Source organism: Toxorhynchites rutilus, chromosome 2, assembly GCF_029784135.1.
Source record: "Toxorhynchites rutilus septentrionalis strain SRP chromosome 2, ASM2978413v1, whole genome shotgun sequence".
NCBI lineage: Eukaryota > Metazoa > Arthropoda > Insecta > Diptera > Culicidae > Toxorhynchites > Toxorhynchites rutilus.
The window spans coordinates 222,693,889-222,838,067 of NC_073745.1; the positions used below are offsets into that span (position 1 = coordinate 222,693,889).

The 144,179-nt window shown below is 37.9% G+C and overlaps 5 protein-coding genes and 2 long non-coding RNA genes across 17 annotated transcripts in view; 3 read left to right on the plus strand and 4 right to left on the minus strand.

Moving 5' to 3' along the window:
* Positions 1 to 1,907: 1,907 nt before the first annotated feature.
* On the minus strand, positions 1,908 to 21,199 carry LOC129765347 (uncharacterized). 3 transcript variants are annotated; one of them, XR_008741421.1, is made up of 5 exons: positions 21,021 to 21,199; positions 3,131 to 3,221; positions 2,934 to 3,068; positions 2,340 to 2,403; positions 1,908 to 2,270 (listed from the first exon to the last, which is right to left on the minus strand). It is a non-coding gene; the product is annotated as an uncharacterized LOC129765347 (long non-coding RNA). The 3 variants fall into 3 exon arrangements; XR_008741420.1 differs by having other exon boundaries at positions 2,340 to 3,068; XR_008741419.1 differs by having other exon boundaries at positions 1,908 to 3,068.
* LOC129765345 (chromatin modification-related protein MEAF6) lies at positions 10,903 to 12,163 on the plus strand. Its single transcript, XM_055765537.1, has 3 exons — positions 10,903 to 11,125; positions 11,200 to 11,403; positions 11,468 to 12,163. The coding sequence occupies exons 1-3, from the start codon at positions 11,048 to 11,050 to the stop codon at positions 11,825 to 11,827; spliced, it is 642 nt and encodes a 213-aa protein (XP_055621512.1). The 5' UTR covers positions 10,903 to 11,047; the 3' UTR covers positions 11,828 to 12,163.
* A 6,535-nt stretch (positions 21,200 to 27,734) lies between the features above and the next one.
* Positions 27,735 to 70,723, minus strand: LOC129768172 (lethal(3)malignant brain tumor-like protein 3). 7 transcript variants are annotated; one of them, XM_055769633.1, is made up of 8 exons: positions 70,593 to 70,723; positions 70,390 to 70,503; positions 68,649 to 69,302; positions 38,043 to 40,814; positions 29,145 to 29,370; positions 28,747 to 29,073; positions 28,518 to 28,683; positions 27,735 to 28,453 (listed from the first exon to the last, which is right to left on the minus strand). In XM_055769633.1, exons 3-8 carry the CDS (start codon positions 69,120 to 69,122, stop codon positions 27,883 to 27,885), a joined length of 4,536 nt encoding a protein of 1,511 aa, XP_055625608.1. In that variant the 5' UTR covers positions 69,123 to 69,302; positions 70,390 to 70,503; positions 70,593 to 70,723; the 3' UTR covers positions 27,735 to 27,882. The 7 variants fall into 7 exon arrangements, with proteins under 7 accessions (XP_055625608.1, XP_055625610.1, XP_055625611.1 ...); XM_055769635.1 differs by lacking the exon at positions 70,390 to 70,503 and having other exon boundaries at positions 70,593 to 70,721; XM_055769636.1 differs by lacking the exons at positions 70,390 to 70,503; positions 70,593 to 70,723 and adding an exon at positions 69,382 to 69,512.
* Positions 70,724 to 79,024: 8,301 nt separating this feature from the next.
* Positions 79,025 to 144,179, plus strand: part of LOC129768176 (uncharacterized) — a 77,166-nt gene continuing 12,011 nt past the window's right edge. For both annotated transcript variants that reach the window (XM_055769643.1, XM_055769644.1), the window contains exons 1-2: positions 79,025 to 79,984; positions 132,971 to 133,019. In XM_055769643.1, coding sequence (XP_055625618.1) covers positions 79,700 to 79,984; positions 132,971 to 133,019 — 334 coding nt within the window. In that variant the 5' untranslated portion in view covers positions 79,025 to 79,699. The remainder of the gene's footprint in view (positions 79,985 to 132,970; positions 133,020 to 144,179) is intronic.
* On the plus strand, positions 90,499 to 97,702 carry LOC129768180 (uncharacterized). The gene is made up of 3 exons (XR_008741647.1): positions 90,499 to 90,913; positions 97,022 to 97,303; positions 97,360 to 97,702. It is a non-coding gene; the product is annotated as an uncharacterized LOC129768180 (long non-coding RNA).
* Positions 91,496 to 144,179, minus strand: part of LOC129768173 (phosphatase and actin regulator 4-like) — a 424,364-nt gene continuing 371,680 nt past the window's right edge. For both annotated transcript variants that reach the window (XM_055769640.1, XM_055769641.1), the window contains exons 7-15: positions 136,358 to 136,579; positions 135,627 to 136,148; positions 117,633 to 117,873; positions 117,096 to 117,125; positions 108,256 to 108,602; positions 107,907 to 108,183; positions 107,235 to 107,832; positions 106,991 to 107,173; positions 91,496 to 94,388 (exon numbers count right to left, since the gene is read on the minus strand). In XM_055769640.1, coding sequence (XP_055625615.1) covers positions 107,817 to 107,832; positions 107,907 to 108,183; positions 108,256 to 108,602; positions 117,096 to 117,125; positions 117,633 to 117,873; positions 135,627 to 136,148; positions 136,358 to 136,579 — 1,655 coding nt within the window. In that variant the 3' untranslated portion in view covers positions 91,496 to 94,388; positions 106,991 to 107,173; positions 107,235 to 107,816. The remainder of the gene's footprint in view (positions 94,389 to 106,990; positions 107,174 to 107,234; positions 107,833 to 107,906; positions 108,184 to 108,255; positions 108,603 to 117,095; positions 117,126 to 117,632; positions 117,874 to 135,626; positions 136,149 to 136,357; positions 136,580 to 144,179) is intronic.
* Positions 136,586 to 144,179, minus strand: part of LOC129768177 (uncharacterized) — a 110,460-nt gene continuing 102,866 nt past the window's right edge. Inside the window, exon 2 of the mRNA XM_055769645.1 lies at positions 136,586 to 138,844. Within this exon, the coding sequence (XP_055625620.1) occupies positions 138,834 to 138,844 (11 nt within the window). The 3' untranslated portion in view covers positions 136,586 to 138,833. The remainder of the gene's footprint in view (positions 138,845 to 144,179) is intronic.

Here is a 144,179-nt window from a genome sequence, read left to right on the forward strand (position 1 = left end):
TTCTGCTTTCTTCCGTACTGTTTTCATATACCGCTCCCCTAACCAACTTAGTGACGAAACGGCCTCACCTAGTATCATAGACCCGTCTTGTGCATGAGTGCATAAGAGAGGCGAAAAAACGATGACAGATGACAGCGAAATTAGGGCTGTGTAAATATGAGATCAAGGCTCCATACTAGGTCTAACGGAATGTTTTGCGCGTTTTTAGAACTTTTGGAATTAAATTTTAAAAAATGCTCAAACCTTGAATAAATTTCTCGGTATAATACAATTTCCATATTAATTTATGATTTATTGCCGGAGTTATCACATTTGATTCTGTAAAATTCTCTGAAAAATGAAAAAAAAAATTCCATTTCGAATTTATTTTTCTTTTTTATGGTTTTGACAGGTTTTAACAATCGATACGTTTGTACACTCAAAAAATCTATATGTTAATATAAGTTGAAAACATACGTGATTTTTTTCCATCGAACTTTTTACGTAGAATTGACATTGTTGAGAATGAACAAACAGAATAAACCCATGAACTAATGAATTTCATGTTGCAGTTGCATATACATATACATCGGAGTGATCGGAGTTTTATTTTCAGTTAATTATTTGAATAATTGCATCATTTTTCAATCTTTCTATTTCTAATTAGGATGACTAATTGAAATGTAATGCAATTATTGAAATAAACATTCAAAAATGCAATGGATTAAATAATGCACAACATTTTATTGCGAGGTATTACACATTCAGCTCATACAACATTAACATTAAAACTATCTTTATCTCGGAAATAAGTTCTAGACTGATCACCAACGTTACAATTCGCTATCTACACACATTTTTCCAAAACATTTTCTGTGTATATTGAGTTCAATAATCTAAAACTTTCACTAGACCAGATTTACAAATACAAATATTTACAATTACATTGAAGTGAAGTAAAATCAAGTGCAAATTTATCAAATACTAGCTGACCCGACAAACTTCGTCCCGCCCAAAATTTGTGTTTTGTTATCAATACCTTCAAACATCTACGTTTTCTTGTGTTTTGTTATCAATACCTTCAAACATCTACGTTTTCTTACTATGAGCAAGTTCATGAGTTCAATCGCAGAACTGTTCATTGATTGATCTTCTAATCGACCCCGTTGAATTTACCTTTTAGTATAAAATTCCTAGTATTTCTAACAAAACTCATCATTATAATATGAAATTATTTTCAGACAGAATTCTTGTTCAATATTTTTCAACCACTTGCAAATAACATGAGAAAATTTTCAATTGTCATGTTTGGTTGGAATATTTTTGGTTGAAATATGTGTGATATTGTTATGGGACCCCCTCTCCATTCCAGAAGAGGGAGGGGTGTCTTACCATTATAGAAACATTTCTCATACCTAAAAACCCTCACATCCCAAATTGTGCTTGATTAGTTTTCGAGTTATGCAGAAATTTGTGTTTCTTTTGTATGACAGCTTACCCATAGAGAGCGGGAGGAGTGTCTAACCATCATAAAAACATTTATTGCACCCTAAACCCTTCATATGCATAATTTGGTTCCATTTGCTTGATTAGTTCTCGAGTTACGCAGAAATTTGTGTTTCATTTCTATGGCAGACATGTTGTTTACTTTTCCCATGAAGTGGTTGATAATGTATCAATGATACCTGAATTCCGTAGGTATCAAATGATTTGCTTCAAGATGATGAAGATATACATGATTAGTGGTGAATGATCAGTCACAACCCATCATCATACAACTAAACATTATTCGAAGCCTATTAGCATTCATAAAATTGCGCAGTTCGTACACACTCGCGTAGAAGCCACACTGCGGAATCTTTAAGATTACAATACTTATAAATTACCCTATTAATTTGGACCGAATTCGAATATGGTATTCCCAGAATACAGAAAACTTAATAATTACATCTATTACTCGCGCTACCGATAAAACTTCGTACTGCACAAAATACCGATGACAGTGTTCAGTCAGCTCACATACTAAAGGGTCCCTTACACGATAAATAATAATTACATTACTTCGTCAGAATGACAATAAAAATGATCGTGTAAGGTAGTCAAAATTGAAATGACGGGCATTAATGATGCATATCCGGATTTTCTGATCTCGCTCCATCATTTCTGTAATAGGGCAGGGACACTATCATTCGTGGTGTCTAAGATACTGTGCGACATCTTGTGTTAAAATCTATGTTTGTGAGAAAATTTACTCTCTATCAGGTTAGTGGGCCCAAGAGAATTTTAAATCCCTAAAATTTGAATGAAAGTTATTACTTGTTGTTACTTGAATGCATAAAACACGTAGCACTGAACCTTACCTAATCATTTTTTTATAATTTTTCTAAAACCCTCATATAAATCGGACGGTGAAAAACGTAAAAACTAAAAAAAACGCGAAAAATTAAAATTATGTCACTACTACAAACAAACATATGCAAGAGAAAAGCGGAGAAATACAAATATCGCCGGCGTGAAGTGTTTTCGTTTGCACGCCAGCAACACGCCAAAACCACGCTCACGACACGTCAGCCTGGTATGAACACATCGGTAAGAACACGCCCCGCCCAAGCCACACTAACGCCCCGCTGCAGTGAGAACAAGGCCTAACTGTTTCGATTCCGACAGCTCCTCTAAATTTGCTTTGGTAATATTTTTTTTCCAAACTCAGTTTTCCCAAGCAGGTTTCTTAGTAAGTTTGTAGTCAGCACAGTTGATTGAGGAGAATCGCTTAACTTGCCGGAAACATTATGCTCGAAAGGTTCATTTTCAACTTTTTCTTGGCATATACATTCACATCTTTGTTCTGTTGGGCTGTTGATTAATCTTTCAGTTCGATGACCGCTGGTAGTCCTAATGTCACTTGGGCAACACGTTCTTCCAGATTATTCGCTTCTACTTCGGTTTCCACTTACTCTGGACGCTCCTCCAATAGGTTCTTCTTTTTCCGCTAATGTACCAAGCTGATCTGCCCCATGCGCTCTAAATGAATGTTTAGGCAATATTTTCCGTATCGCGTCGTCGTTCGAAAGAACCGCTGTTTGTTGTTTCTGAAATATGAATGAGTATATAATTTATTATGAACATTTGGACATATAATACATGTAATTACACTTATCCGTTCAAAAATGTTTACAGAAGACCAATCTATTCCGCAAGGGATTCGACAAATGTCAATAATTCGGATGTTCCATGTTCACAATCTGAAATACCATTAAAAAACAACAGAATGAATAAAATCAGGTTGCATTCTATATTTTAAAGATATAAAAACAAAGTAAGACTTACCATTTATCAAAATATTGATAAAAGCAGTTGGAAACTCTAAGTCTGCAAGCAATCGAGACGCCATTGTGAATTCTTTAAATTTTTACACAAGAAATTCACATAACTCTTCCAAATAAAGAAATGTCAAATATGTTGTGTTGGCGTGACTTTCCTATAATAACCACTACAGTCATGTGATTTACTCAGAATGAATCCCGTTTTCAATGCATAGGAGTTTTCACATAAATTCAACGTGAATATTTTTTTGAGTGTACAACAAAAAAAAAATCCTAAAAAACTATGGGTTGATTATAGCTGAGATGTAACCGCAAGGTTGACGTAGCACTACTGTTGGCTTAGTAATCATTTGAGTGTATTGAATGAATTATAGATTAAACCAGTGATTGAATGAAACAATTTCCGAATTCAATTGCAACTAATCTCAATTTCGATCAATTCATGCATTATAATAGATTATGATCTTGGTTGCAAGTCTGACGTATGGCATAAAGCCTGATTAATTCAATTCATTTATCGTGGACTTCCAAAATATTTGAACGGTAGAAAGGCTAAACGATCAATATATTTTACATTTCTCGCGTAACTTTTGAAAAGGTCCTATGTAAAATTCACATCAACTCGAGAAAAACGAAGTTGAAGACCGGAACATTGTTCCGCGAATTGTTTCAAAAGGAATCGATCTCTATCACTAATTTTACCACTAGCAGTCAATAATAACTCTGAAAAAAAAACAAATGTAACTGTTGTTATGTGATTTTAGTTTGAAAATGAAGCCTCCGAGCGAAAAATGTTACATTGGACATTTTGACTGACCGCTTTGTACATTGGATAAATTACGTTGCACGATGAGAATTTGAAAATAACTTCTAGACAACGATCCAAATACTTGCACTTCGTAATAAAAAGCAGATCATTATTGTTATCACTCGTTGAATTGCACTGAAAACGATATCAACACCCGAAAATAACAAAAACTCAAACTGACCAAAGTGAGACTTCGTGTTGTTTTGAATTGCTTTGTTACTTCGGATGTATCGAGCGTCAGAGAAAAGTGGCGTCCGAGGTAAAAGTCGAGTGCTTAAAATTTGAATCTGTAGATTGGACATTTTTAGTATCGGTGATAAAAAGGTGAAAAGGATAGATATTTGAACGATTGTTTTCACAATGCATTTAATGATTGAGAACTAATATAGTGCATGCATTAACTCGACTTGTTTACATTTGTTACTTAGTACCTTTTCAAAAATTACGCAAAATTTCTCTCTGAAGACTCCTTGGTTTTGAAATCTGTGTTGGTGAAACTCATTTCGACCGGAGAAATGCATGCGAGTACAAAAGTACTCGAACCTTGTATCTATTTTACAATGCCGATTTCCCTGGGTTCACTGGTTTTGAAATATGTGTTAGGGATACACACAGATTCCAGCGATTGTACATCAACCACTGCGCAATCATAACTTTTCAAAGCAATTTTTAAGCTATTGAAACAGGTTTTCGGGTCAGTAATTAACGGTCATATCCACTCTTGGACATTTTATCTTTCGAATGAAGTGATTATCATACCACTCCGTTCTGCAGACAAAGAGGTATAACGTATAAAACCTTGCATTCCAAGCGTCACGCTCTCGTTTTCGAAATTTTGAACTTACATCCCGGTACAGAAATGAAAGACGTAGTTGTACGTCAAAAGGTTTTCTCATAATGAATTGTATGATGTTTGTACATGGTTTTGTTGAATTTTGCCATCAAATTTTCCGTCAATTCCATTCTTGACGCTCTTCCTCGATACATAGTGAAACACATAGTCGATACATAGTTCTTCGCTTTCAAAATAGAGTCCATCATTGTGGGAGTAAACCGATTTTTGAACTTTGTTCTGTTGGAATTGTGAAGCGAAAATGTTTGCTCAACACACGTTGATGAATGTGAAATTATAAAAACGCCCTAATTATGCTCTAACGCGATAGCAATCAACGACTCTTTCAAATAATGTCACAATAATGGAAATTATATTATTTAATAAAGTTTACCCACTGTTATTTTGTTCAATCCCAAAAACTAGAAGTGCGTTTTTTCTGTGATATAACCGCTAGGTGGATGCAGGACTACCGTTGGCTTAGTAATCGATAAGTAATAAGCATATAACTCTTAGACATTTTAGCTTTCGAATGAAGTTATTATCATACCATTTCGTTTAGCCGGAAACAAAATTATTAACGCTCAGAGGGGGAATCGACTCCTCACCGGAAATAATCAGCGTAAATAATACCCTCTCTCGATTCCCCGACAATTGAAATTATCGGTCGATAGTGGCAACCGTAAGCATTCGATAATAGAACGACTGCTTTTATAATAAAAATGTGGCTCCGTTCAGTCCGGCGGCAGAAAAGAAATGGGACTATTGAAACATTTTTTCGAGTCAATTAGTAACAATCATATTAACATTAACAACAATCATTAGACATTTTATTCATCGAATGAAGTAATTTGCATACCCCAAAACTCTGCACTTCTAGTGTCTCTCGCTCTCGTTTTCGAAACTTTGAACTTACATACACTCTGCGACCACTGCCAAATTCATGAAAAAATAATTAAAGTTTTTGAATGTTTTAGCTTGTTGATTCCTTGATAGGTCACATAGACGCTTGCATCAATCTATTGGAAATATTTCGTTTGCATTTTCTAACATAAAGAAGATAGATCGAATGGGTTTCGTGTGCGGAAATATTCGCTATTTACCGGTTCACTAATTCACTTTTAACGGTGTACTATGTGCTCCCGTGGCCGAATGGTTAGTGTCACACATTATCCTGCCGGGGGTTCGGGTTCGATTTCCGCTCTGGCTGGGGGATTTTTCATCAAAGAAATTTCTTCCGACTTGCACTGAGGTCACGCATTTTCTAAAGCTTTGTCACTCCAGAATACATTCAAGACGTATAATTCTGCGTAGAAATCTAAACTAAGTCTTGCAGTAAGTTACATTTAATTGGACAGCTAGCTATTTGGACAGACCTGTAATACGACACGTTCAATTGGACATTTTCCAGCAAACATTAAATCGTATGAATATCCATAATTGGAGTCGATATACATACATCTAAGACACATTTGGATAATATATGATGCATATAACTGGCATACACACTAGAGATGGGCAAAACAGTTCACTTTGATGAACGGTTCACTCACTAACCGTTCATCTAAGTGAATCAGTTCTTTTGAACCGTTCTTTCGCTCTTTCGTTCAGCGGTATTAAGAACAATATAGAATGTTAGCTAGAACCCAACATCAATAGACGTATGGGATTTATATTTTTGAAATTTAGTGGGGAAAGATAAGCTGCTTCTTCTTCGAAAGTTGCAAACTGTATGTGAAAATAGATTTATCGGTGACAAAAGTTCATATAATAATTTGATGCGCACAAAATATATGCTATTTTTCATATTCTCTTTTTGGACAACACACAGGTTCCATGTAAGATCATATTTCATAATGTTCATTCAGGGGAAAAAATCAACAGTGATCTTCACTAACAATCAATCATACAAACAATCACGATAACACGTACACGCATAGGCCAAACAATAAATTGAAAGCAACGAAAAAATGTTTTTCTCAACATGCCCCCACTATAAAACTTTATGTTTATCTAATCCATGAACCACCCCAGCTTCCCCCAGATTTTTTTCTGTGTTACGCGGAATTGAAAGAATACATGAAATTGAAAATGTATAGTTTTGCTTTTAAAACTACGAAAATCTAATTTATTTTTAATCCATCGATGACATGGAGTATCGCGTTTTTTGTATTTAATACGATTTTAATACGAAAGTGCCGCGAGTATCAGGTCCCTACACACCACATCTTCGTCGACTTCAAGGCCGCATATGATACAATCGACCGACGACAGCTATGGAGGATCATGGACGAACACGGCTTTCCCCGAAAACTGACAAGACTGATTCAGGCAACGATGAACGGTGTGCGGTGCAGTGTGCGGATCTCAGGTGAGCTGTCGGAATCATTTGAGACTCACAGGGGACTTCGACAAGGCGATGGAATCTCCTGTCTGCTCTTCAACGTGGCGCTGGAAGGTGTTATGCGGAGAGCGGGCTTCAACATGAGGGGCACGATTTCTAGTCAGTTTATCTGCTTCGCCGACGACGTGGACATAATCGGAAGAACACATGCGACGGTAGCCGACTTGTATACCCGACTGAAACACGAAGCAGGGCTGATTTGGCTTGGGATCAATGCGTCTAAGACTAAATACATGCTAGCTGGAGGGACTGATCACAACAGAGTTCTTCTTGGTAGTAATATTGTGATCGACGGCGACGAGCTCGAGGTGGTAGAGGAATTTGTCTACCTTGGCTCGTTGATAACAACTGACAACAACAACTGCCGTGAAATTCGAAGACGCATTGTCAATGGAAGTCGTGCCTACTATGGGCTCCGCAAATCCTTGAGGTTCAACAAACTCCGACCCCGTACGAAGTGTACCATGTACAAATCCCTAATTCGACCGGTTGTTCTCTATGGGCACGAAGCATGGACGATTCTTGAAGAGGACTCACAAGCGCTTGGAGTTTTCGAACGCCGAGTGCTCAGAACAATATACGGTGGTGTACAGGAAAGCGGAGTATGGAGAAGGTGAATGAACCATGAACTGGCGCAACTCTACGGCGAACCCAGCATTCAGAAAGTCGCCAAGGCTGGACGAGTACGATGGGCAGGGCGTATTGCAAGACTGCAGGACAGCAGCCCTGCAAAGATGGTGTTCGCATCGAATCCGGTAGGAACAAGAAGAAGAGGAGCCCAGCGAGCGAGGTGGTTGGACCAGGTGGAGCAGGACTTGGCAAGAATCGGTGCAGCCGGGAGTTGGAGAACTGCAGCCATGGATCGGGACTATTGGCGAAAAATTGTGAAGAAGATCTAATCTCTCAATGGGATGTAGTATCATTATAAATAAATAAAACGATCTTAGATATATATGATCCATATTTTGATTGATATTTTATGCGATTGTGATTTGATACGAATTTATTTTTGATTTATCATGTGCAAAGTTATGCACATGCGAATTCACATAGAACGTTACGGAAAAGAACGACTACGTTCCGTCAACGTTTCCACCAATTCAAACATGCAGTCAATGCTTGCACCAGCACCGTCACGTCAAATGTCAAACGAATGATTTATTTAATGTTATTCATGGTGTCGCCATCTACAACGATTTTAAATTGCAATGCCCTCTTTCGAATCGGCATTCCTAGAATCAGTTCTAATCTTAGAAAAGTTCAATGAAAATCATTAAATTACATAATTTAAGCATTTAAATCCCGTAGTCCCGACCCGAGATTTAACAATAATAATATATATAGACTATTTTAAGAGATATGTTGGCATAAAAAATACAACCAAAATCAAAACAAAAGCCGAGGCACAAAGCCCAGACAAAAACCCAACGAACCGTCCCTCTCCATCAATTATTCTTTACTACAAATCCTGCCGGTCGTTTTCCTTCAACGTATGCTGACGGGTCGCTACGTTGCCGGTGTATGTGAATGTTTTAATAATAATTGCATGGTAGAATAACTGACGTAACGTGATGTGACGGAACGTGAACGTGACGTGATGTCGTATGTGAATCGCGCTTTAAACGTTTGTTTGCTGGGTTATACAGGGTTGTACCTCTGATAGGAGATTTTTGTAAACATCGAGTTCGGGGCCCAAATTATGGCCCCACATTGAGAGTCGCCACCAGATGCGACACTGAACCACTGTCATCGCGAATGTCCAATTACAGGTCAAAATCGTCTTCAAAGCTTAGCGGTGCCTCGTCATGTCGAATTAAATGTAGATTACTGTACTAATAAAAATGACGCAAGTAACACCCAAGGCGCCTAGAATTATATCCTAAGGTGAGGCCGTTTTGTCACTAGTTTGGTTAGGGGAGCGGTATATGAAAGCAATACGGAAGCAAGCAGAAGGGGAATTATTTGCTTGAAGCGTGAAAGAGACAGACTGATCACGAGCGAGCCTGGGCACAGGCGTATTGTGTTTTGTTTACAAATGAAACACAGTAGACTTCCAAGATGGCTGCAGAGTGGTTTTAGCCAAGGCGCGTAGAAGTATATCCTAAGGTGGGCAAACTTGCTAAAACCACTCTTCAGCCATCTTGGAAGTTTATTGTGTTTTGTTTGTAAACAAAACACAATACGCTTGTGCCCAAGCTCGCTCGTGATCAGTCTGTCTCTTTCACGCTTCAAGGAAAAAAAATCCCCTTCTGCTTTCTTCCGTACTTTTTTACATACCGCTCCCCTAACCAACTTAGTGACGAAACGGCCTCACCTACTACCATAGACCCGTTTTGGTTTTAGCAAGGGATTGCTAAGATGGCCGCCTTTCTGTAGCCAGCATAAAAACTCATGAGCATAGAAATCATAACCTGAAATTAAAAATGAAGTGCTCCGCGCGATCCTGTAGCAGTGATTTTAATTGCAAATCGCCAAGAAAGCTTCCGGATGGGTATCCAAACATCGCTTGCCAAAGGAAACTATTCAACGTAATCAAATATTAACATTTATGACTCCAAACAGTAAACAATACGTGAGTCCCCTTAGCGCGAGCCATGCTATATGCTGCCTAGGCTCAATTTGCATTGGTTGGGATAGGGTTGCCAGAGCCCCGAGTTTTAGCATATTGGCCCACCTTAGGATATACTTCTAGGCGCCTTGGTAACACCTACGTTAAGAAGGCAAAAGTTCCGCTGGGAACGTTAGTGCCATCCAAAAATTATTACTGTATTAATAAAAATGACGCAAGTAACACCTACGTTATACTTATGACAGACATACAGCTGTACTTGCGTTGTACTTCGAAAATTGTATGTCTGTCACCATGTACAGCGCTAGAACCATGCAAGCAACTCGGTACAATCGCTGTACCTGTACCGACCTGTTTTACCGCTGTACATGGCTACAGTTGTACTGTGCGCAGCGCCATAGACGGTTAGTGGTGGGTAGCATGAACAAGCAGAATCAAATCACTTGATAAACGTTCTTTTCATTGACTTTCTCTTAAGTTAATAACTCAGATTGGAAACTTGTTTGTTGTGTTTGATAGTTTAGACACTAAATAAAAACCTTTTTCATTGAAATATGTGGTGGAAATTGGAAAAATATCTGATTGCCAGTTTGACATACGGTACAATGTACAACCAAAGTATGTCTGTCATGGTACGATGGTACCTGTACAACGCTGTACACGTACAACGCAAGTACAGCTGTATGTCTGTCTCTGGTATTAAGAAGACAAAAGTTCCACTGAAAACGTTAGTGCCATCCAAAAAGAAGGTGTTCTATACATAGAATTTGTGATCAGTTTATACTGTGCAAATTCTCTAAAAATAGTATTTTCACATGGAATCAGTAACCAACCAAATTACGTCTTCAGGTAAAAATGGCATTAAACGCAGCGATTTCGCTCCTTTATCTAAATGTTTTGAAAGGTTGCAAATGATGTATCAATTCTGAAGAACTATGACGTCATTACCTACATTTGCCTCATTTTCAATTTACTACACCTTTTCAGTGTGATGTGTCACTCTTGTGTATACCGACACAAAAATCGATTATTGTTTCTGTTGTTTCTTGTGAAAAAGCTGTTCAACAAAACAAAATTCATTCAGGAATGCGGATTTAGACTGTTTAGGATATTACCATAACGATCAGTCAGAATGTCCACGAAAACATCAAATAATTTGGATACCCGAACCGAGCTTGCCGAATTAGTTAAAAGGAAAGCAGAAATTTCGGTAGGTTTAGGCGCCAATATTTGTGCAATGAGTGCATCGGTTTGTTTACATGATACAATAAACAATTCTTTTAGGAAACTCTTGCCAATCTTGAAAGGCAAATATATGCATTCGAAGGATCTTACTTAGAAGATACGCAACTGTATGGGAACATTATCCGAGGATGGGACCGATACTTAACCACTAATAAGACCACTAATTCAAAGGCCGATAAACGGAACAGGAAGTTTAAGGAAGCGGAGCGCCTGTTTTCAAAATCTTCGATCACGTCAATGGCTGTGAGTTGATAGCGTTATGACAGAAACAAAGTACTGCGGATAACTATTGTGTTCCACATTTTAGGCAGTGAGTGGTCTGGTGGATCCTAGTGATGCCAAGCACGATCGGAACAGTGAATCGGACTCAATGACGAATGATGACTCCAGTGACAATCAAATTGGTGCTATCAATTCTAACTCATCCCTCTGCTCGGCTCAGGATAGTTCAATGAAAAACGCTTCCAGTAAGGGGCTTAACCCGTCCAAGAGTAGTCTAGAGAAACCGGCTTTTCTGACTAGACCGTCAACACCAACCAAAGAATCCAACAACAGCACCGCAGTCAAGGAAGCTTCGACACCGAGTAGCACCGCAAAACATAAGACAACAGCCAGCATTGGATCGGTGAAGAAAACAAGCTCCAATAAGAAGGTACGACATCGTTAAGGGCGTTGTCCTTCTCAACGGAGCATGGATTTTAGTGTATCATGTGTTCCTGTTTATTGTAATGTAGTTGAATGCGAATTTGCCAGTTTTGTGAGAATGGTATAAATTCCTCTATGATTACTGATAATTAAATCGGCAACGTAGTATAAACATTCATTGCTAATTCAAATCAAATCTGAGGTTTCAATTGCTTAATATTCTCGTCTAGGACTCTTTAGTTTTATTTTCCGCGTCTCGAAACAACAATGAAAAAAATCCACTTAATTATAGAATGCGGAAGTATATACAATTAAAAAAATCCTGCCAAAAAGGGGGTCAATACAATAAATTGTTCTTTCTTATTAAATTCCAATTCCTTACGTTTTTTATCTCTTTGTCGTTTCATAATCGCTCTTTTGTCCTTTCAATTTGATAATTTGAATATTCACTGCCAACTAAATTTAATAGTAAGAAACACGATTACAATTCTAAGTTATGCGTCAACTGACCTTGTGAACCGTACAGAGTTTTAATAATATTTTTAGTTCAATCATAGTCATCTAACTTTTTAGAAATTTGAAATCTACAATCTTTATAACTTGTCTAGCGCTTTTATCAGTTGTTTTATTTTTTAATTTCCCTGCCTCATCATTCATTCGTGTAAAGGCCCATTTAGTGATCCCCGATAATCGTTCGATTAATCAAATACTTCTTAAAGAAATCGATTATTAATCGAACGAATACTGCGCAACCAATAATCGATGCGAACGAATAATTTACGTCGATTAATCGATCCAAACCCAAAGAAAAAAAAACTACGGTCGCTGCAGTTTTATCCTGAAATTCAATCATTATCGTTGATCCCCTAAACTCTTGAACGAAGCTCAATGCAGTCAACGCGAATTGACCTTCGTTTACGAGTTTAGGGGAGCGTGAAAAATAATAATTGATTTTCAGGCGGAATGAACACTTTTTTGATTCCAGATGGGTTTCTAGCAAATGAGAAATATTAGTCTAACTAACTATTTCTCTTAGTGTGACGATTAATCGATTAATCGATTATTTGGAGCGATTAATCGTATCGAATAATAAACTGCTAAAAAGTATTCGATTAGGTGATGAACGATTAATTTCAAAAATCGGGGATCATTAGGCCCATTTAGACGTTGCTTGTAGCTGAAGCCTGGTTTAGAGTTCCCGTGAACGTGAACTTGAACAGGGGGTGGAATAGTACGATCATTTCACGGTGAACTACATTGTGAACAAACAACTCGTGGTGAATAGAATGTTTTTGTTCACGTTCACGTTCATATTAAAAGTTCGACAGTGAACGTGAAGTAAATAAACATCGAGCTTCAATAAAGGAATTCGGATAAAATATACAGTTGTTCACGATTCAACCCGAAGCAACGAAGTTTTTCAACTCGTGCAGAGATCCGATTGAATGAAATTGCATCCATATCAAAATTTTCATTGAAAACTTGAGAATTGTTAAACATATCCTTTTCACGTTTTCACGTTCACGTTCACCGAAGTCGGTGAACTATGGTGAGTTCACCAACATCTCGATTCCACGGTGGAAATTAGGAATCGTTGTGAAATATTGAATTAATTCGCTTTCATCAATATGAATTGCGTTTAAACATGAAAAACATCTAGAAAATGTTTGTTCCTATCGTTTCAAGATGTTTTCCTCGCGTTTTATACATGGACTGATGAATTATTAACAAAAAAAGTGTTTGTCCGCGTTCACGTTCACAGGAACTCTAAACCTACCTTGAGCAGCTACTGAGCCGGTGAAGTCGCTTGGCAAACGGTTGACTCGCCTTGTTTGTTCACACAGTGTGAGTTGCTGGCAGTGTTTGGATTTCGATCAAAATCAAATGATACACAATGTGTCATGCAAGTAAACTCTCACGAACATATAACCAAATATGAGAGGATCATTCAGATACTTGTATGAATGTCAGCAATCACTTTTGTAACATTTAGTGATTAAACTAAGAGAGGAACGAAGACTGTTGTTTGCATATTCGAGTTGTATCAAACATGGCACACTATTTTCGAAGCCTGCATACAAGTTTGAACCGCATATATCGTCTCATTTTACTATAGCGAAACCCACTGCACAGACAAGTGTAAAGCAATAAATGATACAAGAAAAATTACGTCATCATTACGTCACCATTTGCGGAGAGCAGCGAATGGGAAAAGAGATAAAACGCGAGAGTTTTTGCTTCTCACTGGAGCGGTGTTGCTAGTAAAACTATGCGGTCTATATGAATATACACATTTCAAGGGATAGCGGCGTTAAAAATGGAAAATATAATCTGACTACCCTTCCCTTAGCCTCTATCGAGCTAAATAATCATATAGTTTGCACTCTCTGAGACTTAAAAATCAGGATCTGCTATATTAGCTGAATATGAATCTTTCGCTTTGCGTTGTCCGTATGATCCTGCTGTTTCATGATGCATGGAGAGGTCGGTATGCATATGTTAGAGGCAAAGAAGAAATTAAGCTTTCTGCACTGAAAGCGTATATGATAGCTTTGCTTGCATGCTGGTGTGCAATGAAGTGCGAGCCGATGCAGAGTTGTCTCGTTTTCTTTTGTGTCGTGATTTGCAGCACATAACAATAATAGAATACCGCTGGGGGAAATGTTTCATATTTGAACGAACGAAAGCGATTTTTTCAATGAGTGGATCATTTGGCAAACACTGGTTGCTGGCATGTAACTAGATACAACGGCACGGGTTTACCAGGGATGCCAGATGATTTTTCAAATGTCCATCGAACAATCAGATACTGCAATCAGGTCCGAATTTGACAGATAATTGAACAGAAATCGACTTCTATATTGGCAGTTTTCAGTTGCATTTATTATTACACAGTTTTATCGCGAAATTCAATTTTATATTATAGTGCTAAGTTTAGTGGAAATATAAAAAAATATATAGAAAAATAGTTCAACGAGGGTCAGGGTCACGTGCTTTAAGTAGTCAAATAACTTGAAGTATGAAATTTACATTCAAATTTGAACAGTTTAAAACTGCCTTCGAACTTACCAATCTGGAAGAGAAATCAAAATGCTTTTTATATTCTTTATATTCCTCACACTCACGGACGCCGCCATTTAATATAAATATTCTATCTTCGAATAGGGATGCCCGGTATCTTTCTCAAATATCCTCGCACAGCATATGGAAATATCTTCTGATGTCTACACTCATGGATGGCTTATGTTCTTGTTTTGAAGAAAACTATCTCAAAAAGAAAGCATGCTGCGCCAGCGTGCAAGAAAATAACAACGATTTCATTGAGAAACTATTTGTTTTTATAAATGAAGACATTTCTTTACATTTGGCATCCCTGATTCAAACGCTAAATGCTGTTTTCGACATTTTGAGGGATGCGAGTGCGAGTAAAATCAAAAAACTTTGAAGTAGCTCGCACGTCGGATAACACATGACACTAACTGGCATGATGCTTTCACACGGTGTGAATAGCTATACTGCAGTAACTGACCATACCAACTCGTATGTTTACTCGCACCGTATAAACCCGGCTTAACTGACAGTGGCTCACTGATGAGATAACTGTAAATCTCGATGTGTAATGCATAATGATGTGTAATGCATAATGTGTTTGAGAGCATAATGACAGCTGAACATAGCCGACAGCGCAGAAATCCGGATTTTCTGATTTTCGGGCATCAATATCGTGACATTTCAGATGGATGCATGATGTTCGAGATGAAAAATAGAAGGTGGGAAGATTCACGGGTTTTGCTTGTGTTAAACTTTGATTGTATTAGTAGCCAGGAAGATAAGAAGTTCACATATCAGGCAAAACAGGCAGTTACTCAAATGATACAAAATTGAATGTGTCAACGAATAACGTTGAAAGAGAATATACAGAAAATAATTACATATTTCCAAAAAATATTTTTCGCGTTACATTCATCATTTGAAAAATAAACAGAACATGTCACGAACCAAAATGTTTCATTTTTGTTATTTCTTCTTATATCAGAATTAGTATTCTAATTTTTACTATGTTTGGATTTTAGAGCATCTTCATGGTAGTTTATCTCTTGTTAGCAATTGTAATTCCTTTTTCCACAATTAGGGTGCTGAACACTTCATTCGTCTAAAACTAGGACGGAAGCAGAAAACTTTTCGTCTCAATTTAGGTCATATGGAGTCTATTCAATTTATTTTTCAAGTGCATTTTACGCGGAAAAAAAACTTGCTACTTTTTTTTCATGCGCTGTAAAATGTTTTCCGCCAAAGGAAAAAACGATTTTGTAACTCTGACTTTGTTCATTTACGTTTTTGGTCGATGTAACGAGAAGTAAAATAAGATTGAAATAAAGTTTAGAACACCTCAACAATACTGAATTTTTTTTTTCCAAAATATATATTTTTATCAAGGCTCATATGGCGTTAGCCTCACGGGGCCGGGAGTCCAATACTTTGACAATTTTTCTTATTATCTATGTTAGTAATATGTAACCGATTACTCGCGGTTGGCTCGAGGTTAGTATTACAAGTGTTTTCGTAATTGGGATGTTGCTGTCTCCAATGCTCTGTACGTGTGCCCGACACGGGATACTTCCTATTGGGATGCAGCTGACCATTAATCAGCAACGCCCCCCTAGTTTGTTCCTCATATCTAGCGTGGTGCGTCTTTCTCGACTCGAGGAATCCAGGATAGAATGGTCACTAGCCGGCGCAATCATCAGCTCGTGTAGAGTTGTCATGAGCGGTACTAGTGATCCCCGATAATCGTTCGATTAATCGATTAATCGAATACTTCCTACAGAAATCGATTATTAATCGAACGAATACTGCACAATCAATAATCGAAGCGAACGAATAATTTACGTCGATTAATCGATCCAAACTCAGAAAGAAAAAAACGTACGGCTGCTGCCGTTTTATCCTGAAAACAAATCATTATCTTTGACGCTCCCCTAAGTTCGTAAACGAAGCTCAATGCCGTCAACGTGAATTGAGCTTCGTTTACGACTTTAAGGGTGAGTAAAATATAACAATTGATTTTCAGGCGGAATGAACACTTTTTTGATTCCATATGGCTTTCTATCAAATGAGAAATATTAATCTAACTAATTATTTCTCTCAGTGTGACGATTAATCGATTAATCGATTATTTGGGCCGATTAATCGTATCGAATAACAAACTGCTGAAAACTATTCGATTTGCTGATGAACGATTAATTTCAAAAATCGGGGATCACTAAGCGGTACAACCTTTGGCTCTTGTTGAATGATCAGTGGACTGCACAACCTTTGGCCCGTGCATCTGTAAAGAGTGTGTGTATGTATTGCCGCGACTAAGTAAAAGTTTCTCGATCGGAAAGGAGGGATATGAAACGGGGACACAACGAAGGAAACATCATTAAACGTTGACATCGACGTTTCTGAGGAACAGGTATAGATGAAGTAGAAGATCAGGATCACGGCTACCTAAGATATCCCGGACGGGGATATCCGATTGTCTGCCTTGTGCTCTCAGTGCTCTAGAGAGCTGAGAGCGAGCAGCATGGAACCGGATACACGACCAGACAACATGCTCGATGTTGTGGTAGCCATCGCCACAATCACTGAATACTGAAATTTCAGTTTCTGCTAAAATTTCAGTTGGGCCCCTATGATTTTGAACGCTAGCATTGATTTAAGAAAAAATACTAATTTGTTCATTTCATCTGCTTATTTTTACTTTTAATAACAACACTTCTCCTATGTAGTGGACTATTATAAGAAAAGTAACATACATAAACTGTGACGTCACAGATTTAAAAATCTTCCCACCTTTCATTTTCCATCTCGCATGATGTTGACGTTTTTGCTCACGGACTTCCAGGCTGAGTTGCCAGATTTGCAAGCGGACATTTAATTTTTGTTAGTCTTTTTTGCGATTGCAATTAAAATTTATAAACTTCTGAAATTGTAGGAATCATAAATGAAAGCTTTTGGTTTGGAAAACTGATGCAGTAATTTACATTTAATGCGACACGCCGAGAAACCACTCAGTGTCGCATTGGAGGCGGTTTTGACCTGTAATTGGACATTGACGATGAGAGTGGTACAGTGTCGACGTCTGGTGGCGAATTTCAATGTGGGGCCATAATTTGGGCCCCGAACTCGATGTTTACAAAAATGTCCAATTAGAGGTTAAAAATGTCCAATTAAACGTTACAGGTCCAATTAGAAAAATGTCGCATTAAATGTAAATTACTGTATAATAGCAAAATACAGTACTTTTCACGATACAAATCAAAACCTCAAAGTAAACTGACAATGTTATGGTGAGAGAGTGAATGAACATTAACAACGTCTTAGGATTTTTTTAACGTTGAACTCGGTCATTCTTTCCGCTAGTGAGCGGGATAGCTACTTTGGTTGTGTGTTTCTTCACACTGTGCTATAAAATTTGGAGAATGTGAAGATCTGTGAAAATCACAGGTGAAAAAACATCACGTGTTAATTCAAGTTACAGTAGAATCCCGATTATCCGCGAATAGTCGGGATGGTATTTCAACATAAAAACTTTGTTTTATCAATACAGAAATCATTAAACTATCCATCTATAAGGTCGTGTATACCAGTGGCTAAACAATGTAGAAGCTATAACCACAACAAAAGATCATGGGCCACTCACTAACAAATTCCGGAAAGGCCTATTAATTCATTATGGAACTCGCAGTCGCGAATAATCCGCACGGCGGATCAATGCGTGAAGACTTTGTGATTTCTTATTCGTCCTATCTAATATTATAATAAATACGTTTCTTGATTAGATAAGTTTGATTTTTCATTCGAAAACAAAAACTGAGTATTATGGAGAGATGACACCCTTGTAACCCGCCCCGGGTGTCACCCGGTCACGCTACGCCACTGATGAAAACCATTGGATATGGAACAGGAAAAATAACACACCTTGGGAATCAAACACTTGGCAAACTTATTAACACAAAAGAAATGAATGACGACGTTACGCGGTTGAAGGTTGGATTCGAAATTCCTATAATATTGATAGGAATTGGTTTGTATGCACTTAACCCTTCGTTGGTTTTCGTTTATGCTGCACTTCGGGTTTTTCTGCTGCTTGTTATTGTGTTATGCACCACATATTGCATTTCGAATAGGATGGAGTGGAAAGGAATAAAGATATGAGTGGACTAGGATTGGGCTATCTCTATAAAAAGATCGATCTTGTCGAATCGCTCTTTGAAAAATTAAAAGTTTTTTTTCGATGTATCTGCTTATTCTATATGAAAGTCGTCTTTATTTTACAGGGAATATACATTTCATATTTCTATTCAAACACCAAAAGTATTTTGTTTTGGGTTTTTGGGTACGAGAAATGTGTCTATTATGTATATTATGGTATAACACCCCTCCCACCTCTGGAATGGAGAGGGGTTCCCATAAAAATTCTACACATATTTCAACAAAACATGACAATTGAAAATTTTTGGAAAACTCTAAAGGAAAATGAGAAAATTCGAAAAATTCAATTTGCATATGTTCTACAAATACATATTGACAAGCATTGTTGGTTCATTTGATGATTGCACTAACGAAATTGATCTTCGTTCGATAGTGTAAATGGATTTTATTGTGACAAAACGCACTCCTATATAGTCTTCTATTTGTATAAATGAAAATGGATCACTGGATGTGTTGATGAGAGCAAAGTCAAGAAAGGAATTTTCCGATTTAGAGCATTCTCTATTCTATCATATTTTCTGTATCAAACATTAGTCCATGTAACGGAGAAAGTGGTTGAAAAATCTTGAACGAGAATTGTGTCTGAAAATAATCTGATTGTACTAGGAATTTTATGGTAAAAGGTTTTTTAAAAGGCAGATTAGAAGATCAATCTATGAACAGTTCTGTGATTGGACCCATGAACGCGCACTTAACGGGTGTTAAATAAAAAATGAGAATTTTTTCAATACCTTTCAGTAACTCAAATAAAGAGCGTAAAATTTTCTTTCTCCAAGAAAATTGCTCTTTGGGCTCCCTAGAAACAGTAGGCGTGTTTGGTTTTGCTAGTTTGAATTTAGTCAAAGCAAAGATGGCGTCGAAACAGCACGTGCTCCGCGAACGCATTGTACGGTTCTACGAAACGCAATTCCAGCAAGGAAAAAAGTTCACTGTGGCACATTTTAAGGAAGGAAATGTACCTGTCAGTACGGTATATCGTATCCTGGGTTCCCTGAACATAGAGCGGAAGGTCGGAAGTGGTCGTCCGGTGACGATAATGACGAAGCAGAGGAAGACATCGTTAAAGAAGCTGTTTGACAACAAGGACGCAACCAGCCTGCGTGACGCCGGTCGGAAATATGGCTGCTCCCACGTATTGATCCATCGGACCCTCAAGATGGAAGGAATCGTCTGCAGGAAGAAGACGAGGTCGCCGGAGTACACGGAGGAGCAGATTGAGACGGTTAAGTCACAGTGTCGGTGGATGACCAAAAAATACCGCGGGACGTCTTTCGTTCTGGACGACGAAAGCTATTTCCGCTGTCCAAAACGCATATTCCAGGAAATAATAATTACTACTCCAGCGACAAGTCATCCACACCGCCTGAAGTGAAATACAAGTTCGAGCACAAGTTTGAAAAAAAGGTTATGTTGTACATCGCCTTTTCCGACCGGGGCATTTCAAAGCCTTGGTTTAAGCCGAGCGGCATGGCGATCAACCAACAAATCTATCGAGAAGAGTGCCTCGATAAAATCCTGCTGCCGTTCCTGAAAGAGCATCACGCGGATGGGAAGTACGTCTTCTGGCCGGACAAGGCGTCTTCCCATTACGCCAAGAAGACGCTGGCGTATCTTGAGGAGAAAAAGATACCGTTCATGCCGAAAGATCGTAACCCAACAAACTTGCCCCAGTGCCGCCCAATAGAGGATTTCTTTGGCTCACTCAGTATACCGCAGACCACGGCCCTTACTCAAACATTCACTGACATTTTTTTGAAGAAAATACATTATGTTATTAATAAAACAAAATACTGAAATCGATGAAAAAAATTTTTTTTAAAATATGTGATTGAAAAAATTCTCATTTTTTATTTAACACCCGTTAGTAAGAAAACGTGGATGTGATAACGAAAACTATATTTTAGGCGGAACGAAGTTTGCCGGGTCAGCTAGTATAATAAAAAAATCGTACTCACCTAGTCTAGTCTCTTGTTTTAGCTGGAGTGGGTGCGAGTTTGTGAGCTATTCTTCTCCTGTGGATGGCGTAGAGTCAACGCATAGATTGGTCGCAGGCAGTGATGTCCATATCCTCTGTGTAGCGAAGAGAATCTTAAATTCACCCACCTCCTCCGCCAACTAGAGCGCTCCACTTTGGCCTATAATCACCATAGTTCTAGTGAAGTTTTTTTTTTCACTCAATACTCGGTAGCGCTAGAGTATGGAAAGAGAGCGCACAAACTTTCTACAGTGCAGTTGATAAATCCACTGGAGATTATACTTTGGCGAGCTCTTACCTGTGCGCATCCACCAGAGGACAGAAGCGGCTTTCAATTCACTTAGTACTGTGGTTAGTGATGTCTAAATTTTTCATTTATTCGATTATCGATTAATCGTTGAGACATTTTTCAATATTCGATTCATTCGAATAATTGTCTTCCAATATTCAATTAATCGAACGAATATTTATTTCTTGAAATAATCACGTATCACGTTGTCATTCTGGTCGCGTGGTCTATCGGGTTGTCGATGTTACATGGTTGGATAAAAAATGTTGGTTAAAAAAAAATTATATAGCCTAATTCTTAGCCTAAAATGTATTAACCTTGAGGTAGATTCCTTCTTTCATTAATCGCGATTACAGTGGCAATTATTCGATGTATTCATATTTTGATTTCAAATTATTCGATACAAAATTAATCGATTATAACTTCAAATATTCGATTATTTGAATTAATCGAACGATTAACCGACGTCTCTAACTGTGGTTTCATTGAACTCAAGGCGCCTAGAAGTATATCCTAAGGTGGGCCAACTTGCTAAAACCACTCTTCAGCCATCTTGGAAGTCTACTGTGTTTTGTTTGTAAACAAAACACAATACGCTAGTGCCGAAGCTCGCTCGTGATCAGTCTGTCTCTTTCACGCCACAAGCAAATAATTCCCCTTCTGCTTTCTTCCGTAGTGTTTTCATATACCGCTCCCCTAACCAACTTAGTGACGAAACGGCCTCACCTAGTACCATAGACCCGTCTTGATTGAACTAACATGCATGAGGATTATATTGGGTTGGGGAAAAAGAAATGTCATATATTGTCAATATATGGCAACACTTAAACATATCTTCTGTTGTACTTATCGCATCGGGTCATACTATACGGCTATTTAAAGACGACAATCTGACGACAAATCCTTTTCAGTCTCAAGTTATAGCACGTCAAAAATGAAGTCCACCGAGCAAGAAATTCACCATATTTTACGTTTTTACTACCTGCGAGGTAAAACTGCTGAAATGGAACGAACTCGACCCATTTTTGAAGAAGATGGTGACTGGTGATGGAAAGTGGTTCACGTACGACAACCCAAAGCGAAAAAAGTCGTGATCGAAGCGCGGTGAGCCGGACCAAACCATCGCCAAGCCCGGATTGATGGCCAGGAAGGTTTTGCTGTGTGTTTAGTGGGATTGGAAGGGAATCATCCATTATGAGCTGCTCAACTACGGCCAGACCCTCAACTCGGTTCTCTACTGTGAGCAGCTTGACCGTTTGAAGCAGGCGATTGACCAGAAGCGGCCAGAAATGATCAATAGGAATGGTGTTGTTTTCCACCAGGACAACGCTCGGCCTCACACATCTTTGATGACCGGCCAGAAGCTACGGGAGCTCGGATGGGATGTCCTATTGCATTCACCGCATAGTCCGAACCTGGCTCCAAGTGATTATCATCTCTTCCGGTCCATGCAAAAGGCTCTTGGTGATACTAAGTTGGTCTCAAAAGAGGTTTGCGAAAACTGGCTGTCTGAGTTTTTTGCAAATAAGGAGGGAGGGTTTTATAAGGGGGGATAATGAAGTTGCCTTCTAAATGGCAACAAGTTTGTGAACAAAACGGCGCATATTTGACTTAAATTGGATAATTGAAAGTATGTTAAATAAAGCGTCAAATTTCGATCAGAAATACGACATTTCTTTTTCCCCGACCCTATATGTCGAATTAGATTGCACTCTTCAAATTACTCTTCGTTGTACCCCTCAGTGTGACAGAGTGCGGATCAGCGCGCTTCAGTGCTGGACACAGGTTTTCGCATACTCGAGCTCCCAAAAGTAAAGAGAGTGTATGAGAGTGTGACTCACTCGCCCCAAGACTTCTCTCAGCTAGCGCACACTGATTTTTTATATCGGAATAGTTAACCCCAATATCCCTAGCGAATATGGTAGCTTGTGTACAAATTGTGCTCCGTTAATTTCAGTGTTTATTGTGTATAATCGTGTGTGAATATTGTGTTCAACAGTCAATTTAATTGACGATTTGTCAGATAAGTACAAGTACAAGTAATCATTCTGATTTTCGCCAATATAATTGAACAAAACGCTACAGTCTGCTATCACTTTGGTGGCGACTGTAGCGGCATCATTGTTTGAGCGTCTTTTTGTGTTACTTGTGTGTTTTGTTCTCGGCTATTACTGCCACTTGTATGATATATTGCATGCAAGATGAGTGTTTGCAGAGAACGTGATACGAAAATAATGATCAATGATGAGTCGCTTGTGGAGGGATTTGCGGCGCCCGATATCACCGGCGCTGCACTCCCCTCACAAAAGCGGCTGCAAAGTTAATAGCGGAAAATGAAAATGTTCTGTTCCAATGTAATCAATGTTTATTGGATAAGAATAATGGTGCGCAAGATGGTACTTTGGACTTCGGAGATGTAAAGAAAGAGATGGAAAAAATCTCTTCTCTTTCACTTTCTCTGAACGAGTTCCAAAGAAACATAGATGAGCATGTAAAGGTTGCCATTGAGAATTAAATGGAGAAACTGATCAGATCTTCCGATATACTTCTTATTGAGAAGATGGGAAGTATTAAAATCAACATTTCTCAACAATAGAAAAATATGAAAAGTTTATTTATTGAAAATAATATCGAAGATAAGAAATTAGGTGGGATAAACCGGAAGCGGGTTCTGAGCAACAGAACAGCTCGTTCTGATGCGGACTGCTCTAGTAGAAAAATAAACAAATTTTAATGAATCAGCGCGAAGAACCGATACAAGTGGAAATAGATGACAATATAAATGATGACGAGGTTGAGAAAAATGTTCGCACATACGCAAGTGTGTTAAAGTCGAAATCCGAAAAAAACGTAAGGCTTGCCCTGTCATTGTTATTAAACCTGTTGAGTCTTCGCATAAAAATGATGATACAAGAAAATTTTTGAAAGAGAAATTAGATCCAAAAATCCACAGATTTAGTAATTTAATAAACGGGAAAAACGGCTCGATTATATTCGAGTGTGCGGTAGGGGATAATGTAGAATCCGTGAAGAGTAGCATCGAAAGTAATCTGGGAGATAAGTTCGACGCTGTTGTTCCCAAACCGATAAAACCAAGATTGAAAGTTTTGGGAATGAGTGATCGATTTTCCTCAGATGTTTTCGTTAACCTTTTGAAAATTTTTTTTGACAGGAAGCTAGAATTAATATACTTCAATATAGCTGGACTTTCTACGAATTACGTTGCAATGCGACATGTCGTAGAAAACTTCCGTCCACGGTTAGTATTTCTCTCAGAAACTCATATTGTTGATGAGAATTCATTCGATCAATATAATATCCCGGGTTACAAAGTATCTTTTTTCCTATCACACTCCAGACATACTGGAGGAGTTGCTATTAACGCAAAAGAATCGATTAAATTCAATATTCGGATGAACGAATCTGTTGAAAATAATTGGTTCTTGGCAATTTCAGTTGAAAAGGGTATGCAGATGGGAAATTTTGGAATTTTATATCATTCCCCCAGTTCAAGTGACCAGCGATTTTTAGAAATTTTGGAAAACTGGTGGGAAAATGTCATCGATAGTAGCAAATTAAATATTATTGCTGGTGATTTCAACATTGATTGGCACAAGCATTGAAAAAGACTAGATGTGAATATATTCAGAGGAAAATCGATCAACATCAGAATAACAGTAAGGAGTTATGGAAAATATTGAAAGTTTACATAACACTAAGAATAGTTTATCGCGGTCCATAACTTTCGAAAGTTCAGAAGAACATTCAGAACAAATGATAGCGGAAAAATTCAACAATTATTTTGTGAACATTGTTCAATTGATCAATCAAAGTATTGAATTGGTCAGTGAGCCTCACGAAATAATACAGCCGATACATAACAATTGTAGATTAGAATGTTTTCTACCCATCACATTTGCAGAGTTGAGAGATATTTGTTTTTCTTTGCAGAAATCGGCTGGTATCGACAATGTCAACGCAAAAGTGATTCACGATTGCTTTCATGTTATTGGACACGAGTTGCTGAGCCTGATAAATGAATCATTGCAAACTGGGCACGTGCCTGAAGTTTGGAAGGAATCACTTGTGGTTCCCATCACCATAGTTAATGGGACGGATAAAGCCGAAGAGTACCGGCCTATTAACATGTTGCACACAATAGAAAAAAATTTAGAACTTGTAGTGAAAGGCCAGCTGATGGAATATATAAATAATAACAATTTGCTGATACCAGAACAGTCGGGATACCGAGAGGGACACTCTTGTGAGACTGCACTGAATCTGGTGTTAGCAAAGTGGAAAGAAAATAACGAGGCTAAAGAAACTATTTTTGCGGTTTTCTTGGATTTAAAACGCGCCTTTGAAACAATTTCTAGGGCCTTATTATTGCAAACATTGAAGCGCATGGGAATTGTAGGAATATCATATAATTGGTTTGAAAGCTATTTGTGTGATAGAACTCAGAAGACTTCTTTTAACAATTTTATTTCTGCTTCCATCGGTAACACACTTGGTGTACCGCAGGGAAGTTTGTTAGGGCCTATTCTTTTCATTTCATATATTAGTTATATGCGAAGAGTTTTACGTTTTTGTGATGTTAATTTTTCGCGGATGATACTGTTCTGTTTATCGCAACTAAGGACTTGAATGAATCCGCGGTACATTTGAACGAATATCTTCATTCTCTTTCTCGGTGGCTGAAATTTAAACAATTGAAACTAAATGTTAGTAAGACTAAATGCATGCTCATTTCTTCAACAAACTCCAGATACAACGGTAATTTTGAAATCGAAGGTGAGGCACTCGAACGCGTTACAGAAATCAAATATCTAGGAGTAGTGATTAATGACAAACTAGCTTTTAAGTCTCACATTGATGTCATCAAAAAAATTGCTAATAAGTATGGCGTCATATGCCGTTTGAAGAATGAGTTAACTATAACTAGTAAAATTAGATTGTACAAATCACTAGTCTCACCTCACATAGACTTCTGCTCATCCATCTTGTTCCTTGCAAATAGCACACAATTGCAGCGCTTACAGAATAAGATCATGCGATTAGTATTAAAATGTCATAGATACACGTCCTCTAGCATAAGGTTGGACGCGCTACAGTGGTTATCTATTAGGCAAAGGATTTATTACTTGACAATGGTGTTTATCTTTAAAATTTTGAATGGAATGCTGCCTCGATACTTGTGTGATCGAATTGAACGAGGAAGTGATTTACATTGGTATAATACAAAAAAACACGAATGATGCAAGAACACCCAACTTTCTATTTAGTAGGTCGCAAAACTCTATTATATAAAGGAGTGAATTTCTTCAATTCGATGCCCAGAAATATTAAAAGAGCAGCAACAACAGCCGAGTTCAAAAAATTGTGTATCATATATGTTAAATCTGTGTTATGAATTAGCAAAAGTGTTTATATGTTTAGTATTTTTTCAGATGCATTAGCTACTATGTTCGTACTGATGATGATGGATTTTTTCTACATTATTGTTGTTTAAATTAAGTAAAAAAATACATACAATAGTAGTCTACAATCGTCTGAGCCACGCGCGTTTCTGTAGGCATAGACAATGTAGGTTCTGAACACTGACGAAAATCGATGTACAATGAAATTTTCTAGGATCTACAGTGGAAACCGGAATCGAGCTCGGGATAGCCCCTACAGAATACTCGTAAACTATCGCACTAGCAGATGGTTGTGTCGAGGTTTTTTCTGTACTGTGGCAGATCTCAGAGTGAGTCTCTAGTAGAAACTTTAAGATATCGGGTTCAATTTCCGATCAGTCAAGGATCTTCCCGGTATGGAAATTTTCTTGACAAGCCTTGACCATTCAATTTTTCAGTTTTCGCCTATTGCCCGTTGTTCTATTGATAGCAAATTTATGTCTGCGACAAAACTAGTCCGTTTTGTTTTGCATACTGGTTTCCATGTATATCTGTAAATTCATAATTATCTTAAAGATAAATCTTCCAGCTCAAACCTTTGTAGGGGTATGAGGTGGGACCATCATCATCTCTTTTTGGTAAGAGACGAATGAACTCTCAGAGTTTAAAGTCTCTCTAATTCAATACCTTCCTTCCTTCCTCTTTTTGGTGAGTGATGACTGTATCCTCAGTTTAGGCATGAAACCCGCGCGTGGGTGTATCAATTCAATGAAAATGCTATCACTGGTCGCAAGGGCTTCAGAGTGCGTCTGTTGTTTGATAAAAAGTTGCATTGAGCAAATGCAACTAAAGGGATTTCGGCACGCAATGCTAAACTACACAACCATTGAACTAGTTCAGAAATCTGCAGAGTTATTAATTAATATTCACTTTCTAAGTTATGCTTACTTTTCTCAATGGAAGTAAACGTGAACGTATTATTTACATTTTTAACAAGAAAATTACAGGAGCTAATTGTGTAGCTTCGTCTGACCACGTTGCGAGACTAATGGCATCTGGTGTATTGAATAAAAATATTTCTATTAAGCATACACATACCCGACAGAACAGATCGAACAGTTTTCCTTCTCGATGTTCGCACATTCTCTTGTCATTCAAAACTTGACAAAATGCTTTTCCACCTCGAGCCGCAGGTTAATGATCCGGTTGTAGAGCTTTATTGCGGGCCCCAGCTTAACGTCCAAATATTTAACCAGATCTTCCTGGGTCAAACTCAGGAAGGCGGTTCCGTTGATTTGCTCATCTCGTATTTGATTGCCGACGAGCGAACAACCGGGGAAGCGCTCCACATAAGACGCCACATCTTCTACCGACCAGCGAAGTGGATTCTTATCGTACTCGGACAGACCCTCGGCGCAGCGATCCAGTATCCGAGAGCTGCTTTTCCACAGTCTGTACGACTGCTGCAATCGGGGCCCGAAGTCACTTATCACTGGTAAAGCAATCCTTATCAGTTGATCTAAGCCGTTATTGTTGTTGCTGCTGTTAGGCTTCGATGCGGCGGTTTGGGTTAGTGTTGCCTGATTTGGAGACGCTGTTGTGGTTTGTGGTGAGGTAGCTGGTAACTGCTGATCTTCCGGTTCTCGTTTAATTTTTTTCACCGGTGGAACATCCGGTTGTGAGGTGTCCTTTTGTGCGCTTGATTCATTGGAGGTGATGATTTGGCTGTTGAAGAAATAAAAATGAATCACAAATCAAATTCACTACAAAATTATATACAAATACTCACGAGTGATCGATTCGCAACCGTTTCCTGTCCTCCATTAGCCAATTGTTTGTTCTGTAGGGGCACTCGGCGAGCTTCATGTGGGTCCGGTTGCTCAAAAATTTGGCGTTGCCTTGACCTAAACAGTATGGAATTTCGCAAGAACCTTTCATTGAAGGAGGTCGATGATCTGTAATTGGAAATATAAATGTTAGCGATGTTGATCAATTGGTGAAATCATCGACATATTTACCCGGCGGGAATTCAATCGGATGATTTGTTCTCTTACACCAATTCATCGGATGGATATCAGAACTGTCATCCTCGATCCAGAATGAGTAGAAGTTGGGCCACCCGTCGAAGCAAACTTTGATCTCATATCCGTCGGTGGCTACTACTGTGGCTGGTCGAATTAGCATCTGATTCTTTCGATCCACCACTTCCAGTTTCATACCTGGAACAAACTCCTTCGGATGGCGAGTAACAAACAAAGTTTTATCAGCTGAAATGATAGGCTTTCCGACAGTGCGCGATTTTTGTCGCATATATTTTGTCCAATCGAAGTCTCCGGCGCCCCAATCTAAAATGCGAAAAAAAAAGAACCATCAACTTTGAATCTAATGGGAACACTTGATAAATCAAATAACTTACCTGGTGGAGGCGTGATGCCGTACCCGTTGTCATGATGCCAATTGATGTGGTGAATATAGGGTGAATGGATGTCAACCCAGTAATCATAGCGTTCGTCCCAGCCGTCGAAATGAACCAAAATTCGGTTGTCGATTTTGTCCGTAACTGAAGCGACACACACTTTTCCCGATTTCTTCAAATCGTCCGCTTCCAAACTCATTCCGATTTCGAATTTGTTCGCTGTTGACTGGAAAGAGGATAAAAGTAAGTTAGCCCAGCTTATCGGAGAGATCGAAGCTGTTGCTTGTCATGCTAACATCGGATGTCTGCATCGTCAGCTTGTATTGGACCCGAGAGTTGTGGTTAACCGCATTGCTGCAGTTTTGATATGACAATTTAGAGATTCCTTCCAATAGAAAATGCAATGTGTGGTGTATAATTCGATACCATGAGAACGACAAATGTTAACATTTATTCCCAAATCTGATTTTGCTATGCTGAAGAAAAACTTGAAAAAATTGAATTGTTTTTCTAAAAAAAAGTTTTTTAAAAAACTCTAAATTATATGAATAGCCCACACAATTACCAACAAGCCATCCATGCATCGAAAGATGGTCACTTTTACAGGGAAAACGTTTTCTAACAACTTTTTCATGTTTTCTTTAAAAAATTACAACTGATCCTTCTTACAACATTGACTTATCTCGAAGACGTCAAGTTTCTATCTTTTATAACTCCTGGAATAAATGGCATTTCTATATGAAGACTCCTGAAAAAATAATGTGTAACTCGTGAATTTTTTATTTGTATTATAAATTCTTGCGTTTGATATGTTCTTGACATGTAGAAATAGAAAATTGCAGAACATCACGAGTACATAGTCAGCCATTCTACACTGCGTTTCACAACTATAGAACCATTTTTTGAGTTTCCAGAGATATGTAAGAAGTCGGTTGAATTGAAGTATATAGTGTAGGATATAACTCCTATCTTCATTTAAAAGACTGGCCATTTGAACTTTATTGTTGTGTTCAAGCGCGAAACATTTAAAAAAACAAAAATTCCAGTGTTTCATAACTATAGAACAGATGGAAAAACTCCTACTCCTTTACAAAATTAACGTCAGTTTCACATGAATTACAATAAGTTTCCAGTTCGTAAGTCATCTTTAGTTCTCAATCAATTCAAATAACTAATTCGGGGTGGTTTTGACCAAGTTGCGCCATGTTGTAGTATGTATCTTGTTCTACGCAGAGGATATTGATCGTTTAAGAAATCACTCATACTGCTTGTAAGCTGCATCTACTATTCGTACGATCACTCCTCATGAGTTCTTGATAGGGTTTTGATCTGGTAAATAAGCTAACCAGTCCAGAATCTGAAGCCCCTATTCAATAAACCATGCCTTGACTTTCCGGATGTTATGAATTAATGCCAAATTACCCAATTATCACGGTCTTTTTAATGCAAAAACTGAAGTAAATGATTCTGAAGTACTTCATTGCACTTCTGACTGTACTGATTGTAGCTATCTGAAGCAGGCCTATTTGAAAATATTTTCCTCAAACCATAAAACTGTCGCCTGCAAAGTTACGAGTTGAAAATTTACATGACGCGTTCCGTAGGCCCTTCGAGTTTGAAGAAAATCTATTCAAATTGGATTTCTTTTTATCAGAGGAGTTCTCCTGAAATAGTGAAACCCATGGCATTGCCTTCTACATTAGTTTTTGGACCCAGAGCTTTGGAGATGAGATTTTTGTGGTTTTGGGAGAACTTTTCAAAAAGGCCTGATTTAGGTAGCTTACCATCAACACGAATGAACAGTCAGAAGTGAAAAGAAGTACTTCAGAATCATTTACTGCTGTTTTTGCATCAAAAACAATGTGATAATTGGGTAATTCAGCATCAATTCATAAAATCCACAAAGTCATGGCAAGGTTTGGTGAATAATGGCTTCAGATTCTGGACTGGTCAGTTTGTTTACCAGATCAAAACTCTATCAAGAACTTCTGAGGAATGATCGTAAGAATAGTAGATGCATCTCACAAGCAGTATGAGTGATTTGAAGAACCTAAACGAGCAGTATCTCTGCGTAGAACGAGATACACACCAAAACATGGCGCAGCTGGGTCAAAACCACCCCGAATGGGTTATTTTAACTGATCGAGAACTTTTTTGAAACTTCGTAACTTTTGAACTACTGAACCGATTTAGATGATCGAAATAACAAATTAAAGTCAATTACACTGGAGTCGCTTTTTATGCGGGGGATACGTGCGCGTAAAAGGAAACCGCGTAAATTCCAAAATCCGCGTAAATTCCGGAATCTGCGTGAAAAAAATTGCTCAAATTCCAAAATCCGCGTAAAAATAAACCGGGTAAATTTCAAAATCAGAATAAAAATCTAACAAACATTGAATTATTAATTCAAAATGCAACCCATGTTCTAACAATTGATTAATTTATTTTTTTCGTATGCTGTTATCATGATATCTGTATCTTCTCTTATTTCTCAGCTACTAATCAGTGATACAACATCAAGTTATTTCGTGAAAAGTCATACCAATAAGCACATTGAATTTGTTGGCGGTTGATACGTGCTGCGTAAAAAAAAACCGCGCAAATTTCGAAATCCGCGTAAAAAACCGCGTAAATTCCGAAATCCGCGTAAAAATAAACCGCGTAAAAAAGCCGCGTAAAATAAAACCGCGTAAAAAGCGACTTCAGTGTACTTAGTCTTTTTTGTGGAAATATTAAGCTTGCCAAGAATTTGATTTTGTTTTCGTAATTATTGATTATATTTGTTTTTTGCTGTTTTCATGGTTTTTGACTAGGGGGCGTTATATTTTTTATATTTTTTTCTTGAAAGCTGAGCATTTTTTACATAACATATCCAAAAATCTGAGATGTGATTTTGATCGTTTTTAAGTTATGAATTTTCAAAGTTAACCGATGATAAAAAAATCAAATTCTTCAAACCCTTTTCCAAAGGAGACTTTTTCGAAAAAATCATAACTTTTGAACAACTGGAAAAAATATTATATTTGCAAAAAATAGGATTTTCGTTTCTGTAATTATTCATTGTGTTAGTATTTCCTAGTTTTCTCGGTTAAAGATAGAGGGCGCTATGTTTTTTAATATTTTGTCATAAAAGCTGATATCTTTTTACATAACATATCCAACAATCAAAGTTGTATCTTTTTCTGCTTCTGAGTTATGATTCTTTCAAATTTAAATTGTTTTCAGTCTACGTTCAATATTCCTATGCAATTAGACTAGATCTATGCGACTAGAATCCAATTTTTTCGCAAGTGTAATAAAAACAAGCTCATTGGCTTCATTTTTATATGTCGATAGTCTGAATCGATCCAGTAGTTCAGATGTTATAAATTTTCGAAAAAGTCATTTTTGGAAAAAAATATGCAACATTTTTCAGACCATCGGTTGACTTTGAATAATCATAACATAAAAACGAAAAAATTCACATCTCTAATTTTGGATATTAGTTTTCAAGAAAAAAAAAATTGAAAAATATAGCGCCCTCTAGTCCAAAGCAATGAAAACAACGAAAAACAAATACAATCAATGATTACGCCAACAAAATCCATTTTTTTCACAAATGTAATATTTTTCTAAAAAATACCAACTAATTGTATTTAATTTGATATGTCGATCTCTGAATCGGTCCAGTAGTTCCAAAGTTATGAATTTTCGGAAAAAAAAATTATTGAAAAAAAGGCGAAAAAATGAACTATTCGGACTACCCTTAACACATTAAGGACCGCACATTTTGGGGTAAACTTGTACGCTTCATTTGTTCGGGTTCCACGAATGGGAACGTTTCCTTCGGTGTGGACGAGACGAAGACGAGCCATCGGTAGGCCTTGTTAGATTCATGGCAAACCAAAGATTTAACCATCAAGTGTAGAAAACACGGGTTATTGGGGGATCCATCTATACAGACGGAACGCGAAACACGAGAAAACTCGTGAGCGGTCCGTAATGTGTTAAATGGAAATGGGCACCCTGACGAAAAATTAAAAAACAGCACGGGTCTAATATTTTGCGATAAAGAACAAATATACCATTTTTCACGAAAATCTGAGAACCTCTATATCGGTATGGCATTGAATGGCTATATTTACACACAAAAATGTTACAAGTTAAGTATCAGTAGTAATTCTTCAAACAAACATGAAAAAGTTCTTATTAGAAATAATACTTCCCTGTAGCTGTGCCTTTCTTTCGATGTATGAATGACTTGTTGCGAATTTTTATGGACTATTCAGATATTTTTTTGAGAATTAAAAAACATGTTTTTTTTTATTTTGAGTTTAATTTTTAAAATAATTTTTTTTAATGATATAATTATTTCCTAAATTTCATTCTATTACCAAAATTTTGTAGGTATTATAGGTTTTGAGTCAGAAATTTTTTTGGATGTTGATTTTTTTCAACTTTGAAAAAAAAAAATCTTAAAAACTTTAAGACCTACAAAATTTTGGTCAAAAAATATAATGTAGGAAATTGTTTAAATTTTCGTAAAAAATATCAAACTTTTTATTCATTTCATTGAAAACAACATTTTCAAAATTAAGGTTAATTTTCTTCAAAACATGCTTTTTTTAAATTCTCGAAAAAAATGATCGAATAGCTCATACAATTATCAACAAGTCATCCATATATCGGATGAAGGCACTGCTAAAGGGAAGCAGTTTTTCTAACAACCACGTATTCTTTGTAAAATGACTATTAGGGGAAATCAGGGTAAACCGACACTGTAGATAAACTGTATTTTTCAGTTAGTAGCACTTTTTTGTAAATTTTCGGGTGACCTCTGTATACCCCTGTTATTTCTTTACCCGCGATAGATAACATTGCTTCGGAGTACATACGAAAACTTGATTGTACGATCGCTGACACAAAGAAACAAACTACAGTGGAACCTCGATTATCCGCGAGCGGATGATCCGCGGTGCGGTTTATCCGCGAAAGCGAGTTCTATAGTAATGCTATGGACTTTCCCGGATTTTATCAGTGAGTGGTAAGATTTTGCTTTTTTGTTTTGGTCATGGCTTTCACATTATTTGACTTCTGGTGTACACGAGCTTATAGATGGATAGTTTAATGATTCCTGTATTGATAAAACATAGTTATCACGCTTAAATATCTTTTTTTTTGTGTTTGCATCTCTTTTTTAGTCATTTATTGCGTTATCCGCGATTTTCGTGATCCGCGGCGACCTAGCCAGACTATGCCGCGGATAATCGGGGCTCTACTGTATTTTGTTCGATCATAGCAAACGATTTCGAACGAAGCTAGGGAAAACAATGTAACCACACCAATACAATTCTATGTAGTTGTTCACTTCTCACGATTGCAATTCGTGCAGCCACATTTTCGTAAGAAGCTGCAAGCAGTGTCACCACGGCCTTATGTGTCGATTTAACCTACAGCTACGAAAGTCGCTTTACTGTCAAAAAAAAAAAAACAAAACCGGTCAGCTAGTGGAATTTAAGGTAAAGGTGGAAGCTAGCCATTGTAGTAGTATAGGTAAACCCACGTGTAAAAATTGGTTAATAGTGTTTGTGAGAGAAGAGCAAAGCACACGTAAATGGATCAATAATAGTGTTTGTGAGAGAAGAGCAAAGCACACGTAAATGGATCAATTCACTTATCAGGCTGTGTGGCGGTTCGTTGACACGAGTCTTTGAATATATTTAAAAACAAAAAAAAAAATTTCAATACTAAAGTAAAATGTATGAACCATATGTTCCGATGAAAAATTGCAAATATAAATATACATAGAAGGTGCATTTGCATATGAAGTAAAATTCTGATTATACGCGAGCGTATCATGAGCAAATTTATTACACATGCGCATTGGGACTCTTGATATTAACAAGTTCTTTCGCATAGTAACTCGATGTTGATAAATCCTTAATATTTTCCTTCGTTGATCGTATTGTTTTCACATATTCTCGTTGGAGAGCCTTAACCCTTCTCTTCGTTGGCCGAGGCATTTTGATTGAATGTAATACTTTTCCGTTTACTGTTTTTGAAAGCATAGGCTGCCGTGGCAGTGTTCCGAGCTCTGCAATACATTTTTTTTACCCAATGTTAAAGTTTCTAAAACTTACATTATAGACCCATTAAACTTAAAAATAATAATTGTATTGATATCAACACAATTTTATTCTATTGATTCTATTGTGTAATCACATCATGCATGACATGAAATGTTATGACTCAGGAATAACATTTTATTGAGTGGTTTTTATAGCTGTTTCGATGATGTTGTCTGGCATCAGTGTCGAAAAAATAACGATGCTTTCACCAATCCAAACAAAACCATTACCAAAGATCGAAAAATGAAAATTTATCTTTCAGAGCACTAGCTCGAGTTTTCTGACGTTTTTCACTATACAGTGCGACAGGAGATGAAAATTTAATATCTTGTAAGTAATCGATTAGAGTTTGGTTGATATTACTTGATGGGAAGTGAGCGAAAACGATCATTTTCTTCACACTGTTTCGCAAAATTATTGATTTTCGGGCGGGGGGTGAGGGAGGGTGATGAAAGAAATGAGCGCCATTGTGGCAGTCATTTGTGGCTAGCTTCCACCTTCACCTTAAGTGTTTTAGTCGGAAAATTTTGGAAGACTAATTTATCTTAGATCATTGTACAGTGTATTTTGTGAGACGATAGGGTGTTTTGTGGTTTATCGGTGCTCAAAAACTTTATTTTGAAACTTCGAGTCCATTCGGGGTAAAACCGACAGCTGGTTTGTGTTTCACTGACAGGAAAAATGAATCCTTTTTTTGTAGATGCCTCGTGTTTATGTTTTGAAAACAAAACGGCAGAGCTGAATTGATATTCAGCTGAAAAGAGCCAGAACCAAGTTGAGTAGAGCATATCAAAAAAATAAAGTCGGCCGCATCTCCAGTGTATGGTCACCCAAGCTGGGATCAAAACTACTACGTTCCTTTGAGATCCTTAAGAGGCTTAATAAGCCAACAGTGAACAGCTTTTGTTTGCAGTCGAAATACACGCATTTGTTTGTTTTTTATCATTCAAAATTCCAATTACGTGTCGTTTGCAACTATTCCCCCTCCCTCTTTTAAAGTGTATATAAATAGTGGTTTAGTACTTTGAAATTATTATAACAAGTTTTCATTCGTTTCTCTAAAAGTGTCGGTTTTACTCCGACATGGTGTAAACCACTGCATCCATTATTTTGACAATTCTCGCGTAATTTTTGAAAAGGTCCTATGTAACATTCACATCAACTCGAGAAAAACGAAGTTGAAGATCGGAACATTGTTCCGCGAATTGTTTCAAAAGGAATCGATCTTTATCACTACTTTTACCACTAGCAGTCAATAATAACTCCGCGAAACCAATCGTATCTGTTGTTATGTGCTTTTAGTTTGATATTGAAACCTCCGAGCGAAAAATGTTACATTGGACGTTTTGACTGTCCGCTTCGTACATTGGACAAATTACGTTGTACGATGATAATTTGCATTTGCAATAACTACTGAACAACACTTCAAATACTTGCATTTCGTGCTAAAAGCAGATCATTATTGTTATAACTCGTTGAATTGCACTAAAAACGATATCAACACCCGAAAATAACAAAAACTCAAAATGTCCGAAGTGCGACTTCGTGTTGTTTTGATTGCTTTGTTACTTCGGACGTATCGAGCGTCAGAGGAAAGAGGCGTCCGAAATAATAGTGGAGTGCTTAAAATTCGAATCTGTACATTGGACATTTTTTGTATCGGTAATAAAAAGGTGAAAAGGATAGATACCTGAACGGTTGTTTTCGCATTGCATTCAATGATTGAGCACTAATAGTATGCATCCATTAACTCGATTTGTTTACATTTGTTACTTAGGACCTTTTCAAAAGTTACGCGAGAATTGTGGTATGCCACATTTTTTCTTCTACGCTTCAATCTGATATGGTGCTGTCAATGACCAGTTGAGTTGGCACGAAATTCGTCTATTTTACCAAAAATGCATCCAAGTATGCTGGGCATCGACTGTCAATATGTCAACAATGGTAGGGTTGTTGTTAAGCGAAATCTTGGTATGTATTATTGTATCACACGAATCTGTGAAAAACGCAGAAGTGGTGTTTGTAAACGAACTTTTGGAATCCAGGTGTATAAATATGAAACTTTTTCAATTTTTTTTTAATTCTTTATTTTTGAGACTTTCAGCCTCCTGGGCTGGTTTGTCTCAGGAAACTTTTTCAATGAAAATACATGTTTATTGTTCTAGAACGGTTCAAAATATATTATTCAGAGTAATGACTATTTGAAGCTGCACAATTTCTCATCTGCCGGGCAATTAATGAATGCTTTGCTAAATTAAATCTTTGTTTTTTGAGTCAAACCAGTCATCGAGCCATTTTTGCACATTTTCGTAAGAAAATGAAATGCTGTTTGGCGGGTGCGTATCTCATTGATGAAAAAAATGGTGATCGAAAGGAGCCAAGTCTGGTGAATGAACCGCATGCAATAGTTTTTCCAGATGATTTCAATTGTGTAAGCTTTGATTTAATGAGAATCCGCAATCACAGTTTATTTTATAGCAGCGGTCACAGTAGGCGTTTCTGAGGTCTTCCGACAGCAAATTGTTTGGAAAACCCGTGTCTTTCGGATTACATTGAAAAATACCTCAGTCCTTCCAATTGTCTCAATTCCGCCCAATCGAAAAATATTGGGCAATTGTCAAGCGGAAATTGTAGAAGGATGCCAAAGTGACTACGAATGCTGCAGACATGAAGAGATTGTGGAATAAAAATGCCGATGAGGATGATCAACAGAGTCCAAACCTTGATGGAGCGTATCGACAGCTGATAATTCCCTATAAAAAAAATAAGAAATGGAATAAGATACACTTACCGTCGAATTCAAGTGGGTGAACAAATACCGGGAAGCCGCCATTGAGTGGGTCTTGGTGAGATACTCAATCCACCGGAATTCCCCTTCATACTCTTTTGGAGGTTGCAATATCCGTCCCGTCTTCTGGCACCAGCCCGGCGGGAAAATATCCAACGAATCCGCGTTTACCCAGAAATCGTAATCGTGCGAATATCCGTCCAAATTCAGCTTCATCCGAAAGCCACGCACCTCGACGATGGTACACACGCAGAAGAGGGAATTATTCTCCGGATCAATTGCCTCCAGCTTCATTCCGGAGCGGAATTTGTTCGTTCCGCTTGGGTATGGGTTAACGAACAGGTTCAAAGGCGATGGGGTGCCTTGTGTTTTGGCTAGATATGTTTCCCAAACAAATTTAGGTTGATTCGGCTGTTCACTGCTAACCACCGCAGGCGTATCCACAACAGCCTTGGACGCACTTTCTTTCTTCGGAAAAATGCTCTTCTCTTTGAAGGCATTGGTGAAATTTAAAGAACTTCCCAATGAATCGTCGTCACTGGTGGGGAGCGGCGTGTTATTGGATACTTCGGACTCGGACGATCCGATACCCTTTTTCTGGAGCGTCTTGGAACGAGCGATGCTCGTTAGCAAAGATTCATTTTTGGTTTGCTTCATGCAAGCCACGGAACAATAATCGGGAGTAGCGAAGTCGTTTGCGTTTCCACGGCCTCGACATCCCCGACAGCGGTAAGACGATTCTGATGCAAGCATTTTACGCTTGTTTCTGGCAGGTTTGCCGGAAGCGCGAGCAGATATTGGCTCTTTCAAAGAATCGTATACATTAGTTTTGACGTGATTAAGATATTCTTTAGATTCCATCGGTTCCACCAAACCGAACTGATTGAACTGAAAATGAAGATAGCTGCTGCGAATGTAACCGATGCCATCGTCCCACTTGATTAGGTCGGATGGTGTTGAACCGTAATCTGCATCGATGAACTCCTTTTCATCCTTTTCCTCGCGATCCACAATCGACCGTGACTCGCCGGATCGCCTTTTCTCGCGATTACTCTGCGCTTTGGTGACAACTTGTGTCTTCTTGTACATATCGATGGCTTCCTGAAGTTTGTCTTGATCATACGCGGGAGGTGACCCAGAAGAGGATTCCTCCTTCTTCGGAGGGCTTATGGTGTGCAGGCTGGAGGCAGACGTTTTGACGCTTCGGCTCTCATCCGACTCCATCTCAAACTTTTCGTTACATAGCAGTAATGAATGAATGGTTTTGGTGGAACCACTTTTTCGATTCAATGAGCTTCTGCTTGTTCTTTTCTTTACCGCCAAAGGTTTAGGCATCGGCGGGACATCTTCCTCTTCTTTTTGTTGTTCCTCTTGGTTGACCGGCTCCGATAGTCGCCTCGCGGCACGCGCAGAACTTTTCACTCGTTGGATGTCCGAATTGGCTCTCTTCTGTAATCTGGGACTTTTCATCTGTTCATTCCAAAGCTCTTGCAGCAGTTCCCTCTGCTCTTTCGAAGATGTCTTCGGCCGCTTCCCTCCGATCTCATCGACACTGTTTTCTTCCTGAATGCTGTTGCAGCTGCTGTTATCTTCTTCTTCTTCCTCTTCAACGTCGTTCGGTTTCTCAGAACTGTTTGTCGTTGGCGATCGATTAAAATCCTGCGAGCCTTCCAACGTATCTATTTCCAGCGCATCAATCTGCTCTATGTCATCCTCGTAATCTTCCCGGCTTGCACCGTCAACAATTCTCTCTGTCGTCGTCGATGACACTTCAGCTTCAGAACCGTCCACCTGAGAGCTACAGTGTGACTCGGGTTTCACTTCCTCGTCCGCTTCGGATGATTCATCCTGCTTCGACATTTCCACAAAGGATACTGTTATCTCTTCCGCAGTTTGTGCCACGGCGGAAAGCTCATCGTGGCTGCTTGGATTGTAGAAGTCAGCCTGTGCAGTCACCGTTGACAGAATATTTTCGACGGTCACTTTCGGAGCTGGCACCGGAACCGTGCTTGCTGACTGTACGATCTGAACCTGTGCCGGCGCAGGCTGGTTCGGCGCCGTTCGTTGAAGTGGGGAAGGTAAACGTTTACGACTGCCACTATGACTTGGGCCCGTAATAATTATCTTGCGCTTCAGCTCTGGTAGCGAAACGGGTGAAAGTGGAGGAGTCGCGGGGATGATCCTTGGTTGCACTGTGGTAGTAGATGGCCCAGGAGCGCCCACTTCTGGTGCTTTGTAGAAAATTTTGTTGATAATCATTTTATTTTGGTTGGGCGAAAATGTGGAAGCTTGTGGCGGTACAACAGATGCCGGAGAAACCGGCTGGATCTGTTTGATTAGTGTTGGTCCTTGAGAGGATTGTGGTTGCTGTAAGAGCTGCTGCGGCTGCTGTTGCTGCTGCAACTGTTGGGTTACAATAGGCCCTTGATTGGGTTCATTCCCAGCAGTGACCTTGATAGTTGTTCCAAACGGAAGTACATGATGGCACACACTGGACGCCCCCGGAGAGGACGATTGAACGTTGCTTTCTGGAGCTGGCTTTATAACAGTGCTGGTATAGTTGGCGATGACCGGTATGGGGGCGATGGGTTTCAACTTTTTAATCGAGGTAGAGAGGCGCTTCAGTTCCGCCGTCAGAGGACTCGGCTGTATCAATGCAATGGCGGGAGGTGCATGCTGTTGCTGCTGATTGACCGGGGCGGTGGCGATAATCTTGTGCTGCAAGGACATAATATTTGTGCTGCCGATTTGAAGTTTGAAGCCGGGTGTTTGAATCTGCAACGAAAAACAGGGTATTTTACTGAATATTTGATTCTTTCTATTGTGCCGAGTGCCGTTAAAATGTTGGGAATGTATTTATGAATAATGAGACAGTGATAATAATTGGATTTGCTACATTTTACAATTGTTCAATATATTTTATTCTTCAACATTTTGCCAGAGACGGAAAAACACGAATTATCATCATTTTAAGAATTTTCTAAAGTTTAAGAGATAGAGTTTGATTGCAAGCTAAACGGATACAAAACCCGTTCGAAGATTTTTCGTTCAGATACGAACTTCATTGTTTAACCAAAACTCAATTTCGTTTTGTTTGCCAAAATCAATAAAAAACTAACTTGTCTGATAACATCGGAAAAAACAAACATTTGCTAGAAAAGGTGGATTTTTCATGTACAGTAAACATTCGCTAACTGGGCGAAAAGGGAAGACCAGTTATTGACATTTGCGTTTTAACTGGTCCGGCATGTTAAACGTCAAATAAAATCGAGGGGAACTTCAATGAATTGTTTGATTCACGTTGATAATGAAATTGGATAAACAAAAGGATTCCATTGAAAGTTTCGCATTGAGTGTGACAACAGATATGAAATATAATTTGAGGACATTATTTTTCTGTAATTCAATCAATGTTTTTGTCATGCGAAAATAATGTCAATTTTCATAACATTTCAAGTTTCATTCGAATTCCCCTCACAGCAAATCTTCCATTTGAATATGGCGTCGATTGTTTACGAAATTCTGCTTTTTAACTGGTCCAAGGACCAGTTAACGTTCGCCCAGTTAAAACGCAGACCAGTTAAAACAGGACCAGTTAGCGAACGATTACTGTATATGACAGAGCATTTTTTTCCGAAACGTTTTTCAGCAATTTGTGGGTGAACACACTAGATTACTTTTGACAACTACTGAATAATTCAAAAGATGCATATGGTCGGTGTTAAGTCAGAGGGGACCAAATCGCAAAATTGAAAATTCCGAGTTATTGATTACATTTAGTTAAGCATTATGTAAGCTACATATCACGTTTATCAGATTTGGAAAATCACGCACACAGCAGGAATAAGAGATCGAAATTGTTATGATTGATCAACGAGACCCCCTAATAGTATTCCTTTTTTCCAAGATACAGGTCGGACTCGATAATATACAAATTTAGACTCGATTATATACAATTAAAAAAAATTCTTTTTATATTTCAAATATGACTTATTTAAAAAAAAATAAATGAGTTAACGTTAAAGTGAATATTAATTTGCTATTACGTGTACAGTGAAGTAAAAATCGTGATTTTGGTAGGTTTTAGTTGAAGATTCACCAAGAATCGTTTAAAATGATATTGCAGCGAAATTAAAAAATATAAAAGTTGGGTGTCAAAGAACAAATTGTAGAGCGGTTAAAGAGCTTCAATTTGGTTGATAGAAACATTCAAGTGTATTATCAAGCTATATATATATACCTGTATAGAATATTCTTATATATCAAATGGAAGCAACAGAATTGTACTACGTAGCGTAATTTATGGATTGGAGCCAATTTAAGGCAACACGGCCCAAAACAGAGAAAAAGTTCAATAACTCTGTCATTGTTGGAATTCGAACATATGCGCAAAAGGATTTTGATCATCAAATATGATGCTCTATCACCTTCTGAAGGAATTCGAATTTTTTATATGAGGAAGGTATTTTATGGCTTTAAGGGGATGAATCAAAAATTAAATTCTTCTTTTATAATCAAAAAACAAAAAATATGTATATAAAAAAGAAATAAAAATTTTTTTTTACTCGATTATATACAGAGAAAATAAATTGGAGACTGTATATAATCAAGTCCGCACTGTAATAGTAAAACTCGACGTGTCATGCAATTTGAAGACATTTGACATAAAAAAAATTCAAGATCCCAATTTCCGGTGATTTTTCGGTTTTCAAAAAACTCTAATTTTAACGTCTGCGACACTACTAAATGAAGTCCGATTGAGATAATATTTTGCATTGGGTATATTACCGTGCAAATCAACATTTCTCAGCATAGTGTTGACCCCACGGGTGTGATTAACAATCAACGCAGCAGTATATTCCCGTCTCTGCCGGTCGGTAGCGATGTGTTCGATCAAATTTTGCAAATGATGCAGCAGAAGCATCAAGAGATGATGACCCAGATAATTCATCAGCAGCAGCAAAGTGACGATAAGCATGAGCGCTTCCTCCGTACGATCGCATCGTCTATCAACGTGCAGGTACCACCAATTCCGGAACAGATTCTTGACTCTTTGGCTGTCAAAATCAAGGAATTCCGGTTCGAGGTCGACTCCGTGACGTTTGCGGCTTGGTACTCGAGATACGACGATCTCTTCGAGAAGGATGCTGCTAGACTGGACGGAGAAGCAGATAGTTCGTCTTCTTTTGCGAAAGCTGGTGCATCGGAGCACGAACGGTATGTGAGTTACATTCTGCCTAAACTCCCGAAAAATTTTCGCTTCTTGGAAACAGTGGCCAAGCTCAAGAGCCTGTTCGGAGCTAAGGTACGGTGATCAGCCGTCGCTACCGATGCCTGCAAATAACTAAAAACCCTGCAGAGGACCATGTGGCATTCGCTTGCCGCGTTTACACGGCTTGCGTGGAGTTCGAGCTGGGAGAGCTGTCAGAGGAGCAATTCAAGTGCTTGGTCTACGTGTGTGGTTTGAAATCGGAGAAAGACGTCGAGATTCGCACCCGCCTCCTCACAAAAATCGAAGAGAGAAACGATATGACGCTGGAGCAGCTTTCGGAGGAGTGTCAGCGGCTGTACAACCTAAATCACGACAGCGCTATGATTGAATCTCCGTCCACGTACGACCAAGTGCATGCCATCCGTAAGTTAGGTGGAAAGCGGTATGAAAAGCGTGATTCTGAGTCACCGAAACATCCTTCCAGTGACACCGGCAGGAAACCAAATTCGCCATGTTGGTACGTTCGGGACTGCAGGTACAGGTGCCACAAATGTTTCGAATGTGGCTAGTTCGGGCATCGTGTACCCCTGCCAAACCCCGAGAAACTGGGCGCAGGAGGCGCAGGAAGCAAGCAGTATCCGCCAAAGTGGTGCTCGTCGATGGGTGCAGTGTGCAGCAGCGACGCAGTTTTGTCTCCGCGGGCTTTTCCGGAACAAGTCGACACCGCCCCAGACATCACCGTCATCAGCAGGGAGATTTGGCGGAGCATTGGCAGTCCTGCGCAACGGTGAAGCTAAAGACGGCATCTGGCAGCATACCATCGCTCCGGAGTTCGAGAGCGATGTCACAATAGGAAGCAGTACACGTAGGGATACCATTTGGTCGGAGTTGGAAGTCAGGACACCTGTCACAGTTACGATTATGACCAAACCATTGTGAACCTTTAAGATATGAATAAATAAAACCACGTGAAATTTATATAACATATTTTTTGGGCGATCCATGCGGTGAAAATACTCCGGAGTTGATAACATCTGTCTTTTTTATGAGAACAGGAGATTTTTTGAAGGTTTCAGAGTTGTCAAACATCAAGTGCAGTAGTACCGATGTACAAGCCACGGGTATGAAACGCAAGATCTCCTTCAGCAACACAAATATCCTTAACGGCTAAATTTCTGCACCTCATAGTTCAGCATTTGGACGTGGGTCCCAATCGAATGCAATGTTTCGGTGCTTGGGTATTCTTTTCCTAATCAGAACTACCTGTAATGTAATTGTTGATTTCAAACCTTTGTTTCAACAAAATGGCTAAATCTAAACACCGCTATGAGCCACCGACACTTCACATATGCAGCGATGGCCTCATAATTCTAAATTTCTGTTGTGAAAAATGGGTACTTGTGGCGCGCGCAATTTGTCCAAATGACACATTACTTACACATTTGAAAAAAAAATAACTTGGAAGATCAAGATAAAACACAAAAACATCACCGTGGCCAGTAAAACAAAATCTCTAAATAAAAAAGATTTTACTGAAAAACATTTTTGTTATCAATACCTTCAAACATTCACGTTTTCTTGCTAAGCGAACGTTCAACGCAGAACTTTTGATTGGTTGATCTTCTAATTGAACCGTTACAATTTCCTTTCACTATAAATTTCCTAGTACTTCTACCAAAACTCGTCATTGTAATATTTTTTTTTTTCAGACACAATTCTCGTTCAAGATTTTTCAATCACTTGCAAATAACATTGTTTCTCCCTTACATGGAATACATATTTGATAGAGAAAATATATTAAAATTGTGACATTCCAAATATGAGACGATTGCTTCTTCGAGTTTTGTGATTACCCCTTTGCTTGGTTAGTTCTCGGGATATGCAAAAATTTGTGTTTCATTTGTATGACAGCCTCCCTTTGAAGAGAGGAAAAGAGTGTCGTACCACAATAAAAACATTTCTTGCCCCATAAAACCTCCATGTGCCAAATTTGGCTCTGTTTGCTTGCTTACTTCTCGAGTGATATGACCTCCCCCTCTGGGGGAGAAGCGTCGAAACACCATAGAAAAGTATCGTGCTCTCTAAAACCTCCATATGACAAATTTGATTCCGTTTGCTTGATTAGTTCTTGAGTTTTGCAGAATGTCGAAATGTCGTTTCATTTGCTTGATTAATTTTCAAGTGATGCAGAAATTTGTGTTTCATTTGTATGGCAGCCCTTGCTATGGCAGACTTGCAGATACACTTGGAGTAGCTCAGCAAACCGTTTTTTCACGTGCGAACAACTGCTCCAACGGCATATAAGAAAGGGTTTTTCGCATCGAATCGTTACTGGCGATGAAAAGTGAGTTCATTACGACAATTCTAAATGTCGGGCAACATATGGATACCTCGGCCACGCATCAACATCGACGGCCGCGCGGAATATTTACGGCCATAAGGTTATGCTGTCTATTTGGTGGGACCAGATGAGCTGAGCTATGAGCTGCTAAAACCGCATGAAACCATTACGGGAACCTCTACCGACGACAATTGATGCATTTGAGCCGTGCACTGAAGGAAAAACGTCCACAATACGAGCAAAGACACGATAAAGTTATTTTGCAGCACGAAAATGCTCGGCCGCATGTCGCGAAACCGGTCAAAACATACACTGAAATGCTGAAATGGGATGTCCTATCCCATCCGCCGTATACTCCAGACATTGCTCCGTCCGATTACTACCTTTTTCGATCGTTGCAACATGGCCTGGTTGACCAGCACTTTCCCAATTTTGATGAAGTCAAAAATTGGATCGATACGTGGTTAGCCGACAACCCGGCCGATTATTTCCGCAAAGAGATCCGTGAATTGCCAGAAAGATGGAAAAAAGTCGTGACTAGCGATGGGCAATACTTTGAATATTTAATTTGTAACCATTTTTGCAGAATAAAGCATAATTTAAAAAAAACGAAAAAACTTACCGGTACTCCAAACGGTATTACAAAATTAATTTTCATTGACAATTTTCATTTCTAAAAATATGTTTATTCCTGTTACGACTATGAAATCTAAAGATGCTGCATTCCTCCAAGCAATCAAAATGGGTGTAGGGGTGAAGAATAAGGATGATGCGGAATGGAGTGATTCTTGCTAGAATTGCCATTACTGATAATGTCAATGCTGCTGATCGTGTAAGGGCCGCTTTAGAGCTAACTATGACAAACATTTTGCGATGCAGAACTTGTCAATATCTCAATTCTACTCAAAGTTATTGATATTTCTTCGCCAAAACTACCCTGTTCATTTATTAGTCGTTCTTTCTGGGGCAAACATAAAAAAAAATTCTGCATCGCTAAATGTTTATCTTGATAAGCTCTAAAAGCCATCTCAGGACAATTTTGATGTCGAGATTGAAATATAAAAATTAGTGCAAAAACCCCGTTTTTCATAGTGAGCTTGGATAGAAAGCGCTAAGAACAACTTTATGGAAGATCTTTAATCTCTAGACAAAAACTATCTTCGTCAACGTTATTATATATGATGGAGCGCACATTCCAATGTTATCAAAAATAGGGTGACCAACATTTTAGATGAAATAAAAAATCTAACATTCTTATTTCTGTAGATGGTGATAAACATAGTTGGACAATGTTGTAGCTCCAGTTATTATCATCAACTTTGCAGAACAAAGTTTTTTTTTCTATCTTTTAATATGATCGATTTAGCACTTTTTATTCAAAGTTGCATTAGGGCGACCATGAAACAACGATTTCTTTGTTCTAAATTTTATATTTCAAACCCTACATCAAAATAGTCTTCGAACATCTTTTAAAGCTTGTCAAGACGAATATTTTGGGATGTAGAACTTGTGAATATCTTAATTCTACTCAAAGTTATTGATGGGCTTTCTCCCAAAAACTCATGATTTCAATTTCAGTTTACTCAAATACAAAAAAAAAACATAGATTTGAAAATATCACATTATGTAGAGTCAAATATGCTCTTTCAAATGCCGCCAATATACGTTTTATGTGTTTGTCCTAGAAAGAACGACAAACAAATGAAGAGGGCGTATTTTTGGTCAAGAAATAGTAAAGTAGAGTTGAGATATTAACAAATTATGCGTCACAAAGTGTTCCATGTAGAATTTGATGTATAAAAATTAGAGCAAAAAAGTAGAAGGATCTGAGTCTAGGGGCACGGACGGAAGTTTGACGTAGGACTGTGAAGGTTCAGAACACTTATTTTAAATGTAATTCTTTTCATTGATCAGAAATCTGTTAGTTTAACTCTTTTGAAACTGTAAATAGTAGCCTTGAAAAGGGCCGTTTGTTGTAGGTACTCATAAACTTCAAACGGTTTGTTACGAACAAAACAAAGAAAGACAATAAGCTTCTGGCAGAAAGTTCAACTGTCTAACTGAAAATGATTAATGAATATCAGTGGGACACATAACAGGGTGAAATGGTAGATGACGTATATGTGAATCGGTAAACAAAAAAAATATATCGTCATTGATTAAATTGAATATAAAAATTTATGGCGAAAAAAACGAAAAAAAAAGTTGAAAATACTCACGATTTCGTGATATTTTGAGGTAAAATACACATGAAATCATGAAGTTGCGTTATTTTTAATGGATAGCTATGGTATTGTGATTTGTTTCCATTGTCTTATTCTTATTATTAGGCGGGAGCAATGTAGCTTTTTCGGTGAAATAATGTTCGTTTGCAGACTATCACAATCAAGTCGAATTGGTTCTACTGCTCAATCTATCTGAAATCTTGCATCTGATTACTTTAACATCTTGCTGATTTGTTAGATAGAACTAATTATTGCACGCAATTTTGTGTTACATACAACATTCATGGGAACGAGGTTGGAAGAAAGAATGTATAATACATGACTTACCCTCGCATCCGCTCGCAAAGCATGCCTCTTTTATTTGTAAAATTGCTCACTTGTTTTATTATTTCCACTGTTGATGTCTCAGGCGAAAAAAAATCTGGGTAAATTTGTCGTCTAACGGTATATATTATAACATATATCGTAAGAACGATTCTGCGTAATATGCATTTGAAAACTCTTAATAAAAGTTACATTTTTCATAGAGTGACCCCCCCTATATAAAAATCAAAGACGTAGTCCTACGTCAAACCCGTTTTTTCAAGGTAACCCTAACTCAACTTAGAAAAAAAGATATAGCGCTAGCGGTTATTTCAAGAGATAGAAAAAAAACTTTGTTTAACAAAGTTTGTCGAACTATGTTTAACTCTACAGCCATTCCATGCCAAACCGATATAGTGGTTCTCAGATTTTCGTCAAAAGTTGCAGTTTTGTTCTTTATCGCAAAATATTAAACCCGTATTTTTTATTTTTGGTTAGGGTAACCATTTCCATTTTAGGGTGGTCCTTTTTTTCCGCACTTTTGGCAAATTTTTAAAAAAAATTCATAACATCCGAACCACTGGACCAATTCAGATGTTTGACATATTAAATTAAAGCCAATTAAAGCTGGTCCTTTTTGGAAAAATGCTACAGTTGCAGAAAATGTGAGCATTGTTTTCGTTATTATTGATCGTATTTGTTTTTTATAGTTTTCATGAGGAGATCTTGCGTTTTCATGAACGCAAGATCTCCTTCAGCAACACAAATATCCTTAACGGCTAAATTTCTGCACCTCATAGTTCAGCATTTGGACGTGGGTCCCAATCGAATGCAATGTTTCGGTGCTTGGGTATTCTTTTCCTAATCAGAACTACCTGTAATGTAATTGTTGATTTCAAACCTTTGTTTCAACAAAATGGCTAAATCTAAACACCGCTATGAGCCACCGACACTTCACATATGCAGCGATGGCCTCATAATTCTAAATTTCTGTTGTGAAAAATGGGTACTTGTGGCGCGCGCAATTTGTCCAAATGACACATTACTTACACATTTGAAAAAAAAATAACTTGGAAGATCAAGATAAAACACAAAAACATCACCGTGGCCAGTAAAACAAAATCTCTAAATAAAAAAGATTTTACTGAAAAACATTTTTGTTATCAATACCTTCAAACATTCACGTTTTCTTGCTAAGCGAACGTTCAACGCAGAACTTTTGATTGGTTGATCTTCTAATTGAACCGTTACAATTTCCTTTCACTATAAATTTCCTAGTACTTCTACCAAAACTCGTCATTGTAATATTTTTTTTTTCAGACACAATTCTCGTTCAAGATTTTTCAATCACTTGCAAATAACATTGTTTCTCCCTTACATGGAATACATATTTGATAGAGAAAATATATTAAAATTGTGACATTCCAAATATGAGACGATTGCTTCTTCGAGTTTTGTGATTACCCCTTTGCTTGGTTAGTTCTCGGGATATGCAAAAATTTGTGTTTCATTTGTATGACAGCCTCCCTTTGAAGAGAGGAAAAGAGTGTCGTACCACAATAAAAACATTTCTTGCCCCATAAAACCTCCATGTGCCAAATTTGGCTCTGTTTGCTTGCTTACTTCTCGAGTGATATGACCTCCCCCTCTGGGGGAGAAGCGTCGAAACACCATAGAAAAGTATCGTGCTCTCTAAAACCTCCATATGACAAATTTGATTCCGTTTGCTTGATTAGTTCTTGAGTTTTGCAGAATGTCGAAATGTCGTTTCATTTGCTTGATTAATTTTCAAGTGATGCAGAAATTTGTGTTTCATTTGTATGGCAGCCCTTGCTATGGCAGACTTGCAGATACACTTGGAGTAGCTCAGCAAACCGTTTTTTCACGTGCGAACAACTGCTCCAACGGCATATAAGAAAGGGTTTTTCGCATCGAATCGTTACTGGCGATGAAAAGTGAGTTCATTACGACAATTCTAAATGTCGGGCAACATATGGATACCTCGGCCACGCATCAACATCGACGGCCGCGCGGAATATTTACGGCCAGAAGGTTATGCTGTCTATTTGGTGGGACCAGATGAGCTGAGCTATGAGCTGCTAAAACCGCATGAAACCATTACGGGAACCTCTACCGACGACAATTGATGCATTTGAGCCGTGCACTGAAGGAAAAACGTCCACAATACGAGCAAAGACACGATAAAGTTATTTTGCAGCACGAAAATGCTCGGCCGCATGTCGCGAAACCGGTCAAAACATACACTGAAATGCTGAAATGGGATGTCCTATCCCATCCGCCGTATACTCCAGACATTGCTCCGTCCGATTACTACCTTTTTCGATCGTTGCAACATGGCCTGGTTGACCAGCACTTTCCCAATTTTGATGAAGTCAAAAATTGGATCGATACGTGGTTAGCCGACAACCCGGCCGATTATTTCCGCAAAGAGATCCGTGAATTGCCAGAAAGATGGAAAAAAGTCGTGACTAGCGATGGGCAATACTTTGAATATTTAATTTGTAACCATTTTTGCAGAATAAAGCATAATTTAAAAAAAACGAAAAAACTTACCGGTACTCCAAACGGTATTACAAAATTAATTTTCATTGACAATTTTCATTTCTAAAAATATGTTTATTCCTGTTACGACTATGAAATCTAAAGATGCTGCATTCCTCCAAGCAATCAAAATGGGTGTAGGGGTGAAGAATAAGGATGATGCGGAATGGAGTGATTCTTGCTAGAATTGCCATTACTGATAATGTCAATGCTGCTGATCGTGTAAGGGCCGCTTTAGAGCTAACTATGACAAACATTTTGCGATGCAGAACTTGTCAATATCTCAATTCTACTCAAAGTTATTGATATTTCTTCGCCAAAACTACCCTGTTCATTTATTAGTCGTTCTTTCTGGGGCAAACATAAAAAAAAATTCTGCATCGCTAAATGTTTATCTTGATAAGCTCTAAAAGCCATCTCAGGACAATTTTGATGTCGAGATTGAAATATAAAAATTAGTGCAAAAACCCCGTTTTTCATAGTGAGCTTGGATAGAAAGCGCTAAGAACAACTTTATGGAAGATCTTTAATCTCTAGACAAAAACTATCTTCGTCAACGTTATTATATATGATGGAGCGCACATTCCAATGTTATCAAAAATAGGGTGACCAACATTTTAGATGAAATAAAAAATCTAACATTCTTATTTCTGTAGATGGTGATAAACATAGTTGGACAATGTTGTAGCTCCAGTTAATATCATCAACTTTGCAGAACAAAGTTTTTTTTTCTATCTTTTAATATGATCGATTTAGCACTTTTTATTCAAAGTTGCATTAGGGCGACCATGAAACAACGATTTCTTTGTTCTAAATTTTATATTTCAAACCCTACATCAAAATAGTCTTCGAACATCTTTTAAAGCTTGTCAAGACGAATATTTTGGGATGTAGAACTTGTGAATATCTTAATTCTACTCAAAGTTATTGATGGGCTTTCTCCCAAAAACTCATGATTTCAATTTCAGTTTACTCAAATACAAAAAAAAAACATAGATTTGAAAATATCACATTATGTAGAGTCAAATATGCTCTTTCAAATGCCGCCAATATACGTTTTATGTGTTTGTCCTAGAAAGGACGACAAACAAATGAAGAGGGCGTATTTTTGGTCAAGAAATAGTAAAGTAGAGTTGAGATATTAACAAATTATGCGTCACAAAGTGTTCCATGTAGAATTTGATGTATAAAAATTAGAGCAAAAAAGTAGAAGGATCTGAGTCTAGGGGCACGGACGGAAGTTTGACGTAGGACTGTGAAGGTTCAGAACACTTATTTTAAATGTAATTCTTTTCATTGATCAGAAATCTGTTAGTTTAACTCTTTTGAAACTGTAAATAGTAGCCTTGAAAAGGGCCGTTTGTTGTAGGTACTCATAAACTTCAAACGGTTTGTTACGAACAAAACAAAGAAAGACAATAAGCTTCTGGCAGAAAGTTCAACTGTCTAACTGAAAATGATTAATGAATATCAGTGGGACACATAACAGGGTGAAATGGTAGATGACGTATATGTGAATCGGTAAACAAAAAAAATATATCGTCATTGATTAAATTGAATATAAAAATTTATGGCGAAAAAAACGAAAAAAAAAGTTGAAAATACTCACGATTTCGTGATATTTTGAGGTAAAATACACATGAAATCATGAAGTTGCGTTATTTTTAATGGATAGCTATGGTATTGTGATTTGTTTCCATTGTCTTATTCTTATTATTAGGCGGGAGCAATGTAGCTTTTTCGGTGAAATAATGTTCGTTTGCAGACTATCACAATCAAGTCGAATTGGTTCTACTGCTCAATCTATCTGAAATCTTGCATCTGATTACTTTAACATCTTGCTGATTTGTTAGATAGAACTAATTATTGCACGCAATTTTGTGTTACATACAACATTCATGGGAACGAGGTTGGAAGAAAGAATGTATAATACATGACTTACCCTCGCATCCGCTCGCAAAGCATGCCTCTTTTATTTGTAAAATTGCTCACTTGTTTTATTATTTCCACTGTTGATGTCTCAGGCGAAAAAAAATCTGGGTAAATTTGTCGTCTAACGGTATATATTATAACATATATCGTAAGAACGATTCTGCGTAATATGCATTTGAAAACTCTTAATAAAAGTTACATTTTTCATAGAGTGACCCCCCCTATATAAAAATCAAAGACGTAGTCCTACGTCAAACCCGTTTTTTCAAGGTAACCCTAACTCAACTTAGAAAAAAAGATATAGCGCTAGCGGTTATTTCAAGAGATAGAAAAAAAACTTTGTTTAACAAAGTTTGTCGAACTATGTTTAACTCTACAGCCATTCCATGCCAAACCGATATAGTGGTTCTCAGATTTTCGTCAAAAGTTGCAGTTTTGTTCTTTATCGCAAAATATTAAACCCGTATTTTTTATTTTTGGTTAGGGTAACCATTTCCATTTTAGGGTGGTCCTTTTTTTCCGCACTTTTGGCAAATTTTTAAAAAAAATTCATAACATCCGAACCACTGGACCAATTCAGATGTTTGACATATTAAATTAAAGCCAATTAAAGCTGGTCCTTTTTGGAAAAATGCTACAGTTGCAGAAAATGTGAGCATTGTTTTCGTTATTATTGATCGTATTTGTTTTTTATAGTTTTCATGATCTAGGGACCAAAGGCGCTATATTTTTTGATATATTTTCTGGAAAGCTGAGGATTTTTCACACAACATATCTCGCTTTTTTCCGTTTTTGAGTTATGATTTTTCAAAGCTACCCGATGTCCCAAAAAATCATTTTTCCCTTTTTTCCGAAAAATGACTTCTTTCAAAAATTCCATGAAAAAGAGCGCTCTATCATATGTAATATCGAACGAGCATTGTTTATGTTGTGCTATGTGAATGTATATTCATTTGAGTTTGATTGACCCTTTCCACGATCTACATACGTTCCCGTACGATTATCTTGCTGAATTGTGTCGTGTTCGTATCTGCTGTCCGAGCAAACTTTAGAATATAAAGCCATAAATATAGAATGGAAAACGCTGATTCGATTTGTCTCAAATGATGATATTATGGATAAAACACTGTTATATTGACCGAGACGAGATATATGTAACAATTTCTGCTACAAGTTAAATGTATAAAATCTATTAACATATCCATGAGCTTGAGAAACAATGCTGAGGAATTTTGCGTTATCTCACACGCTTATTAAGATAGCCAACATACACCATCAATGTTGGTCCAAAAGCATCGAAAGATAGTGTGAGCATTCCTATTGCTACATATTCTAGAATGGAAACTCAAGCAGAGAATAAGCTGTCATCAGCACTAGCAGCTTCATGGAGCTACATCAATTAATCAGTGCGTGAATCAAAACTCTCAGCACCGCACATATCGCGTTATTTTGTTATTGGCGTTTACGAAGCATATATTGGCTGTCAACATTTTCATCATCTAATGAAACGAGCAAGTGGTCCCGAGTATAAGGCCTTCTTGAAATACATGAGTTACCACGTTTCGAGAGCATACGACAGTCGACCTTCGCCGAAAACTACATATCACGGATACGCAACAAGCGTGTGCCTCTATTACAAAGAACGAACTGCTCGCTAATAAAAAAATAACGCACACCGGTCTATCAATTGTAACAATTTTTCCGTGCTGCTGCAGCCATCCTGCCTGTTCAGGAATTCTCGATTCTAGACTCGATTTTGTGCAGATAAAACGTAATACAATCACGGCCAGGAGAATCGGGCAAACGACATAAACAAATACACTGCGACAGCATTTCAAAAACAACGGTGAAGACACGGCCAAGAGACGTACCTGTGACGAAATCTTTCGCCCTCCGCTCGTTTTTTCGCACCGCACTCTGGTTGGTTACTCACGTTTCAATTTTTCTTGTCCAAAAAATCACAATCATCCATTAGCTGCTTATCACAACCTGATAATCGTCCTGATCTCAAACGAAAAAGTGCATTTGCTATTCACTACTCCCTAACAATGATTTGGCTGCATGTACCAAAAAAAGGTTGCCGCACACTCCAACACATGATCTCACATTTAGCCAGAGTCTCGCCAAGTTATGGTGTGTTGTTATGTTATGAGTTTTGCAGCCTTTTTCCATTCGGCTAGTGGAGGCAACTGCTGCTCGCTGTCTGGCTCGCTTCTCGCGACTGAGCTCTCACACTTTCAGTTGGAATACATGTTTCCACACTCTAACACTCTCTACCCTCTATTATAGATATGTATATACCTACATGTGATTGGCAGAGACCGGAGCTGCTACTTCTGCTATCTTTATTGTGTGTGCGAGAAAAGCGTACGGATTACAAATCGAACCACTATTTTTACCGGAGTTTAGCCATCCCTTAAAATTGATTATGCCTACGTGCTCGGGGCGAACTTTTAACTCGGCTTTGTAATTCCCGTTCAATTATAGCGTACCGAGAAGCTCACTTTCGAAGCTTCCGCCTGAGCGGAAGCGGTGTATTGTTCTTAATAGGAATTATGTCAAAATATAGGGAACCAAACATGGATGAATTACAACACAATAACTATACACTTAACATGTGATGTTGAGCGAATAAGTAACCTACCATTAAAACTTATCAATTCAAATTACCAAACGTCAATTGCCAAATTCCTCAGATATATTTGAAAACGGACCGGGCCACATGACTTCATTTTACAACCTAGGAAATCCCTACAACTGGACTGCATCCAGGCCCACCATACTTGTATTTAGTTCGTTCTATTTGAGGTTTGTCCTTGAGGAGAAAACTAAATGCGATGATATAACCGAGGCTACGCGTCTATTGAACCAGCTATTCAAATGTTTTGCATTCAATGTTTGATTTACCAGTGAAAATGGAAATTAAATTAGGTTTCGGTAATTCAACGCTCATATACTACGTGGGCTGTAAAGTTTCCTGTGTTGATGCTTAGATGGCACTGTAGCGCGAAAATAGTGTTTAATTTTTACAATGTGATGTTCTACGAGACGCCACTCAAATATTTGGTATTGAATTTGGTGACAATTTGAATGTATCTCAAATTTGTAGTCTAATTCATGTTTGGTAATTCAAAATTGGAAGACTTTGAGAAACCGATATCAAGAGATTTGGATCAAACTTCTGGTATAGCATTGTTCGTTTCTGGTTCATCTCGCCTTCAGTTCACACAGCCAATTCTTTTTCGTTTCGTCTAAACGAGTTCCCCGAAGCGGTAATTTCAGTTTCGGAAATAAAAAAAATTATAGGAGGTTGTGTCCAAGATACAATAGCATTGTTGACGTAGAACTACACTGTTATTTTATATAAGTCGCCATACATTGGTGGCTTGAAACTCTCATCATTTTGCGTATTCTCAAAATAAACGCTTTTGTTAATATTACTGGCCTCGAAAAAAGTTGAAAAAAAAATTCCAGAACGACATTTACTTTCTTGATGACGAAACAAGGGAAATAAACTCTTTTCTGTTGATAACAACCTCGAAAACAGTAGCAATGCTTCATTATGATCAATATTAGCGCAAATGCAATCCTAGTTGAAGGCAGTTTTGCGATTGGCACGCGAACCCAAACAGTTATAACATTCCAGTAAGACATTCAAGATGCTTGGTATTCCCTAAAAAATTTTTTGGCGCTCAACCTTACCGCCTGCTTCGCCATAACGTTAGTTTAATGCAGTGATGCATTCTCAAAGGCACCAACGAAGCCCTTATGATGACGGAAAACAAACAATGTTACCAGCCCGGAAAAACACTGAATTATGCCACACAGCTTGTTCTCTGCTGTAACACCCATCGATGCGAATTCGCTGATGAGTTTGTCAAGAGCGACCGCCTTGATTTTAGTTGCTGCCTGGGTAACGGCGTTTACATTTTCGACCGACGCGCCGAAATCGCCTACTTCGCTGTTGTTCGATGCGGTGTCACACTCGCGAAGGCTCGGTTCAGTACGAGCGCTTTTCACTGCACCAACATCGCGTGCAACATTAGCTGATGCTTGCCTCGAAATTGTATTGCCCCTGGCAATGGGTTCGTTTTTTGCAAGGCTCGAACCTGCCTTCCTCTTCTTCTTGTTCATCACACACTACGCGAAGCGTCCAATTTATGACGCGGAAAGAAAAACACACGATACGAATAACGCGAAAAACGAACAAAAAAACCAAACGACGATATCCAAGTTGGATTACCACTGGTGGGGTCCAATCTTAGATCGAAGCGCAGCAAAAGCAAAGTGAACTGGATTGCTCAACAGTCCGATGCCGAATGAAAGTTTGCCTCAGCGAGTTCCACTGTTTATACTCTAGGCAAGTATTCCCCTTCATTCTTCTACTTTTTCCTTTGTTCACGGAGACTTTAAATCATACGAATCCCCCTCCGTTGGTCGTCGATAAGTTGCTCGTTATTGACAGCTCTGTTCGGGAAAGCACACAAATGGACAGAACAAATGTATGGGAAAATGGAAACGCTTAAAGTTTTCATGAATTTTAACCATCTACAAACCAGGGGAATCTAATGTATATCATATAAAACAAATCTTACGGAATTTCCGATTCGTTTAGTATGTAAATCGCCAAAATCCGTTCGCGACAAAAATAGTTATTAACGTTAACTTTATTTCATAAAAACGTGACCTGTTTTTTGATTTGGCACCCTTAATGAAAGACGTAGTTCTACGTCAAAAAAAAAGTCATACATTTACAGTGATTGGTCAATCACATTCGTACATGTCATACTCGTACTACCATGTTTCGTCGCCAGTAATTATGCGTTGGATGAACGTGGGATCAGAATTTGATCGTTCAAGCATGTCTTAAGCCACTTGATTGCGATGAAATTTTTTGAAAAAAATTTAGCACTGATCGTGCTGCGAGTTTCCTCAGGCACAAACCATCAATCCAAATATGACAAACTGTCTCGCGAGAGAAAATTAATTCACGGGCTAGCTCGCAAACTTAAATGACAATTTCCGAGCACAATTACTTTTATCTTGTTGATGTTTTCATCAGTTAAAGAGATGGATGGACGTTTTTGACGTGACAAATCATTCATCTCTTCACGGTCGCCATTGAATGCCTTATACCATACACCCGTGTTTCAGACATAGTTGAGTCAACAATGGAATCCGTAACATTTTCAACGTTTCGGCACAAGAAATTTTGTTTGCAACACAAAATTTCACATATCTTTGACCAATAGAATTATCCATATGATTTTTGATATGGATAATTTTATTGGTCAAAGATATGAGAAATTTTGCCGATAAAAAAAAATTAACTTGTTATCTATGCCGCTGTAAACAAACTAAATAACAGATCGCTCTTAAAGTTGACATTGAGATTACTGACAGAAAAACATTGAAAAATGTTCAGCGGGAAGGTTTATAATTTTGGGAAAGGGAGGAGGGGGGCAGTTCCGGCTTCTAAAACATTTTTTCGACAAGGCTTTTAAAACATAAATGGTACAATTTTCAACCAAACTAAAAATATAAGTAAGTTAGTTGCCTAACCAATAACAGCTGTCATATAGTTTGACAGCTCCTGGTCGTTTTTTACTTACGAAAACAACACAGTGCTATTCTTCATACACGTTTCGAAATTTTTGAGTTGTAAGCAGAAAAAATGATTGCAGATAGCGTGTTTTTTGGGAAGAAATATCAATAACTTTGAGTGATGTTGAGATATTGACATGTTCTGCATCGCAAAATATATGCATTAGTAAATTCTAAAAGTCTTTCGAAGACAGTTTATATGTAAAATTTGAAATATAAAAGTTAGAGCAAAAACAGTTTTTTTTTCATGGCGTCCCTAACGCAAATTAGAAAAAAGGCGCTATATCGGTTATTTCAAGAAACTTAGTTCTACAAAGATGTCTCAAATAACTAGGACTACAATATTGTCGAACTATGTTCACCTCTATCTATAAAGATAAAAAGTCATATTTTTTATTTCATCGAGAATTATGGTCACCCTATTTTTGATAACATGAAAATGAGCACTCTATCATATGTAACAACTTTGTCGAAGACAGTTTTTGTCTAGAGAATAACTGTCGAGCTCTAAATGCTAATTTCCTCTTAAATGCATCTCCTGGACCATTATGCATTGGCTTCACCAGTTGTCCAATTAGTGGTTTAATGACGGGACAACTGTTTCTCAATGTTCTGGAACATTTGAAAAAAGTAGCAAAAAGCAGCGAAAACGAATTAATTTTGCTATTGCTCGGCAATCACAGAAGCCATTGCACTTCGGAAATAGTAAAATATTGCCGGGAAAATTGTATAATTCATATATCATTGCCACTTCATTGCACATATCGCTTACAGCCGCTGGATGTTTCAGTTATGGGTAGGCAGGCAGTGTTGCCACACGTACAGATTTATCTGGAATGGTACAGATTTTCGTCAAGTATCGCTTGGTGCGGTTGATCATAAAAGCATTAACAATGCAATACTTAATCAGTATCATAAGGACGGAATTCTTTACAAGGATTGTCTGAAAAGATTCGCGTCGAATGGTGCGACGTATGTTTTGCTCAACAGATTGGATCGTTTGTTCCAGACTGCTGAAAAAAGCTGAAAGATTTGCACTAATATCTGCGAGGAATCTTACGTTGTTTAAAAGTCCAATTTTATTAAATATGAATATCATTTGAAAAGCGACAAGAATTTTAGGTTGGAATAGCAGCAGAAGAAATGATCAGAACAATGGACAGCGAAAGGAAGATCATTATTTTTGGATATTTGTCGCTGTTTTTTCATGAAGCCGATCAAACAAATGAGAAGAAGATTCGATTTTGATGATTTGATGCACATGGCTGCGGCAATGTTAAATCCCAGAAACTTTCCAGGGTTCTACGATGTGAATATACAAGATCTGGAGAATGAATTTCATATCCTAAAAGTAAAAATATTTCTTAAGGAAATCGCAGTTTTAGAAAATGATCATGTGCAGGATTGGTGGACAATAAATGGGTGCCTAACCATCCGTATTCGCATCAACGGACACCTCTAACAAGCTCATATGATGCTTCGATGTCCAAATAACAACCAGGGTGAATTCAGGATTGTTCTTGAAATTTACAAAAAAATATTAAAAATCAAGGGAAAAAAAAGTGTTCGAATGTGACTACCGACGCCGTGTTTTACTGTGGGAATCCAATGTTGAACCTGGGGCACCGATCCTGGTTTTCTCCACACAATCTGTCTTCCATCCGATTCAAAGAGATTGGTTTCCGGCTCATCCGTATAAAAGACCTTGTTCAAGAACTCCTTAGGTCTGTTTACATATGCCTTAGCAAATTTTAGTTGTTTTTCCATATTAACCTTTGAAATGAAAGACTTTTTACGGACAACACGACACGACGACACGACCACGAGATTGTTCCTGTATGCTTCTCTCCAGACAGTGTCTACGCTGACAGGTCCTCCAATGGTGCCAGCTACTTCGGTCGTCAATTTAGGAATGTTTGTTTTAGGTTTTTTCGAAATGTTCGCACAATTACCCGTTCATCATCAGAAAACAAGATCCGTTTGTGTCCTCTACTTGCCATTTTAATAAAAACTTTTTCAAACATCAATAAAAAGCAAAAACCAACACTGCCCAAGCAGTAGTAGGGTGTTGACATTACACATTGACGAAAAAGTATGCTAATTTGCAATGATCTTACTTGCAATGTTTGTTTGTTTAGATAAATTTAAGGTTAGTGTCTCAAATTGAGATTTTTTCATCTCTTAGGGTTAAATCAATGTCCTGGAAAAAATGTAATGAAGATGGTCGAGTTTCGAGCGACATAGCATGTGCTGCCATAACTATTTCGCAAATAGTGACGTCAGTCGTTGTGTTCATCTTTGATTGCCCACCGCATCTATGTGAATAATGCTATTTTCGGGAAGTAATTTATCAATTAAAATCGTACATTTTTGTTGAGCTCCCGCTGAATATGAGGCTAAAGTGATAACGTGGAGTGAATATTTGTAAAATCACATCGAAAAATACGGATAAAAGTGATATTTCCATGTGTCATTTTCACTCCCCCTCGTTCGTAGAAACAAGCGAAGTTTCATTATTTTACCGTTATGAAGTTGATGTTTCGAAAGCTCTCAGTGTCGGTGTGTATGTTGTGAGATAATAATCGCCAATTAATCAAAATTTCACCGAAAATGTTACTGCTTTCGAGAACTAAGCATACGACTGCTGGCTTTTTATAACATGAATAATCGAAATGAGCCACGATATAATTGTCATCTGTTAAAAACAACCATTTCAATGATTTCATGAGAATTTTGGCTCAAATTATCATGCAACCGTGAGTACTTTCAACATTGTTCTGTTTCTTCCATATACATTCCATAGTGAATGCAAATAATTACGACACGATATTTTGCTTGCCAATACATATACACTTTGCCTACTGCTCCAGCTCTATATGTACCTCATTGGGGTTAAATAATTAGTTAGTATTTCGCGTCGATTATGTTATAAGAATGAGTTATTAAGTTATGAAGAGCCGACGATCATTGTAAAACTAACCTCGAGTCATCCGCTAGTAATCTGTTTAAAGTAGTTTGTGCTATTACTAATATAATTTGTATAATTCATTGTGAAAATATTGAAATCTCGTTGCCATTAGACTAAAACCTGAAGGGTACTAATGAAATATTTTGGAAAAAAGAAAAAAGCAGAATCATTGGACTCGACAAGCTATGGAAATGATTCAGAAGCATGGGAACTGGTATTCATACGAATAGTAGCCAAGAGACAGAAAAATGGTCACAAAGTCACGTTAAAGTGGTGTTACTGCACAACAACGCTCGGTCACATGTCGTTCAAGTAGTCGAAACTGATCTGGAAAAGATTGAAAGGAACGTCCTACGCATAATCTTCAGATATAACCCCTTACGAATACCATTTGTTCTGATCGACGACGTATGGACGAGGTAACCAGAAATTCTGTGGATTCGTGGATAACCTCGGAAGATCGATCCAAAGTAAATGAAATAACAGATGTCTTAAATCTTCTTTGTTCATGTAAGAGTACGCAAAATAAAAAGCGAAAATTAATTATGAAACCATCGATTAAAGGCATGTAAATTTGTAAATGTTTTTCCTTTTTGATATTGTAATTCAAAAATGTTCTTAAATATCCTTCGAGTTGATGAAATTTACATGTTTACAACATAATTTCAAGTTTTGTAAAAACAAATCGAAGATTTCTATTTATACACCTTGTAAAAGTTGGGTGAAATTGTGGCGTCGCCTTGCTTCGATGGAAAGATGATGTTTAGTGTGTGTAAATGCTGTATATGTTGACTAGAAGTAGCCTCAGTTGAATCCTTACTTCACGCACACTACGACAATGTTTGCAACAAGCTTAATTCTGCGAACCCACTGTATTTTGTTTTGTTCATGTGTTGAATAAATGTCATGTCTTTCAGCGAAATATTGCAAAATTTATTTCTGATAGAATGTTTTAAACAGATAGGTAATTTATAAGTCTTCCGACAGGCAGCCACCAAGACATTTGAGATGTAGACACTTATTAAACCCACTGACAGCTGAGTCAGCTGTCACCGGTTATAATTAACAAATGAGAAAATTGCAGTTTTTGCAACCTTGTTTCTTCAAAAAGTTATTTATTCCAGAAAATCTGTACGGTCAATAAGGTTGAAGTTTCGAACACGAATTTCGTGATTGTAAAATTGTACAAAATTAACCATGAATAGCTTATACAATTTATCTATCCCGATCTCTGCGCTTTGGTAAATACGATTTATATTAGGCATATTGCATCTAAATATTTACAGGGAAACATCGATATAACGTACATTTTGCTTTCAAAATTGTACGATGTATCGGAGCATAATAAAGAACTCAAAATCATAGCTTATATTACTCATATTATTGTGATGCTGTTTGGGTAGAGTTAGTGAATTATGATGAAAAAAAATCCAACTAGAAGTTGAAGCCAACATTTCTCATGATGTTTCCCTTCATACTATTGATTGCGGCTACATAGATAAAATGACTGCTTGCTTGTTAAAAAAACATTTTCCTAGCAGTGCCTTTCTTTTTCGTCCAGAAATTCATCAGGATCAGAACTAATAATTTTTTTTCAGTGTAGTTTAGTTTTTTGTTTGTTTTTTTTTTACGAAAGATTCATTCTCTGACTGAGGTTTTGTAGGTCTTCAAGTTTCTAAGATGATTTTTTTTAAATGTTATAAAAGCTTAAAATAAAAAAAAACAACTTAAAAACTATAATAACTACATAACATTGGGCAGACAATGGAATATTGGAAATTGATTTTTTTTTATTAAATCGTTTATTTTTACAGGCTCAGTTACATAAGTTTAAAGGAGCCAAACTACTATCTGTATTGTTACAAGTATATATAAACATTTTTCATTAATTCTAATGTTAATGAAGTAGAGAACCGATTACTCGCGGTTTGCTCGACACATCTCTCACCGGCACATTGGGCTGCCTTCCTCTAGCCCGAAGAGAGTTTTCTAAATTCGATCTGGCAACAAGATACTCCTCGCACGACCAAACAACGTGTTCGATGTCGTGGTAACCTTGGCCACAAGCACAGATATTGCCATCGGCAAGATTAAAACGAAAGAGTAGCGCGTCTAACGAACAGTGATTGGACATGAGTTGAGAGAAGGTGCGAATAAAGTCCCGACTCAAGTCCAGACTTTTGAACCATGGTTTGAGGCTGACCTTAGGGATAATCGAGTGAAACCACCGGCCCAATTCATCTTCGTTCCACTTCTTTGCCAGTTGGCGATGGTATTTTTGCGAACTAAAGAATAAAATTCATTGAAGGCGATTTGACGCTGATAAATATCGCCTTCAATTGCACCTATCTTTGCTAATGAGTCAGCCCTCTCATTACCCGGAATTGAGCAATGTGAAGGGACCCAGACAAAGGTAATGATATAACAGCGTCTGGTTAAAGCACTCAAAATTTCTCGTATTCTCTCAAGGAAGTACGGCGAGTACTTTTCCGGCCTCACTGAACGGATAGCTTCGACAGAGCTAAGACTATCCGTTACAATGTAATAGTGTTCAACAGGTCGTGAGGCGACGCTGTCCAGCGCCCAATGTATTGCTGCCAATTCAGCAATATACTATTGGAAATTGATCTTTCATTAAAAATAGCAAACAAATTTTCAAAAAAAAAAAGTTACATTAACAAAATTATTTCGAAAATTAAAATTCGTTTTTCCCAAGAACACATTTTTCAAAATTCTGAACGAAAATATATAAAAAAAACCTCAAAAGAAAATCCCAAAGGATAAGGTAATTTTTTTAGACTAAAAAAATTTTTAGCGTAATTTTAAAAAAAATGGTTATGAGGGTGAATTTATTTTTATAGTGTGTATGAAGCCAAACAACTTGGATCGTTGGTTACATACAAGTATTCATAAAGTGTCGATTTTATTCAAAATGTAAGTCGTTATTGATTTTTCTATTCTAGAGACTTTGAACCAGCTCCCCGATACGACGGTTTTTTTTTTGAATGCCAATATCTCGAGCACCACAAATATCAGATGCGCTACACTCAACAACTGAATTCAAAAGAAGGAAATCTATTCCCGTCAGTAAACAACTGATTTCAATGTAAACACATGACATATCGGGTTGCATTTGTTTGAACCAGTCTTCCGTGTTTCACATAAAACACTGCGTACGAGATGAACAACGTGCACGCTGTTCTCGCAGTTTTGTGTTTGCACGAAAACAAATCTCATAGATTTTTGTTCAGAGAATGTTTTCTTTTCATGGGAAAAAAAACTATGGATTATTTAATCAGACTTGCAAAATATGCATGAACTCATAGCCTCTTCCGACGGCGGGTCGGCGTTCGAATCGGATTGCGTCAGCTCAACGACTTGGGGCCGCCTCAGTTCCTTAGCCTGGTTAGAAGACCTATAAATTAACCTCAGAACAAATTTCATTACGAAAAAATAAATTCATAATGAAAGTTGCGCTCCCATGGCGTTCATACAAAAATACCGCAAAACCCAAATACGCGTTTTCGTAGCTCTAAAAAATAACAAAACACTGCAAACAACAATACAAAAGACAACTGAGTACTGGTGCGAACAACAAAATAGCTCTCTATTGAATTTCGGCTCCGGTGGCGTTAACACGTAGGGAAGGTGGAGGTAATACGTACATGTTAAGTTGAACTTCAATTATATCTTTGGAAACTCATGGAAACATACAAGCAAGTTATGTTTTTTTCCCAGCTTTTAAAAAAACAGAATCAAGCTTGGGACAACTGAGCTTGTTGTTGTGTTGATATTCAAGGCATAATTTTTTTTATCTGTGACTTTCAACTCATTTGGCTGGTTCGTCACTTTTACTTCCATTTTTGGAAGAATGTCGGGAGCGAGAATTGAACTCGTGGCCTTTAGCGTGAGAGGCATGGATGTTACCACTACGCCAGATCGCCTCCATTCTAGGCATAACTGTCCCACCATGAAGTTTTAGGCTCGTATCCAAGATTGATTGATTCAAGTGAGGGGATCTTTTCACATTTCATTTTACTTGTAAAAAACTCTCTGTATTGCTAAACTGAAATTAAGAATCTTAAAGCTTCTGGTAGACAAATATGGTAGAAAACTTTGATTGCGTTTTTCTCAGCTGCTGGGAGTGGGAGGAATATGTACAGGTTTGTAATATACGAAGCATAGAGGTTTATCGCTCGTGAGAGGAATAATTTTTCTCAACCAATGCCGGTTTTCCTTTTGCGAGAGCGTTAAGAGTATCATGCAAAAAATGATCTACCAACGGACATTCAAGCTGACCAGGAAAAAATAAAATCAAGCGGTAAGACCAGAGCTTCATGACTTAAAGAAATTCTAATATTCATAACAGGCGTTAAGCCACAAATGAATTACTGTTTATAGCCATAAATCAACGGCAACGAGGCATATCTTGAGACTTAAGAGACAAAACAATATTTTTTTTTTAAACGTACACTGACTGATGACATGTTAGTAGCTAAAACAAGGTGATTGAAATAGAGAAGGAGAATTAATCCAAAATGAACTATTCTCAATGTTGTGCATCAAGATTTTCCAGTAAATTTTGAGCAGCTGATCGACCTAAATTTTTACTCCGGTTTCATGAGTTCGTATCATGAATTCATCTCCATGCAGGATGATCCTTCTTCGTATATTCCCAACCGTGTTTGTTTTCTTGACTACATAAATTCTTCTGTGCATTTTGATCTGTTCATAAAGGAGAAAATCCATGATATTCCAGATTATCTTCTATCAGGGATCGTTCCTACGATCTTCAATGCAAAGTATGGGCGTATCAATTGTGATAATATGTACTTTACTGATGGGTCCTCTATGAATGAGTCCACAGGATTTGGAGTGTTCAACGTATTTTTTAGCACCTCATACAGTCTTCAGTATCCTTGCTCAGTATATATTGCTGAATTGGCAGCGATATACTGGGCGCTGGACAACGTCGCCTCACGACCTGTTGAACACTATTACATTGTAACGGATAGTCTTAGCTCTGTCGAAGCTATCCGTTTAGTGAGGCCGGAAAAGTACTCGCCGTACTTCCTTGAGAGAATACGAGAAATTTTGAGTGCTTTAACCAGACGCTGTTATATCATTACCTTTGTCTGGGTCCCTTCACATTGCTCAATTCCGGGTAATGAGAGGGCTGACTCATTAGCAAAGGTAGGTGCAATTGAAGGCGATATTTATCAGCGTCAAATCGCCTTCAATGAATTTTACTCTTTAGTCCGTAAAAATACAATCACTAACTGGCAACGCAAATGGAACGAAGATGAATTGGGCCGGTGGCTCCACTCAATTATCCCTAAGGTTAGCCTCAATCCATGGTTCAAAAGTCTGGACTTGAGTCGGGACTTTATTCGAACCTTCTCCCGACAGCAATCTCTGCGTTTGTGGCCATGGTTACCCCGACATCGAACCCGTTGTTTGGTCGTGCGAGTTGTATCTTGTCGCCAGATCGAATTTAGAATACTCACTTCAGACTCGAGGAAAGCAACCCAATGTTCCGGTGAGAGATGTGTTGGCTCGGCTAGATCTTGATTATATGTCCCAAATATATGTTTTCCTTAAAGCTATCGATCTTCGAGTGTGATTGTGCCATACAAAACATACACAAATTTCTGCCAAACTTATGAACTAATCAAGCAAACGGAATCGAATTTGTCATATGGAGGTTTTGGAGAGCACGATACTTTACAGTGTTTCGACGCTCTCCAAGAGGGGGAGGTCACATAACTCGAGAAGTAAGCAAGGGGCAAGAAATGTTTTTATTGTGGTGCGACACTCATTTCCTCTCTTTAAGGGGAGGCTGTCATACAAATAAAACACCAATCTGACGCAATTCCCCCATAATGATGAGCAAAAAAAAAATCACCCCTCGGCCCTGACAGCTGGTTATTTACACCTGACACAAACATAATTTTCGAAGCTGTTTATTTAACTTTTCGTGCGTAGTTACGTATTTTTGATGCTGATGAAGCTTCCGGAAAATGGATGGCAATTAAACCTCAATACAGGTCCGAAATTTAATTGTGCGTGCCTTCCAGCGTAAAGAGTTTCAACAAAACATTGCTGAGAAATATGGGGTAAGCCGTGGTGCGGTCCAGCTCCGAATGACTGAAGTATCAGATTGTCGGCAGCGTGGCCGATCGATCGGGAAGAGAACCGAAACGTAATACTGGTGTAAGAACGTACACGTCAATCATCCGGGAAGTTTAGAAAACCCACAAACGACCATTCGGGCGTTTGAAGAAAAGTTGAATCTGGACCTTTCCAATCGCACCATTCGACGACGTTTGGTGGAACGTGACCTTAAGAGCTACTTCGTCAAAAAGCAACCGATGATCAGCAACGCCAACAAAAAAAAAACAACTTAAGTTTGCGAGGGACCATTTCAACAAGCCGCTGAACTTTGGAAGCGCGTGATTTGGTCGGATAAGTCCCAATTAGAGCTTTTCAACAAGAAAAGGCGACTCCGAGAATGGCGGAAGAGCGACGAGGGCCTCCAGGACTGGCATCCACAACCGACTATGAAGCACGGTGGTGAAAGCATCATGTGTGTGGGACTGTTTCTTGTGGGCTAGGGTGGGAAACGTAGGTCAACGGTATTATGACTGCCGATGGTTACATCGACATTTCGTGCAAGAAGTTGGAAGTGATCTTGTTTGAGTCGTATCTTTGATAGTTGTTGTTAAAAATAACCAATCTAGCCTATCTAACGCCGAAGCTCGATAATAATAATTGCTCGAGAAATACCAGCATATGCTACTCTTCAAAACATGGAAGCGTGATTCGTGATTCTCACTGTGAAGTACCACAGTTTCAATATACGATCATGATGATACTTGTCTGAGACATTTGTCTGAACGGAATATTAGCATTATTGAAAATTCCATCATGAATTAAAATCGTAGTAACGTTTATAGGGAAATAACAGCTTATAATGTTAGCAAATGTCATATCCGAAAAAAGAACTTCATTCCCTGCTTGATCAACCTTCAGGGACACCCCGTACAACCAGAGAATAATTGTGGTTATTCTTGCTTCAAATTAATTGTCATTGCCGTCTTATTCGCTGCATGTGTAACATTCTGATTTCATATTTAGTAAGAAATGTGAATACAATTTACACAATTACCCAGCTCATCTTGTTTACGGCTTGAATTTCAGTCCAAAAACAAAATAACCAACAGAGTGCGTTGAGAGGTGAACAGAAGACGAACTGAGAGACAACGTGACAAACAACTCGCACTAGATAAGCTGTTGTTTCGAACTGTGTAATAAGCTGCCTCTTCGATTGCATTACGGTGAAACACAACATATCTAGTGAAGTTGTCCATTTGTATACATACCCACACATACAAAAGCAGTGCATTCGAGAGCACGCTTCTAATGGTTAAACATGGCAATGGAATCAATATTTAGAACTTACCTTTTGTTGAAGCGCCTTCATTGATCCTGCAGCAACTATTTGAACCCCTGTATGAGTGGGAGGGACACTTGTTCCTGGTCCTGAAGCGACAACTAATTTCTGCACATTGCCACCATGAATGAATTGCTGCTGTGGATCGGCTGTCATAACATTGAAGGGGATAGCTCCCGATTGGAGTGTTGTGTCTTTGTTAAGCACGATGACTGAGGTGGGATCAACTACGTTGCTACTGGTGGCCAGAGGCAATCCTGTATCCATCTGGGTTGCTCCAAATGACAATTGCTGCGGAACGACTGGTAGTGATACCGAGTTCGGCACCAGTAACGAACTGGTCGCGTTTATTGTCAACGGTGTGCCATTGGGGAACAGCACCGGAGAGTTTCGTTGTACAATTACCTTCTGCTGATTGCCACTGCCAAACGCTCCCAGTGGCGATATCAGCTTATCGATCAGATCCCCATCATCCGGGTCCATCGCTAACTGCTTTTGTGAACTGGTATTCGTTCAAGGACGATGAGCACTATTTCACTTCTAGCGGGGACAAGTGTCAAAACGGTTGACTTACGTGTATCAAATTGTCACTTGCAGTTTCCAATGCACTCTAGCTGCTTCCTTGTCACTAACTGATCAACACGAGCCGATTTGAAGCTATGTCTGAAAGAAAGGAAAAATATTGTTTAAACCATATCAAAATGTTACAGATTAGTGGCAGGCACATTTCACTTCAGCTTACTCAATTGGGCGCTCTCAGCCTCAGAGCTGACTGTTGATGCTTGAATAACAATCAAACGATATTTATGCTACGTTTGCGAAAATGTAAGCAAGTTGCTATCACTGTAATGTGTGTACATATGTGTATCACGGTGCAGTAAGTAATGTTGTGCTATGCGCTAAATCGACGAGATGGTGCTGAAGCGTGAGTATGAGCAGATGGGAAGAGAGAGAACGAGTGTACGAATGAACACAGTGCGCACTTGATGAGAACCGTTGGTGGGTGCGAATTGTTTATGTACCTAATTGACCATTTTCATCAAATGTATAATTGACGGAGACGGTTGTTTTTTCGGTAAATATTGGAAGAATGCCACATTATAAACTCAATTTCTTATTGGGAATGGAATAGCTGGGTTGACTTTCACTTCATCCCAACGTCGATGAATAAATAGGAACGGCTTCTCCGTCATTTGCGTACAAATCTAGTATAGAAGAGAGTCATGGAGCATCCCGTAATTTTCTATTAATCAGTTGTTTTATTAATTTCAGCAACATCCAGGCGCGCCCATTTATGGATAGATGTGTCACGTTATCCACCTTGTTTGTAGAATTTTACTTTCAATTGTCGGTAATTATATGGGTTAAATCAACCCCCATTAATTCGCTTATCATACAGCATGATTCATTCGCAATGCACCATCTAGCTGGAAACACTGCAAACGTGTGACAGAGCATTGACTACACATTTGGCCGATGAAAGTATTGAGGTGAAATTAATTGAATATGAATCAGTAAGTTGATGAGAGTAAACAAAAGTTTATCGCTTTTAGCAAGCGAGTCCCCCGGCATCATAGTTTATAATTCCAGAAATCACCTTTGCCAAAGCGTGACAGGCAAACGTTGTGTTTTTAAAACTAATTTTTAGTTGTTTTCAATGTCAACTTGAAAGCTGAATGCTTTTAAGGCTAGCTTCAAGTATATTTTCTGGCACTTTAACTATTACTTAACATCAAGATTTAGAACAAACCTGTAAGCGTTTTGTTTCCTTGATATTCCCGCAACAGATAACAAATCAATCCATTTCTACCGGGCACTACCAAACCGTCACACTTCGTGATGAAAGTATGCCAATGCCGCGAATCTGTAAAATTTGACAGGTCTCATCGCTCACTCGTAACTTATTTGGTTGCATAGTGCATTTAACAGCTTAATCACAATAATTGTACATACCACGATCAGCTGGTTCCACTATTTCGTGCTAGCTATATTTATTCAAATGATTATAATATTTTTAACAGCAACACTTAGCTAAAAGTTAGAGCACAACAATTCTGCCCGAAGGTTTCACCTGAACAAATCACTCACAACGAATGAAGAGTACCTCGCGTTTTGTTCGAAAGTTCTCTTCAAATTTGAAATTGTGCTCACGACCGTAGCTGAGAATATGAAGTTCATTTGCTCATAATGAACGTTCACCACATAGAGAGAGATAAAGAGGGAGAGCTTGTGCGGCACCACACACACACCATGAAAGAAACGTGTTTTCCTTTCTGGTCACAAGATAGAAAGATTACAGAATAATGGTTGAATCCCGAATAGATTCTGATCGATAGCGAATTGTTATCCAACGGAACGATTGCTACCATATTATGAAAAATGAAATGGAAATAAACTGATCGAACGAGAGGTAGCTGCACGTTGATAACAAGCACCATGCTTGGTCATTAATGGAAGTTTCTCTCATGCATTGGTGCAGCAGGTAGTATATGTGTTTGTGTTGGAGTTTCTCACTCCCGCGAATCGTTCCTGTTTACCTCATTCAATCTATTCGCACCGACGGTTCCGTTTTGTTTTGTCGATGTTGAGTTCTTACGCAGAGTACCGTAGGATGAATGGAAGAGTGCACAACTGTCAACATTGAGTGTCGTATTCGGTCAATGTGATCTGAAAGCTACTACAGGTATGCTATTACTTTGTATCTCACACAAAAGTTACCCAGAAAAAATACCCCTTTATTCTACGTGAGATAGCAAAGTCGCTCGTTTTATTCTGGAGGTCACCTTATTTTTAGTTCCTGTTTTACGCCCGAGTCGATAGCAGAAGAAGACACGACTTCAAGTCTTTTCTAACGACAATTACACGCCATTTGCCTTCGGTCATACTGTAACTTGAGCCATCTCACGTCAATCGCCTTGCAGAAAAGTTTTCTTTTGCTATCCATCATAATTAACCCTTCTGTACTCGCGTGCAAAATCATAACTCGTATATTCACGCACGGTGTCACAGACCGGAAGTTGAACTTCTCTGTAACATTTCTATTGTGTATTTTTAATCTTTATTGATATTTATTTGAAGAAGAGAGTATAATTGAATAAAAAAAAACTCCAGAAAATATGATTCCTTCGTCTTCATTCAGTTTTAATAGTCATCTAATTCAGTCTCCTCAAAGCAGAGTAATTTTTGATACTCCAACACAAATAACGAAATTCGACTTTCTCCTGTTAATAGTTGAAGTAAGCAACTGAATATAATTCATGAAAGTATAAAAAGCTAGAAAATAACATGAGGGGCTTAGAATGCAAGGGGTGTAAGTGACTTGATCGATTTCTCTCCATCGACTTTCTCTTTTGATCATAACTTAACTGCAAACACATTCCCAGCTTATTTGACAATGTGGACGATAGGTCAGAACCTCAATTATCGGATTCTATAGCAAAACCAAATTGGAACGTTTTTGTGTGCTGAGTTATTCACGAAAGAAAAAGTTGATGAAGAGAAATCGATCAAGCCACTTACACCCCTTGCATTCTAAGCCCCTCACATGAAAATTTATTACACGATTGTGGTTTCATTGGTGTAAGGATCAGAACATATCATAACTGCATGCTCGAGACAAACATATTGTGTAATGTAAACATTTCGTGCAGTGGTAGCGTGTTTCTCGGGTTTCTTATCGAAGAGAAGAATGTATAAAACCTTCTGGAGAAATACCAGATGATAAAGGTACAAGAGTATAAAGTTTGCATATTTCTAACATTTCTTGTCTCTATGTTCTTTCCTGTTTTTTTGATGGGGCATAAAAAGATGACATAAAAGGATTTCTGGGAACTTTTGTCGATATTTTTTTTATATTATTCAGTCCATCTCTATGTATACAGCCATTCCATGTCAAACCGATATAATGGTTCTCAGATTTTCGTGGGAAGTGGATGTTTTGTTCTTTGTCGCAAACCATTAGACCCGTATTTTTTTTTATTAGGGTGACCATTCCCATTTTGGGGTGGTCAATTTTGATCTATTTTTATGTATTTTTTATGGAAAGCTGAGGATTTTTCACATAACATATCTCGAAACCAAGGAGGCGTTTTTTCGTTTTTGAGTTATGATTTTTCGAAGTTAACCGATGGTCCAAAAAATCATTGTTTTTCCCATTTTTTTCCACTACAAAAATCTACTAGACCGATTCAAATGATCGACATATCAAACTAAAGCCAATGAGCTAGTCTTGTTTAAAAAAATATTACACTCTGAATTAAAATAAATTTTGTTTTCGTGATTATTGATTATATTTCATTTTCATAGTTTACATCGTTTAGGAACCAAGGGCGCCATATTTTTTTATATTTTTTTCCTGAAATCTTTTTTCACATAATATATCCGAATACCAGAGAGGTGTTATTTTTTGTTTTTAAGTTATGACTTTTCAAAACTAACATGTTTTCAGTCTTCATTCAATATTTCTATGTGACTAGACTGGATGTATGTGACTATAATTCAATTAATTGACAAGTGTGTTATTTGTTTTCCAAAAAGGCTAGCTAGTAGGCTTTGACTTGACATGCCAATTATCTGAATCGGTCGGTCCAGTAGTTCAAAAGTAATAAATTTTTGACAAAAGTCATTTTCGGGAAAAAAGGGAAAAATGATTTTTTGGAGCTTCGGGTAACTTTGAAAAATTATAACTCAAAAACTACAAAAACGCCTCCCTGATTTCGACATATTTTATGTGAAAAATTCTCAGCTTTCCATAAAAAATATAAAAAAATATAGCGCCTTTGGTCCCGAGACCATGAAAACTGTTCGGATGGGGTAAGAAAAACGTCCAGATAGCAGCTAACTCGCAGCTTCAAAACTGTAATGTATTCGTGTATATTCATGGTTCACAATATACAAAGTTTTCACTTACATTTTCGTTTTGTTCTTCGTTTTATCCGAACACTTCTTTTGTAAATCCTCTTGATTAGTGACCGTACTATTAGTTATAAGTCTAGCTAAGTTTATAAATTCATTTACCTTTAAGTTCACTCTTGATTGTAGAAATAGGTTAAGATTTGTTGTAGGAATGTAAATGTAAATAGCTGTAAGAATAAGTTGTAAGTATAGTTGTAGAAATAGTGTATATTATAGAAGTAAGTTTTACTAACCGTAGGATATAGATATATTAGAAAAAGATTTTTATTCTAGGATAACTAATTATTTTTCTTCTCAACTCGTTTGCCATTCTTTTGACGTATCACGTTAGATTGTTTTGTTTTTGCTACTGTGTTTTGCTGTCTGACGTTTCTCATTATTTTTTTGTTGTTTTTACGTTGGCTGCTACGGACGGGCTGAGCTCACCCTCCTACTGTACGAAACTGCCCTGTGGTTTCGTAACATCCCCCTGCCCGTGTAGTTCCGGACCGTCCCCAGGTTTCTGAAGATCCAGAAGTGCCAATTTCACTGCAGGTCTGTTGAGTATTCCGTTTTTAGTCCGCACAACTGCTCGTCGAACTTGCCCATCCGCTGCCTTGACCACATCTAGAATTCTGCCTCTCAACCATCCGTTCCGTTTACTCTCTTCTACCACGAGTACCAGGTCCCCAACTTCCAATGGCTTAGCCGGTTCGAACCACTTGATGCGTCTGGTTATAGTTGGAAGGTACTCTCTAATCCAACGGTTCCAAAAATGATCCACCAGGCATTGCGCTAGACGCCAGCTGTCACGCAGGATTCCTCCTTCCAGCCTTGTCGACATCTCCGGCTGTGTGATACCCTTGGTGCCAAAGAGCAGGAAATGATTCGGCGTAAGCGACTCCTGCTCCATCGATTCCAAAGGGATGTAAGTTAGCGGCCTGGAGTTGACAATGGCCTCAGCCTCCAGCACTACCGTCTCCAGAACTTCATCGTTCGGATGATGTGGATGGTCCGCATACGCTCCCATGAACCGCCCATATGAGGTGCTGATGGTGGATTGAAAATCCAGTTGGTCTTGCTGTTCGTAAACGTGACCGCACAGTCCTCATGGATATAAAAATTCTCCGGGGAACCACGACGAGCCACAAAACGTCTGATAGCCATTATACATGACTGGGTGGACAGACTGTGCACCACTTCTAGATGTACAGCACGTATAGTCAAGCAGGTAAACAATGCCACCCACCTCTTTACCAAGCTGCGACCTTGCTTGACCTGTATTGGTCCTAGATAGTCCACTCCAGTGAACGTAAACGGTCTGATCATTCCTGTAACACGAACTGCAGGCAGAGCTGACATCAGAGGAGGATTTGGAACAACCTTTCGAATACGACACGTCACGCACTGCTTTGCCTCCTGCCGAATCAAAATTCGAAGTCCGGGTACGAAGAATCGTTGACGCATTTAATTGCAGACTGTCTCCCCGTTCCTGTGAAGAAACCTCCGGTGATAGCTCTCCGTTAGAAGATAGACTGCATATTTTTGACGTAGGACTACGTTTAACCGGAAGATATAGGGGGTGAAATGGAAATCTAGGCACTGAAGAAGTAGGAAAAAATGCAAGATTTGGAACGCTTATAACTCGAGCATTTCTCAATAGATCGCAAAGGTGTTTGCATCAATTGATAGGAAATATATCTACGCATCTATCATAACGAATAACATTTCATTTTTCTTGAGATAAATAATTGAATAATTGTGAAATATCAAGCATTGTCAAAATGCACTATGTGCCCATTTTTGATTGGTCCATTTTGTGCTCCTCAAATCGTACCGACCAAAACGGGCAACCAGAGCAGCAGCGAAATAGAATGAAGCACGATTGGAAAGGAAAAAGAAAAAAATTAACGAAACATTGGTCGCAGTCTCACACATGCGTAATTCTCGAGCCAGCCAGTCAGCTTAAAAATCCCCGCTCCGCTGCCGTAACGATCATTCTCATTCAAACCGTACACCACATCGGTTCGCATCACAACACATCAACAAACCAACACAAGCAGCCATGTCTGGACATGGTAAAGGAGGAAAAGTGAAGGGAAAGGCAAAATCCCGCTCGAACCGTGTTGATCTGAAGTTCCCCGCAAGGGTAGCTAGGCCGAGCGCGTTAGTACCAGTGCACCAGTCCGTTCGTTACCAGTACCAGTGCTAGCCGGCGTTATATAGTTTCGGCCGTCGAAGTGATCGAGTTAGCTGGCAAAGCTGCTCGCGATGATAAGAAAACCCGCATTCGGAACAGAACACATTCGGTTCGGTGGACATCAAGACAACAGGCAGTTGCAGTGAGTGGCAAACGCAATCGCAAAACGGTATCAGGTAGCAGAAGAAAAAAGTTTGTTCTTTATACAAACTGCTTTGGTGGCAAATCCAGAACAAAGCGACATCAAGGGCGTTCGAAATGGTTTTTTTCAAAACCACGAGTACTAAGTTTTCTAAATTGGAACCATTCCATAAAACAAGGCGCTTTTCAGGGCCATTAAACCTTCCAAAAAAGAGTTTAGGAAATACAGTTCAATGCTTTCTAAAACATTATCCAAAATAATAATAAAACACAAATTGATTTTTTCATAATTTGTTTGCCAGGATCTGATGAGTATGTGAATTTGGCAGTTGTTCTGAGCTTATTGATAGTTGGGGACTTTCCTGATTATTCAATTTTCACCAATTCTTAAATTGTTTCCAGATTGAAAATACAGTAATTTACTATTAGTTCGACATTTAGCTAATTGGACGGACATGTAATGCGACTTATTTAGTTGGACATTTTTGTAAACATAGAGATCCAAATTATGACCCCACATTGAAAGTCGACACTGTACAACTGTCATCGCAAATGTTCAATTACAGGTTAAAATCGCCTCCAATGCGACACTGAGTGGCGCTTCGGCACGTCGCATTGAATGTAATTTACTGTACAACATGTCACAAAGCTGGATGGGAAGAAATTTTCCAACTGTGAAAGCTGTGGCGAGTGGCAAACGCAATCGCTAAACAGAAAGGTTTAGCCGAACAAGATTGGGATATCGAGTGATAACAAAACAATAAACCCTTTAGATTGAAGATAATTGTGTGATCCTGAAAAGGACCCTTTTTAGCCTGCATGTGCATGTTGCCATCGCTCCCTTTTAACGCTCATTCGTTCGTCTCGTTGGGCTCGCCCCTCTTGCTGAGTCTGCCGATTTGTCTCTATCCTGTGAGTGTGTACCGCTAGAGTATAAAACACGCGGACCCCAAAAAAATATCTTATTTTCTTTCAAACCGTAAACCCGTGTGGTTGTACGGCATCGGCATCGTGGACGTAACAAAGGAGGACAAGTTAAGGGAAAGGCAAAGTCTCACTCGAACCGTGCAGGTCTCCAGTTCCCTGTTGGTCGCATTCACTGATTGCTCCGCAAGGGTAACTAGGCCGAACGGATTGGTGCCGGAGCACCAGTATACCTAACAGCGATTATAGAGTTTCGGCCGTCGGAGTGCTCGAGTTGGCTTGCAAAGCTGCTCACGACGATCAGAAAACCCGCATCAAGAACAGAGCAGCTTCGGTTCGGCGCTCATCAAGGCAACAATTAGTTTCAGTGAGTGGCAAAGTGTTTCTCCGGCACGTCGCATTAAATTGTAATTTACTGAACAACATGTCACAAGCTGGATGGGAAGAAATTTTCCAACTGTGAAAGCTGTGGCGAGTGGCAAACGCAATAGCTAAACAGGAAGGTTTAACCGAACAAGATGGGAATATCGAGTGATAACAAAAACACAACACCAAAGGTTCTTTTCAGAACCATCAACATGTTCATAAAGAGTAAACAGTAAACTAATCCATTTTTCAGGTAGATAGGTAGGTATTCACGTAGGAGAAGAAAATAAAACAATATATTTAAAATATATATTTAACAAAAGCTGTCCCCTTTGTATAGTCCTACGTCACTCCGGTTATGTCCCCGACATTACCCACCCGTCTTTTTCCTTGGCAGCACAATCGGAAATTTCGTGTCATACGATGCAGACGGCGAAGTAGATATTCTACTGTTCATTCGGACGACGCCTCGTTCATCCAAGAATACCGAAAGTCGATAGAGTGGACTAGATTTCGGGAATGGAGCTAAACTTGTGGGATTCGTTAGGTTACGCTCCAGAATCGCGTACTCGTCTGAATAGGTTCCAGCTTGCACCTGCTTCCATATCACTATTTCCGCATCACACAACTCTTTTTGAGAAAGAAAATCGAGAAATCCAGAACGCAGTTCGACTTCTGTTTCTGCTTGTTTCCGCGGGGGTTCTGAAGGCCACTGATCCTGTTCTTGGTATAAAAATTCTGGAGCATTGTACCACGGACTGGTCGGATCGAAGCTTGGCCCCTCCTTCCATTTCGTGGCTGCGTCGGCTATGTTCATTTTTGATGGTACATAGTGCCATTCATCCACTGTAGTTGTTGAGAGGATCTCTCCTACACGAAAGGCAACAAATTGATGATACCGCCGGCTATCAGACCGCAACCAGCAGAGAACAGTTGAGGAATCTGTCCACAAGAAGCGTTTCTTCATTTGGACATCCAGGGATTTCAGGACGAAGTCCATCAACCTTGTTCCGATCATCGCTGCTTGAAGCTCAAGACGTGGAATGGAGAGAGGTTTTAGTGGGGCCACTTTAGTTTTAGCGACTACCAGAGCACACCTGGGCTTACCGCCGTCGAGGACTCGGAGATAAAGAACCGCCGCACATGCCAATTCACTCGCATCCACAAATAGATGAACTTCCGCCTCTTTGAGTGCAGAGATGTTCACCCCTTTAAAGAAACAGCGTGGTACTCTTGTCATGGGCTAAAAACCCCTGTAATACAACACATCAATAAATTATCCAAAATGCCATCCGCCCTGTAAAATATAAACAAATATTGCATAAGCAAATTAAATTACGTCCATATGCGTCAGCAACAAGTGCAGTCCTCGACCTATGTTAAATTATCTCTTTCCCCTTACTTCCAGCCGCGTGGTCCCGACCGAGTGGCAATGAAACGAAGGGTTTCAAATTGCACTATCAGTTGAGGGCCATTGCCAACTGAATATTTGACAATGCATTTTTACAAAACCAAAGTGTGATTCTCCCGCTGTCTCATTCACTTACATGATTATTATAGAATAAGAGTAGGATAGAATTAAGCTGAACAAACTGTGTAAATCCATATAAATATCCGACATAAATAAACGAGAGACAATTGCTTTTGAGACCTTCTACAAGCTTAACTCGCGAGTTTGAGGTCCTACTAGTGGATACCGTTTGGTGCTACCTTTCTGGTCCACTGTAGGATACCTTATAAGTCAAAAGAAAGCCTCTACAAGATTCTCAAGCTAACAGTAAACTTTTTGAACAGTACATGGCGACCGTCCGAGATGCGAAGCCTGCCTAAAGTGAAAAAAAAAATAAATAAATGAAGTGAAGTGCGATAATGACGATTACTAAAATAAATGAAACATTAAGAAGACTAAAACCCGCGAGTGAAGTGAATTTACCAATCCTTATAGACACAAATATAAAAAGCATTTCTAGCCTGTTGAAAGCGCTAGAGGAAAAACAATATGTGGAAGTGATAAAAAAGTTCAAAAATTCGTGTGCAGTAAAAATTACCGAGAAATTCAACATGGTAAATGTACTGAAACATCCCATACCCACCAAAGCAAAAAACATTCGAGCACACGCAAAAAAGTTAATGCCCATTGAACATGGACAACTAATATTAACTACGAGTAGAGGCGTAATGTTACAACAACGAGCAATGTCAGAACACGTCGGTGGTCAAATCATCGCGTTCATATGTTAAGTGCATTTTGAATACAATAGTCTCTTCGTCGACGACGGAAAAGTGAACTATTTTGGTGTCACAATTATTAGCAAGTGGTACAAAACGGTGCAGCGACCTATACAGTGAGACAGTGAGATAAATCAAAAGTGAGCAATGGGGCTAATAAGTTCAAAAAAGAAACAAGACAATACTGGCGACGCCCAGGTAACCATTTTAAACAGTTTGGAACAGCACACGCTGTTCCATGAAAATAGCGAATTTCTCCTATGGATAATACTGGCCATACTATTGGTATCGGCTGGTTTGAAAATATATGAACAGTACAAAAAGTGCACGCGCGCCGAGGCCCTCAAAGCTGCGAGGTCAGTTGCAGCATTACAAGTGTGAAAAAACATCGTTTTATGTGAGAAACGAAGATGCTGTGAAGTCATCGAAGTGGCTAAGCCAATGGCTTATACGAAAAGCCTCTCGCACCGAGGGAGGCCCAGCAGACATCACGAATAACCCACTGCTTGATCGCACCGATAAGCAGGTCACAACCGGTAAGGAAGGATATCAACACACCAATGTGACAACTCTAAACGCATCAAGCAACAAGGTAAAAGAAATGAAAGACAAATGTTTATAACTACATAAATTTAAGAGATATGTTTTAATGGAAGCACAAATACTAGAACTAGAGGACAAAATATTAGTGCTAAAAAATTTGCAATCGCACTTAAAGAAAAATCCTAATAGGAAATTCCTACAAACTACATTATTATCAAAACAAAGCCTACTAAAAATAACCTACAACGAGGTGATTGTAAAATTAGCTAAAATTGAAGAGCAATTATCATTAACACAGCTCACATACTATACGAAATTAGCAAGGTCATTATACGACGAAATTTATGTAATTATTACCCAAAAACTAACCTACTCCCCAGAGAGGAGAATTAAGTTTAAATCGCTAGTAAACGCAGTGATATTTTGTAATCGTACAAAATTATTATACGAATCTAAAATGGCTAGCGTAGTAGAAATAATAAAGGTAATCACGTCCCTGGTTCCACCTTACGATGGAAAACCAGATAAACTTAATAACGTAATATCGTCGTTGCAGGCGTGTAAAGGCCCATTTATACGTTGCTAGTAGCTGACTTGACAATGAGCAGCTACTGACCCGGTGGACTCGCTTGACAATTGGTTGACTCGCCTTGTCCGTTCACACAGTGTGAGCTGCTGGCGAGAAACTAGATACTACGGCACGGGTTTACCAGGGATGCCAGGCGACTTTTCAAATGTCCATCAAATAGTCAGAAACAGCAATCAGGTCCGAATTTGTCAAATGATTGGTCCAAAATCGACTTCTTTATTGGCAGTTTTCATCTTAGGTTTTCAGTTGAATGTATCATCACACAATTTTATAGCAAAACAAACGCTGATCGTGTTTAAAAATACATACTTTGTGCTGAATTTCTTTGAACTGAAGGTACTATCCGAAAAAGCAGAAAGAGAAAAGGATTCGGGCCAGGAATTAGATGCAAAGAAAAGGAGCAACAAATACAATATTGAAGGAACTCTACGATGAGGATCCCCGAGATTACAGAGCAGTGTTGATAATAACACCTGAACAAGTGAAAAAACTGTTGGATTTAATTGCTCCACGAATACAACGCCAAGATACAGTCATGAGGGATGCTGTACCTGCAAGAGTTAAATTAGAAATGACATTGATGTGCCTTTGTTTTGGAATATCGTTGGGATTGTTGTCGATATTTTTTAGAATCTCGAAAACATCCATAGCTCAGATAATTCCGAAAGGATGTGATGTTATAAATGGTAGTCTAAAAGATTTTTTTTTTTAATTTTATTTATTTTGTGAAATGAAAATGATAGTCGATTTGCAGGTGCAATAAATACGCTTCAAAAATTTTAATAATGAATGAAAATGTACTTTTTTAAATCGAATATGTATTCTGTTTCTTAGAACAATACTTTTTTTTGTAAGTTGTGATCTGATAATGATTCTATATTAGAGATTCTCAAGAAAACTATCTCAAAAAGAAAGCGTGCCCCGCCAGCGTGCAAAACGAAATAACAATTATTTCGTTTAGAAACTATGAGGGTTTTATTTGTTTTTCCAATAATTTTCAAGTCTATAAATATCTTCACATATTTTCAAATATCTTAAAAATAGAGACATTTCATTACATTTGGCATCACTGATTCGAACGCTAAATTCTGTTTTTGACGTTGTGAAGCATGCAAGTGCGAGTAAATTCAAAAAACTTTGAAGTAGCTCGCACGCCGGATCACACATGACAATAACTGGCATGATGTGTTCACACGGTGTGAGTAGCTGCACTGCAGTAACTGACTAGACCGACTCGTATGCTTACTCGCACCGTCTGAACCCGGCTTAAGCCACTGATCAACAACGATAATAATGCAGCAGCAATACAAACAATCCTTTCACGTATGGAAGGAAAAGCACGAGCTGCAATAACAGAAACTCCAAACAGTATCGACACCATCATAACAAAACTGAAAGAAAAATGCCAAATTGCAGTCGAGCCGAACACGTTAATCGCGAAACTAAATGCAACTAAGCAGAGCGACAGTTTCGTTAAATTCTCAGAGGAAATTGAAAAACTAACTCTCAATTTGGAACGTGCGTATTTAAACGAAAACGTTCCACTAGAAACGGCTACAAAACTTGCCACGAATGCTGGATTAAAAGCATTATCAACTGGCGCTAGAAACAACGAAATAAAACAACTACTTAAATACAGAGAATTCAACTCTCTAACCAAAGCAATAGAAAAGGCTTCAGAGATAGAATCTGAAAAATTACTAAGTGATTCAGCAAAAGTATTCGCTTACAATAAACGAAACAATAACAGAGGACCGGGAAATCAGTCTCAAAATAGATATACGTATCAAAATAATAAATATGGCAACCAAAATTACCAAAATCAAAATCGTGGATATCGAAATCCACAATTTAACAATCCAAATCTGCGCCAACAAAACAGAAATAACCAAACACAACAAAACAACTGGCGGCAAAATTCATTTACCAATCAACAAATTAATTCAAGATCGCCAAGAAACCAAAATTTTCACTTCAACCAAACACTGCATGTATTGGCACCACTGCTTCCATTGATCCCACAATTCCTCCACAATGAGTTCGTCCCAGTCCGTTCCGGTTCTCCAAATCTGTTGCATGAGAATCTTCCCATGCACCACGAAGTGTGAAATGAGTCCCAATGGGTCAAATAGGGACATTACAGTTCGCAGAACCTGTCGTTTGCTAGGAATGGTTCTACTCTCGACAAGTTCCCTAATCTCCTCCTTCATATTGCTCAAGTCAAAGCTAAAGACATCGTCTGCTGGCCTCCAGGTCAATCCCAGCACCCGTTCAGACTCTGGTGATTTGTCCAGGTTCATGGATACCTGCTGGCGTTCTTCCGTTTCTCCGATTCTCGCTAGGACTTCGACTGATTTAGAGCAGAAGTTACGGATATCGAATCCTGCTTGAGAATGGACGAATTTCACTTCGTTAACCAACTGGACGGCCTCCTTTTCTGTGTCTACGCTGTCCAGAAAATCATCCACGTAGTGGTTATCTGTTATGGCTTTCACCGCTCTCGGAAAGGATCTCGCGAATTCCGTTGCATTTTTGTTCTTTACGTACTGTGCCAGACTCGGCGAGCATGTCGCTCCAAACGTCGCAACGTCCATAGTATATATCTGGGGTTCTGACCCAGGGCATGATCGATAAATGAATCGCTGGGCCTGCTTGTCTTCGTCTCGAATCCAAATCTGATGGAACATCTCTCTTATGTCGCCTACTATTGCGATGTTCCCTTGTCTGAACCGTAGTAATACCTCCATCAGGGCTACCAGCAGATCAGGACCTTTTAATAGCATGTCGTTAAACGACACTCCTCCTGTTCGTGCTTTAGCGTCCCATATCAACCGCAACTTATTCGGTTTCTTCGGGTTCTGTATAACTCCCAAAGGTAGATACCAGACCTTATTTGGGTTCGTAGATCGAAGTTCTTCTGGCGTAGTTCGATGAGCATAACCCTTCACTTCATATTCCATTATCTGGTTTCTCACCTTTACTTCAAGAACTGGATCTCGACTTAGTCGTTTCTCCAACGCATGCAATCGCCGCAATGCCATCGGATAGCTATCGGGAAAGCAGATGTTGTTGAACCTCCAAAGCAGCCCTGTCTCGAAATCACCTTTGACACGTCGTGTGGTTGCTTCCATTATTCTCTGCGCTCATTTGTCTTCTTCTGGTTCGGGTTTAACGTTTAACTCGACTCTTCAACGGCAAAAAATTGCTTCATCCACTGATGCAGATCGCGAATTTGCACCTCACCAGCTAGATGTAGGTTCAACTGCTCCATCGCTGTACCGCTGTCGGAGTTTTTCCCGAATATGCACCATCCGAGACGTGTCTTTGTTGCTACCGGTTCATTGTCTTTTCCTTCTCGTGTTCGCAATGCAGTTAGTAGTCGTATGTGTTCTATACCGATGATGATGCCCGGGATCGCATCCTCGTAACTGCGAACCGGAAGTCCCTTCAGATGATGGTAGGTTTGGACTAGATCCTCATAGCGCATCGTTTGCGCAGGTAACTGGAGCTGCTGAACCGTTCTCACGTTATGGAGTTTAAACTTCTTACCATCCCCGCAGATTACTATACTGATTCGTTGAGATTCTTTTTTTTTCCCGCGAGATATCGCCTGTCCAACTCAGACAGAAACCGTCGGTTGGCCCCTTGATGCCTAGAGCGGACGCGATTTTGTTTTCCAGAAGGATAGAATTCGATCCATCGTCCAGGAACGCATAAGTACTGACATGTTTTCCATTTCCATGTATAGTAACTGGCAAATAACGGAATAAAGAATAAGACCTAGAGCGATGTGGATTTTGATGTACAACAGTGTCTGTATTCCCTGTAGTTCTCGCTGTGTTCGTCTTTTCCGAACTGCTCGTTGGATGTAGTATATATTCTACATCCGTTAATGCCACACTCCTTTTTGGTACGACATGGCCATTTGCGGTGTGGTACAAGGCAACTCCTACACAGGTTCTTCTCTTTAACTGCCTTCCACCTACCGTCAACATCGAGCGCTTTGAATTGGATGCAGTTCGCGATCTCGTGATGTTCTTTACCGCAATACACACAGGTCTTCTTTGGCTGTTCCATTGGCGTCTTCATTTTCTCGGCTAATTCAGAGTTCCTCTCCTGCTGATCCTCAGTATGCATGTACAGCTTCGGTTTTTCTTTAATCGATTTACCAGTCTTCGAGTTCAGTGCGAGGGCGTCCATCGGAAGCGTAACGCCATCATCACAAGCTCGGACATGAAAGCACTAAAGGTCGTTAGGTTGACACAAGAGAATCTGCTCTTGTAGTAAGACCACTGCATCTTGATTTGAGGTGGCAATTTCTCTACTAATTCGTGGAGCAGCGTCGGATTCCACGGATGATCAGGAAGATTGGCGATAGTCATATGATCTACGACGTTTTGTACCGCGAGACCGAAGTTAATCTGCGACTGCAGGTTATCAAATTTTGGGGAAGGTACCGTTCGCAACTTTTGGAGGAGAGAATGTATTAAAATTTCTGGTCGACCATACAACCTTCTAAGTATATCGATAACGAAAGGCACAGACTGTGGCATCAGCAAACGACCCCGAACTGCTTCTAACGCACTACTCTTTAGACAACGCTGCAATCTCGCCAGGTTTTCCGAATCCGTATATCCACACGCTTCTGTGGAGTTGCAGAACGAGCTGTAGAACAACGGCCAGTTCTGCGGATCGCCAGAGAAGTTTGGCAACTCCCGTGGCATCACTTGCCTCGCCGCCATTTGTTCACTAGATGGCCCATTTCGGACTGGAGTAACGGATTGTTGCTGAGTCCCAAATTGGGGAAAGGTTACACTGGATGTAGGTGGCATCGATACATTGGTGAGTCCTGGAACTTCGCCGACACTGTTCAGAATCAACCTTCTCTGCGATGAAACCGGAATGTGCTTCATGGGGACCGACTCTATTCCACCGTTCGTCCCAGCGACGCTCGTACTGGTAATATTCGCGTTACTCCACGTTGGTTGACATCCGAAATTTAGCATAGATCGAGAAATTCCCATCGTTATTGATGAAGCAGGATTTTGTGAAATTACTGGATACCCGTTTGCCAAGCATCCAGCGCCCCCATTGAGAAACGACATTGTTGGATTAGTAGCGACGATGTTGTGGAAGTTTTGCATCAAACTGTTTGTGTTATAATTCTGACCCAGACTTGGATTGGAAGTTGAGAACATAGGATTACAACTGGGCATAGGTATGTGACTGGGCCCATAGTAGAAGGGAAAAACTTCTGGTACACTTTTCTCTACTAATCTATCGTGTAACATTGGCCCTACACTAGTCGAAGACGCGATCACATTATCACATCCCGATGACCTCATATTTATTTGATTATTATTTTCTGGTAGATGATTGCGACCAGCTACAGAAGAAAAGTCGACAATCGAAGGTGGAGCACTTTTATTTAGTGGAGCCCTTTCTTCATCCATTGGCCCACGGGAGTTGATCCCGATAGAAGAGAAGCATCTAGTCATCGACGAACTTACTTGATCGAGGGGTAGTTTCGATGTGTTGTCTTGACATCACCGGAGTTCGCACTTGAGGAACGATTGTTCCATCAGCACACTCGACGCTCCTGGAAACGTCCATCGGAATTGGCGTAGAAGTTGACGCTGGGACAGAAGTTGCCGAAACAGGGATGTTCGACACGATGGGACTTGAAGTAGCAGGAACAGGAACGATAGACTGCTGAGCTGCTTCTGAGACTACGATCGTTGGCATAATGCTACTGGATGGCACTACTTCCACTTTATGTGTTGTGCCGACTTCCTGGTTGCTCAGCCACGATTGGACCCTCTCCCGACTAGCTCGACTGCTCATTCTCGATCTCCTACTGGCTCCATCCTCCGAATCCTCCGTCTCTGCTAGAAGAATCTCATACTTCTTCTTGAGAAACTCCTCCTCTTCCTCAGCTAACTTCTTCCTTGTAGCAGCCCGAGCTGCTTCTTCTTCCAGAATTCTCCTCATTCGCATGGCCTTTTGTTCCTCCATCATCCTCAGGTTGAGGTCTACCCTGGACGAGCGCTTGCTCGAAGTGGAACGAGCAACCGACCCTTGTGGTTGGATTATGGAATGCTCTGCACGACATTGATCGCATTTCCAACTGCGATTGACGATCGAATCGCTCACTTGTGCACATCCGAGGTGTACCCACGTCTCGCATGTATCGCACCCGACTAAGTTGTCGGCCGAGTCCGGTCGGTCACACACAGGTCGCGCAATGACTCACGACCTGCATTTCTGGATTCATAGCACCAGAAAATCTTTGAAGAATGTTCGGATGGGGTAAGAAAAACGTCCAGATAGCAGCTAACTCGCAGCTTCAAAGCTGTAATGTATCCGTGTACATTCATGGTTCACAATATACAAAGTTTTCACTTACATTTTCGTTTTGTTCTTCGTTTTATCCGAACACTTCTTTTGTAAATCCTCTTGATTAGTGACTACTAAATGACCGTACTATTAGTTATAAGTCTAGTAAAGTTTATAAATTCATTTACCTTTAAGTTCACTCTTGATTGTAGAAATAGGTTAAGATTTGTTGTAGGAATGTAAATGTAAATAGCTGTAAGAATAAGTTGTAAGTATAGTTGTAGAAATAGTGTATATTATAGAAGTAAGTTTTACTAACCGTAGGATATAAAGGGTGTGTCACATCAAATTGCATCACGGAAAAAACGCTGTAGAAATTTAATTTTTAGGAATTATATCTTCAGCTTTCGCTTATAATCAGATAAGAGTGTATAGATCACGTTGGCAATGCTTCACTGTCAATTTTTTGTAAATTTGGAAAAATGTCGTCGAACGAAAAAGAGCGTCGTGAATTAATCCTGTGCACTCATTTCGAGAATCCGGAGTTGTCACATCGGGACATCGGTAAGGTGCTGGGAATCGTCCAATCCACGGTCAGCAGAGTACTAAAACGATACTTCGAGAACCTAACCATCGACCGGAAGGTGATGAACGGCAAAAATGGATGTTCCGTCAGTGAAAAAGATCACATGCGCGTAGTTAAGCAGTTTAGACGTGATCCGAGAAGTTCGGTCCGGGATGTCGCCAATAAGCTGAATTTGTCAAGTTCATTCGTCCAGCGGACCAAGCAGCGGGAGGGCCTGCGTACATACAAGGTTCAGAAGGCTCCTAACCGCAACGAAAGGCAAAACATGGTGGGGAAGACGCGAGCCCGGAAGCTGTACACCGAAATGCTGACGAAGCCGCATTGCCTGGTAATGGACGACGAAATCTACGTCAAAGCGGACTTTCGTCAGCTGCCGGGTCTGTTGTTCTTCTCCGCAGAGGACAAATTCAGCGTTCCGGAGGAGATTCGCAAGCAGAAACTATCCAAGTTTGCCAAAAAGTACATGGTGTGGCAAGCGATCTGCTCTTGCGGAAAGCGGAGCGCCCTCTTCGTGATGACCGGCACGGTAAACGGGCAGGTTTACCTTAAAGAGTGCCTACAGAAGCGCTTACTACCACTATTGAAGCAGCACGAGGGCCAGACCATCTTCTGGCCGGATCTCGCTTCGTGCCACTATTCAAAGGACGTGTTGGAATGGTACGAAGCCAACGGGGTCACCTTCGTGCCAAAGGAAATGAACCCGCCCAACGCGCCGGAGCTTCGCCCAATAGAGAAATATTGGGCGATTATGAAGCAGGCCCTCCGGAAGAACCCAAAAGTTGTCAAATCGGAGGCGGACTTCAAGAGAAAATGGATTTCTGTTCAAAAAAAACTACAACCTGACGTTGTACAGAACCTTATGGACGGGGTAAAGAGGAAGGTGCGAGCATACGGGCTTGGGCTCGAAGTATGAATAAAAAGAAAATCCCAAAAGTTGTTTAATAGTTTTTATTTTACTGTCTAAAATTTACAAAAGGATCGGTCTACTGGGCGAATTTCTACAGCGTTTTTTCCGTGATGCAATTTGATGTGACACACCCTTTAGATATATTAGAAAAAGATTTTTATTCTAGGATAACTAATTATTTTTCTTCTCAACTCGTTTGCCACTCTTTTGCCGTATCACGTTAGATTGTTTTGTTTTTGCTACTGTGTTTTGCTGTCTGACGTTTCTCATTATTTATTTGTTGTTTTTACGTTGGCTGCTACGGACTGGCTGCCCAGCAAACATTAAATCGTATAACTTTGCACATGATAAGTCACATATAATTTCGTATCAAATCACAATCGCATAAAATATCAATCAAAATATCGATCATATATATCTAATATCGCATAAAATGCAAAAACACGATTTTCCATGTCCTCGATGGATTGAGTGGTAACGTTGTCGTATCAAATCGCATATCAGTCCAAAAAGCATCGCATATCGTTATATACGGCTTTATATGCGTACAAAATATGGCATATACGTATATCGCCTCCACTTTTGTGTGTAGGCGTGTGTGTGCTAGTTATCTGCATCATATATCATACAAATGTGTCTTGGTTGTATGTATATCGCCTCCAATTATAGCTATTCATACGACTTAATGTTTGCTGGGTGAGCTCACCCTCCTACTGTACGAAACTGCCCTGTGGTTTCGTAACAAAAACTATAAAAAACGAATACAATCAATAATGACAAAACCAAAACCTGGAATTTTTGCAAGCGTAGCATTTTTCCAAGAATGACTAATTAGCTTTAGTTTGATATGTCGACCATCTAAATCGGTTCAGTAGTTCACAAGTTATGATTTTTTGAAAAATGTCATTTTTGGAAAAGGGGAAAAAGTCGATATTTCGGATCAGCCTAAAATGAAAATGGGCACTCTAACAAAAAAATAAAAAAATACGGGTCTAATGTTTTGCGACAAAGAACAAAACTACCACTTTTCACGAAAATCTGAGAACCACTATAACGGTTTGCCATGGAATGGCTGTATATAAAAAAATGTTCTGTTCGTTTGTGTACGCGTCAAAAACTCGAAAAGTACGGAACCGATTGAGCTCAAACTTTGATACAATATACAAAACAACCAAACACATCTAGGATTGTTGTTACAACATAAACAAATGAAAAATTCAACCCAGCCATGCAACCACAATGTGCCACAGCATAGCGTGGCAGGGTACAGCTAGTGTATCATAAAACAAAGATCCCCGAAACAGTAACTGTAAAAAATAACCATAAGCCACCGATTAGTTCATAGTTTACAGTTTACAATCCTCCCGCAAATGCAATTAATTCACAAGTGTGTATATTAGAGATGTGCCATCCGCTCATGAGCTGTTCCGAAGAATCGACTCTTTGAAGTGAGTTCTCAGGCAGAATGAACACGTTTTTAAAATTCAAATTATTAATGAAAATTAACTTCTGTGTATCAAATGAGTATTCTATTTCAATGAAAAACACTTTGTTTGCAGGCGGTGCAAAAATCTCATAAGATTTTTTTTTTGAAGAAAACTTTCTATTGTAATGTAAAGCCTCAGTAAAAATGTCGGAAATGTTGTACTCGCCGAGTCTGTTGTAAATAATAGTCTGGAATACGTGTTTCAAGTAATTAATAATATGGTGTGAAAAATTTCATTTCAATTTTAACATTTTCAAACTGGCTTCGTGGCTATCGAGTTTGGGACCCAAATTGAAAGTCGGCACTGACAACTGAGCTGAAGAGCTGTTCATAAAGAACAGCTCATTTAGATGAGCTGATATGATCAGAGCTGTTCATCATGATGAGCTGATTTGCACACCTCTAGTTGCAGCTAACATTCTATGTTGTTCTTAATACCGCTGAACGAAAGAGCGAAAGAACGGTTCAAAAGAACTGATTCACTTAGATGAACGGTTAGTGAGTGAACCGTTCATCAAAGTGAACTGTTTTGCCCATCTCTACTTGAGGCATTTCTTGCTTGTTGCTTTGTGTGGGTTTCCACTTTGTGTGGAATAGAGTCAACACGTTCTGTAGCTCCTCCAGGCCATTTGAAGTCTTCTGAAAGTGGACGAGATACAGTTGGTCTCGCTATTTTTGAGAGGTGCTATAACGAGCAATTTTGTGAGATTCTATCGGTTTGAGACCTTTGTCCTATAGAATCAGTATGACAGTGGTCTCAATGTCATGAGAGAAGTACCTCATTTTAAGTCGTTTAGAAATGTATTCATCGCCTTGTTGGGTTTGACGACGCAACTATCAGCGTGTAGTCTCTGCACGGCGAAAGGCGGATGGTGCATTTAAGTCCATCGCCGATGTAAAATTTGATAACTTTGCGAGAATCAGATGGGAAATCTTTGATGTAGAACGTCGCAAATTGGAATGGATCAATAAACAAAAGAATACGTTTCTAAAATGGAGATTCATCCTTCCAGCGGAGTCGGACATTGTCCCGTAGATAGGAAACTTCGCACCCGAAACTGGTCGACTTTTAAGGTAAATTCTAAACCGTTGAAAATGGTAAAAACAATAAGTGTTTTGTTTTGTTTCGCGTCACGTCTTAGTGAATGTCGTGAAGCTCTTGCGTTGCACAATAAATCAAATAAAAAGTGAGACTCATCCATGACCCATAGTTAGCTCTTCATGTGATATCTATCTTGGTATTAAAAGCCACAGTCACGTTTATAATAATGATAACTGATAACTAATCGCTTGATCCTTGTGTTACAGCGAATAGTAGATATGATCCCCCAATTTTCGGTCGAATTTAAGTCGAAAATTGGAGAGAACACTACAGCAGTTTGATGTATAGTCTTTGGAAAAATGAATGGGTTTTGTGGGCTGTGATATTCTGAATCGATATTTTGTTAAAAATGAAAACTACTCTCGAGTTGCCCTTCCGTGTTCTTTAGTACTTTGCCCGGTCTCAGCCAATCCCTGTGTTTTTGAGTCGCTTCAGTCGCTCGATCGAAGCAAAATATCTTGGTTGTCAGCGCGTTTTAGCGCGTTTAGAGGCGACACGTGGCCTTCGGAGGTCCTCCGAAGGGTATGCGTTCGGCCATCAATCAACAAGTCGGCTTCTAAATTCATTATTTGTTTTATTTGTCATTATTTTTTTCTCCATTTTTTTCAAATTATTGATTTCCAGTTTTTGTTTTTTCACCAGTATAATATATGCACGCTCGAACGCGATTTTTTTCTGTTCATATAACTTTTCTATGTTTATTTGTGTTTTGTTTCCTTTTGGTGTGGTTATTTTTTCTCAAAGTAGTCCAAAAATTCAACGTCTGTGCCTTCGCATATTGATTTTGTTCCGTATTTCACGAGAAATAAGTTTTTTTTGTTCATCAACTCGAATAGGTTCGTATGAAAGTTTGTTTTCGTTACAGTAGTCTTTTAGACGGCCATTTTTTTTTGTTTTCTTAATGATTCGGTTCTGCGTTATGCGTGTTTTTCCTTTGCTTCGTATGTTTTGTATGCTTGATTTTTCTTCACTTTTAATTTTTCTGTTTCTTATGATGATAAGATGATCACGTGAAAAACGTCACTAATTGAATGCTTACATTGTTTTACTTTTTACAAAATCATTTCAGTTTGCTTTACTCGCTTTTTTTCCCCACAGAAGCTTCTAATTATGTGTGTTGGCTTGTACGACAACGTAACGAAGAAGCGAAATCGTCGGCTATGATGTAGTGGTTAATTGTCAATTGTGTTCGCCTTTTTTGTACGCTTCATGTAATTTTTTTTCTACAAAACTTCCACAGAGACTTAGCACTTCTCCAGTGTAATTTCCGTTACTTTGAGGAGACGAATAGAATGCTTAATTTGCATAACAGAAAAAAACCTTGGTATTTTGTTACCCTAGCTTACAGATGGTTGTATGTGTGTTTGTGTGTATCTTGTTCTCATTCGCTACAGACAAATAAAACTGAAGATACTAAATTTCGCACTAGCTTAGATTTACGGGTGAAGTAATGTAAAACTTACGAGCAAAAGTGAACGAAAACGAAATTAAATTTAATTTGTATTGTATTGTTGCCTTTTCACGAATTACCACATATTTTTCTCAGCGCTCTCGACGCGAAAGGAACGAAACAGTCATTGGATTGGGAACGATTTTTCGTTCGATTTTTTTTTCTTCGCCCATTTTGTTCCACTAAAATGTACACAGACATAGAATTTGTTTGTTCTCCATTCGCATACTACTAGGCTGCTTATTTGGATTTTAACTATACTTATCAATGGGTCCGATTAGTTTAATTGCTTGTGATCATGTTTTGTCGTTATGTTTTGTTCTAAACATTGGTTGCATTAATTTCCTTTCTTTCGTCCGATTTTTCTTTTCTTTTCTATGTTATGCTCCTTCTAGATATTACTTCCGTAGTTTCTTCGTCCGCTCCTTTCTTGATTAATTTATATCTGTCATTTCGAAAAAAATATGTCCACCAATTTGCTTATCTTTGCTTGTTGTTTCGTCCTGTGTTTTTATTTATATGCATACTGCTTGATTAGTTGTTGTCTTATTATTATTAGTATTATTATTTTGCAATGCAGTATTATTTTCACAAGATATGTACAAATACAGCTGCTTTCTCGTACCCGGAAATCGTTCACAATAACTAGCCGAGTTCTATTTACGGTTTGCTGAAACTGTATAAGCAGCTCACTTTTCGATTAGTGGTTAGCCAGATCAACCGGTTCACTAATCGCTCAAAATGTGTGACTCGTGCTGCATGCATCAAAGATTTTTTCTTCTTCTTGTGATAATACAAGAATCCATGTTTTCGGCTTTCGGTTTCTTCTTTTACATATGTCAGAATCTTTGTTAATTGTTAGCCTTCTGCTCAAAGTTGCACTTTTGGCCGGCTAGTTGTCTATTTATGCTAGCAGGAGTAGAAAAGTTCCTATCATTTCCGTTTGTACCCATTACAAACACGCCTATTTCATTTGCCATGTGCAGCAATATGGTACCTTGGAAACAAATTAAAAAATAGTTGAATGTACATCGTGAGTGTGTGTGACATATGAATGTTCGTGTGATGGAAAAAGTTGAAGCAAGATGGATTTCAATGTGTTTCTTTCTTCGAATTTGCTTCGGTTTAAAAGTCTGTAAGACGGAAACAAATTCTTTCCTTGGAAATACCTAGAAATGTTTTGCATCTGCTCCTGTTGTTTCCAACGAAGATCGTACATCACCACTCTCATGCTCAACTACAAATCTCTCACAGCACACACTTTCCGATAAATGGTGCCACCACAAAGTGTTTTTCGTTTCGTGTCAGTTGTTCTAATTTCACTCCATCGACTCTAACAACTATTTCTCACCGTTTCATGTTTCATTTTTTTGTTTGTTTGTTTGTCAGTAACATTCTAATAACGTTAACATTATCACAGTATTATTATTTTTCATTAATATTTTTAGGTTTCCTTTAAATTCTTACTGAAACATTTTGTTTTTTGCTTATTCTTGTTACTAATTTAAACTCCAGTTTTTTTGTTTGTTTCGTTTTCCCTCGTCTTGGTTTTTATTACAAAATTGAATAATGCTTTGTGAACATTTGCGTACATCCACCGTCGGTTCAAGCTGGTTCTTACTCCGCTCATGCTTTCGGGAAGTATTACACCATTGATAAGTCTAGCCCTTCGAGGATACGGTAGGGTGATATTTGAAACGTGCTTACGTTACGTTTGTCGAAATTTTGTCGGGTTGGGTGTGTGGTCGTGTGGTTCGTACTTACTGTTGAATTGATTTTCAAATGTATGTGTTCGTTTTTGTCCGGTTGTTGTTTGTGTTTGGCGTGGTTTGTATATATTTTTTTATCACGTCCTGTCAGCGTTGCATGGTACAGTATCAGCTGGATCTGCTGGAGTCATTAGTTATGTTCCTAGGTCTTGTGTTGGGAATGTTGTATGCGAAAAATAAAGCAATGAACGGCAAAGTGTTTTCATCCTGCATAGCATCTATTATCACCTACAAAAAAAAAACAGAAAGTTAACAATTGAATTTATTAGAGTATTTCTAAGCGTTATCTGCAAGAAAAATCCTCTCCAACTTCATTGAACTTTCAGCATAGCGTCAGTGTAGGAGATAATGGTTTTTTATGAGTTAATAGACCATTGCGACTCAAGACTAATTTTTCAAAAGAGAGTATATGTATCTTATAGAACTCACAGCTCGAAACTGTTGATTATATAGATGAATGGAATCTGAGAATTGTTTGTGTAGAATCGATCAAATGATCAATTTTCTCAACGTACGATTTTTTAAACATGTTTTCTAAAAACAAAATAGAACAATACTATCTGTAAGTTCAACATGGAAACTATTTAATAACCGATGGAAAATAAGAGAGCATGATGTGATTTACGATTAATCGCAAACTGCACAGATCGCGATCTGTACAAACTAAGACTAACGATTAATCCTCTCCCATCATAACCAAATGTTTTTCTTTGGTAATTCCGAGTTGACCAAAGCATTGCTAGACTGAAACTAGTTCGAATAATTGAGTTACTCTCCTTCCTCGTTTTGTTTACAACTCGTAACAAGAATTTGCTCCATGGGAATGAGTATCTCTATGGCGTACGCTTCACGATTCTCGTTCTCTCGTCCGGGCGTTCAATTTTCCATCCCGAGCGCGTTAACTTCGATGAAACTGGATAAAGTAAAAAAAAATTAGTGGGTTATATCTATGATATAACCGCAAGGTTCACGTGGAACTACCTTAGCTGAGCAATCATTCGTTTGTATTGATTAAATTCTTGATTGAATGAAACAGTTTTCAAATTCAATTGAGTTCAATATATTTGCTCTGTGAGTGAAAAAAATGAACAAATGCCGTGTAAAGTCAATTCATTTATTGTGATTGATTGTTCTTCGTTACAAGTAAATTTAATGACGGACCTTTTACGTTTGGTATGATGACTAGAACAAAATATATGTACGGAAGAATTATCAAACGTTTGATGAACCAGCCTAAGGCTGAAAATCTTTCCAATAAAGACAAAAAAAAATTATCAAACGATTATTTTATTTTACATTTCCCTCTGAAGTTTACATCCCAAAAGTGTACATACTTCTCGAATCTCGAATTTGCTTGAAACTGGGAAGTTCATTCGCTTCTAGTGGCTGCACGATTTTCCCAGGTTCCTAAGTTTAGAAGATCATGTTAGGACAGACATATTCCACTCTGTACAAAGGCAAGCGAGGACAAAAGTACTCGTAGTTTGCATTTATTTGCAGAGCCGATTTCCCCAGAAACCTCGGTTTTGAAGTCTGTGTTAGGGAAACACATTTCAATCGGAACAAAAATACCCCCGATATGTATGAATTCGCAATGCCGATTTCCCCACGCTTCATGGATTTGAAGTCTGTGTTAGGGAAACACATTCCAGTCGGAACAAAAATACCCCCGACTTGCATGAATTTGAAATACCGATTTCTCCAGGCACCTTGGTTTAGAAATCTCTATTAGGGAACACATTTCGGTGGGAACAAAAGCTCCCCCTACTTTCGTGTGTTCTTTTTCTTCTTTTTGGCTTTAAGAGGGTTTAAACTTTTCAGTTCACTCGCCTCTAGGCTCTTTCGTGTGCTTGCAATGCCGATTTCGCTGCTTGGTTTTAAAGTCTGTATTAGGGAACATTTTTCGATGAGAACAAAAGTCCCCCTACTTTCATGTATTTGCAATGCCGATTTCCCCAAGGCTGCTTGGTTTTGATGGCTGTGTTAGGGAAACCGTAAATCGGGCCAATCAAAACGATGCAGTTAGGGCGTTTAGATAACGCCTAATATTTTACAGTTATTCAATTGTTTATCTAATGAAAAACAACATTTTGTTAGTTGCGATAGATGCGTAGAAATATTCCCTATCAAGTGATGCAAACATCTCTCCTATCCAGTACGAAATGTTCGAGCTATAAGCGTTCGAAATCTTTAATGTTTAATGTTCCAGAGAGGATTTCTCAGATGGTGTTTAAATTTATCTACAAGTAACTATAAACAATAATCCCCCTCAAATCACTAATTTTATGAGTGAATGTAAATGCGTTATTGGCCAAAGCTATTACGACATCGAACACGTGGTCTTGCGAGATATATTTTTCCGCCAGCCCAAATACAGCCCACTTTTTTCGGGCCCGAGTAAACTGGTGAAAAAGACCTTGATTGCCTTGAGTTTATCAAAAACATAAATTAGCGCAATTATGCCAACATGTGTTTTTTGTGTAAGCACGTAAATATTTGCTCATAAAATTTTTGGATTGTGGAATTCCAGGGTACGTTTATGACAAGGTAACCTGGACTCGAAGTGTGTAGGACACGTTTCACTTATACACTCTCAACTATGACATCTTAGCTTTGACGAAAAGTAGCGTCCGCATAGCAATTCATAACAAGTATTTTTTTTTGTTGCGAATATTACGTGTTTTGCTACTTTTTTTTAATTCTTCAACAATACGTGAGATAGAGTAGTTAGTGAACCATTAACTTGAAAGGCTTTCCGGAATTAGTACCCTGGATGTGTTGTATCTGTGCTGCTTTTTGAAACTGGTCTTATACGGCGGCTCGACTGCGAAGGAATATATATAAAATATTTCCATTTTCAGACAACTCTATGGGTCGATGTGTGACACCCGGATGCGTTAGTGTTCGGTCATTGATACTCGGGCTCGAGTCCAACTCGAATTATGAAAACATATCCCACAAATTATCATTTCATCGATTCCCGAGGGATGTGACCATTCGGATGAAATAGTTTTGATTCTTCGGACAGGACCTAAACAGCAATACTAAAAACATGTACATTTGCTCGCTTCACTTCAGTCTAGATTGTTTCGTGCATATCGATGGCTTGGAAGTACACTATCGTCGAAAACTGATACCAACAGGTAAATTTAAACAAATCCAGATTATACAATTAGTACACAAAACAGTTTATTTTTAGCTGTTCCTACTGTCAGAAAGGCCAACGATTCTCATGCCTCGGTAAATCAAAACCGGACAGCTCGCTGAAAAGCATCCGTAAAATCCGCGGAATCGGCCCAGCTTTCTAATGGGACTGAACAAGACTATCCCGAGCGGGATATTCCGTCAAAGAAGAACGGTAGCAGCATCATCAACATCTCTAATGAAAAACCTAGCGATTCGGCCGGTTCTGATGGCTTAGTTCAAGCACTGCGGCAGGAGGTGTCAAAGAGCCACAGAGAGCTTCAGGAAGCTAAAATCCGAATTACCGAATCACAATTTCCCCTATGTTTTGATTAGGTTTTTAATCAAAATAGATTATCTTTACGCTGTAATGAATTAATGTATATATTAAGCTTAAATACAATAGATATAAACTTATTTAGACAAATTTATTATACCACTCCATGATACTTGCAAGGCTAACACGTCACAGACTCACTACTATTGATGCACTAGTCAGTCCAGACTACCTTTCCATATACGTACCCTGGTGGAACTCTACATAATTTGTATGCCGATAGACTGTCCACAGTTTGTGGGGGGAATACTCATACAACTCAAATGGATAATGATTATCTGCTATCATAAAGCTGAGAATTTTTTTTACGTTTTGTTTTACTATTGATTCATTCAAAAAAATTAAGCTTTATTTTTAAATGTTTTCTTATGCTGAGACTGGCTTACCATATTGCACTGCTACTAAAACCGTAGGCTAACTTCAAGGGCATTTTTTATTCATTTTCGGCGAATAATCAATAGAGTGCCGTGTTATGAAACATCAGAACAATAGCAAAAACAATATTACGATCATAAGGTGTTGGACAGGTTATTCCAGACGACATTGGAATATGTTCTATCTGATCATCTTTAGAAAGGTTAATGACCTTCAAAAGATAAATTTATCTTGGGAACATTGAATTGATGTTCATGACTTCCAGTCGGACGTTTATCTGTTCTGATAATAATTGTGTGGTCCTCACAAAGCATATATTCCAATGCCGTCAGTTCACTGAAATTCTTCGCATACCGTTTGATGATTAGGTAGGATGTTGATAATCATTTTCTGCGATACCGATTGTTCCAACAGTATTCATTCGACAATATGAAGTCTGAATACCTGAAATTAACCAGATTCAACCGTGCAAATCTGCTGTCAAAGCAGTATGTACACTTAAGAGATGCAACAAGTTTCAAGGGATATAAAAAACATTAGTCGTTCGATAAATCTACTGCCACATATGTCGGAAGTCCACGATATATGAATAACATACGTCCATACAAATTCATTACATTTATTCGCAACGAAGAACGTATTCACACAGAATTGAATTAATCAAATATGTGATCCATTTTATCTACAAAATAAGAAAGGGTCTGAAATTCAATCGAATTCGAAAGGTGTTTCTTATTGAATTACTATTGGAAAAAATATTTGGAGAGAAACGTGAATGTTAAGAATTATTGGAATCTAAAAAACGATTTTGGGCGGGATGAAATTCGCCCATATCTGCTGGTAATAAAATTAATCAATTGCATCGATTACCCGTCTGTTGGCTGTCGGACGGAAAACAACAGCAAAATAAACTTGACACGAGACTGAGTTAGCCACTCACTGCGGTCAGTGCAATAGAGCATTAAAAATCCTTCGACGAGTGTCGTAAGATTTCAGTTGATCGTCTCTTGTACACTTTCCGATCAAGAACTCATCATCCGCTCTATGGAATGGGATTAATCGTTTGTGGCTTGCACTCACGATAAAACTTGAGTAGTAGAAGTAATGCTTCGAGAGTGCATGCAGTGGGGATTCCCCTTTCATATTGCTTTTTTGAGATCTTGGTAGCTCACCGTTCCAAGTATTCTCTCTGTGTACACATATAGAATAAAAGGGCATCGCCTGCTGGGGGTGATTTAAAAACATTCGACTAGAGGGATATACTTATTCATTGATCGTTGAATGTGATGTTTTACCATCCCTGCATATGATACAACAAAGAAACACGTCATTCTAAACCGACTTTACCAATAAGGACTTTTTTGTGAACGAAAACTTCGAAGTGTCCTCCGGAGGAGCGCTGTCAGACACCAAACTTCAAGTAAATTTTCTTACGTATCATAGAATTTTGTTCTGTCAGTATGCCTCTTCTTGATAGCAATGCCATCAATATTTGAAGTTATTCCTCAGAACATTGAGGTATTGACCTATGCAGTTACATATTGTTTATAGCCCGAAGCACTTCCTCAGAGCTAGCAAAAAGAAAACTTTGAGCCGGAATTTCCATTGTGAGGCCACAAAAAGCTACGACCATATCTGACAATCGGTAGGTTCATCAAAAGAGTCAACTTGGCCTGAATCCTCGAGGTTCTATTTGACCAAAAGCTTTCATTTCTAGGACACATCGAAAGAAGAGAAGCTGAAACCGCATAGCATAGTGAATTTGAAAAAAAAGGGCTCTAGTGTTAGCTATGTGAAATGCATATTCAACTAACTTAAAACTTAGTATAACGTTCTTATTTGTGTAAAATCCAAATGGCGATCAATATGCAGCGTGAGAGGTAGAGAGAAATTGTGTATAATATCAAATATTCTCCGTCTGCTTGTATTCCATTTATTTTGATTTTTTTCGCGAGTGATATTAGTTACGGTGATTATTGCAAATAATGAAACAGCGGAGACTTATTCGCCGCTCTTATCGATATGCACAGTGTTTCCAGGAGACAAAGCTTTCATTTTTTGTTTTAGAGCAGCTGGATTTTTTTTTATACAGCGAGGGAACGTAGAAATGGGAGCGAGGGAAAAAAATGTTGCAGGAAAAGGATCCACACACTGCAGAATAGCTGACTTCCAGGAACAAAGGATTTTAGTTTCTTCCCACGCATTCGTAACCTCGAAAATAATTACTTCCTATTTATAGATTTCATTTTCAATCATCGAATATATTTTACAAGCATTCGCAGTCATCGATTTTGTCGACTTTTTCTAATTCTTTTATCCTTTTAAAAACATTGATAAAGAATACGCTCGATGATTAACGATAACCGCAAGTTTGACTAATTTTACAGAAGTTCTCTAGGTTACCTTCTCAGGTTTCCCAAAGATAACCCTTCGTTATGAAGATTACGAATGAAGACTACGCGCATTGAATAACAGAGTATATCACCGGTCCGATTGTATTTAGAGGAGTCCATTCGGTTACTTTCTCAGCTTTCCGAAAGATAATTCTCCTCCGTAGCGATTGGAGTTCTTGGAGTTTGACAAATGATGGAATGTATCGTCGGGTCGAATGAATTTAGAGGAGTTCTTCTCAGTTACTTCTCAGGTTTCCCACAGTTATTTTCTCGCTGTCGCGATGAAATTTCGACAAAAAAGGTGCGTTGAATAATTAAATAACAATAGCTGGCCCAATAAATTGTTCAGGCTTTCCTTCTCAGGTTACCTTAAGATAATCTCTGCTGCGTGTTGTGACTAGAGGCGTGCAATCCAGTTCATCATGATGAACAGCTCAGATCAGCTCAGCTGATCTAAAAGCTCTTCAGCTCAGTTGTTAGTGTCGATGTCTGGTGACGACTTTCAATTTGGGTCCCAAACTCGATAGTGTAATCTTTATCAGATTAGAAGACACGAACCAATTTTAAAATGTTAAAATTTAAATGAAATTGTTCACACCATGTTATCAAATTACTTAAAACACGCATTCCTGATTTTTATTTAATCATTTGTCTATACATTTCCAACATTTTACTGAGATTTTTCATTATAATATAAAGTTGTCGTCAAAAACAATTTTCATATGAGACTTTTTCGCCGCCTGCAAAGTGTTTTTCATTGAAATAGAATACTTATTTGATAAATTTGATACACAGAACGTAATTTTCATTCATAATTTTAATTTCAAAAACGTGTTCATTCTGTCTGAAAATCAACTAATCAACTAAGTCAACTGAATGTCATCAAAATGGATGATCATACAGAACAATAGTTCAAAGTATCCATGATCGGCGTTTTCTGATCGAAAGATTGATGTAAGTTTGCTGTTAAACGAATCGCCAGACTCAAATTCTGACGAGAACTGGTGGTCGGAGATCGATACCGAATAGAGTTCGAGAAGTTAACTAAAATCCAATGTTTTTATGCAGTATGCAAAATTCGAAGCTACTTGATGCCAGTATAACTAGACATACAAAAACGAAATCGATTTGTAAATGATTTTGTCGCTTGAGACACTTATGCGGTTATTCAAATGAGATGAGACATCCATGCAAGCAGTTTTTCCCTAAATTCTGCCTAAATTCTGCTGTCGTGATTTTGCGGTGTCTCTACATTATAGAACTCAGAGGCGATGCGTGACCAAATGAGCTACCTGTTCAATCAACAATAATGCGTGTGTGTGTGTTATTCTATCGTTTCCGTTCAGAAAAAAAGTTGAACCTCAAATGTCATTTCTTGTTCTTTGTTTCAAAGAGGCTTTAAACTTTGCAGTTTATTCGACGCTAACCATTTCTACGCAAGGTGGCGCATTAGTAGTAGTGATCGCTTCATACATAGATGACTGCGTTTGGCCTATCGCTCTTGGAGATGCAGAAAAGTCATGTTTTTCACATCCCAGAATTTCGCACAAACTAAAATGTTAATAAGTTGTTAACTAGTATGTGCAGAACGTCAAATAATTGTTAGAGCTGTTTTGAATTTAATGTCACCTGTATTAGTTATTAGTTATAATCAAAATAAACATGGCTGGAACAAGGACACCCATTTTTCAACTCATTTCTTATTCCACCCAACAGATTTCATTTGCTATATTGCGATGAGTAAAACCAATGCCGGTCAGAAACACATACGATATGAGAGGTCGAAAATATAAGATGCTGTGGAAATATTGAGAATCAGATGTCCCGTTCGAAAGGCGACTAAATTGCATGGAATTCCCTATTCAACACTACGCGAGAAGGTCTTAGGAAAGTATTTCAGACCAGGTTCTAGAAAAGCGGGACCAGACCAGGTCCTGGAAGAATTAGGAAAAAATAGGTTTTTGCCGGTTGAAATTAGGACCAAAATGTGCAAAATGTTCTCCATCATTATAGGTAGTATGTATGCAGCAATGCTCTCATCCGTATGTTTATCAGTAGTGGAACAAATTCCAAACAAAGTAGCACATTTAAGAACATTATATACGCGCAAGCATATGGGTACATCACGGTAAATTTACCTTGAATGTTTTTGCTATGTATTGGTTTGGGGAATAAGTTTATGACGTTTTCATATTTATTTTATTTTAAAACGATTTGATTGCTTTTTGGAAAAGGGTAAGTATTCATTCGATTGGCCTTTTTTTGCTCTACAAAACTACTGTATTTTCGAGTTATGTAATTTTTATTAGTTTTGAGGCCCAGGAGGCAAAAATCAACACTTTCGACAACTGCTCTTTTCAGCTTTGCATCGAGGTCAAAAAGCTGTCGAAGAAACCCGGGACATTTGCAACGTGTATGGCGATGGTCTACAGTACGGAAATTGTGTGCAGTGTTCAAAAATGGCGTCTTTGACGTCGATAACACCTCCCTTCTGAATTCGATGAAGAACGTCTCAATTCACTTTTGAAGAAGAACGGTCGCCAAAACAGTCATAAATTGGCGGATAAAATTAACTGGTACGAATATATTAGGTTGGGGAAAAAGTTATCCATTATTTTCTCGGTAGCTGGCTTTAGTGATCAATATCTCGCGTAATATGGATCATACAATTTCAAGTTTATGCTCGCTGTTAAGGTGATACTTTACACTAAAAAAAACTTTTGATTTTTTTTTGTTTGTTCCATTCAGTTGAGAGTTACAGGATGTTAACAATGGAGGTCAATCAAAAGAAAATTTGGTACATTTTACATTTTTCCTTTTATGAAGGCGAAGACGCAAGCCAAAAAAAATATTTTATTTTTTTTCAAATTTAAAAAAATATATTTTTTAGTGCAATACACTAAATTCAGATCTCTACTGTCAACAAATGGTCCGTTTGAAGCCAGCGATTGATCAGAAACGTCCTGAATTGGCCAACAGAAAAGGCATTGTGTTCCATCAGGACAACGCGAGGCCACACAATTCCGAGAGCTTGATTGGGATGTTTTAATGCATCCATAATACAGTCCGGACCTGGTACCGAGCGATTACCACCTTTTTCTCGCATTGCAAAATTTCCAGAGTGCTAAGAAATTGGGATCAAGAGAAGGTTGTAAAATTCGCCAGTAAGGACCAAGACTTCTGTGAAAGATATATTATGAAGCTACCTTCAGAATCACAACAAATTTTACAACAAAGTGGTGCATATTTGACCCAAATCGGATAATCCGAAGCATTTTAAAAATAGTTTCGAGTTTTACCCATAAATAATGGATTACTTTTTCCCCAAACTAATATTATTGATTAACTTATTAATATAATTATTGTTTCCTGTTTAGAAAAAAGCCACGCTATGGATTTACTGCCCAACTCAATATTTAGTGTTGATTTAAATGTGTCCATGTATTATCTTAAGAATGAGTTTAAGCAATATTCAGTCTTGTAAGGTCAAGGCTACGATAGGGACAAGCCCTTTACAGCGTATTGGTCCACAAAAGCACAAGTGCAATCGTCAGCCTTCTTTGAGTATGATAATGAATCCCTATTTAGAGAAGTCGAAACAATTTCACTTCGTAAAATAAGCGTAAGACAACGAGTTTCAGTATGTGTTCCAAATCGGAAATACGATCATGTTTTTATGAAATAATGTGAAGGTTCATAACTATTTTTGCAGTCGAATCCGAAATTTCCCACGATTATTATTTTATTATTTTTATTTAAGGTGGGACCCTGGCCTGGAAAGTAGAAAAAAATCGAATTTTTGTTTTTTTGAATTTTTAAGAAGCTTATGTCTTTAGAAATGTTGTCCTAAAAGGATTTTTCGTTGGAAAGCTATATCCCAAAATATGAAGTCACCTCAAGGGATATAGTATTGCTGTACGAATTTTGAATCGCATTTTTCTCGAAACCATGTTTTTTCAACTGGTGGTCGCGGTATCTCAGTATCTACTCGACCGATTTGGCTGAAATTTTTTATCCGCATGTAAAAATGAATTATCTAAAGCAGGGTTTCTCAAAGTGGTCGATATCGATCCCTTGGGGTCGATATTGGTTTACAGGGGTCGACAAAAACGAAAACTGATTTTAGGGGTCGACGAGGTCTGATAATCGGCCCCTATTACGCCCAATAATTCAATTTTTTATTTGAAACAGTTATAAAATATTGTTTTTTTTATAGGAATGATTAATACTTCTGTACAAAGTATGATTGTTGTTATTTTCAAAAACTGCGTACACAAGTTCGTACAAGACAGCAAATTCGGCAAGTAAAAAAGCGTGTTCTGACAAAACAAAGAAACAATTTGAAAATGAAGGAAGATTCAGGACTTCAACTCACCACTATTGAACTGGGTTCAGATAGATAGCCATTCCATGCCAAATCGACATAGTGGTTCTCAGATTTTCGTGAAAAGTGGTAGTTTATTTCCTTGTCGCAAAACATTAGGTCGGTATTTATTTTCTTTTAATTTCTCATAAGGGTGCTCATTTCTATTTTAATAACTGAACCGATTTAGATGATAGACATATCAAATTGAAGCCAATCAGATAGTCTTTTCTGAAAAAATATTACATCTGTAGAAGATTTGGATTTTACTTTCGTCATTGTTGATCGTATTTGTTTTTTATAGTTAGTCTAGACTAGAGTGCGCTTCATTTTTTTATATTTTTTCTTGAAACTTAAGGTTTTTTTTGTATAACATATCCAAAAATCAGAGATGTCTTTTTTTTGTATTAGATCTATGATTTGATTGGTAAAAAAATCAGTTTTCCCCCTTTTCCAAAAATGACCCTTCTCAAAAAATTGGTTGTTAAAATTCAGTTAAGTGAGTAAAATTCAGTAAATATCAAGGTAAACACCCTTTAAAGAAATCGGAGATGTGATGGATGAACCTTCTACTTTCTACCAATATACAGCCATCCTTATCGAAAAATATTAAACCGTATTTTTTATTTTTTTCATCAGGGCACACTCTTCCATTTTAGGGTGGTACCGAAAAATCTTTTTTTTCTCTTTTTTCAAAGAACACAATTTTTCAAAAATTTATAACTTTTGAACCACTGAACCGATTCAGATAATCGACGTATCACAATGAAGTCAATGTCTTCTTTAAAAAAACACGTGTGCAATAAAAATGGGCTCTAGTCGCATAGGAATATTGAACGAAGACTGAAAACAAGTTAACTTTGAAAAATCATAACTAAAAAGTTTGATATGCCGATTATTTGAATCAGTCCTGTGGTTAAAATGTTATGCATTTTGGGAAAAAATGATTTTCTGGGACCTTCGGTCAACTTTGATAAACCATAAACGATAAAAATCACATGTTTGATTTTTGGATGTGATTCGTAAAAAACCAGCTTTCAAACTTTCAAGAACAAAAAAAATATAAAAATATATATCGCTCTCCAGTCCGAATCCATGTAAACTATAAAAACAATTACAATCAATGATTACGAAAATAAAATCCAATTTGCAATTGGTAAGTAATTTGTATGAATAAAAAAACTGGCTACAGGGGTCTGAGGGATCACTTCATTCTGGAAAAGGGGTCTATGCCCCAAACTAGTTTGAGAATCCCTGATCTAAAGCGTTACATAGCCGTTTTTTGATATCTAATTTTTTTCGATTTTTTATTGACTTCTAAGGCGTCGTGCACAAATTACGTAACGCGATAAGGGGGGAGAGGGGGTCGAGGTTGCGTTACTTTCTGTGTATTAGAGATAGGAAATTGTGTTACGTAAAGAGGGAAGGAGGTCCAAAATTCGGATTTTTAGCGATACGTAATTTGTGCACGACGCCTAAACTGCGATTATCCATGAAAAATAACTCATTTTTTTAATTTAATGGCCGCCATTTTAGCAATTTATCGAATTTTCAAAAACCCATATGTAACGCTTTAGGTATTGTCCTGAAGATTCAAAATATTCATTGGAATTCGCATCTACGCATCCAGCTTGCGAACAGAAGAAATACTGCAATTCAAGCTCCATCCGATGACAACCTGCTCATGCTGTCAGAGCGCAAAAGCAGAATTTCTATTAACCAGTTCTGCTCCTACAAGCGAGCAGTCAACATCATATGGCGGTGCGATTTTGTTCGCACTTCGCATTCGCACTCTCAAAGTGGAAATTAATGAATTTATACAAATTTAGATGCATTCTAAAATAATATTCGAAGTGATAAATAATCGGATCGAACAAAATACAATCGTAGGCCTACACCAATAATGAGATCGTGTCCTAGACACCATTCCCAACAACGTTTTCTCAGATACTATTCATTTACGATCGTAAAACAACATTAGAGTAAAACATTTGTGAATGTTTTTGGCAAAAAACTGTCTTCAATCGCACTGGTCAATTTGACCTGTGCAAAGAGCCCTAGGCCAAAGCCATGTTGAAAATTTCATCGAAATCGGAGACGTTCGGGCTGAGTCGTTCGATGATTCATTTGGCAGAGGATTGCCCATCACTAGTTCCTTGAATCAAGAGTTCTTTTTTACCTTAGTGAATGTCGACTGTCCTCATGCGCAACCATGTCTGACTTCGTCGATGGCTGCTTTATCTCTAAAAGACAGAGTTTCCACGGCTTATTTGCTCGTCGATTCCAACTTTTTATTTGCGTCATCTTCAAGTAATTTTTGGACTGGATGACGTTCCCATTTCTTCGCTTCGCTTTTCGATAGCTGTAATTGAAAATAAAAATTTATTCGCAGATTCCTGATTGAATTTTCTAGTCAAATTTACTTTTCAATATTTTTATTTTCGGCAGCTTCATCAGCCGTGGGTCGCACACGAGTCTTTGAATCTTCAGGACGTCTGACCGCTGTATGTTGGATTCGGGTACTCCACCGCCGCTCATGATTTTCTAAATTTTTTTTTCTAACGTTTCTCAGTTTGTATACTTAGTTGCCGAACAGGTCCAAATCCCGAAGTTGGCGGATGGTCAATGAAAGTAAAAGTAGTTTGTCAACACCGTTGGCGTGGTTCTATTCTGTCGGAGTTTCTCGTCAGGAGGGTAATGAAATGCGTCCAATCTGTTCCTCCGGAGAAGAGCAGGAGAATACGGGAAGATGTGGAATATTTTTGTTCGTAACAATTCTAATGAACACACACTAATGAACGTGTTCTTTTTCTTGTTTGTCAAAATGATCGAATCTTTCGCTGCTATAGGTACAATTTTTAGCAGGCTTCGCTGTATCCAATGGTTCGGTAGTAGTTACTTTTCTTTTATATGTACACAATCAAATGATTGTTGTAGTAATTCTTAATGAGAAATGTAAAGTAATGAACGGCAAAATGTCTCTGTTTCATCCTGCATTGCAGCTGTCATGGCCTATGAAACCTGGAAGTGTGAACAAACGGAAACATTGTCAATGTGTTGCTTGGGATGGAAATCAATAAAAAGCATATCCTTGCCTAGTAAGATGTCGACTGCCTTCGTGAACAGCCATCTCGGAGCTTTTGAATTCGTTCAGTTCCTTGCGGATGGCTGCTTTATCCTTGGGGGTGAGACGTGTCCAAGGCTTATCCGCCCGTCGGTCGTAATCGTGCGCTTGGGTTACCTCGATGTAATCGTTGAAACGGATAATCTTTTTCTCCTTCAACTCGTCCACGGTGGGCCGGAAACTGAGCTTCCGCAGCAAATAACGTTTCTTTTCTTCTTTCTGTTTCTTCTCCTCAGCAGGGGATTGCGCTGAAAAGGGGGTTAATTCACAATTGAATTATTTTATTTTCTTGGCTATCACACCATTTCTACGAAACTTACTTTTCAATATGTTCCTTTCCACAAGTTCATCCGCCGTGGGCCGCATCGAGAGTCTCCGAATGAGCCGAGCCCCGATTGCTTCCTTCGACTCTTGCTTTTCGTTGTCCGATTGCAGCTGCAGAATGTTACGGTTGATGAGTTCCTGCCGATCAGGTCGAAGCGCCAGCTTGATTGATAAGCTCTCCTTGCGGGCGATTTTCGCCGCTCGATCGACATCTTCCTCCCTGTAGCAGATGGGACCATCGTTTTGGTCGTCGTTATCCCCTTCGCGGATTACGAACGGCCGGGTGTTCTCCTTGTTTTCGATCGTATTCGGTAGGCCTATTTGGAAACGCATCGGTCGTGAGCTAGAGGTCATAGTAAAACAGCATAAGTATTGGTTTATAACATAACCACGCCATTGGTATTGGGGTGATACGGTTTAAATCATACGTAATTGTTTAAACAATGAACGAATAGTTCAGTGTGCAAGGCGCTAGTGGTAATTGATTGTTTGGATGCTTATTTCACGATGCGTGCAGCGCTCGTTCCAGTGAGTGTTAGGTATGTTGCCAATGATTGTTGTGATACATGCACACACAAACAGCATTTCTAAAGACACATCGAAATGAAAACGTGCAAAAAAATGTGCAATGGAATAGTTAGAGGATAATGAAATAAAATAAACAAGTGAAATATCATTTAAACATTACAGCCAGATTCTCAATCAGGTAAATAGAACATTTTTTCTCGGCTGTTGCTATCATCATCATTCAGCTTCCGAGTTACTCTATAATACAACATGATTTGTATTTTTTTTTTCAAATGCTGGGAGAATAAATTGTTCTTATTAGCTGATCTAGGGTTGTTCAATTCAAGAATTCAAGTATTGTAATCTTACTAACAATATCCTTTGTCCTATGTGTCTCTATCCTGTTCAAAAATAAACTATCGAATAAACTGTGAAAATTTGGTGCAACTTTTTTGCCACTGCCACACAACCCCAAAAGCGATGGTGGCAAGATGTTTGCTGCTGCCTTGTGAGCTCACTTTATTGCAAATACAGTACAGCAAAAAACAGTAAAAACACGTGAAGCCCCAAAATGTTCTTGCTGTCTTTTTCATTCAGTATCGGTCACAGCTCCCAAAGATATTTATTGTACTACATGGGCTGAAAAGTCCGATTCTCTTTCTGTAGTGTAGTTTCTGCGGTACCACTCTGCAGACTGCCTATTGGACTCAGGAGTGTGGTAATGAATCCACGTTTCATCCATTGTCACAAAACGTCGAAAGAAGTCCACTCGATTACGCTTCAACAACGCCAAACCGGCTGTTGAATCATCAACGCGCCGCTGGTTTTGGTCGACGATCAGCGATCAGCAAATACGCGGATAGCTTTTTCATGTCCAAAATGTATCCCACTCGTTCTTTTGAAATGTCTTCGGCCTCAGCTAACTCCCGTAACTTCGCTTTACGATCGTTCAAAACAAGTCGATGAACTTGTTTTACTGGACCGTCTTCCAAGTGGTATTCAAAAGGCTTTTCAATGTGGAATCAAAAGAGGCATATTAGTCTTACAACCAGCGCAGGCAACTGATTTCGCCTGCTGGCACCCAGCACTTTGGCTATTTTCATTACTTTCAGGAAATACGGTTGGAACTCAAACGAAATGTTTATTCGAATATAAGACAATTTCATTCGATGTAAGACACTTTCATTTTCATTCGACGATTTGATAACTTCGCTTAAGTATGAAGAACGAAACAAATGAACGTGAAACGAAACGAAACTGTTTAGAGGTGAAGTGATATTCTCTTTATAGAACGTGAAGTTAGAGTAGCAATATTTTCAACCTGCATGAGTTTGCAGCAAATTAAAAGGGTATAGGCCAGGGGTGGCAAAACTTTTGGGCATTACGGGCGATTTATTGTTCAAACGTCAGGCGGCGGTCTACCAACGCTGTCTGTATCAAAAAGTCATTAGAAAATGAATGTAGTACTAGAGAATAAAACAAAGTTTTAACCCTCCTGTACTTGCGCGTAAAATCATACCCGTATGCTCGTGTACGGTATCACAGGCTGCGCTTGTCTCTGTAATTTTGCTATTGTGTATTCTTAGGCGTTATTTGTATTTATTTAGAGTAGTCCCAGGTCCCAAAGATACTTATTGCATGAATGGATATATGCAAATATGCTTCATGCAAATTATTGCATGAAGAAACATTAAAATAGTCAGAAATTCGACTTACTAGTAGTCAGATTTTGTAAAACATCCGAAAACAAAGCGTATGTGTTTCTATTATCTTGTTTTGTGACTGTCAGTCCCAGTCAGTTAGCGCTTTCCTACCAAACAGCTCAACGTCGGCCCCTGGAGACCCCCTGGTGTTAATTAAAGGCAAATCATAGGTCATACTAATAAATATTCAATGATAAATTATTCTTTAAAATAAAAATAATTATCGGTTATTAAATAATTGATGAATAATACTTTATTTTCTGTAAAGTCTCATCAATCAATATCAAACAGCTCGAAAAATTATACCGACAACTTTCGCCCAGGGGGTCTCCGTAGACAAATTGGTTGCGCTTTCGCTTAGTAAGCGATCGATCGTGAGTTCAAAGATCATTGACCATCTTTGTGTTGTTACAGAATAACTACGTCCACGCAACAATCATCAGCGATGGAGATTGATCCACGGTCGAAATAAGATCGATTCATCCATACAACTGCTCTGCTGTGAGCTGCTGTTCTAAAAATAACTCAACAACGATCAATCAACTGCCTCCGCTGTCCGGTCTAACTGAATAATGAAAGAGCAGAAGGAAAACTCTTATGCCTAAATGTCTATTGTGCAAATGTGTACCATATGCAATGGTATAGAAGGGAATACTCTAACGTCGAAAAATTGCAACTGTGTAATGTGCTAATTATAGATATGATAAACATGTGACATGTACACGATTAAAATTCGGATCTGTTACAGCCAAAATGCTAAAGAGCCTAAAATAAACAAAAGGGATAAAAAAAAACGTTCGCCCGATTGTATCTATAACAGCAAAATAGAGCTAACCAGCAAAGTTTTGTTCACCTAGAATTACATAATAGAGGCCAATATTAATTTTAGAAATTTCTAATTTCTCTTTCATCAGTGTTGCTCATCATGGCTATATTTCTCGAAAGAAATCTGCACAATTAACTCACATTACTTACCATAGTTTTAGATTTAAAATAACAATAATGCATAAGAACTCGCATTCGCAGTCTTCGAAGGCCAAGTTTTCTCCAAAAATAAAGTTTTTATTGATTTTCAAAACCTTACGCCGGATGTTTCCAGCATTTTCAATTGATCATTTAACAAATGATATTCCCGGAGAAAACTTTGTTAAAATTGTTCCTAGTGATTTTTTTTTACTTTATTACAAGTTATGGTCGAACAACTGGATATTAACACATTAAGGACCGCACGTTTTGATGAAAACTTGAACGCTTCATTTGTTCGGATTCCATGAATGAGATCGTTCCCTTCGATGTGGATGAGACGAAGGCGAGCCATCGGTAGCCCTTGTAAGATTCTTGTTTAACCAAGGAATTAACCTTCGAGTGTAGAAAACACGGGTTATTTCGTGATCCATCCGTAACAGACGGAACGCGAAACACGAGAAATCTCGTGAGCGGTCCGCAAAGTGTTGAATAACTAAAAATCTGACTAACAGATAATGTTAGAACGGAAACTTCAATGAAGAAAAATACTCTTAGAACTTACTACAACTTGCAACTAACAACTGATATGTTTTATTAAGGTTGGCATAAACACCTTATAAAATATTCACGGCAAAAGGGGGGATTATACATTATATCTATTGCGTTTGGAGTTGACATTATCCTAGACCAGCTGGCGGGCTCCTAGGAATATCTACGCGGGCGACCGGTAGACCGCGGACTACCCTGGTATAGGCTAATTAGTGAGTGAGAATCTTTCAATTGAAGTGAAATTGCAAGGCCCTGTTTGTCACTGCCTTATAAAGGTTTAAAGAATGGAATGTTATTTTGGCGTTAAATAAAAATATTGCCTGGTCTATGCTGGAGTTCTTCTAACAATACTATGGAAAGACAACTAAACAATCACAGCGTTCATTTTTATGTGTTCACAAGAACGTGTTTTGTTGTGTTCCTCGAAAGAAGAATCATTCATTTATATTTGTTTTTCCTAGCATATGTATTTGCGTACTTGTCTACCGAGAACAGGGCTCGGCAAAGTCTTATCCATCTTATCCATCTTATACTCCCTCTACGACTCGACTATCTCATTTCATTCTTCCCCGGCAAATGGACTTCATTGCATTTGAAGCGACTCCTTCCAGACTGAATTCGTTTCTCTTTCATGTATCACGTATGCATTTATCGATGTTCGAGTTTAATGCGGTTTGATATATACTACAGGTGAGTAAGATTTTTTTTGTATCTCACACATTTGAAATAGCGCGCAGTGTTGTGTTCAGAAATATTGACAAATTTGTGAATTTTGTTAATGTAAACCCGTTTTCCTGCGTGTTTTTTTCCACAAAATTGAATTCGGAGACAAAGTGAACTAAAATTTTGTTTAGAATTCCTCCCAAACTGCACGCTGTTCACTAACACTAACACGAGGACCTTCATGGTATACCTGATAGCTGTCTAAATTCGTTGGTTTTAGTTCACGGTAGGTAAACAAATTGTCCATTTATGATGTAACTACTTTTTTGCATCAGAAATCAAGTTTTCGTTTCACTTTATAGCGTCGTAAAAATAAGATTGTGTACGCGGAAAAAGAGGTTCGTGTCAGGGGGAAGTGGAAATGTGGATTGAAGTCAGTTGAATGAAGAGGCATTAGTCACGTCAATTAGAATAAGTATTGACTAGAATAGTTCATCAGTCATCCTCGCTCTCAATGTTCGTCAATTCATTTCCTAGCCAATTCACTTTCTGTTGACGGCGAATGCCAAAGTAGTCCTAGTCGAAACGAAACTACAGACAGGAGAGTCAATCTTCATTTTTCATCTTCGAAAATTTCGGGCTCTGACCGAGAATACTATTTACTTTTAAAATTGCTAAAACAAAATCTTTAATCTCATCATCATATTAATGTCTGAAAAAAGTTGTATATCTAATTTTTTTTAACGATGTGAGACACGAAGTCTGTTTGTATCACGACTTATGTTATAATGGTTTCATCGATTTTTGAAAGGTCGTACCAGATTACACCCTGTTCATCCCAGAGATACACAGCATTGTCTTCTTCCCGAAGTGAAGTGGTTTTGCGATCGATATGACCGGGAATCTTTACTGAGTTGAAAATGTCGAGTTTCGTTGCAAATAAGCACTATTTGCGGGAAGTTTTAATTTTCTGTTTTCATTGGAAGTGAAGTGTACTGCCGTTCTACGCATAGTTGTCCCATGTTACTTTTTGACAATTTTCACTTTTCTTCATAAAACGATGTTTTAATCCATAATCTTTCGGAAAATACCAATAAACTTATTGTTTGTTTCCAGCTTTCCCAAAAACAACATAAAGCTCAATTGTCCCATGTTGATATTCTAGGCATAACTGTCCCTCTATGTATTATTTGTAGATTCATAATAAATGAATCGATTCAAGTATACGAATTTTATGTCCCGCTTTCAGCAGGACTAATGCATTCATTTCTGGTTTGGAAGAATGAACTAGTTCTCAAACAAATAAAAAAAAGTTTAACAGAGCACGAATGCCTAATAACAGTGTGATTTATATTCTGCAAAGGTGTTGCAAATCACTCCCTTCTTCATAAAACGATGTTTTTATGCATAATCTTTCGGAAAAACATAAAAAACTTATTGTTTGTCCCAATATTTCAAAAAACAACATCAAGATCAATTGTCCCATGTTGTTATTCTAGGCATAACTGTCCCACCATGTATTTTTTGAACCGTAATCAAGCTTGATTGATTCAATTGAGGGGAACTCTTCACATTTCATTAAACAATAGTTTAGTGCTCATTAAAAAAACCGATGTATTGCCAACTGAAATACTCAAAGCTTCTGAGCTTCAAATATGCTAGAAAACATTGATTGCATTTTTCTCAGTTGCTGATTTCGGAACATGGGACAACTATGCGTAGAACGGCAGTGTAGTGTAGTTAAAGGACATTGAATACTTGTGGAAGTTTATGGTGACTCTGCACCATCAGATAGATTCTGTAAGGAAATGGTTTTAACGATTTAAAAGTGGTGATTTTAGTGTTAAAGACAAAAGCGTCAGACCAAACAGATCTCGCAGAATTATGTGTAACTCTAAAAGCTATTTCTGAACGACTGGGAGCCGCAGAATACACTTATGGACCCGATACATTTCCATTTCCACCGCACAACGATGGTTTCAACGCTTTCGTTCTGGTGTAGAGGTCGTCGAAGATGCGCCACGCTCCGGAAGGCCTGTCGTCGAAAATTGCGACAAAATCGCTGAATTAGCCGAGAAAGACCGGCATAGTAGCAGCCGTAGCATCGGCCAAGAGCTGGGGATAAGTCATCAAACCGTTATTAACCATTTGAAGAAGCTTGGATTCATAAAGAAGCTCGATGTATGGGTGTCACACACGTTGACGCAAAAAAACATCTTTGACCGTATCGACGCATGTGAATCGCTGCTGAATCGCAACAAAATCGACCCGTTTCTGAAGCGGATGGTGACTGGCGATGAAAAATGGGTCACTTACGACAACGTGAAGCGCAAACGGTCGTGGTCGAAGCCCGCTGAAGCGGATCAGACGGTGGCCAAGCCCTCATTAACGGCCAGGAAGGTTCTGCTGTGTGTTTGGTGGGATTGTCAAGGAATAATCTATTATGAGCTGCTTCCCTATGGCCAAACGCTCAATTCGTACCTGTACTGCCACCAACTGGACCGCTTGAAGGTAGCCCTCATGAAGAAGAGGTCATCTTTGATAAACAGAGGCCGCATTGTCTTCCACCAGGACAACGCCAGGCCACACACTTCTTTGGTGACGCGCCAGAAGCTCCGGGAGCTCGAATGGGAGGTTCTTTTGCATCCGCCGTATAGTCCGGACCTTGCACCAAGTGACTACCACCTGTTTTTGTTCATGGCGAACGAGCTAGGTAGTCAGAAGTTAGCCACAAAAGAGGCCTGTGAAAATTGGCTATCCGAGTTTTTTTGCCAATAAGGAAGCGAGCTTCTATAACAGGGGTATTATGAAGTTGGCATCTCGTTGGGAACAAGTCATCGAACAAAACGGCGCATATGTGACTTAAAACAGATGATTGTAACTAATTTTATGAACAAATGAAAATTCAAAAAAAAAAATACCGCAGGACTTTTTTGACAGCCTAATATTATATGTTATGTATGTTTTATGTTTATGTTTTGTATGTATTTTTGATTTGAATGTAATTAATTGAAATGAATTTAATTTTTAATTCAAATTAAATAAAAATAAAAAGATAAAATGCATTTCGAATGATAAACCATTTTACAAATTTAACAAATTTGGAACCGATCTGGTTGTATGTGTGTGTTTGTATTAGAATAATTGTATGAATTTGTATTAGAATAATTGTTTCCGTATACGGCTTTTCGCTTTGCGGCCAAATTCCGTGGACGTATCTAGGCCGTAAAGCGAGGTATGGGTGTATATACAAAGGGTATCAAGTGCACTGTATTTATACAAACATAAGTAATGCCTCCGATGTGGTAGAAATACACAGCATATGGCGACCGCAGTTACGTATCCATGCCTAGAAAATATCCAAAAATTGTTCCTGAAGTTTGCGCTGAGAAATCTAGGATGGAGAGGGAACTCATGCCAATATAAGATCTCTACTGTTTGGTAGACCTGGATACAGTAAGCACAAGGTCGCGGATGGAACGTTCTTTTCCAATTTACTGAGTGAACGGATCAGAAGCTCAGTACTACACTATATTTCATTTTCAAGCAAAATTTAATGCAACAATATCAGTTAAAGGGCGGAGTTCAATAGGAAGTAGGAACCTTTCCATTTTAGTGAAAGGATTTTTTTAGCCAAAGGAAATCTCATTTCTTAGAAGGATGAAACGAGAATATAGAGATAAAAATGTTCTTGGTAGTTAGAGAGATTATATTTGTTTCTTCATGCATCTCATGGTTCAAAGCAGAGAACTCAAACGCAACAACAAAGTTAAATTATTGAGTATCTGAGTTACAGTCTGAGTATAAAGTATCCAAAAAGTAGGGAAATTCATATTGGAGTGAGCTGAGAAATAATCGCATTTTGTTGCTTCGGTCCAGAAACATTTAATCTTTTTGCCTATATCTTAATGAGAGTGTGCTCGTTTCCACAAATTATATCGGCGCAAAATCCAACGGCATTGAAAAATATCTTTAAAAGTCAAATCTGCGCCGTCGTCGTTTCCAGGTAGGTTCTCGGATATAAAAAATTCACGTTTTCACTTTTTGTGCCCAAATCGGAAATCGGCCTTTCGTCGGAAAAATAAATCTAGGCTTCCCGGGAGCAGCGGAATTAAACTGCGAAGCACCCATTTTCCCAGGAAGGTATGCTGTCCGACTGATTTCATTGAGCGCTTTCAAGTCCACTCTGCTGGAATGGGCATGTCCTTATGTCATTTCAATGGAATGCGCTTACCAGCAAACCAATTTCACCATTAGTGAAACCGAAAACGAAGATGAAAACCGAAAAAAATATGTTCAAATGGGAGTGTGATTAACGGATGCAACAAAAACACAGGCAGGCGGTGTACAGACTAAGCACATAAACATATGAGAGCGGGAGAAGGTGGAGGAAACATAGAACAAAAACTCAATGTGTTTGTTGTAAAATCATCTATGAAATGAATTACCATATTCTAATCCGTGGTCGTAAAACTGGCCTAAAAATGTACAATAAAGGGGATATAGAAAGTTCGTTAGGTGTTGTGGTATGTTTTTATTTTGATTTCGAGGGGAGCGAGAGAGAACACACAGCTTCAGTATTTGTACGTTAGATTGATTCTAGACAGTGAGTGGAGGAAAAGGTGTGGAAAACGTGGGAATTTTCGAACAAAGTTGTGTCAAAAATAAATCGCTCTAATGGTTCAGGAATAATTTGGAAGCAGAAGATCAATCAAGCTGCTTTCAAAACAAACAGGAATGTGACGAGTCGCTAATCTAGACAAGAAAATTCGTCTTTTTCAAATCCACATGAGAGAGAAAGAACCGAACGAGTGAGTGTATAAAAATGTATGACCGGGAAATGAGTGAGGGATAAAAAACTGACATTTTCCCACTCGAACGTAAAGAAAAACAAAAAATAAAATCCAATCTCATTCGATAATCCCATTTTGTCTAGAATAATCATCCGGCGGCGTTGAAACTAGGTGGGGATGTATCACACTTACTTGATCGTTGCGGTTGGATTGTTTTCGTAGCGCACTGTGAGCGTCCGATTGTCCTGGGTTGGCGTTCCCGGGTTCGAACCCTTCTTCTTTAAAGCTGATTTCAATGGCACTGCGTTGAATTTGGGCTCCTTCGCAGGGATTTCGTCGATACGGTTGGTATCGATGGCGGGATTTGGTTGCGACATTGTGTACATGTACTCCTCGTCCGAGTCCAGCTCATCCTGATCATTGTTTTCATGATCTGTGGGGAAAATGTATTGAAAAAGAAGATAGGCAATACAAAATGAATTGAATTATGACCAGAGCACGAAAAAGGTAACTGTTGGATGGATTAAAAACCGATGGTGGAGCAAAAATGAACCAAATAATCACCATTTCTCGATAGGTGACATTCTGCGAGACGGCCTCAAAGGCGACACTGCGATTTTCAACAATCGTCTCCTCTTATCTGCGAATAACAACAACATTTCCATTGCTATTTCTGCCCATTCCTCACTTCCACAGCTAAATCATACAATAAATCGCAAACATTCTGACGGTATCTACAAACTAGTTGATATTTATTACACGCTTTTCTTTTCTCGTATCTAAAAACAGCTCTACTTTTGCTGCTATCGTGCATGTTAGTCATCAGTGTGATAGAAACGTCCAAATTAATTACCGTTATCGTTCTCATCCTCAACAGGGAATATTTTGCATTCTTCGCGCACATAAACAGACACAAGCACACACAAGCACACACACACACACACACACACACACACAAATCAGTCGGCGGGTGAGTAAACATCTGTTGCTTGTTAGAACATCAAAATTTGCAAAGCGTGTCAATCATGCCGGTGTGGTACTAAAATAAACACACGACACAGCAAAAGCTTTCAACAAACCTTCAACAAAGGCGCGCTGCTGCTGCTAGCAATAAAACCGCATATCGAAGGGTCGAATTTCATACAAGTGCATTGTTGTTTTGATACGCGCACCCTGTTGATGAAAACCCCGGCGAAATGATCTAACAACGACGGGTGGTAAGCGAACTAATCTGGGATCAGCGCGCCTACATACGAACTATACAGGTGTGCAAATCTGTCGAACAGGTGGTGAGTATGTGTTCGATGAAAAGGAATTTACAGTGGGTATATTTTGCAGTTTAGTACATACAGTGTGCATTGGGATTGTTGTGTTGTTATTCTATGGTGCTTTCTGAAGCAAGGATAAATTTTCGAAAAAGCACATTTTATGAAAAACAGACGATTGATTCTTGCTTTGTGTTTGTTACATCGGTTTCGAAATACACCCAATTTTTTTACGCGGTATTTATTCGCTTATGAAAGAAATTAGTGCTGCAGCTTATCACGATTCTTACGTGGATTTTAGGTGTTAGGTAACGGGTAGCTAAGCGGGCTGTACACCGGGGCGGGGTTTTTACGAGCAGCGATTCGTGAATGGATTTCTCTGTCTACTTAGCTCTGGACGGTCCAACAGTGTTACTACACGTGCCTCGGCAGTAGAGTGTACACATCACAAAGAAATCTTCTAGCAACAGCAGATGTCCTCATTCGTGAGGACAATTAACGCGGTTTTTTTACGCGGATTTTCCAATTAACGCTGTTTTTTTTACGCGGATTTTCCAATTAACGCGGTTTTTTTACGAGGTACGTATCCCCCGCGTAAAAAAAAACCTGGGTGTAATATATTACCTATATTACAATATGGATGAATATCACGTCAACTCGACTGGCAGAAAAATCTGACGATTCTTTGAAAGGGTCCTAAGTTTTTTCTTAAATTTTTACACAAAATACTCAAAAACATATAAGACCTACATAATTTTGTGAAAGAATGAAATGGAGGAAATTGTTTATATATATTTCATGAAATTTTGAAATTTTCATCCTAAAATATAAAAAAAAATCAGAACAAATTACACTGAAATAAAAATATTTAAACAAATTTCTATTATTTTTTTCTCAAAAATGTAGGGTGAATGATTTTGATTTGTCCGATTTAGGGTGTTTTCACGCAATTAGTAAATGCAAATTGATGCACATATAATCAAGACGAGTTGGAGTTTGTTGGAAAGTCCCATGTCTCTAGTTGCTAATAATAACGTTCAAGTTACCCATGTTTTTATGTTTTCTAGAGATTTTCCTCAAAGAGAAATTACTAAAGAAAGAAATCATTTATCCACCTCTAATCATGGTTTGTTCGAAAAATGACAATAGTTTGTCCGGTTTAAGAAATCACTATTTTTGAATGAAATAAATCGAATTTCCAAATAGATGTTGCATTTCTCATTGCTTGAGTTTACTGTCATCAGATTAATCCATTGATAATTTAGGCTTTCTTCAGAATATTGCCTGTTTTGAGCATTTTAATAGTGGCACTCAACACTGAGAAACGTTATTTCTGCTGCGTACGAAGGACAACATAAACAAACTGCAACGCGCCGAGCGGTTGCCATAGTAATCATGTGGACAAACCAACATCAGCGAATTGGACAAACCATAATCAGAATTGAGGTTATCGAGATGGATTAATTACATGATTCAGATATATAAATTTGATACAAATGGTGTGCAAGCATCATATTTACAATATTTGTAAGTGTTATAATCCAGAAAAGGTCTGAATACGTACCAAATAATCAGCTGGTGGTTGATTACAAGTTAGCTCAAATGAGGGGCGAATTGACACCAATAGAAGGTGGATTTTATAATCCTTTAAAACTTGTGAATTCGTAAAAATAGCCTATAGAACTGTTGTAAAGCATAGAGTTTTCCTAACAACTTTTTCATGTTCTCAAAAACTAAAAAAAACTGAGTATTTCCAAATGAAATCATCCTAAAAACGCAAATTTTAAAAACATGTATTTATGATTCGAAATTAAAATTTAAAATTTTAAAAAATCAGTCCAAGATCGTTAAACTTTTTTTTGGCGAACTTTGTGGAACATCGATCTTTTTTATGAATTTTCAAAACTTCGAATTTTTGAATGTTAACAATCATTTTAGCCACAAATTATGAATCCTGATGTGATTTAAAACAAAAAAAACTCGTTGTCAATCTCTTCAAAATGCAGCCACTCTATTTAATTTAAGGATATTTAAAAAAATATTTTTAATTTATTGTCTTTTTCATAGTAATAGGCCCTTATTAATCATATTAATAAGTCGTGTTATACCGTGTTATACATGTTCATGAAATTTTATGAATTTTCCTATAATTTTCAACAATTTTTCCAAATGCATTATTATGGTAAAAATATATGTTTAGGAGTTACGTTGAAAAACATTTGAAAACATGTGGGTTTCAACCCAAAATGATTGTTAACATACAAAAATTCAAAGTTTTGAAAATTCATAAAAATTCTATGTTCCACAAAGTTTGTCAAAAATAGTTTTACCATCTTGGACTTTTTTTTTTAATTTTCTACATGACTTTTATTTTATATCAAAAAATTAAAAAATACATATATAAATTTCAAAAAAATTAAAATAGAAAAGACAAAAAATTAGACATTTTTTTTCAAATATATCTCGAGAATGGCTGTTTAGTCGTTTCGGCGGAGAAACTGCGTGAAAAAGCCAAAAGTCATTTCCGACTGAATACGGATATAGTCTGTCGACTATCTGCTGACTATCCTCAGTTGACTGTGACTATGCCGAGCCCTGGAGCTGAGGATGGACAGAGGATGGATTCTTTGCAAATGCGGTTCCACTAAATATGTGTCCAGCTTAACTACTGGAGAAGCTACTGGATCATGTAAAGCATGAAGTTTCCCAACCAATGCATCGAATTCCTCCCCCCCCAAATTACCGCGGTTCATTTGCAATACTATCAAATAAATTTTTATTTTGTGGCGACAGCCACTTTTGATTTGCATTTTTTCACAAATAACTGTGTTCTACTAGTCAAGACTTTTCATACGATAACCATATAGATGTAGTTTTGAAAAAAAAATATATACATCGCCAAATCAAAATGACAGATCCAGACAACCAGTGAATATGAGCAAATGAACTTTTGCTCTTCAATATGTTTTGAAGCTCATTTTTCCACCCAGTGTCATTTTCGTCTTGATTATTGAAGTCGTCGGATTTGAATTTCACTTTAGGTAAATGAATATTAGATGTTCCCGATGTCGAAAATCACTTGACGGTAGCTACAACCACTCGTTGCATCCGTTCTGGATATGCCGTTGTTACCGTCTCGCCAAATAAAATCCTGCGCAATTTCTTGCAAAGTTCGTTTCATCGAACTCTGGTGTTTTTGTTCTCTAAATAGTTCAGCCTGACCATTTTTTTAAATTTTTGAATTTTGACTCAAATTCACTGCCAGAACGAATATCGTTTCGAATGTGATGGATATCAAGTTGTTGCTTTTGATATTCAAAGTATAAATAACAGCGAAGTTATGAGCCCCACTCAATGCTGCATTCATTCATTATAGCAAATTTTTCATGCATCACCGAAATGAACAAAATGAACTCGTTTGTTATTGTCATCAATATAATGAGGGCAGTGTGTTTCAAGCTGGAAAAAAGTCAATAGATATTGTAAGGCACTGCCAACAGGTACATTGATTTTGCAGTCTGTGTTGGGGAAACCGTAAATCGAGCCAATCAAAACTTGGGCGTTAGGGCGTTTAGATAACTCTTGACATTTTACAGTTATTCAATTGTTTATCTCATGAAAAAAAAAACATTTTATTAATTGTGATAGACACGTAGAAATATTTCCTATCAGTTGATACAAACATCTTTCCGATCTATTAAAGAATGTTCGAGTTATAAGCATTCGAAATAATTTTCTACTGTTTTGTGTTCTGTGTTATGTTCTGTGTCTAGGTTTTCATTTTCCTCCATGTAATCCGGTTAGACGTAGTCCCACGTCAAAAAATGTTATTCATTGTGATAGATGCGTAGAAATATTTCCTATCAATTTATACAAACATCTTTGCGGGCTTCCCCTGTTGGGTGTGAACCACTGCGTCCATTATCTTGAACTATTGTGGTACTTTGCGGTCTTTGATGAATACTCAAGTTATAAACGTTCGAGATCTTTCATTTTTTTCCTACATGTTCAGTATTTAGATTTTCATGTCACCCTCCATTTATTCCGGTTAGACGTAGTCCTACGCCAAAAAACCTCAGACCCTTTTTTAAAAGTCGTCTAGATTTGATCAATTTTAATGTTAATTTTATCGGTACCTAACTAATCGACTAATCGGTACCTGCATCTAATATGCGTTTTTCTTAAAATATAATTGACGTGATCGAGAACTCGAAAAGTTTTCCATCAATCATGATGAAATGTTGTACAATTCCTTCTGTACTTGCATACATTGTTGTACACCTGAATGTGTAATCCTAACAAGGACTACAAAAGCGAGCACCGTGGCGTTATCAGTTTAGATGCAAACTGCGGGTACTTTTGTATTCGCATGCATTTGTGCAGATCGGAATGTGTTTCCCTAACACAGACTACAAATGTGGGCACTGTGGCGCTACCATCCCCGACTATCAGTGGGCCTGTTGTGTGAACAACAGTGGGACCAGGAGCCTCCGTTGATTGATCTTCTAATAGGTCTTTCGTTAGGAACGAATGAATTTCGATGTTTAAAACCTATAACAGTTCGGCTGAAAAGTCCATAAGGTTGACGTCTAGATGGCGCTTCTTGCAAACATCTACTCGACTATCACAAAGCATCATCTTTCAATGGATACGTGTCAAAATTTGACAGTAATCGGTCGATTGGTTCGTGAGTTACAGCATTGAGAGTGAAGCAACTTTTGTTATTGTGAAAAAATGGAAAAATCACAAATCAATGAAAACGATGGCAAAATTGCATGAATTGAGCTTCGAATTGCTTCCGCATCCACCGTATTCTCCAGATCTGGCCCCCAGCGAATATTTTCTGTTTGTAGACCTGAAGAGAATGCTCGCTGGCAAGAAATTTAAGAACGATGATAAAGTGATTACCGAAACTGAGGCCTATTTTGGAAAAAACCAAAAGAGTACTAAAAAAATGGTATCAAAATGTTGCAACATCGCTATAATCGCTGTATCGCCCTCAAAGGCAATTATGTTGAATAATAAAATTGAATTTTGCAAAAAAATAGTTTTACTGTGTTACGTTATAAACTTTTCAGCCGAACTGTTATAATAGAAAAAAAAATCAATCATCACTGTCGATCGTCATGATTTCATCAGTTATTAAACTAGCAACAAGACGGCGGCGAGGCCGTCAAAATGGTTTTTTTTTCCAAGGCCGTAAATGTAAATGAAATAAGATTGATTTAAATAGAATTTCATAGAATTTCAAACAAATTATTACTAAGCCAATGGTAGTCCCACGTCAACCTTGCGGTTATATCACATATATAATCTAGTCCTTGTTTTTTTTTTATTTCAGATTAGTCAGAGTAAGAAATTCAACTAGAGAGCAGTCACATATCGTGAAACATTCGTAAATAAACCATTTTTTATATTTTCAAATTTTGTAACTGTCAGTCCCAGTAATTAACGTTTTTTAACAAAAAGCTCAAAGTCAGTCCCTAGGGACCGACACAAGGCTCAAAGCGTTGAGGAAACAATTTTGGATTAAATACATGACTCGTTACATATCCCCTTTTGAATGTCGTAGAGTTAGAAATCGCATGTCAACCGATGATAGAATTATTTTTACATGACGAATTATTGAACACAATTTTGCGTTGCATAAAAATTGTATAAAAAGTGTTGTATTTTGTATGCATTCAGGGAAACTGAATCAAGTCATTAGGGGGCCGCGACGAGATGTGCTATCGAAACTACAAGAAAAGTAGTGTATTTGACACTGTAGACAAGGAGCACTCCGGAAGAGCAAAAATGATCGAGGAGACCGATTCATAAGAACTCAAAGTAAACCTGGGCAATAAACATGACTCGCATTGGTATTTCCAAACGTTGATATGCCATCTTATGAGTTTAGAAGTGAGTGGCCTGACTGAACGATAGATGGGAAAAACTTCGAATCACTTTCGAAATATGACTTCCATCTTACAGGACACCATTGGAATGATGAAATATGTTATCTGTTTAAAAAACCGCCGTATTCGCTAGATTTGGCCTCATCTTACGTTTACATGTTACGGACGATGGTTTTTCTCAGTTACTTTTGATCAATTTAGCAGAAATGTGAAAATGGTTAGAAGACTGGAAACCTGTGGCTGACGAGTAACAACAAGTCAACTAATGAGTTTTCTTTTGAAATTATCAGATTTCCCCTAAAATAACCATAAAACATATCTTCTTCTTCTTGAATGGCGTTAACGTTCCCTGTGGAGCTTTTGCCGTCTAGCGTCATTCATTAATGCTTAGTTGAGATTTCTTAAGCCAAATAACACGCCTTGAATGTATTCAGAGGGGCAAGCTCTAGAATACGCGTGACCACAGTGCAAGTCGGAGGAAATTTCTTTGACGGAAAATCGAACCCGAACACCCGGCATGATAATGTGAGACGCTAACCACTCGGCCACGGGTGCACCCAATAAAACATATAAAACATATAAAATAAACATAAAACATATAAACCAGGAATTTAATTGCGCGTTCAGTATTTTGTATTTCTTTGTACTCCTACGGGTAGCCCTTATTTAATCGTTTCGCTATCAAATTTGAAAAAACTGCATTGGAAACTTCAGAAAATATAGTTGATCTTGTACGATATCGAAAATGTTCTCTTCGCCCGCGGTGAATTCAGTGAATGTTTCTATATTATTTTTTTTCTAAGTCATTGTTTATTCTCCAACAGAAGTGGAAATGGAGCAGACACGTGCAAATTAGAAACACACTAATGCAGGGAGAGATGAATTTTACACTCTCTCTCTCTTTCAATGTGCTCTGTGGGCTGTGTTTTGTCGTGAGGCGTAGACATTATAAACATTTTCAGGTGAAAGCAACGCACAAACGGTTTGGAAAAATCGGTGACGTCTGAACGAACACAAGCTGAGGGAGCACTATTCAACAGTTAGACAAGGCGCAAATTGAGACGCATATAGCGCGAGTAACTTGGCGCGATATAGCGCCTGTTTTTGTGGCTAATGAAAACAGATAGAACGGCGCAAATTGGCCAGATAACGCGAGATGGTGAAGCGCTCGTGAGACACGACTCGCGCAACGCTGTGGCTGAACCACAGTTTCACGTGCTGGTCATACCTGTTGTGGTAGTTGTGTTGGTGAACAATCATATAGCGCCGTGGGTTTGGCACTGTATGGCTGTACTGGTCGGGTGATTGTGTTAGTAAATAAATATATCGCGCAACTCTGTGTTAATCAGTCATTGTATGCGAGTGGCATGTTATTTACACCAAACTGCGACCCAATATGCGCTCCACCACGCTACGTTTGTGGCACGTATGAGTCGTGTTGGTAGTCTCGCGTTCGCTTACGAGCGCTATACGCTTCTCAAATTGCGCTTAGCCTTATGGCGGGTTTACATTAGGGAGATCTATAGCTATAGATGGATTTATTCACGTGAAAATAGGTGTAAACGGGTGAGAATAAATATGATACACTCATTCGAGGTATATATAACTTGAATAAATTCAGCATATGTAAACGCTTGTGAATTTCTCACTGGTGAGAAATCACTAAAGTTGGATGCAGTTCTACTTCAGGTGAATAAATTCACCGAAAATATGAATATATTCATTATAGAAGTTCACGCTAGTGTAAACGGTTGATGCGATTTCTATAAATCTCATCATATTTCTTCACATGAATATATCACTAGTCTAAACCCACCCTTAGACTGATCTCTCCACGTGATGATGATGGTGGTGGTGGTGGTGATGAAGCGAAGCGTGTATGGATGATGATGATGAATCAAAGTGTAAGTGTTGCAGAGAGAGGGCGGTTGAAAACAAAGCTCACGGTGATTGTACGCTGCTGCTATGCATACTCGTATACATTGTTGGTGCTATTTATGGGAAATATTTGCGTCGCTCATTCTCTGTTTTTGCAAAGCCGGGAATAATTTTTGAAAATGGCACACTCTCTCTACGCGCGTCTCGCTGCGGTTGCGGTTGATCTACCAACTACCACTCTACTTCCCAGGGATGGTATGTGTAAAGTTTGTTTTTTTCAAACTGCTGTGTATGACGATGATGAAGATTCATTATCGCTGCGGTATTTTCAATTGGAATGACGCGTGGGTGGGTGATGTGTTTGGCCGTTTCAGTGTACGATTGGGTGAAAATTGAACGGAAATTTGGAGTTTATGGGAGGTGCGTGTGAAGGTGATGAGGAGAGAGATGACAGTGATGTATGGATGCGAAAATAAAACGAATAAACTATGAGCAAAAACAGGGCGGTTTACTTGTGCTGCTGCTGCTGGCCCCACTCGGCGATATGTTTATTATGGAGTATTTTCATTCATGGAAAGGATACGACGTGATACGTTCCACGATTTACACTCAATAAAATACTTGAATCATCATATTCTTTTCCATCTTCTTCAATGACAATGACCTTCTTAACGAAGTATTACTTGAGTAATTTTAATTTAATTCAATTAAATTAGTCAAGATTAGGTCTATTACGCGTCTTAATTGTATTTTTGAGTGACAATTTCAAAGACCAGAAAACATTGATAGAACTATGTAAAAAAGACAATCGACCACAATCGTCATAATTTAGGTATTATCGACCAAACTGCCATAATTTTGGTGTTATTTACGATCCGAAGCAAGAAATTGTGTGTAAAATTTGTCCAGATAAAACGAATACGACTAAATTTTCTTTTCCGAAAATAGAAGAAAACCCCTAGAAAAATAAAAATGAAACATATAAATTGGATTTTGATATGTTTCATTCTTGATATCTTTCACATCGATCTTCCGCGATTTTTCCGCGAAATAGTAATCGACGTCAATGATTCCATATTCTACCTTCTTCTTCTTGGATGGCACTAACGTTCCCAGTGGAACTTTTGCCTTCTCATCGTAGGTACCACTTGCGCCATTTTTATTAGTAGTACTTAGTTGAGAATTCTATGCCGGATAACACGCCTTGAATGTATTCTAGCTCTTGTATTTCTCGCAAGCTCTTGAATATGCGTGACCACAGTGCAAGTTGGAAGAAAGTTCTTTGACAAAAAATCTCCCGGCCAGAACGGGAATCGAACCCGAATCTCCGGAATGATAATGCGGACTGATAATCTACTTCACTTGTAGAAAATTCAAACTATGTCGGCAAGGACTGAATTCGTTATTTTTTAATAACGGATATGACAATGTCGGAGTCGTCATGATTTTCCAACGTTTCGAACGTGTCTCTGGAGCAAGGCTGAGTCTGGAGAAATCTACTTCGACTTCAGTGGGCTATACTGACGTCATGCCGCTCACCATGCCTTGGGTGCCGAACGAAAACACAGTCCGGATTTTAGGAGTGACTTTCACAAACTCCATACGGCAAATGAACAGGCTAAATTGGGATACTCTTGTAGGTACATTCTCTGGGCAAGTATATCTCCAATCGCTTCGTACACTCACCTTGTACCAGAAAATTATATTGCTCAACACATTCATCACGTCGAAGATATGGTACATTGCATCCATTCTCACACCAACCGCCGCTCATACAGAAAAGCTGACTGCGACGATGAGAACATTCCTGTGGCGAGGCATCGTGGCTCGAGTTCCAATGCAACAGATGGCGCGTAGCAAAGATGCAGGTGGTTTGAAACTGCAGTTACCAGCTTTTAAGTGCAAGGCACTTCTGTTAAATCGACACGTGAACGATATTATTTCCCTTCCCTTCTATATGTCTTTCCTTACTCAGAGAAATCCTACCCCTCCCGCTGATTGTCCTTGTCTAAAAGTGATCCTTTCAAATCTTCCAACACTCCCTCCACATATTCAACAAAATCCTTCCGCAGATATCATTCACAGTCACTACATCGAACAAACGGAATTACCAAAAGTCACTCGTGTGTATCCAGCAACAAATTGGAAAAACATTTGGAAGAATATAACGATTCGACAGCTGAACTCAAGCGATCGTAGTGCCCTTTTCTTATTAATTAATGAAAAGCTTGAGCACAGAAAATTGCTATTTCGAATGAACAGAGCCGACGGTGAAAATTGTTTGTTCTGCAACACTCAATGCGAAACACTAGAACATAAACTCAGCGATTGCATAAGGGTGAAGCCAGCATGGAGACTACTACAACGGAAGTTAACTGTGCTGTTCAATGGATGGAGCAGTCTGTCGATAGACGAACTCTTGAGACCTCAATTGAGAAGTATAGGAAAAACTAAAAAGGCAAAAATTCTTAAAATATTCGTAAAATATGTGAACTTTATAATGAGAAGCAATGACTTTATTGACACAGTTTCATTGGATTTTGAATTAGAAAAGAAATGTAAATATTAATTTTATAATAACTTTTTGACTTTTGAATAATAAACGAATTTCACATGTAAAAAAAAAAAAATTCCGTCCTGAATTTTGGCACATTATGTTCTTCGACTATTAGGAGTATAAAGAGCAACGGTTTTTTCACGTAACAATGCATTGCAATTTTCGCCTAATAGGTTCTATACGAAACGTCCACTTACGTTACACTTTTTCGAGCATTTCGGCTGTTGATCTCTCCATTAGCCTGTGTATTATTATTTTCCATGACTTCGATCGACGCTGGTTTATCCGTATAAGATGAGATACTTTACGCAGCCCCACAAGAAGTAGTCTAGAGGTGTCAAAATATCACACGATCTAGGCGACCTACCTATAGGCTAAAACCGAGTGATTTTTTGCTAAGGTGCGAATTCTCAACTGAACCATTGTTTCGGACGCAGTGTAGCAACGGACAACCCAAGAAGTCCGTCATCGTCAACATCGACCGATAGCGAACTTCATTGAAAGTAACGTGGCGGCTATCTTAAAAAAGCTTAATTAAATTGAAAAATCAAAGTGTATTTTCTGGATGTATTGCGAGTTCTTGTATCGCCTGAGGCCTCTCATCACACATAGCGCAACAATTTTGTTCATTGACGAACCATTCAACAAGAAATGAAGAAATGAGTTTCGTGAGCTCCATGAGCTTCAAAATAAAAATCAAATGGTTTAAGTTTGCGGAACACATTTTCCGTAGAGCATAGTTTTTTATAATAAGATTGAATTATTTATGAACGTTTCTGGGGTGTAAGTTTATGCATGACGAAATTGCAATACAAACTGAGCATTTTGATGTGGGGTGCCAAGAAACATGTCAAGTTTCTATATAATAGCCTTCACTTCAATGACTATGCGAATGGATTTTGATGATTTGCATACGAATCGAGTTGAAATTTCTCTAATATTTGTGATATGCCGTGCATTACAATGCTCTGGTCCGCAAATGATTTAAATTGACACTGCCATGTTCCAATGAAGGGCCTGGCCGGGTAAGGGAGTAAAAATGGCCCCCAAACCAAATCACCAACTGTATGGCGAATATTGTATAGGATATTAAATAAGAAATTTTGGCCGTTTATTTGAACCCCTATGTAGTTTAACAGAGGATCTATAGTGAAAAATGTACTTTTTCGTTTATTTCACGCCATCCTTCGCTTCGCGAAAAAAATACTGAATGTGCATCTTACTACGGTATATCCACAAAAATTATCAAAAAATAAAATTATCAAAAATTTAAGTACTAAAAAAAATATTGAAATTTTTATTTTTATTTTATTTTATTTTTTTTTTCCTTAGAGACGAATGAACTCTCAGAGTTTAAAGTCTCTCTAATTCAATACCTTCCTTTTATTTTTTTTGTGATTTAGAGATTTAGTACTAAAGGGTGTGTCACATCAAATTGCATCACGGAAAAAACGCTGTAGAAATTCGCCCAGTAGACCGATCCTTTTGAAAATTTTAGACAGTAAAATAAAAACTATTAAACAACTTTTGGCATTTTCTTTTTATTCATACTTCGAGCCCAAGCCCGTATGCTCGCACCTTCCTCTTTACCCCGTCCATAAGGTTCTGTACAACGTCAGGTTGTAGTTTTTTTTAACAGAAATCCATTTTCTCTTGAAGTCCGCCTCCGATTTGACATCTTTTGGGTTCTTCCGGAGGGCCTGCTTCATAATCGCCCAATATTTCTCTATTGGGCGAAGCTCCGGCGCGTTGGGCGGGTTCATTTCCTTTGGCACGAAGGTGACCCCGTTGGCTTCGTACCACTCCAACACGTCCTTTGAATAGTGGCACGAAGCGAGATCCGGCCAGAAGATGGTCGGGCCCTCGTGCTGCTTCAATAGTGGTAGTAAGCGCACTCCTTTAGGTAAACCTGCCCGTTTACCGTGCCGGTCATCACGAAGGGGGCGCTCCGCTTTCCGCAAGAGCAGATCGCTTGCCACACCATGTACTTTTTGGCAAACTTGGATAGTTTCTGCTTGCGAATCTCCTCCGGAACGCCGAATTTGTCCTCTGCGGAGAAGAACTGTGATCTTTTTCACTGACGGAGCATCCATTTTTGCCGATCTTCACCGTCCGGTCGATGGTTAGGTTCTCGAAGTATCGTTTTAGTACTCTGCTGACCGTGGATTGGACGATTCCCAGCATCTTACCGATGTCCCGATGTCACAACTCCGGATTCTCGAAATGAGTGCACAGGATTAATTCACGACGCTCTTTTTCGTTCGACGGCATTTTTCCAAATTTTCGAAAAATTGACAGTAAAGCATGGCCAACGTTATCTATACACTCTTATCTGATTATAAGCGAAAGCTGAAGATATAATTCCTGAAAATTAAATTTCTACAGCGTTTTCTCCGTGATGCAATTTGATGTGACACACCCTTTACTCTAATTCACATTGAAATGTGTTCCTACGGCTTTTCTAGATATGTGTGATTTTTTTCAAATTTTTTTTTCAGTGTTGCGCGGTAAAAAGAAATTTTTTTTATATTTCTAAAGGGTCTGACTGGGTAAGGGAGTAAAAAGTCCTTCAAACCAAATCACCAGCCATCTATGGCGAAAAATGCACTTTTTCGTTTTTTTTTCACGCCATTCTCAATAGCTTTGAGACAAAAATATGAAAAAATATTGAAGGTATATCTTACTAAGGTGTATCGATAAATATCTTTAAACTATTTTTTCATCAAAAAATCTAATAATAAAAAAAATTAAATACGCTGTACAAAAGAAAATTATATGTTTTCTGGAATTTCGAAATTTTGAAAAAAATATATAACTTATCCAAATATATAATAACCCACTTCTGCTCTAATTTTTATTTAAATGCGTTCGTTTGTATTTTTTTTTCTACATTTGGCGTAATTTTTCCTGAATTTTTAAGAGCATTGCGAGACACAAAAATAATTTTCTTCATCGTCTGCATTATTATTTTATATTTTCTTAAAATCGTGTATTTTATTGTATTCGTGGTTTTCAATTGTAAGATTAAAATGAAAAAAAAGCGGATTCTTTTAAGTGTTCTTCTGATTAATCCAAATGATCTTTCTACAAGGACTTTTTTTCTCACAGAGCTCCATCGTACTGCTGACTGCTATGAATTTGGTAAAACATCTAAATCCAATGCAAAGATGATCTCATATATTTTAAGATACGAGAAAAAAAATCTATTCACAGCGCAATGCTCTAAATATACCGACAAAATTGAGACACATGAAAAATCTAAATTTAAAAAATAATAGAGCAATAATGGGTCTCTAAATTCAAAATAAATAAAAAATGCCCAAAAGCAAAAAAAATTGTTTGCGCAATTCTCTTAAGAATTCATGAAAAAATAAGCTACATGTGGAAAAAATAACACATACGAAGCATTTAAATAAAAATTAGAGTAAAATTGGGCCTCAAGGTAATATTTTTTGTCCAAATTTCGAAATGCCTTTGATATATAAAATATATATGTTATATTATATATAACACTCTGAAAATTCTGAAAAAAATCACATATACCTAAAATAGACGTAGGAAGGAATTTGAATACAAACTAGAGTAGTACTGAATGTCGAAATGAAAAAAATAAAATTTAATTTGAACATTTGCCATACAGCTAGTGATTTGGTTTGGGGGCACTTTTTACTCCCTCACCCGGCAAGGCCCTTTGTTCTCAGCATTCCTGTGCTTTTCTACTAACGCAGTCAATAACAAGCAACTAATGTAATGGCGAGACGCAATATTTTTAATATTTATGTATCACTACAATTGCGACGCTAACCACTTGGTCACGGGAGCACCAAGAATTGAGATTATGTTTTTTTTTCTCTTTCAAGGCTAGAGGTGAATGAAATGCAAATGTTTAAATCTTATATAATTCAACACTTTCTCTCTCTCTCTCTCTTCTAGCACAGTCTCGTCCCAGCCAGTGAGTGTCAACAGTCTTTCTTCAGACTAGGTGAGGGGTCTTTGTAGCCATTTGTTAAACTAGCGGCGAGCGAGTGGGCTCAATCTCAGGCCTATTGACAGTATTCTAAATGGCATTTCTCTGAGATTTTTTTAATTGACTTTTCATCCCGATACTCCAACTGATGTTTGAAGAAATCATCCGTGTTGTGAATGTGAAATGTGAACAAATAATACATCGGCTTTGGATTGGCTAGTTGCGAATCGCAATATACATATAAATCGGGCGAAAAGTTTCATCGCGAGGATGCCTTTTTCGTTTACCGGTTCGGTATCGATTGACTTGCAGCAGCAGAAACCATCTGACACCGTCTAAGTAGGCTATAAGAGCCCACATCGCGATTAGCCGATCTTAAAGTTAATCCGATTCCGGAATGGAGAACAAAAATGCGCCCATACCACTAAATTTGATGGCGTCCGAGTCCACGTCCACTTTGAGAAAATCGATATTTTAGGTAGTAAATTCATCAAACCGGTGAGAACACATATTTTTTATATAACAAATAAAATAACAGGAAAAATAAAATGGTCCATTTTACCAGACATATATACAGCCATTCCATGCCACTATATCGGTTTGGCATGGAATGGATGTATATATAAATTTCGTGTCACGATGTTCGTGGCCGAACTCCTCCGAAACGGCTAGACCAATTTTAATGAAATTATGCACAAAACGTTTGTTATGCATTAGAATAGGTCGTAAAATATATTACATACCGCTAGGATACCGATTATCGTGTATTTAATACCGATTAATGTGACACGATGCAAAAAAAATCCATTTTTTTGTATAAACTGATTTTTTTTGTGAATTTTTTTTAACCGTTTGAATACGGGGGAGCGCGATAGCGCTCTTCTTGTTCTATGTTATTATTTTTGACTTGGCACCTCTTAAAGTAGGATTTCGTCTTTCGGGGACATTTTTTAAAGAGGACTTCACGCGCTTTGTGCAGCAAACCATGATTTTGAATGAAATTGTTTAAATATTATTTCCCATTATTTAAAAAAAAATAGTTTATGTGTAGATAAGGGAGTTTAAGATAGTAAATTTTATAAACCTCACTTTTTATGTGTTTTTTTCCTATTAATACAACTTTTGTGGCCTAATCAGTTATCTAAGCTCTTTAGAATTTTTTCAAATATACCCAAACTCATCCGCATTTTTGGTGTATGCTATCAAAATTAGCTCCGCACTCAAACGGTTAAATTTGGTTTCAGAAAAAAACGTAAGAATCCAAATTTTCATCCTTTTAACCCCGTCCCATTTTCTTATTTTTATTACGATACAAAATCACGAAGCATATGTATGTGTGAACGATAACGACATACTGTTGCTGCTCCCGGTATCATGCATCTGTGCTTCTGTAATGTGATAATGTCACTGCAACTTAACTAACAAACTCATAAAATAGCACAGTACACAAACTGGCGCCTGTAACCACACGGAGAGCGAAGTTTTAACCAAACTTACCCATCGCTTCAACACCTTCGCGAATATCACAATATTTTAGCTTTCAATCGAGGGCCTTAGAATGCAAGGGGTGTAAGTGACTTGATCGGTTTCTCTTCATCAACTTTTTCTTTAGTTAATAACTCAACTGCAAAAAAGTTCCAATTTAAGTTCGCTATAGGATCCGATAGATAAGGTTCTGACCTATCTTCCACATTGTCAAATGTGGGAATGTATTTGCAGCTAAGTTATGACCAGAAGAGAGAGTCGATGTAGAGAAATCGATCGAATCACTTACCCCCTTTTCATTCTAAGCCCCTCAATTGCAATTAAAATTTTAAAAAAATATACTGCATCTCAAAAGTATACTACCAGATGGAAGATTTAAATATATTTGTTTTTCTTGGTTTTTGAGGTGTCCAACCTAAAGAGACCTCAGCTTTTATATTTTTTGGGAAACTTCAGACTTTTTTTTTACATGAAATATAAAAATTTGGGAACTTTTTAAAACTTTATGTTTCATTTCAAAACAAAAACTCACTGATTTCTATAATGGCAGTTCCGATATATTGAATCAATGGAGACTCATGTTTTTTTAATGAAACAACACTTAACTTAAAAAAATATATATACCTCAAAAATGAAAAAAATTAATGCTCGTGAAATTTTGTTGTTTCACGTACAAAATTCTGAAATTTCAAAAAAATATATATAAAAAGCATGGGATTCTTTGGGAATTGCTTTTCATTTGTACTCAAGAAATCGAAGTTTCAAATTTTCAATTACAAATGTATTCGTGAAAGAGACAACTTTTCAGCCCACCGTAGTTATGAACGATGGCTCTCGTTCGGAATGAAATTAAATAAATATTCCTGGAAGTATTAGCACTACTTTTATCAGAGCTCCGAAGGCGTTATAGCTCTTAATGTTTCTCCCTTCTAAATTATGCAAGCTTTTTCAAACACTAATAGGTGCTTTTTTATGAACACCAAAACGAAAAAACAGGGGAAATAAATCATAAATGTTTCCGAACAGTAATTTGCTAATTGCTGAAGTGAAACGTGAATGGAAGTTTCCGTAAATGTTCCTTTTTCCTGAAAGATTTCACATAAAAGCGATTAAAGCAAAGCGGCTCGGGGTACTTACCATCGTAATCATAATCATTCATATCTAACGGGATAATGTTACTCGCGCTAATACTATTATTGCTACCAGTAGTAGTGGAATGCACGTTAGGGCCATGCGGTCGTCCGCCGATTAGGGTCGGACTTGGTGTTGAAAACATTGGCGGCGGCGGGATGGGACCAATCTCGGACACCGGAATGGGTGGTTCCGGCAGCTCCGACAGCATGATGTGATTTGGTAGATGGTGATGGTGTGGGTGGCCGCCATGTTGGCCGTGCTGTTGCTGCTGATGTTGTTGGTGCTGTTGTTGTTGTAGGGCCTGCTGGTGCTGCTGGGCGACAGCAGCCGCAGCCGCCGACAGAGCTGCCTGCGATGGTAATTGATTTTGTTGCTGCTGCTGGGCGACGGCCGCCGCTGCAGCAGCCAGCGCAGATTGTTGATGTTGATGTTGCTGCTGGTGCTGCAGCGATTGATGTTGTGACTGCGATTGATTCGTTTGGTTCTCATTCGCTGGCGGTGGTGTTTTCCGATGATTATCTTGAACTGCAATGGGAAGAGGGGGTGGAGAAAATCGAGCGATTAGTGGGGGGCTTCAATGGCGCTGCAATCAATGCGATATCACTACGAACAAGTCTGAGAGCAAATTTTTTTCGGAACTATTCTACGTTAGCTGAGAATCCACAATAGGGCACAACGAACGATTAGAAAGGTATAAAAATAAAATGAATCTTCACTAGAACTAGCATACTTACAACCATCACTGTGGTAGCAGAGTACCCTGCGGGACAGCTTCGTTGGCCCGAGCGAATTGGGACGTTCCGGTTTGGATTGTGGTGGCTGGATACCGCCCTCGATCGTTGCCGGACCGCCTGTGGCTGACGGCTGATGCAAGGAACCAATTACCGAGCAGGACTGCTCGATGCAAGAGCCATTCGCACTACTACTTTGGACGTCAGTCTTTTCTTTCCTCGGTTCTGTTATTGTTTGTTGATGAACGGTGTAGTGGCATTTTGTGCAAATAAATTTGATTGGTTTTGTTTGTTTTGCGGCGGCAGTGAAATCGGAGCGCACGAGGACAAGTGGAACACACAGTTTGTTATTGGTTTGCAGTTGGTAGCGGGTTTATCGTGTGTAATATATCGGGCGGTGGTGGCAAGAGTGGCAGTTGTGTTACGGGTTGTAGTGCGTTTTAGAGGTGCACAAGTTACAAAATAGGCGGGAAAGAAAAGAGAAAGAAAACGGGAGAACCATGTAGCGAAAGCGGCTCGAACAAAATACACAACATACATATATTCTAAAATTCAAATCAGCAGGCTTGTTGTTAGTGGCTTTGTACAGAGAGATATATTTTGTAAGGAATGTAGGCAAACACTACTACTAGTCGAACACGTTTCGTCTAACTAGTTTGCTGGAGCTAGAATGTTAGAGCCGTGTTCAGCCGTGAAATATTCTTTTTGTTCCTTTTTACAGCTTTCTTCCACTCTACTGCGCTGATACTCTGTGCCATTCTATAAAATTTATATCTATATTCTACAAGTGTGTTATGTATAGAGCAATTCCAAATTAAATCGAAAAATAACAAAACATATTATATTATTTTTTTATATTTTTTTCACGTTTTGGACATCAATACTCTATAACTCTTTATAATACACCATTTCGGTAGGACTCATAGTTTTTGAGATATAAATTATCAAAGATTTCTCTTACTCAAATTGATACGCTCTTTTCAAAAGTTACACTTGAGTCAGAAAATTTCCAAATGCTGTGGAAAACTCATATTTCCTCCAACCCAAACGGAATACAAACTTTCGTTCGAATTAAAAATACAAGTTTTTAAAATCTGCATTTTTAGTTCGATTTCATTTGGAATTGCCATATATTCACGGTGCTGTTCCTCCAGATCTTTCAATCAAACAACGCAATCACACACTCACGATTCACATGCCATAGTCCTCACTCCATTCCACACACATTTCATGTATAGGGACCACGTACAATCATTCCGAATCTCTTCAGGAATCTGTACACCGAGTATTTGAAGAGAGCTTTCAACTTCCCAAAGCTTACACTATTATGTAATGAACTGATTTTGTTTACACAGATAACTAGCAGAGCATTCGAGCGCCTCTGGAGAGACGATTCAACATCATAATATTCGCCCAACTTTCGGTGCGAAAAGTTTTCGCCACCATCAGCGGATAAATTCAACCACTCCCAGAGTTTAACTTTTAATGATAAAGTTGAGAATGCGGCAGCAACCTTGAAAGTTGGTCGGTTTTCGCGTACCAGTTCTGCGGCACGCTGCTGTTCATAAATAACCAAGTGCGAAAATATTAACCCGCTTCTCCGTTCGCTCAAGTACAGACAGGACAGTTGCTCAGTTCCGATTCCGATCTCATCCCTCGCCCCATCATCAACTACTGGGGCGCGTCATTGTCAGAGCGAAATGGGCACCCGGAAGTGGGTGGGTGGTGGACATAAAGTATGTAATCATAGGACCGCGGTGGGATCGATTTTTTTCTTCATATTTTTCGATGGAGGGCGTCGTGCATACAATAACGGAAAAATTGCTGCTCCGATGGAATGGTTGGTCCTGGCATGACTTTGATGGTGGGAAATCCTGAGATTATTGAAGTGGGAACACAAAGGAACAAATGATTTCGCAACGCTCATTCCGATGATGAGTTTTGTTAAATGCGAGGCATTTTTGAATGACCCAAAAACGTGCATAACCAAAAAGGGGAAATAGCTTCATAGCGCCCCATTCATTGCTTCAATAAACATTATGCTTTGCGGTTGAATTGTTTGTACCCTTTTGTAACAAAACCGTTTCGTACAGTATGTCAGTGACAAAATTGCCCCAACAGAGGGAGAAAGATTTGTACTATTTTACAATACCCCATCCCTGTGAGACGCCTTTTTCACAAATGATATTCATGCAAACGACGGACATCTGGTTTTACTATTTCGTCTATGGAAGACAATGTTTGTTCGAAGCTGGAAATGTTTTTGTGCCCAATTTATAGGCTGGCTATCAGAGGATGGAGGAAGAATACTCAAACATAAATTTGTTATAATTAAATTGTAAATGTGGTTGGAAACAGCAGTTCTATAAGCATTGCAGCCTGATTAATATGTATGTTATCTCTTCGAGTTTGTGTCTGTCTGTCTGTCTGTGTTATTTCGTATGTGAATGGTTTCCTCGGTGGAGTTGGATGTATGAAATTAAGATTTTCCTGGAATAGGTGTAGCCATGTAGTAAAATTGTGCAAATAATATTTTGATGAGAAAATCAGATCTTTCTAAGGAACGAAAAAAGTAGATATACTTAAAGCTTCAGAATTTAGATACGTGTGGGTTTTTTGCAGTAAAAAATCTTGTGAGCAGGGAATCCAGTAATTTTTTTCATCAAATTACATTAGTAGAATGCAGCACTCATCTCACAAAAAACATTCTCAGTCATTTTCAGTGCTACAAAGTTCTCATTTAAAACGTCAATCATTCAGAACAAATATTTCTCCTCATCGATAATTAACAAAAAAAAAATCTTATTTACAATATAAACTCTATTTTTTACAATTGATTTACATAATATGTCAAAATTCGGTGTATTTCCGTTATTGAGATTAATTTCAATGAATAAAAAAAATATATAAATTAAACAAACAAAAATTCACCTTGTTATAAAACTAATTTAAATAAAACGTCAAAATGTGATTCCAAAAGTTATTCTTCGTCATTCGTGAATTCATTTTTCAAGGTCTGCTTAAAATGAGGAATAAGATATATCTCAGAAAAAATTAAAATTTCAAATACCTTCCATTTGCTGTTAAAAGAACGAAAATCGGACAAGCAGTAATTTTCTAAAAATAGCCATTTTTTTAAAGAGGAAAAACCGCAAAAGCAATCGCAAACCATCTTAACTCTGAATTATGAACCTTAAGGACGGAATAAACAAAATACGTGTATAAAATTTTCCAAAAAGGAATAAGAAAGCGGTTCTCAGATTTTCGCGAAATTTGTCAGATTTGTTCTTTATCATGAAATATTAGACCCGTATTTCTACATTTGTTCATTAGGGTTAAACTTCTAAGGTTTTATATATTTCAAATTTTCAAAATAATATATACGCCAAAGTCGGTATACAAATCGAATTTTACAGACCGCCTTAATTCAGGATGGTCCATCATTTCTCGATAAAGAATGCATAACGAAATAAATCGGCGCAATACATTTTTCCGGTCGACCTAATTTTGATGAAATTGCTGGGATTCTATAACATTTGTCAAAATTCCCGTGTACCAGAAATACTTTATCCGAATTATATTTAGCCGAATGTAACATTTATCCAATTTCAAAACTTACCCGAATATCGCATAAACCCGAATATACTTTTTATTCAAAAAGACCCAAAAAGTTTTAGAATTTTAACTATCATATTCATCGTACGTGTTTACTTATATACAAAAAAATCCTATACGTTTGTGGATTGTATTATGAAATTGTTATGAAAAAAAAAGTGGCAGAGCGTACTTTTTTCAATGTTATGAGAGAGTATAATGAATAATTTGTTATACAAGACGGACTCGATAGTCTCGGATTTTTTTTCACCGCATATAATCGAGTAAAATAATTTTTTTTATTCGTTTTTAGAATATAGAATATATAGAAGAAAAAATAATTTTTGATTCGTCCCTTAAAGTCAGAAAACAACCTTTCTCATATTAAAAAAAAATATCCAGAATCTCGCAGGAGGTGATAGACGATTATATTTGATGAAAAAAATCCTTCTACGCATATGTTCGAATTTCAACAATGACCGATTTGTAGAACTTTTTTGTTTGTTTCGGACTTTGTTGCCTCAAACTTGTTCAACATTCAAAAAGAGAAAATTGGGTACAGGATATAGTAGTGGAACATCTAAACTAGTGGGTTTAAAAAACATTTTGTAAGTGAAAAACTTATAAGTTATGATTTTTAAAGTGTTATTATTAATTTTATACCAAAAATTCAGATTAAACTTGATTGTTTCTATCGATCAAATTAAAGCTTTCACAATTTGTTCCGCTCTACAATTTGTTCTTCGACATCCAACTTCTATCCTTCATAATTTCGCTGTAATATCGATAGAAACAATTCCTGGTTAAAATTCAAGTAAAATATTCAAAAATCACGATTTTTGTCCACTTAAAATTCACATTAACGTTTAAAGGTTGCATTTTTTCTTGAAATGAGTCATATTTGAAATATATAAACTAAAAATCGGACTGTATTTAATCGAATCATATATAATCGAGTCAGTATATAATCGAGTTTGTATATGATCGAGTCCGACCTGTAACATATGAGTGATGAAGTTTTAATTCCGGTTATTTGGAATATTGATTCATTTGGGTCACGTAGCCCATTTACGTAGAGAACGAAGACGAAAAATACGAACAAGATGAAGAACATGAAAAAGTTGAAGAAGATAAGGAGACGAAGAAGATAAAAAAATATGAGAAGATTATGAAGATGGAAAAAGATAAAGAACATGAATAAGATGAAAAAATGGAAGATAAAGAAGATGAAGAAGATAAGAAAACGAAGAAGGTTAAAAAAAATATGAGGAGACGAAAAAGATGGGAAAAGATGAAGAACATGAATAAGATGAAAAAATGAAAGATAAAGAATATGAAGAATATGAAGGATATGAAGATAACTAAGAATATGAAGAAGACGAAGAAAATGAAACAAAAAATACGAATAAAATGAAAGTGGAAAAAATTAACAAAGATGAAGAAGGTGAAGAAGATGAAGAAGATGAAGATGATGAAGAATACGAGGAAGATGTAAAAGATGAAGAGAATGGATAAAATTAACAAAATGAAAAAAAGAAGATTAGGAAGAAAAATATGGAGAGTATAAAGAATATGAAAACTATGAAGATGAAGAAGCTGAAAACGAAAAAAAGAAAATGGAAAAAGACGAATAAAATGAAACCGGAAAGTATGAAGACAAAAAAGATCAATAGAATGAACAAAGTGAAAAAGACAAAATAGATGAAAAACGATGCAAAAATGTGGAAAACATGGAAAAGATGAAAAACGAGGAGAAAAAAAAGAAAAAGTAGAATAGGAAAACAAACGAAAAAGGTGAAAAAGGTGAAAAACGAGGAGAAAAAAAAGGAAAAGTTGAATAAGAAAAAAAAGGAAAAGTTGAATAAGAAAAAAAAACGAAAAAGGTGAAAAAAATGAAAAATAATGAGACGGTGGCAATGAAATAAAAAAAATGAGAAACGCGAAAAAGACGAAGAATGTGAAAAAAATTAAATGATTAAAAATATGAAGATGATGAAAATGAAAAGGATGAAAATAAAGAATGATCTACTCAAACCTAATCACACGCCTTTGTCGTTCAGTATATTTCCTTCTTTTTCGTATCGGGATATTTCCTGACATCAATTTTCTTGTTTATTTTTTTTAAGTTCACATTACACTGAAGTCACTATTTACGCGATTGATACGTGCCGCGGTTCCAGAAACCGCGTAAAAAAATCGTGTAAAAAACGACTTCAATGTATATCACATTTCGCTTCGTTCTTTCAAGTATTTTCCTCGGTGGAAATAACTATAAAAAAGCTAATCATATCCTGGTGAAGGCAATTTTCCATAACACAAAAGGGTAAGATCGATGAGGATTTTTTGAAGATTTTTGTCTACTACTAGAATTTCTTATGATTGTATGAGAAATATATCAATAATACATAATTTGGGAAATTAAAGCTTAACCTGTTTAGAATTTTTCTGCAACTTTCTTTGCAATGTACAAAAATTTAAAATAATTTAATTAATTGAATATTTTATCAATTTTATCAACTCTATTCATTTTATCAATTTTACCAATTTTATCAATTTTACCACTTTTATATTTTTTTCATCAATCACAGCAATTTCAACAATTTGATAATTTTTGATAATTTTAGCAACTTGGGCAGTTTGAGAAGTTTCTAAATTGTAAATATTCTAGATGTTTAATTTTTAAATTTTTTTTCTAAAAAAATGGTTTGTTTTCGTATGTTTCACAATATGTGATAACTTTCTAGTCATATTTCTCACTATTTTCTTTTTAACCATAAATATCTGTGGGGGCGGGGACCGACACTAATGTTTTGCAAATGCTCTGATGCGGGCTGAATGGAAAGCGTAGTAAGAACAATTCGGGGCTCAACGTGTTAAACCTTTCCGCATACTTTGTCACATACATGGCCCCCGACCGAAAAGAATAAATATTCACGTTTATGCTTTCCTTTTTACTCTTAGAAAGCACTTTCCATGCATACTTTTAAGGTCCAACTTCATTTTATTATGTGGTGTAATATTCTCAAGTATTTGTACAATAGCATCAGTGGTAAAGTGCATAGCATAGTCATGTAAAACATCCTTGCATTCCAGCCGACATTGATTCCGTCTCTGATTGGCATCATTTGGACTTTTTTCCCAAGTTGAGTTCAGTATGAGAAAAAGAGAGGTCTGCTCCCATATATAAAAACATTTTCAAATTCTTGAAAAAGGTGCTTTTATTTGTTCATTTCATCTTTCAGCACACGAAAAAGCATTTTTTTCTGCCGAAGATGAAATTTTTCTTGCCAACGCTCTAACGAAGTCAATATCCTAAGAGTAACCAAAAAGATACTAGGGAAAATATGTTCAGACAAAACAAAGTTCTTGTTTTAAAATTCCTTCTGCATCCTCATTCTCATTAACGAGGTTCAATGAGGTCATAGTTAACAGTTTTGGATATGCTCCTCCAATGATGGTAGATCGTAAGCATTTCATTGAAATCGTTTCTCCCCTGTGCACTGAGAATACCTGAATGGTCGAGATTTTGTGGTGGTTTTCTAATAAAATAGTAAAAAAAATTTTTTTATGTACAAATACGTAGGAATATTTTGGAGTCATATTTTTGGGGTAAAAAATTAAAAAGCGAATAACGGTTGAAGTGTCGAAAAACGTTCAATTTTGAGCGTTTGTTTCTCGATTGAATTTCGAGATGATGCACCAATCGATAACAATCTATTGTAGTGCAGAAAATTATGACTGTTTCTATAGTTAGTTAGTTATAATTGCGTTGAGCTTCCAATTTCCCATACTTTCATGAAGACCGCAAGATATTTCCCTAACACGGACTAGAAGTCAGGCACCGTGGTATAAAGCATCCAGATAATTAATACAAGATTTAGACACAGATTGTCTGAATCTTGGATCTGTATTCTTACAATGATGTGAATCTGTATCCTACATACATTTGAATCTGGTAATCGAAACAGCAATATGAAATATATGAAATATATATATATATATATATATATATATATATATATATATATATATATATATATATATATATATATATATATATATATATATATATATATATGTTAAATTTTCAATAGAATACATTTTCAATCCTGAAAAAATGATGAAATAAAATTTTCAATTGAATCCTAAGATCAGGAAGATGGATTTTTACCAGTTGGAATCTTGAATATAATGTTTCCAATTATTGATGGTATATTTGAAAAAAATCCAT

What these genes read in the sequence shown, in the direction of transcription:
- LOC129765345 (XM_055765537.1), top strand. Translation starts at nt 11,048, where the DNA reads ATGTCCACGAAAACATCAAATAATTTGGATACCCGAACCGAGCTTGCC. An exon ending in AAAGGAAAGCAGAAATTTCG is followed by an intron (nt 11,126 to 11,199) that starts GTAGGTTTAGGC and finishes CAATTCTTTTAG; the next exon opens with GAAACTCTTGCCAATCTTGA. An exon ending in CTTCGATCACGTCAATGGCT is followed by an intron (nt 11,404 to 11,467) that starts GTGAGTTGATAG and finishes TCCACATTTTAG; the next exon opens with GCAGTGAGTGGTCTGGTGGA.
- LOC129768172 (XM_055769633.1), bottom strand. Translation starts at nt 69,122, where the DNA reads ATGGACCCGGATGATGGGGATCTGATCGATAAGCTGATATCGCCACTG. An exon ending in TGAAGGCGCTTCAACAAAAG is followed by an intron (nt 40,815 to 68,648) that starts GTAAGTTCTAAA and finishes TTTTCGTTGCAG; the next exon opens with ATTCAAACACCCGGCTTCAA. An exon ending in CGGTTGCGAATCGATCACTC is followed by an intron (nt 28,454 to 28,517) that starts GTGAGTATTTGT and finishes TTTCTTCAACAG; the next exon opens with CCAAATCATCACCTCCAATG.